This window comes from Oncorhynchus masou, chromosome 9 (assembly GCF_036934945.1).
Source record: "Oncorhynchus masou masou isolate Uvic2021 chromosome 9, UVic_Omas_1.1, whole genome shotgun sequence".
Lineage (NCBI taxonomy): Eukaryota > Metazoa > Chordata > Actinopteri > Salmoniformes > Salmonidae > Oncorhynchus > Oncorhynchus masou.
Window position 1 is genome coordinate 63,221,971 of NC_088220.1, and position 144,179 is coordinate 63,366,149.

Consider the following 144,179-nt stretch of genomic DNA (forward strand, 5'->3'; position numbering starts at 1 on the left):
GGCATAAAATGGAGGGAATGTTGGAACATAACTAAAGAAAGTACAGTTAACATACATGTACGCTTAATCCAGTGTAAACTAATGTATATAATTTATTACACAAGAGACAAACTTACAAATTCTACAGCACAACGGCAGTCATTCCTTCAGTGCCAAACTAACAATGACTCAATAATCCATGCTTTCTGGGAATGCTATGAAATCAAAAAATTATGGGCGGATACTTTTTTCTTCGTTCATCTTGAAAAAACGAATACTTAAAATCTGGAACTCAACCAATCCTCCATTGTTAACACAATGGAAAGGTCAAATGTTTTATTATCTACATTTTGAAAGGGCATGGGCCATGTGGCGGAAAGTGATGCAGGCGCTGGAGATGGGGGTGTGAGCAGGTGGGTCTGGGCGGGTGATGTTGTGGATGTTTGTGTGTGTTTTGTAAAAGAAAATATATATATAGACATACTGATCCACTCGTAAAATTGAAAACCAGTAAGAAGTTGAAACCAATTTCATATTATTCAATTTAAACGAAATTTGAACGAGTGTATTAGGTCATTACATTGATAAGCGTTATACGGGCCCAAGTGACAGCAAACCCACAAGTGACGCAAAGTTTGAAGGGAAGTTGTTGCATTGTGAAGAGGATGCTGCTGAACATGGATAAATTCAGAAATGAACCACTTGGGGGCACTTCATGCATATGTCTACAGGACAAATATTTTTTTAAACTCACTTTTAGAGCTTTTAGGCTTTGAGGAATCCTTTTGACAGGTATAATTAAGTGTTGTTATCCACTTTTACTTCAAAAAAAGGGCATGTAATACAACAATGCAGTTATGTTTTTGTTCATCTTGTTTGATCAAGGTCTACTGTGTGTCTGTCTGATGAGGCAACCCCACACCTGTCCTCAGTCAACTTCATGGATGAGCGGCTGCTTTGTGGTTGTTGCACAACGTGTCCATTGGATCGGACACACTCACTAACTGCACACATTCATGCAGAAACTTTACTTTGAATGACAGGACGGATTCGATTATACTGAGCAGTGGGGCACCGGGCATAGGCCGTCATGTTATCGGGTGAAAATGGGGAGGGATGCGTGCCCTTCTCCAATCGAACAGTAGGCCTAATCTGCGCCTCTCTGTAATTTTGTCAACAAGGCAAAATAAATGTTCGAATTGAGAAGTCAATGCGTTTTTATCAAAAGCAATCCATTTTGCATGGGAACAAAACAATAGTAATTTGTACAAGTGTTTAATTACATCACTTTTGTTTTGAGACGACTTCCCCGTGGGTTTTGAAATGGGCATCTGGCTCACACCCGGGAGTCAGCCCGGTTTGGCGGTTCCAAATCGCATGCAAATGAACTTTCAGACAATGCATAACAAGCCTACACGGGCGCCCGGATGGGATTAATCGACCCCCACCATACTTAATACAGGCTCCAGTAATGTAGCGCAGGGCCAGGATAGAAGTAAGGTACTGTGGTGCCCACAACATGCTCAAAGTCAGGAAGGTACAGGAAGCAATTGATTAAGTAGAGTGGTGGCAATTTCATGTTCTCAAGAGAACTCAGTGTTGTTTACCAGGAGGAAGGTGAGGTATGCTTGAGTTTATATGGGAGAAACTTGGAGAGGGTGGGGACCTTCAGGTTCTTTGAGGTATATTTTGACACTAGACTGTTCTGGGCAGAACACATCGAGAGAGTGGTGTAAGAAGGTGCTAAATGTGATGTGATGTCTAACGGGGAAGGAGTGGGGGGCTGGGCGTTCCTCATTGAAGACCATGTATGTTGCATTGATCTGATCTTAGGTAGACTATGGCAGTATAGCGTATGGTTCTGCAGCCCAGACCTCATTGGAAAGGCTAGATGTCATACAGGGGCCAGGACTCAGAATATGTAGTGAGGTGTTTCAGACCTCCCCATTGGCTGCACTACTGGTGGAGATGGAGGGTATGCCATTGCTGATTAGGAGACATCAGCTGGCAATGAATTATTGGGTCAATCTACAGTGACATTGTCACGCCCTGGTTGAAATATATTATGTTTATCTTCATTTATTTGGTCAGGCCAGGGTGTGACATGGGTTATTGTGGTGTGTTTTTGTCTTGGGGTTTTGTGGGGTGTCTAGCGTAGTCTATGGCTGCCTGAGGCGGTTCTCAATCAGAGTCAGGTGATTATCGTTGTCTCTGATTGGGAACCATATTTAGGCAGCCATATTCTTTGAGTGTTTCGTGGGTGATTGTTCCTGTCTCTGTGTTTGTATTCACCAGATAGGCTGTATAGGTTTTCACGGTCCGTTTGTTGTTTTGTATTGTTAATTTTTTTAATGTCAAGTCATTTTTCATTAAAGAACATGAGTAACTACCATGCTGCATTTTGGTCCGCTTCTCCTTCAACAGACGAACGGCGTTACAGACATGCGGTGTCTCTTCCTGCAAAAAGGATTTTACAGACATGCTGGGAACATGAGCGAGGACAGAACACAAGCTTTGGGTGGGTGGGTAATACTCAGGCGAGGGGACTGTATGGAATGGAGTTTAGTTCAACAGTAGATATTCCTGTAAAACCACCATAGCTACTCCCGCCTCCAGTAGTTGATCTAGAAGTGTTGTAAAGACTACAGAAAGAGGGTGTTGATCCATCTGATTTGTTTAATAGCCACCTGAATACTGTGTATCAGGATTTTGTGTCCATTTACAAAGATGATTCAAAGGATCTAAGGACAGAATGTACTGGGTCAGTATTCGTAGTGCAGGAATGTGAAATGGCAGTCAGGAAACATATTACAGATTATCTGGCTGTATATATGTGAGAATGTTATTCATTGACTACAGGGCAGCATTCAACACCATAGTGCCATCAAAGCTCATCAATAAGCTAAGGACCTTGGGACGAAACACCTCCCTCTGCAACTAGATCCTGGACTTCCTGACGGGCCGCCCCCAGGTGGTAAGGGTAGGTAACAACACATCTGCCATGCTGATCCTCAACACAGGGGTCCCTCGGGTGCGTGCTCAGTCCCCTCCTGTACTTACTGTTCACTCATGACTGCACGGCCAGGCACGACTCCAACACCGTCGTTAAGTTTGCAGACGACACAACAGTGGTAGACCTGATCACCAACAACGACGAGACAGCGTATAGGGAGGAGGTCAGATACCTGGCCGTGTGATGCCAGGATAACAACCTCTCACTCAACGTGATCAAGACAAAGGAGATGATTGTGGACTACAGGAAAGAGAGGACCGAGCACGCCCCCATTCTCATTGACGGGGATGTAGTGGAGCAGGTTGAGAGTTTCAAGTTCCTTGGTGTCCACATCTCCAACAAACTAACATGGTCCAAGCACACCAAGAGAGTCATGAAGAGGGCAGGACAAAACCTATTCCCCCTCAGGAGAATGAAAAGATTTGGCATGGGTCCTCAGATCCTCAAAAGATTCTACAGCTGCACCATTGAGAGCATCCTGACTGGTTGCATCACTGTCTGGTATGGCAACTGCTCGGCCTCCGACCGCAAGGCATTACAGAGGGTAGTGCGTACGGCCCAGTACACCACTGGGGACAAGCTTACTGCCATCCATGACCTCTATACCAGGCGGTGTTAGGAAGGCCCTAAAAATTGTTAAAGACTTCAGTCACCCTAGTCATAGACTGTTCTCTCTCCTACCGCACGGCAAGCGGTACCGGAGATACAAGTCTAGGTCCAAGAGGCTTTTAAACAACGTCTAACCCCAAGCCATAAGACTCCTGAACATCTAATCAAATGGCCACCCAGACTATTTGCATTGCCCCACCCCCCCTTTACACCGCTGCTACTCTCTGTTGTTATCATCTATGCATTGTCACTTTAGTAACTCTACCTACATGTACATATTACCTCAACTAACCGGTGCCCCCGCATATTGACTCTGTACCCCTCTGTATATAGTCTCGCTATTGTTATTTTACTGCTGCTCTTTAGTTACTTGTTACTTTTATTTCTTATTTGTATTTTTGTAAACTATATTGTTGGTTAGGGGGCAATTCAGACACTCTAGATGGCAACCAAACGTGTTTCATCATTCTACATTATGTATTGGCAACATGTCAATTAGCCCATGAAGGTCAGCCATCATTATGCACCACTGAGACGAGCGGTGTTCACTTGATTGACAGTGTCTTGGTCCAATGAGCACCTATCGTTTTGAAACATAGCTAGCTAGATAACCAATGAGCTGGGCTTTCCAGCAGTATGTGAACGCCCTTTGTACGACAAACAGCCATCATGCTAGAGCTGTGCTCAACAGTGTACATTCTCAGGTGAAAGTAAACAGGAAGCACGGTAGTTTACGTTACACAGCAGTTCCTTCTCTTCTACAAACTTTTCTCAAAACTGATAAAGTAAAACATGGCTACTAAGAGTGGAAAAGCTAAATCGAAGTCCAAGTATACAAATTTGGATGAGATTATTGCAGATAATGGGAGAGTGACCCATGAATGAATGGATGAGGACTCAGTTTTGATTCCAGCGGGGAAGAAATGTTTTTGGAAGGAAAATATACACTTTTAGATTAGTAAGTAAAATATGTTCTTGCTTCTCATGCTAATGCAGTTGTTTAAATGGTTGCATATTCATTTGAGAATTTTCTTTGATATCTATATACTGTATATAGGCCTAAGACATACAATGTATTAGCATAACCTATGTGTATGTTAAGTTGGCTATGACATGCTGTGGGTCTGATTTTTAAGTGTCTTAATGCCTATTGGTCCACATATTTCATTATAGTGATTGTGTTCCCCATACTTGGGTTCCCGAGAGGCGCAGTGGTCTAAGGCACTGCATCTCAGTGCTAGACATGTCACTACAGACCATGGTTCAATTCCAGCCTGTATCACAACCAGCTGTGATTTGGAGTCCCATAGGGTGTTGCACAATTGGCCCAGTGTCGTCAGGGTTTGGCTGGGCTGTCATTGTAAATAAGAATTTGTTCTTAAAACAATAAAATGCAGGTCTTAGTAATAAGGTGTCTTTTCAAGTGTGAGCAGCCGTGTAACCTGATGCTTGAGTTTCCTGCTTCAGCACACTCCCTTTGTCATCAGCCTTCACACAGCGAGAACTGCAGTATTGCTCAGGGCAGATCTCACACTGATAGTATCACCGAAACCTACCGGTGCTGGCTGTCTGTTGGCGCATTTCCATACAGGATTTACCCTGTTATCGCTACTCATTGTGTACTTTTCTATTATTTCTCCATTTTCTTTCTCTCTGCATTTTTGGGAAGCGAAGGGGCTGTAAGTTAGCATTTCACTGTCAGTCACGAAGTATGTGATGAATAACATTTTAATTTAATCGGCTTATGTTTAAAGTTTTAATGTCACATGCACATGTAGAGTGAAATGCCTTTCTTGCATGCTATTTTACAGCGATGCAGTAATCAATAAGAGTAGTGCTATGAAGTAAAGTAGAACATAAACATACAAGAAATAGAATTAAGAACACAAGAAACCCAAAAGGCTCACACTTTTCTTTTTCCATCTACGCAGGCCAGCACTCGTGTCTCACTGGGCCATGGCTCCGGCAGACCTGCTCTGACTTGAAGCCAAAGCCAGGCCACTGGAACTTTTCAGCTTTCATTTACTTAACAGGGGCTCCTGAGTGGTGCAGCAGTCTAAGGCACTGCATCTCAGTTCTAGAGGTGTCATTACAGACCCTGGTTTGATTCTAGCCTGTATCACAACCATCTGTGATTGGGAGTCCCATAGGGCGGTGCACAATTGGCTCAGCTTCGTCCGGGTTAGGCCGTCACTGAACATCCAAGATGGTGTAGCAGTCAGATGTCTTTGTGCTATCTTGTCCCGTCCCACGGATAATCGTTTTCTTCATATATATTTAGTATATATTAAAAATCTAATATACAAATAATAAAAGTCTCAACATACTCTCCTGCAACCTGCCTCACCCAATGTGGTATGAATCTGCTAGTTTTTTATACTTTAGAACCGGAACCCCAATCAGCAGCTAGCCAGCTAACTAGCTACTAGCTAGTAGTCAGTTAGCCACTGCTAGTGGTCATCACCGTTAACTAGGACATCAGCCAGCCTCAGCCCGGTCAATTCCTGCCAGTCTGCACAGCATGATATCAACCCAGAGCATATTGGACTGCTTTTTCTCTACCTGGAGCTAGGCCCATCTCCCGCATATCCAAATATTTCCGCATATTCCGCATATCCGCATATTTTCAAATATCCATCAGAAAATTCCTGGGTTTTAATACCTCTTTTGTCAATTGGCCTGGATCCTTTGCTGCCGACACGGAGCCCCGCCGATCCATCACGACTGGTCTGCCGACGTAGCCATTCGAGGGGGTTTCAACAGGCTCTCCTGTTGCGATGTCATCCTGAGGCCTGTTAGCCTGCTAGCCCCGGCCTGCTAGCTGTCTGAATCACCATGTCTCCAGCTCGCCTAGCTACTCACTGGACCCTATGATCACTCGGCTACACATGCCTCTCCCTAATGTCAATATGCCTAGTCTATTGCTGTTTTGGTTAGTGATTGTCTTATTTCACTGTAGAGCCTCCTGCCCTGCTCAAAATTCCTTAGCTAGCCCTTTTGTTCCACCCCTCGCTCATGCAGTGACTTCACCTGGCGTAAATGGTGCCTCTAGAGACAAAACCTCTCTCATAGTCACTCAATGCCTAGGTTTACCTCCACTGTACTCACATCCTACCATACCCTTGTCTGTGCCTTGAATCTATTCTTCCACGCCAAGAAATATGGGCAATTTCACTCTCTGTTCCGAACGCACTAGACAACCAGTTCTTATAGTCTTTAGTCGTACCCTTATCCTACTCCTCCTCTGTTCCTCTGATGATGTAGAGTTTAACCCAGGCCCTGCAGCCCCCAGCACCACTCCCATTCCCCAGGTGCCAACCCGGATGTCCTAGCAGTGTCTGAATCCTGGCTTAGGAAGGCCACCAAAAATCTTGAAATGTCCATCCCTAACTATAACATTTCCCAACAAGATAGAACTGCCAAAGGGGCGGAGTTGCAATCTACTGCAGAGATAGTCTGGCAGAACTCTGCAGGCTATCCAGGTCTGTGCCCAAACAATTCGAGCTTCTACTTTTAAAAATTCACCTTTCCAGAAATGAGTCTCTCACTGTTGCCTCTTGCTATAGACCCCCCTCAACCCCCAGCTGTGCCCTGGACACCATATGTGAATTGATTGCCCCCCATCTATATTCAGAGTTCGTACTGTTAGGTGACCTAAACTGGGACATGCTTAACATCCCGGCCGTCCTCCAATCTAAGCTAGATGCCCTCAATCTCACACAAATTATCAAGGAACCTACCAGGTACAACCCTAAATCCGTAACCATGGGCACCTCTTAGATATCATCCTGACCAACTTGCCCTCTAAAGACACTTCTGCTGTCTTTAACTAGGATCTCAGCGGTCACTGGCTTATTGCCTGCGTAACGAAATGGGTCCACGGTCAAACAAACACCCCTCATCACTGTCAAACGCTCCCTAAAACACTTCAGTGAGCAGGCCTTTCTAATCGACCTGGCCCGCATATCCTGGAAGGATATTGACCTAATCCCGTCAGTAGAGGATGCCTGGTTGCTCTTCAAAAGTGCTTTCCTCACCATCTTAAATAAGCATGCCCCATTTAAAAAAATGTAGAACTAAGAACAGATATAGCCCTTGGTTCACCCCAGACTTGACTGCCCTTGACGAACACAAAAACATCCAGTGGCATTCTACATTAGCATCGAATAGCCCCCGCGATATGCAACTTTTCAGGAAAGTCAGGAACCGATATACTCAGTCAGTTAGGAAAGATAAGGCTAGCTTTTTCAAACAGAAATGTATTTCCTGTAGTACTAATTCCAAAAGGTTTTGGGACACTAAAGTCCATGGAGAATAAGAGCACCACTTCCCAGCTGCCCACTGCAATGAGGATAGGAAACACTGCCACCACCTATAAATCTAAGATAATCCAGAATTTCAATAAGCATTTTTCTACGGCTGGCCATGCTTTCCACCTGGCTACCACTACCCCGGGCCAACATCTCATGCCCCCTGCAGCAAAATTCCCAAGCCCGCCCCCCCTCGCTTCTCCTTCACCGAAATCCAGAGAGCTGACATTCTGAAAGAGCTGTAAAGTCTGGATCCCTACAAATCAGCTGGGCTAGACAATTTGGACCCTCTCTTTCTAAAATTAAAAACGAAATTGTCGCAACTCCTATTACTAGACTATTCAACCTCTGTTTCGTATCGTCTGAGATCCCCGAAGATGGGAAAGCTGCCGCGGTCATCCCCCTCTTCAAAGGGGGAGACACTCTAGACCCAAACTGCTATAGACCTATATCCATCCCGCCCTGCCTTTCTAAAATCTTCGAAAGCTAAGTTAACAAACAGATCACCGACCATTTCGAATCCCACCGTACCTTCTCCACTATGCAATCTGGTTTCCGAGCTGGTCATGAGTGCACCTCAGCCACGCTCAAGGTCCTAAACGATATCATAACCGCCATCGATAAAAGACAGTACTGTGCAGCCGTCTTCATCGACCTGGCCAAGGTTTTCGACTCTGTCAATCACCGCATTCTTATCGGCAGACTCGATAGCCTTTGCTTCTCAAATGACTGGTTCACCAACTACTTCTCAGATAGAGTTCAGTGTGTCAAATCGAAGGGCCTGTTGTCCGGACCTCTGGCAGTCTCTATGGGGGTGCCATAGGGTTCAATTCTCGGGCTGACTCATTTCTCTGTATATATCAATGATGTTGCTCTTGCTGCTGGTGATTCTCTGATCCAACACTAAGCAGACGATACCATTCTGTATACATCTGGCCCTTCTTTGGACACTAGGTTAACAAACCTCCAAACAAGATTCAACGCCATACAACACTCCTTCCGTGGCCTCCAACTGCTTTTAAATGCTAGTAAAACTAAGTGCATGCTCTTCAACCGATTGCTGCAACGAGCATCACTACTCTAGACGGTTCTGACCTAGTATATGTGGACAACTACAAATACCTAGGTGTCTGGATAGACTGTAAACTCTCCTTCCAGACTCACATCAAGCATCTCCAATCCCAAATTAAATATAGAATCGGCTTTCTATTTCGTAACAAAGCCTCCTTCACTCATGCTGCCATACATACCCTTATAAAACTGACTATCCTACCGATCCTTGCTTCGATGTCATTTACAAAATAGCCTCCAACACTCTACTCAACAAATTGGATGCAGTCTATCACAGTGCCATCTGTTTTGTCACCAAAGCCCCATATACTACCCACCACTGCGACCTGTATGCTCTCGTTGACTGGCTCTCACTACATATTCGCCGCCAAACCCACTGGCTCCAGGTCATCTATAAGTCTTTGCTAGGTAAAGCCCCACATTATCTCAGGTCACTGATCACTATAGCAACACCCACCCGTAGAACGTGCTCCAGCAGGTATATTTCACTGGTCATCCCCAAAGCCAACCAGTGGTGGGCCGTCAGGGCCAGCAAGGCCTTCTCTGCTGGCCTAAACATCATCAGAATATAATTGTTTTTAAATATATTTTCCCACAAATATGTATTAAATTATTCCCCAGAATAAGAGTTACACTCTTCATTTCATAGCGTTGCACTGCTTCCAGCCCCAGGTTGAGATTTGGAGGGCTGGTCTTTATGTTAGATATTTTATCCAATCATATTCAGCCATCATGTGTTGCCAGGGGTCTAAAATCTGCCCTCGGGCCTTCAGAATCAACAATGCGGGCGCTTGTAGCTTAAAGTGAATGGAAATGAAAATTTAGTGTCAACCAATCAGCTTTAGAGTTGGCTATTGTACGCCTGCTGGCTGGCTCCAGTGTTACACAGGAGCCAGCTAGCAGGCATAGTGCCTGCACGTCTTTTGATTGGATTACCAATATTGAGAGGCAGGTCCTATATGGGCAGGTCTCAGAACTAGGAAACTGAAATTGATAAACAAATTAATTTGCGTGCTACTAAGCTGTTTTTTCAATCCACAATGGCGGAAGGAGAAGATATCGATTTGGTCGAGGATATAATTATAACGCCATTCTCAAGACAAACTTTTCAAGAAAAGTTAGACATTGTCAGGAGAGGTAGACGCCGACGCTACAAAGCCAACGCTACAAAGACAGGCTCCGAGAAGCACTGCAAACTGTACTGCTGGGAATGCCTATTATTTGCAAGTGATCGATTTGGTGTTTGGAGCCACACTGGCTTTGGAAAACCTGAGTTGTCTAACCAAGGCAGCAACGAGACACCAAAGTACGGTTGGGCACTTACAAACAATGGTGCTTTTGAAAACTTTTGGGGACACCCGAGTGGATCTACAGCTCAACGAACAAGCGCACAGGGCAACGAAGCTGCACAAGGAAAAGGTATTGTACTCTTCCCCTGCAATTCTCTGAATACAAATGTCAATTTCAAGGTGACGCAATGCCTGGTTATACTGCGTTTCTGTCTAAATGTATAGTGTCTAGAGCCATGGCATCATAATGATGGTAATAAGAGGTGGATTAATTCGGGTGGGACTGTGTAGGACTTCACTGAAGGCCCAGGCCCCAGAACCACGGCATGCTACTGAAGCCAACACTTCCTTCGGCAGCCTTTCCTTCCAGTTCTCTGCTGCCAATGACTGGAACGAATTGCAAAAATCACTGAAGCTGGAGATTTATATCTCCCTCTCTAACTTTAAGCATCAGCTGTCGGAGCAGCTTACTGCTGTGTACAGGTACAGCGAATCTGTAAATAGCACACCCAACTACCTCATCCCCATATTATTACTTACCCTCTTGCCCTTTTGCACCCCAGTATCTCTACTTGCACATCATCATCTGCACATCTATCACTCCAGTGTTAATGCTAAATTGTAATTATTTCGCCTCTATGGCCTATTTATTGCCTATCTCCCTACTCTTCTACATTTGCACACACTTTACATAGATTTTTCTATTGTGTTATTGACTATGTTTGTTGACGTGTAACTCTGTGTTGTTGTTTTTGTCACACTGCTTTGCTTTATCTTGGCCAGATTGCAGGTGTAAATGAGAACTTGTTCTCAACTGGCCTACCTGGTTAAATAAAGGTGAAATTAAAATTGTAAATAAGAATTTGTTCTTAACTGACTTGCCTAGTTAAATAAAGGTAAAATAAAAAATAAACTTTAACACCTTCTCACAAAGCAGCTTTGCTTATGCATAGGTTTTTGATCCTCACAGTCCTCACTGTCAGCTCTAGGTATGGAAACACAATTTCCCTAGTATAACATCCGATTGTATACACTAGTGTTACAGTCGAAAGGCAGCATGTCTGTCCATCACCCATGATAGGTCTATCACCCTCCTCTAGGGCTGTTTCTGTCATGGGATGTGACATAACACCTATTTTGCATACCATCTTATGAATCTGAATTCTTAAAAGAAGCAGATAGGTTACCTTTGTTGACACTCGTGTCCTGTGTGGCTCAGTCGGTAGAGCATGGCGCTTGCAACGCCAAGCGTCGTGGGTTCGATTCCCGCTGGGGCCACCCATATGTAAAAGTAGTGGCCCCAGCCGACTTGTAAGTCGCTTTGGACAAAAGCGTCTGCTAAATGGGATATATATATATATAAAAGGCCCTAATTCATGTTGGTGCTTTTCCATGTAGACTTACCCCCACACTAGTGGGTCACCAGTGTTTTATGTTAATGTCAGCTATAGTGTAAATGTGTTTCCATTAGGAGTGTGACACTAAAGACTTGGCGAGCAGAATTAACACCCTCTGCATCACAAGAATGTTGCTTTGTGAGGTGTTTAAATTCAGTTAGCCATTGTTCTGTAAATACCAGCTGAAAAGTACCAGTGGCCTGACTTTGGGCCTAAGTCAGAGCATGCCCCCATAGATGGAAACAGAAAAGTCTGAGCCCTTTGGGTAAAAAAACACTGGGGTAAATCCTCAGTGGAAATGCGCTGTGATTGGCTTTCTTGTAGAGGCTAATGGAAGAAATACCTCTTTGTGTCTGTCCAAAGTAGGTGTTCCAATCCTAATATCATGTGGTGCGGCTGAATGGAATCTTAGTGCCTGGTTCAGTGCTCATTTGGCTGTATTGATTCTAGGGTGTGTCCCAAATGTCACCCTGTTCCCTATACAGTGCACTAACCCATAGGGTTCTGGTCAAAATTTGTGCAATATTATAGAAAAAAAGCGTGTAATTTGGGACGCATCCCCTAGTGTCACAAAGAAAAAGTACAATGGAGATTTTGAACAGCCAATGAAGTGAAAAATTGAAGGGTTCATTTATTTCTGAGGGTCGTTAGTGCATTTTAATAGACAAACACAAATAAGCCTGTTTCAGTGGAGGATGGGGAAGATTCATCCGAATGCACAGCTGGCGGAAACTAGATTACACACTGCCAGATTTACCACGGAAAACGTGTAGTCGGTGCCTAATGTAGTGTGTGCATATCTCTTTATTTGATGTACAGAAAGAAGGCCTGTATAAAAATCAATGAAGAAATTTAAATGATAGCATTAAAATCAAGGAATGCCACATAAAAGGTACTCAGTGAACGTCAATTGATTTCACAAATGGAGTTCCGATGAGCAAAGGGTTGTTATGTTTGTACTTTAAGTCATGGGTGAGCTGATGGAAACAAACGTGACACATATTTCTCTGCCTGTTAATGAATGACGGTTTCTTTTGTTAACAGACTGAGAAAGAAAGGTGTTTAGGTTGTAACAATGTTGTTGACTGAAATCAACAGAAACCCATCACTCCATGAACACACACATAAGAGCTAAACCAACTCAATAGAGCCCTCACTTCACTGCTGTGAATAGAGTCATACCACCATGAACACAGCGGATAAGAACACTGCACCTCTATCATGTAGACAAAGATGTAGGTAAACCACACATTGTCTGGGTCAGCAAGTCATCCTCATTATAGACCTGAACCACTAACGAGACAGGCACTGGCTGAGTTCTAAATGGCACCCTTTTCCCTACATACTGCACTGCTTTTGGGCTCCAGAGTGGCGCAGAGGTCTAAGGCACTGCATCTTAGTGCAAAGAGGCTATCACTACAGTCCCTGGTTAAAATCCAGGCTGTATCACATCAGGCTGTGATTGGGAGTCCCATAGTGCGGCGCACAATGGGCCCAGGTTTGGCCGGGGTAGGCCGTCATTGTAAATAAGAGTTTGTTCTTAACTGACTTGCCTAGTTAAATAAAGGTTCAATTAAATACATTTAAATTGACCAGAGATATGGCCCCTGGTCAGAAGTACAGTAGTACACTTTGTAGGGAATATGTAACATTTGAAATGTAACTACCCTCTCTACTTTCCACATCTAGCAAACAATCTGCAGTGGGAAGTGGATGTTAGGTAATAACATATTTTGGATTTGATTCTGAATTCCACCCATTGATTCCTGGCACTTTTATGAGGTGTCTCTCATCTCATGAGATCTCATAAATGTGATGATCTCTACAGATTGATTTACAACCAGTCAAGCAGTTTCAGTTGTTCTTATCTTCCCACTCAGGTACATACTAGTGATTTAACGTCCGTAGTTTCGGTGTGCACCCTACACTACACCTTCAGATAGTGCATTCCTGGACATTGACATCCATCCATCCAGTGACACACACACAAACACCCCCAGTGATAGCACACAACTCAAAACAAAATATGTCACCCAGCAGGTCAAATATGTCACCCAACAGGTCCAGGTAGTGTGAGAGAGAGTGCACATTTCAGTTCAGCAAGGTCAACAAACAGTGTAAACAGACATTGATTACAATGATTTTCAGATCAGCATGTGGTGTTGGAAGATGTACCTGAGAATAAGCAGAACATTTGCTGCTTCAAATGAGCGCTGTGATGTGTAACCAGCGCATTACAGACCTGACAAGGCCTTGTCAGAGAGAATACAATATGTTTGTTATGGCCTGCATTAGAGCAGAGACGGAAGCAGAAGGGACAGGAGCAAAGCTTGCCTGCTGCCTGCTTACCTCAGCCAAAGGGAAGGCGCTCCATAATTACATGCCGTCTAGACACTGTTATCTACAGCCCTACCTAGGAGAGAGATAATATGGGAATTAACACTCACTCACACACACACAACAGTATTTATGATGACAATGTCTAATTTAGTAAAATTATATGAAGGAGCATTCAATAATAGCCTACAACAAAAAGCCTTTGTGTGACCACAAATAGCCCTTGACTCAGGCTCAAGGAAAACAGAAGAAGCTCGCTTTCAGACTTGCGTGCCTTTTGTCCCTAGTTGATCTCTGTAGGAGCAGAGGAAGTGTTACCTGGAGACGACTTTGGATGTTTTTTTATAGCCTCGTCTTTACAGAGATGGAGAAGTATGAAAGTGGTCGGAAGAGGAGCTTTTGGGTAATCCGAAAGAATGTACTTTGAACTTCTTGATGAAACTACATTGCTAAGGCACTGTACTCCTATTCATACTGTAGTGAAACAGCAAGGAGCAGGTATCGAACCCTCGACCCCGAGGTCGTGTGCGCTATCGACTGTACCGCAAAAGCATGCTCGAGCGGCAGAGTCGATTTCCCGCTTAAAAAGCCAGGGTCCTTACACTACTCACTCCCTTCAAAGAGAGCGTCCTCGCGATAGCTTGCGACTCTGCGTCTTACAGGAACGCGCTCACCGGCCAAGCACACGCACTGTCGTGGATGCAAGGTCCGATCACTTCTGACACGTGTAATGAAACAGGCAGGGAACAGGTCACAAACCCTCGACCTTCTAGCCCGTGGTCCGGCGCGCTATCGACTGTGCCGCAAAAGCATGCTAGAGCGGCAGAGTCGATTTCCGCGCGTATAAACCCAGGGTGTTTACAATACTTTATGATGTTAAATTTCTCTTCCTGTCAAATTTTAATCACGGAAAGCATGTACATTGGTTCAGGCGCGCCCATCTTTAAATGTCCCGCGCTCATAGAATTCGAATTATGCGCTCATTGTATTTCTATCGCTGCCCTAATCAATATTGTACAATACTAGTACATGACGAGTGCAAAGCTACTGTGTTGTCTTTTTAGTCATAACTAACTGTGATATGTAATGTTATTTGCCCATTATATAAATTGTCAAATTCTAGTTCTAATGCCCACATGCATGAATGCATTCGTATTTATTACCTCATCTTCCTGGGGTCCAGCAAAATTAAGGCAGTTTATACAATTTTAAAAACTTTACAATACATTCACAGATTTCACATTACATAGCAATTTTCAATAACATCTGCCAAACACATGACAAATACAATTGGATTTGATTTAAGCATCCATATCAGTAGCAATAATGTACAAGAGCATGCAAGCAAGTAGGCCCACTGTAAGGGGATAGCCTACACCAGAACACACTTTCCCAACTCTTCACCACGCTACTCATTCTCCACCTTCCCATGTCATGTGTGACAGGATAGTGCACCTGTGTCGCATGCGCAGTGACGGGGCCTTTGTGATCCTGAAGGAGATCCCAGTAGAGTAGATGTTCAGTGATGAACGCCTCAACGCCCAGAACTTGTGCCAGGTGCTAAAGCTGCTCAACCATCCCAACATCATAGAGTACTATGAGAACTTCCTGGAGGACAAGGCTCTGATGATCGCTATGGAATATGCACCAGGTACTGTCACATTACCTCCCCCCCCCCCCCACACACACACACACACACACAATCGTTTGTTACATAACACACAAATTGCTGTAACATAGGGTGTCATATGTTTTGCTTGTCAGATGTTCCCCATGAGGTCTCATCAGATGTCAGTCTCTGTTATAAAGCTTCAGGAGATATATGATATGGGGCACTGCATTATGTTATAAAACTCGGTGGCCTGAGAGCATGATCTATTCTACTGTAACTATTATTTTCCTGCTTTCTTACTGTAGATGGAGCCCTAGCCGACTACATTCAGAAGCACTGTAACTCCTTGCTGGATGAGGACATCATCCTGTAGTTCTTAGTCCAGATCTTGCTGGCCCTGTACCATGTGCACAACAAATCCATCCTACACCGCAAGCTGAAGACCCAGAACATTCTGCTTGACAAGCATCAAATGATTGTCAAAATAGGCGACTTTGGAATCTCCAAAATCCTTGTCAGCAAGTGCAAAGCCTACACTATGAGTGGACATGATCTAGCATTGGTCACCTGACTACATAGTAACAGCAAAATGTGTACGCTGATGATAAGCATAGTCATAGGCAGCACTGGCAGTAGAGTTTATCCTTTGTTTTATTTCCATTCAGGTGGTGGGGGCCCCATGCTGCATCTCTCCGGAGCTGTGTGATGGAAAGCCCTATAATCAGAAGAGTGATATCTGGGTCCTGGGCTGTGTTCTATATGAGCTAGCCAGCCTCGGGAGCTTTTGAGACTGCTGTACACATTTCTTTCAAATGCACTTTGTACATTGCCATTACAATTTCAGAAACTGTCCTTGCACAGGATCCAAAAGATCCAAAAATAGCATTGAAGTGAATCATATCTCACGTTAGTTTTTGAAGCACGTATCTTTCCATCTCCATGTAAAATGTATTTAATTTGTTGGATGATGCATAAAGCTTACTGGTCCAAAAGTAAACCCATAAAGAAATCAAGGCATTAGCATTGTTTTAATATTTAATTCCTCTCCTTGGGCTTACTCACTCTTCCTTATTTTACAGAACCTACCTGCCCTAGTGTTGAAGATCATGAGTGGTACCTTTGCCCCCATCTCAGACCGGTACCGTCCAGAACTCAGGAAGTTCATAATGAACATGCTCAACCAGGACCCATCCAAACGCTCACAGCTCAATGAGATCATGGCCCAACCTGTTTGCATCAAACCCCTGCTCAACCGCTTCACTGATATAGGCAACGTCAAAATGTGCAGGTAGTGAATGCCACAAAAGTCTATCCCAAATGGCACACTATTCCCTATACATTCACTATATAGGGAATAGGATGCCATTTTGGACATAGCCAAAGCCTTTAGCTTCTAGTCACCAGACTCATCGTAAGAAAACAACAATTTATCTCATGTATACATACATTACCATTGATGGAAGTGTATGTATATAATATTCAAGTACATTTTGATTTCTGGTCCATAATTGAGAAACCACTGTCCACCGTGCAGTCAGGAGGTCATGGTAAACCGGGAGGGCGAATGACCGGCACAAGGTCATTCAGAGGTCAGTGACATTCCTGCCACATCTATGATTGAACCGGTTCTGTAATAATTAACACCCTTTAGTATAATGTTTTGTCCTGTACTAGATGGACAGATGGGAACAGGAAAATTGCACTCCCTCCCGCTGTCATCAGTGTACACATGGGGCAGTGGCATCCCTGCGTCTGCCCATGCTCAACACAGAGGTGCTGCAGGTGGCCCTGGGACGCATACAGAAGATGGGCGTCACCAAGTCAGGCTGACTCATCACCTAGGAGGTCAGATTGGATTTCTTGATCCCTTCTCTGTCTGAATTAGCCTTGTCAACCTCAGTTAGGTTTCATAGATAAATATTGCCCTTAACCATCTAAGCTACTAGCTGCCACTTTAATACCCTCAGATTATGCATTAGAATGGTTACAAGATGAAGGATTTTGTTTTTAACGATATGAGAGTGTTATCTGGATAGTCTTTAGTATCAGCAGTATTCACACATTTCCTAACCACATCCTAATGGTACAGTGCCCGGCGATGTCAGTAGGATCTGGTGAGCCCACTCTGCCTGGTGCAGTAGAACAGATGCAGCTGCAGTTCAGCTCTCGCTTCCTGGAGGGACAGTCTGGAGTCACCATCAAGTCTGTGTCCTGTGGGGATCTCTTCACCACCTGCATGACAGGTACAGGCCATAATAGCATCTCAACTGGCAACCTATTCCCTATATAGTGCACTAATTTTGACCAAGGTCAATAGGGCACTGGTCAAAAGTAGTGCACTAAGGGCCCATAGGGCTCTGGTCAAAGTAGTGCACTATATAGGGAATAGGGTGCCATTTGGGATGTACACCATCGCTTATTGTTTCCTGCTGGGGGGCACAGCATCTGTGTCAGGTCAGCCTCAGTAGGGGAGCTTCACTATAGGAAATCAATATTTATTCACTGTGTGTTTTTGCTACCGCACACACACACTGCAGTATATAGCACTATCATAAAGCACTGGAGCAGCATTGGAATGTAAGCTGCACTTGGAAGTGTGGATGTAATCACCTCTTTTACAGAACATTCATCAGTGTTTGTCCTCCCCTACAGAATGTAATCTCCACACTGCTGACCTGGCGTTTAGTAGGTATACTTTCTCTAACTGGGATACACCGTTAGTCACAGTCATAGTCTTGAGTGAGCTGTCATTAGTCCAATACCAAAAGCAGATAACACAGGATTAAAGTCCCAGCTCTATTTCCTGCTCCCTTATCACCATTTGTCACTGTGGTGGAGCAGATTAGTATTCCCTTGTTAGGGATTAAAACACACACTGTGCATTAGCCACACCGATCAGCTCATCGTACCTATAATCTCCTCTATTTATTTTCAATTTGCAGAACGAGGTGTTATTATGACATTTGGAAGCGGAAGCAATGGCTGTCTCGGACATGGGGAATTTTAATGATGTAACACAGGTAAATGTCTATGATTTTGAGGTTTGTTATAAACGTTGTCAGTCGTTCTGGGGGAAAGCTTGATATTATTTCTCTATATGTATTTATGCCCAGCCCAAGATCGTGGAGGCCTTACTCGGATACGAGCTGGTCCAGGTGTCATGTGATGCTTCCCATGTGCTTGCTGTGACCAATGACTGAGAAATATTCTTCTGGGGAAGAGGTGACAATGGTAAATGAGCACGTTTATTTTGGGGGTCGTCAATCACTCTCTGTCTTCTTTGATTATGTCAGCAGTGGCTGTGGGAGAGCTTGGCATTCTAACAGAATGTTTTGCTTTCTGCACCCTCATGCTCCCTATCTGTTCCCCTCTGTGGCAGGTCGCCTGGGGCTGGGCATCCAGGACTCCCACAACTCTCCCCAGCAGGTGTGTGTGCCAGGGGAGTTTGAGGCCCACGGGGTGCTGTGTGGAGTGGATTGCTCCATGGTTATCAGCACCCATAACAGCATTCTGGCCTGTGGCAGCATCGGGTAAAGTTACCTTCTCTTATAGGCTACTTAGTAGAATATTTGAGTTCCAATTAACCAGTAAGCAGAAATCCACTAGTAGGATCAAGATATGAGCTACAATGCATGTAACAAACTAGTCCACATTTAAAATCAATTTCCTCTTCTGAACAGATGCTTGTTTTCTAGCCTAAATATTGTGCATTCATTAGGATAAACATTCCCCTGGAATGTAGTAACAACATAATGAACATATTCAGTCATTGGATGAAAGTGCTGTGAAATTGTACTGGCATTCCACAGAGGTTACTATTAATGCGATCAATCCTTTTCATTAACAACTCACGAAAGAGCAGCGCTCACGTTAATGGCGAAACATGCCCTTTATTACCACTGCACCAACACCCTGCTTGCTTAAGCACTGGCATAGCTCTTCATTGACATGCTTTTTTGTGTTAAACTAACGCATGGGTTTATAGAGGTGGTGGATGCCATTTTCTTCTGGGCCAATATCCAGTGATGCAGCATTCTCTTACAGTGACAAACACTCTCTCTGATAGTTAACCCATCTACCAGAAGTCCTCATGCGCAGGAAGCAGTGTTCTATTAGAGCGAGGTTTAGGAGAATGAGCACAGTGCTATCTCATCTGGGTTCAAATACTATTTGAAATCATTTAAAATACTTGATCTGTGCTTAATTGAGTTTGCCTGGTTTAATGGACCAATATAATATTCTCAAAACTGCTAACCTTGCCTATCTGTCACTACAGACAGGTTAAAGCTTACCGTCATAGTATTTGAAAGATTTCAGATAGTATTTGAATCCAGGCCTGAGTGCTATAGCAGGGCATAGTGTGATGCTGAGTGGAGACAGCACTGCCCAGATACATGTGGTTTACCTACTTCCTGCCCTCCCTAACTCTCTTACTCACTCTACTCCATACTGAATATTTTCTCTGCCTTGAACACAGAACAAGAAACTCCCCCTCAATGAATTCTTACAGAACATGACACAGCATTTCCTCCTTACACTTTTGTAGTGTGAAATTGTAGAAAACACATTTCAGCTGATAAGGTCAACTGAATCTAGTTTACTTTTAAGATATCAATGTTTCCCTTTTCAAACATTACTTTTAATTAATTGACCAGAATAGTAGATTGATATTTTCTTCTAAGGCTGTGTTTATACAGGCAGTCCACTTCTGTTAGTTTTCCAATAATTGGGTTTGGACCAATCAGATCAGATCTTTTGTATGCCAATAATTGAGCAAAAGATCAGAATTTGGCTCCCCATTATCATTTACATTTAAGCCTATAAATGTGTTGCCATGAAAACAATTGTGGCTCCTCTAAATGTGCTTGGTTAGGTTCAACAACCTGTGGTTGGATAAGATCAACGCTGCAAAGGAGCCAGCCCCCTGTGACCAGATTGAAGAAGTCCACACGTTCAGTCTTGTCCAATCAGCACCGCTGAACATGGACAAGGTTGTTTACATTTATATTGGAACAGCCCACTCTGTTGCTGTCAGAGGTTAAATTATATTGGGTCTTCACCTGACACGTCACCATGCAGTTCCTGAACCCATTGTAATTAGAAACCCAAAGTTCCTATAAGCTGCAAGGACGTAACATCCCCCCCATGTCATGCCTAAATAGTAAAACATCTAGATGTATTGTAATATATAGTATTATCTACTATAGGATGCTTGTGCTTCTATGTGTCTTTTGACAATACAAAATAACAATCTTCTTCTCACATTTAATTCCCCTGTTCCGTGTGTCCAGAGGAGGGTCAGTGTTTCACATTTGGTAGTAACCAGCATGGTCAGTTGGGCTGTAGCTCCCGTCGGACCAGTCGTGTGCCCTTCCTGGGCCTACAGGGCATCACCATGGCAGCCTGTGGGAAAGCCTTCATTCTAGCCATTGGATCAGGTGTGTAGGGGGCATTAGCAATCAGGGAATATGCTTTAAGCGGACATTTTCAATTTAAATAATGTATTGGAGAAATGTGATGTCCTCAGTAAACTTTGGATGTTAGATAATGCACTTTATTAGAAGAGCTAATTGAACACTGTACCAATCGGTTTCTGTAATGTCTATGGAGATGTGCTTTCAGCAAATGCTTTAACATATGTGTATTAGACATTTTCCAAAGGGTAGAAAGTTGTGGAGAATGCATGTCAGAATGTGTCAATGATCAGCATGACCTCCCATAGGGAGATTGCAGGCACAGTCACCTCATTGTTTAGGGCTGGCTTTGTTCAGCTCTGCTCTCCCAGGGATAGAGCCATTATGCTGGCATGGCAGGAGTAGGGAGGGGAAGAGAGGGCAGGTAAGACGAGGGAGAAGAGAGGGCTGTCTGTTAAGGATTGTGCAGATTCATGAATCCTGGGGTGTGCGCTGAAGAATGTAACTATTCTCTTCACTCTATCTTGGTGTAGAAGGGGAGGAGTATATCTGGAGAAAGGGGGCCCATGGCCGCCTCGGAAGAAAAGAGGTGGATTCTGGGATACCGAAAGCAGTGCAGCTCGACGAGAGCCACCCGTTCACTGTGACGGTGGCCTGTTGTCATGGCAACAGTCTGCTGGCAGTGAAACATAATATTTTTCCTATTACCTTTTTGTTAAACAAAAGTATGTGAAATTGCCAGTAGCACATACTGTTTGTGGTGAAATCAAACAGAAGTCAAATGTGAAACTTGAGACAAGCTCCCTTAGATGATGCTGACAGAGATCCATGTTTTTTTCCTTGTAGAACAGAAGGTCTGAAAGAGCCTATTTGTTAATAGCTTGATAATTAGCTAACCCCACCATGCAGATTTTCCTGTAGCTTTTTCACAGTCAGTTAATTCAAAAGTGACCACCAAGCCCCATGTTTGGCTTTTTGTGTCTCCATCGCCTCAGGGTCTGTAGTAACAGAGGCTCATTAACGTGGATGAGGCAATCAGTTGTGCCCTGCTCTCCATAAGCAATAAAATGAACAACAGGGGCCTGCCTCCCTGTCATGCTTAGCTCGTTAGGCATTGGGGAGATGAGCTGGGGTTAGCTCTGTTTATAAACCTGTATGTAACAAACCAGTGTCTCTGATAATAGGCTTCCTCTGTGCCATGTCCACAAAACCAGGCAGAGGGTTGGTTAGGTTGAATGTCTGTATCCATTTACACCAGTAATCATTTACTCACATTTCACTATTTACTGTACATAGTGCACATTTATAGTTATTGATTTCAGTTTGCTTGCATGCAGTGTATGGATCTTCATGTAATGTAAATATTTCCCCAACCTCAACAAGAGAATGTATTATCCAACCTGTGAGTTACGCTCCCTCTCATAAGGAAAAGCAAACAAGCTAGCAATTCCTCTGCTTTAAAACAATGATGGTTTCGCAAATGGCACCCTATTCCCTTTGTAGTGCACTAATCACTAGTACTGCACTATAATGGAAATAGGGTACCAAATGGGACGCACCCAATATCTATTAAAATGCAACCCTCCCATTGAAAATATATACAGATTTAGGAAAGATTAAATTGAACATAAAATCTGATCAGAATGTAAGAGAGACGTCTCTAATTTTTGGAAGAGACCCAAGTTCCAGTCCTGTTCCAGTGTAACTCGGACCTGGCTGCTTACCATGTGGTAGTGAAACGCCAACACAGTAGCCAGAGTGCCCTCACACAGGTCATTTCACCCACATTTGACTTCCATGGCTTTTGTTATTTTATCAGTATATGAGTAGTACATTAGTCCAGATACAGTATGACTAAATCCATGGTAGACAATGGCAGTGTGTGGGCATTCAAAACATTCTTGTGCCACCACACCTACTGCATTGTGAAGTAACCAAGAAGAAATGTGGGTGTATCTATATCTAAAATACAAGAGGGAAATAATTCAATACCTGTCCTGAAACCTTTTACAAGACTCAGACCCCTTATTGCATGTAACTGTACACATGCATGCATTGGGTAAGATGGTATATTCTTGTCTGTCTTTAGTGCTAATATAAGTGATACGTTGATGGCTTCTCTGTTTACTCTTCTTTTTCTCAGCTTTGTTGAGGAGCCGTGTCCCCAGATGATACAGCTCTGTAAACCCTTCCACCACCATCCAGCCCCTCGTTAGCTGTCAGGAGAGAAACAGTGGCACATGGTGAAGGACGACTAGCCTCTCCTGAATAACCTCTTCCAGTGGCCTGTCCTTTACTAAGCCTTTAGAGGATCCCTGCACATCTTAAATAGTTTCAGTTGCTCTGTCTCAAGTCAGTTTGTATTAACTTTTAATGTTGTGTTTTTCATATAGTATTGTGTAAATGTTGGTACCTTATTAATGGCACAATTTATGGAACAAATGCAAATCATTCCATTTTAGAAGCTAAACTCAGCAAAAAAAGAAATGTCCCTTTTTCAGGACCCTGTCTTTCAAAGATAATTCGTAAAAATCCAAATAACTTCACAGATCTTCGTTGTAAAGGTTTTTAACACTGCTTGTTCAGTGAACCATGAACAATTAATGAACATGCACCTGTGGAACAGTCATTAAGACACTAACAGCTTACAGACGGTAGGCAATTAAAGTCACAGTTATGAAAACTTAGGACAGTAAAGAGGCCTTTCTACTGACTCTACAAAACACCAAAAGAAAGATGCCCAGGGTCCCTGCTCATCTGCGTGAACGTGCCTTAGGCATGCTTTAAGGAGGCATGAGGACTGCAGATGTGGCCAGGGCAATAAATTGCAATGTCCGTATTGTGAGACGCCTAAGACAGCGCTACAGGGAGACAGGACAGACAGTTGACCGTCCTTGCAGTGGCAGACCACGTGTAACAACACCTGCACAGGATGGGTACATCCGAAAATGACACCTGCGGGACAGGTACAGGATGGCAGTAACAACTGCCCGAGTTACACCAGGAACGCACAATCTCTCCATCTTGGGGGAATGTCCTACAAGCCCTTAGTCGACCCTCTCTCGGCCTATTGCGGACAGTCTGAGCACTGATGGAGGTATTGTGCGTTCCTGGATTGTGCGTTCCTTCGTGTTTATCGTTGAAGGAATGAGCGTTACACCGAGGCCTGTACTCTGGAGCAAGGGATCGATTTGGAGGTGGAGAATCCGTCATGGTCTGGTGCGGTGTGTCACAGCATCATCGGACTGAGCTTGTTGTCATCGACCCTCCAGCATGACAATATCACCAATGCTCGTTCTGTGAGTGATTTCCTGCAAGACAGGAATGTCAGTGTTCTGCCATGGCCAGCGAATGGCCCGGATCGCAATCCCATTGAGCACATCTGGGATCTGTTGGATCGGAGGGTGAGGGCTAGGGCCATTCCCCCAAGAAATGTCAGACAGGTGCCTTGGTGGAAGAGTGGGGTAACATCTCACAGCAAGAACTGGCAAATCTGGTGCAGTCCATGAGGAGGAGATACTGCACTGCAGTACTTAATGCAGCTGGTGGCCACACCAGATACTGACTGTTACTTTTAATTTTGACATCCCCTTTTGTTCAGGGACACATTATTCAATTTATGTTAGTCACATGTCTGTGGAACTTGTTCAGTTTGTCTCAGTTGTTGAATCTTATTATGTTCATACACATGTTAAGTTTGCTGAAAATAAACGCTTACAGTGAGAGGACATTTTTTTTTGCTGAGTTTATTTAGCTTCCTAAGCTTGTGTAGCTAATATAATGCTCTACCAAAAGTATTGGAGTGAGATTGCAGGAGGAGGTCATTGGGGAGCTGTCGTGCAGTAAGGTTTTGTCTTTTCTCACTGGTGAGGTTAGCATGATACAACACACAGTCCCAGGATGTCTAACTGGTTTGGTAGCTTTATTTACCCAGTATTTAGTTAGACAAAACTATGTTTAGGACTGCCACTACAGTGTGAGCCTACTAACAGACTCGTCAGTCAAATGAAGCAAACAAGTACGACACTTTAAATCTTGAGCACATTATCAGTGGCTCTCATTGTGCTTTTAGGATTAGTCCTCATCAATTGGATTAGTAAACTTTTGTTTTCATTTACAAAAACACGTGGTTTGTTTCGTTTCATAGTAAGGTACTTTTACACAACACATGAACAGTGAAAGTTTCTTTAAGGCTAACTAAAGGAGGCCACTGCTATAGTAAATGCAATTCAAGACACATGGATCGTTCAATCCTCAAGTGTTCATAGATTGTTTAAGATTTTTGATGTGGAAGGGTCACTATCAAAGCATGGCACAGGTATGAGAGACACATTAAGAGTCAATCTTGTCTCTTCAGCTGTGTGTGTCATAGGCATGAGTCCGTTTGATATGATGTGCTTAATTATAACACTGGTTTCATCCCAAAGGGCACCCTATTCTCTACATAGTGCACTACTTATGAACGGAACCATATAGGCCCTGGTCAAAAATAGTGCACTATACAGGGAAAAGGGTGCGATCACTGGCTTGATCTTACGTTGGAAAGCCTCCAAACAGGCTGAGATGGTGAGTAAACTGTCTAGTATAGAGAGATTTACATGGTTATTAACCTCACGCCAGGCTAAGCATCCACAAAACACAGCCCTGATTTTAAGTGTTTCTAAAATCCCATATGGGGAAAATGAATGCTGGAAAAAACGATTGCAACCATTTCCCTGTTTGACCGCTAGGTTGTATGGGTGTTATGATTCATACTGTGGTACTATATTGTTGACAGGGTCTATGATTTAGTAATACTTCAATGCTGTAGCGGATTTTCGCCAGTTATTTGAAGAAAGAGTATGTGCCTGTTTGATGATGTAATCCTGAAGCAACAAGGTTGGTGATGACAACCTATGGCTATTGAATATTTGTAAATGGACACAATTGTAAAGGTTTTAAAGACAAGTTATTGTCCTGTCATTCGAAACCACTTCCGACAATTATCGAAGTCAATGTTCCATATTGATGATCATATTTATCTGCAACCCCATGAATATTAGGCTCTTCTTTTTCAGTTTCACCACCAGAGGGCAGCTTTTCCTAATTAGTTATTAATGTGTCTACCTAGGGTCAATTCATCAATACATGTCATATTTTCTGTGCAGACTTTAGGATGTCAAAACATTTCACTTTGTGATTAAATAGATACTTAGATTAGATACTGTATCTGTACCCTTTTTTTAAGTGAACATGCTCCTTTCAAGCTATTTAATTAAAGTCACAATTTGCAGGTGAAAGCATACATTATTTCCATTTTAGATTATCATTCATTTAATAAAAAAGAGAGTTGAATTTAATAGCTGACAAATAAATCAAATCAAAGGAGGAGATATCATTGACCTATAGCATAGAAAAGCAGATAGGCTATGTTGAGTTCACTTTCGACTCCTCCCGCAAGAAAAATAGTAGGCGGGGGTATGTACCTAAACAGATGGGATGAGAGCATTGTCTTTAATCTGTCACTGTTACCTCTGCATAGAGACATGCGGACGATTTTCCTGCATTTATAGACCCAGATGAATATTGTCAGAAGAAGACATCGCCAGGTTTTGATGCAATAACGTTTATACTTTCGAGGATTCCCTTTGTTTCCATGCACTCGGTCACCCGGTTGCTGGAGAGACAGCGGAGCTGAATCGGTCAATAATTTCGTCTCGCAAACCGATCTGTCGCTGGCTGGCGAAGGGGACATGAATATCTGAGAATCTCTCTGGTGACGGCCATCAGAAGAGAGACATCGGTGGCATCATACCACAAATCGCATAGGTGGACAGGACACAGAGGCGAAGAGAGAGACATTAATCAGCAGTGTATTTCTACTCATCCTGCAGCAATGCCGGGGTTTGATTACAAGTTTCTGGAGAAACCGAAGAGACGGTTTCAATGTCCCTTATGCAGTAAAGCCATGCGAGACCCTGTTCAAGTTTCTACGTGTGGCCACCGATTTTGTGACACCTGTCTACAAGAATTTTTAAGGTAAGCTGTTGGTCTGTGTCTGTGTTTCTGTATGTCTTTCTGTGTGTGTCTGTCTGTCTCTCTCTCTCTCTCTCTCTCTCTCTCTCTCTGAATGTATATGTGTGTGTGTGTCATATTCCAGATTCAGAGCGATTAGCCTATTGGATTGTCATAATGATATTACATTGTAATGTGTTCTGTATACACAAAGCCTTAAGGGTAAGTCAGCACCACTTCCTTTTACCTATAATATTGTTTCACCTGTGAGTGCAAAGGCCTTACAAAGGAAGGACACACCTACAGGATATGTTTACATATATACTTTCCAATTGAAACTGAACATTTATGATTAGTTCCTAGAGTGTGAGACAAGACATGTCGCCTATACACAGAGAGAGAGAGAGAGGTCTGAAAGCAAGTTTTTTCAGTGTTCTTTAAACCAGTGGTTTTGAAAGTCTGTCATTTTTTTATATATATATACAGTGCATTCGGGAAAGTATTCTAACCCATTGACTGTTTTCACATTTTGTTGCATTACAGCCTTATTCTAAAATTGATCACATTATTTTTACCCCCACATGAATCTACACACAATACCCTATAATGACAAAGCAAAAACAGGTTTGTAGAAATTTTAGCAAATGTATTAAAAATATAAAACGGAAATATGACATTTACATAAGTATTCAGACCCTTTATTCAGTACTTTGTTGAAGCACCTTTGGCAGTGATTACAGCCTAGAGTATTCTTGGGGAAAACGCTACAAGCTTGGTACACCAGTATTTGGGGAGTTTCTCCCATTCTTCTATGCAGATCCTCTCAAGCTCTGTCAGGTTGGATGGGGAGCGTTGCTGCTCAGCTATTTTCAGGTCTCTCCAGAGATGTTTGATCGGGTTCAAGTTCTGGCTCTGGCTGGGCCACTCAAGGACATTTAGAGACTTGTCCCGAAGCCACTCCTGCGTTGTCTTGGCTGTGTGCTATTGGTTGTTGTCCTGTTGGAAGGTGAACCTTCACCCCAGTCTGAGGTCCTGAGCGCTCTGGAGCAGGTTTTCATCAAGGATCTCTCTGTACTTTCCTCCGTTCATCTTTGCCTCGATCATAACTGGTCTCCCAGTCCCTGCCTCTGAAAAACATCCCCACAGCATGATGCTGCCACCACCATGCGTCCATGTATTGATGGTTCCAGGTTTCCTCAATGTGACGCTTGGTATTCAGGCCAAAGAGTTAAATCTTGGTTTAATCTGACCAGAGAATCTCGTTTCTCATGGTCTGAGTCCTTTAGGTGCCTTTTGGCAAACTCCAAGCAGGCTGTCATGTGCCTTTTACTGAGGAGTGGCTTCTGTCTGGCCACTATACCATAAAGGCCTGATTGGTGGAATGCAGCAGAGATTGTTGTCCTTTTGGAAGGTTCTCCTATCTCTACAGAGGAACTATGGAGCTCTGTCAGAGTGACCATCAAGTTCTTGGTCACCTCCCTGACCAAGGCCCTTCTCCAATAAAGTTGTAGAAACATCTCAAGGATGATCAATGGAAACAGGATACAGTTCAATTTTGAGTCTCATAGCAAAGGTTCTGAATATTTATGTAAATAAGGTATTTCTGTTTTTCTTTAAACCTGTTTTCACTTTGTCATTGTGAGGTATTGTGTGTAGATTGCTTATAATTTATATATTATAATAGTTTTACTCCATTTTAGAATAAGGCTGTAACGAATCAAAATATATAATATAATTTTGATTATTAAGTGGCCACACTTTGCCTTGACAGCTTTGCACACTTTTGGTATTCTCTTAACCAGCTTCATGAGGTAGTCACCTGAAATGTGTTTCAATTAACAGGTGTGCCTTGTTAAAAGTGTATTTTTGGAATGTCTTTCCTTAATGTGTTTGAGCCAATCAGTTGAGTTGTTTCAAGGTAGGAAGATAGCCCTATTTGGTGAAAAGACAAAGTCCATATTATGGTAAGAACAGCTCAGATACCCGCAAAACACCAGTCTCAACGTCAACAGTGAAGAGGTGACTCTGGGATATTGGCCTTCTAGGCAGAGTTCCTCTGTCCAGTGTCTGTGTTCTTTTGCCCATCTTTTCTTTTTATTGGCCTGTCTGAGATATGGCTTTTTCTTTGCAACTCTGCCTAGAAGGCCAGCATCTCGGAGTCGCCTCTTCACTGTTGACATTGAGACTGGCATTTCGCCTGTACTATTTAATGAAGCTGCCAGTTGAGGACTTGTGAGGAGTCTGTTTCTCAAACTAGACAGTCTAATGTACTTGTCCTCTTGCACAGTTGTGCACCGGGGCCTCCCACTCCTCTTTCTATTCTGGTTAGAGCCAGTTTGCGCTGTTCTGTGAAGGGAGTAGTACACAGCGTTGTATGAGATCTTCAGCTTCTTGGAAATTTCTCGCATGGAATAGCCTTAATTTCTCAGAACAAGAATAGACTGACGAGTTTCAGAAGAAAGTACTTTGTTTCTGGCCATTTTGAGCCTGTAATCGAACCCACAAATGCTGATGCTCCAGATTCTCAACGAGTCTAAAAGACGGTTTTATTGCTTCTTTAATCAGAACAACAGTTTTCAGCTGTGCTAACATAATTGCAAAAGGGTTTTCTAATGATCAATTAGCCTTTTAAATTATAAACTTGGATTAGCTAACACAATGTGCCATTGGAACACAAGAGTGATGGTTACTGATAATGGGCCTCTGTACCCCTATGTAGATATTCCATTAAAAAATCAGCCGTTTCCAGCTGCAATAGTCATTTACAACATTAACAATGTCTACACTGTATTTCTGATCAATTTGATGTTATTTTAATGGACCAAAAATGTGATTTTCTTTCAAAAACAAGGACATTTCTAAGTGACCCCAAACTTTTGAACGGTAGTGTGTGTATTTTTAATATATTTGGATATATACACACACACACACACTACCGTATATATACATAGACTTCGAGCGCCAGCTATTCTGAGGGAAACTTCGGAGGGAACCAGCTACTAGATGTTTCGATTAGTCTTATAAATATAAATATATATATTGGAACAGAAAATTAAGAGGACAGATACATTCTAAGTGTTATTGGGGAAAGAAATGGGGTCCCCATTGAAAAAGTTTGAATACCACTGCCTTTAAACCTTGAGGTATTTCACCTACCCAGCCTATGGCATTGAAAATGTTTATAACATATTTCAACATTCACTCCTTGGAAAGTTTCACCCATGTCAACTTTATTCCTTTAGATTAGCCAAATGTAGTCAGCCGTTGGGGGTGTTCTTTATACATGCAAATCTCTCATGAAGTCAGTTTCTTTTAAATTTCCATTACTGAATTCAAATTGGCCCAACTGGCAGTATTCTGGGAGCCACCAATGAGAACTCAAGCTCCAAAAGGCCACAAAACAGAAGAGAAAACAATTGCTTGCTTGTATCATAATTTGGCCCAATGCAATTGGGCCAAATAATAAACTGTCAGAGATTCAGTGCTGTGATGAGGGAGAAATGTTTTAGACTTTGCTGCCATTCTAGCTGTAGTCCCCTACCATGACACATTATCTAATGTTAAGACCTCAGGATCAGGGACAGAGAGAGGGGAGAGGCACTTTGTCTGTTTATGTGTGTGAGTCTGCATGGAAATATGTCTGCGTGTATTTGTATTTGTCCACGTGTGTATGCTTGTTAATATCTGTGTGTATTTGTATTTGTCCACGTGTGTATGCTTGTTAATATCTGCGTGTATTTGTATTTGTCCACGTGTGTATGCTTGTTAATATCTGTGTGTATTTGTATTTGTCCACGTGTGTATGCTTGTTAATATCTGTGTGTATTTGTATTTGTCCACGTGTGTATGCTTGTTAATATCTGTGTGTATTTGTATTTGTCCACGTGTGTATGCTTGTTAATATCTGTGTGTATTTGTATTTGTCCACGTGTGTATGCTTGTTAATATCTGTGTGTATTTGTCCACGTGTGTATGCTTGTTAATATCTGTGTGTATTTGTCCACGTGTGTATGCTTGTTAATATCTGTGTGTATTTGTATTTGTCCACGTGTGTATGCTTGTTAATATCTGTGTGTATTTGTATTTGTCCACGTGTGTATGCTTGTTAATATCTGTGTGTATTTGTATTTGTCCACGTGTGTATGCTTGTTAATATCTGTGTGTATTTGTATTTGTCCACGTGTGTATGCTTGTTAATATCTGTGTGTATTTGTATTTGTCCACGTGTGTATACTTGTTAATATCTGTGTGTATTTGTATTTGTCCACGTGTGTATGCTTGTTAATATCTGTGTGTATTTGTATTTGTCCACGTGTGTATACTTGTTAATATCTGTGTGTATTTGTATTTGTCCACGTGTGTATGCTTGTTAATATCTGTGTGTATTTGTATTTGTCCACGTGTGTATGCTTGTTAATATCTGTGTGTATTTGTATTTGTCCACGTGTGTATGCTTGTTAATATCTGTGTGTATTTGTATTTGTCCACGTGTGTATGCTTGTTAATATCTGTGTGTATTTGTATTTGTCCACGTGTGTATGCTTGTTAATATCTGTGTGTATTTGTATTTGTCCACGTGTGTATGCTTGTTAATATCTGTGTGTATTTGTCCACGTGTGTATGCTTGTTAATATCTGTGTGTATTTGTCCACGTGTGTATGCTTGTTAATATCTGTGTGTATTTGTATTTGTCCACGTGTGTATGCTTGTTAATATCTGTGTGTATTTGTATTTGTCCACGTGTGTATGCTTGTTAATATCTGTGTGTATTTGTATTTGTCCACGTGTGTATGCTTGTTAATATCTGTGTGTATTTGTATTTGTCCACGTGTGTATGCTTGTTAATATCTGTGTGTATTTGTATTTGTCCACGTGTGTATACTTGTTAATATCTGTGTGTATTTGTATTTGTCCACGTGTGTATGCTTGTTAATATCTGTGTGTATTTGTATTTGTCCACGTGTGTATGCTTGTTAATATCTGTGTGTATTTGTATTTGTCCACGTGTGTATGCTTGTTAATATCTGTGTGTATTTGTATTTGTCCACGTGTGTATGCTTGTTAATATCTCTGTGTATTTGTATTTGTCCACGTGTGTATGCTTGTTAATATCTGTGTGTATTTGTATTTGTCCACGTGTGTATGCTTGTTAATATCTGTGTGTATTTGTCCACGTGTGTATGCTTGTTAATATCTGTGTGTATTTGTCCACGTGTGTATGCTTGTTAATATCTGTGTGTATTTGTATTTGTCCACGTGTGTATGCTTGTTAATATCTGTGTGTATTTGTATTTGTCCACGTGTGTATGCTTGTTAATATCTGTGTGTATTTGTATTTGTCCACGTGTGTATGCTTGTTAATATCTGTGTGTATTTGTATTTGTCCACGTGTGTATGCTTGTTAATATCTGTGTGTATTTGTATTTGTCCACGTGTGTATGCTTGTTAATATCTGTGTGTATTTGTATTTGTCCACGTGTGTATGCTTGTTAATATCTGTGTGTATTTGTATTTGTCCACGTGTGTATGCTTGTTAATATCTGTGTGTTTTCGTATTTGTCCACGTGTGTATGCTTGTTAATATCTGTGTGTATTTGTATTTGTCCACGTGTGTATGCTTGTTAATATCTGTGTGTATTTGTATTTGTCCACGTGTGTATGCTTGTTAATATCTGTGTGTATTTGTATTTGTCCACGTGGGTATGCTTGTTAATATCTGTGTGTATTTGTATTTGTCCACGTGTGTATGCTTGTTAATATCTGTGTGTATTTGTATTTGTCCACGTGTGTATGCTTGTTAATATCTGTGTGTATTTGTATTTGTCCACGTGTGTATGCTTGTTAATATCTGTGTGTATTTGTATTTGTCCACGTGTGTATGCTTGTTAATATCTGTGTGTTTTTGTATTTGTCCACGTGTGTATGCTTGTTAATATCTGTGTGTATTTGTATTTGTCCACGTGTGTATGCTTGTTAATATCTGTGTGTTTTCACCCATGCAGGCAGAGGGGATCCTGGCCTATCTTCCTTGTCTTCTTGACTGTCTTTTTGCCCTTAGGATGTATGCCTGCCTGACTGCGTTTCGGGTCAGGGGAGGGTGCAGGGTGGTAGAGGTGCTGGGTCCGGGACAGTCAACAGTGGCGCTGTCTTGGATGAGGGGGGATTAGACAGATTCCTTTATTGGAATCAGGGCATCAGTGTGCTGAGAGCTTGGCGGACCATTCACTTGGAGGTCACCAAATTCAAATCTCTTTGTAATCATTTTATTTGTCACTTGCTTCATAAACAACCAGTGAAATGCTTACTTACAGGCGCTTCCCAACAATGCAGAGAGAAAAATAGAGAAATTGCACCCTATCCCCTATATAGTGCACTATTTTTGACCAGGGCCCCTTATGGCTCTGGTCAGAAGTAATGCACTGCAGTATATATGGCAGTGTATCCAAACCCTGGTCCTCGAGCATAACAGTACACCTTTTCATTGTAGCCCTGGACAAACACACCTCATTCAGCTCATTGAGGGCCTGATGATTAGTTGACACGTTGAATCAGGTGTGCTTGTCCAGAGTTACAATAAAAATGTGTACTATTGGGGGTATCCAAGGACCAGGGTTGGGAAACACTGATAGGTAGGGTAGGGTGCTATTTGGGAGACATACAGTGTTTAATTTTGGCAACTATTTTAGATTTAGTTTTGAGCCACTTGAGGTTCTCATACCCCTTCACCCCTACCACATCCCTCCCAGCCCCCATTGAAAGATGGCTGAAATACTTGGGGGGTCCTACTTTATGTATATTTAATTGGATTTCAATTAAACCCTCGTGTAGTTGGTTATTGCAGGATGCAGGAAGCAGAGGTGGGTCTACCTGAACTTTGTGCTACGTCATCTTGGAACACAGCTTCTGTGTTATTGTTTGAGTAGACAATGGCTGGACATATTTCAGTTATGACAGTTATGGTTCCCCTTTATGTTGTTGCATTTCACTTCATTGCCAGGGACAACCAGAAGTGGGATGTTTTTTTCTAGTTCTCTACACATATTTAGACTATCTTGGGCTACGTCCTAAATAGCACACTGTTCTCTACATAGTGGAATACTTTTGACAAGAGGCATTTGGGCCCTAGTTGAAAGTAGTGCATTATGTAGGGAATGGGGTGCCATTTGGGATGTGTACCAGGAATGACTTGTCTTCCTCCCTCCCAGCTGCACACTGTGAACACGGCTGATGTTGACGCTCTGTGTCAGTCAAATAAATAAGACTCCTAGTCGTAAGCACAGGTTTGCAGCTAGTTTGACCACTAGCAATGCCATGCTGCTTATTCATGGTGCTGTAGATATTATCATAGGACTTGAGCCATGTCTTGCAAAAAGGAAATTCAACAAAAAGATCAAGGCATTATTGCACTTTTTTATTTGATAATTTCTGGCACTATTATTTAAACATATGCAGTGCCCTCCACTAATATTGGCACACATGATAAAAATGAGCAAAACAGGCTGTGAAAAAAAGTATGACTGTCTCATCTCTGTACCCCACACATAAAATGATCTGTATAGTCCCTCAGTCGAGCAGTGAATTTAAACACAAATTAAACCACAAAGACCAGGGAGATTTTCCAATGCCTTGTAAAGAAGGGTGCCAATTTGTAGATGGGTAAAAATAATAATTAAAGCAGACAATGTTTATCTCTTTGAGCATGGTGAAGTTATTAGTTACACTTTGGATGGCGTATCAATACACTCAGTCACTACAAAGATACAGGCGTTCTTCCTAACTCAGTTGCCAGAGAGGAAGGAATCCGCTCAGGGATTTCACCATAAGGCCAATGCTGACTTCAAAACAGTTACAGAGTTTAATGGCTGTGATAGAAGAATGGATCAACAACATTGTAGTTAATCAACAATACTAACCTAAATAACAGAGTGGAAAGAAGGAAGCCTGTACAGAATACAAATATACCAAAACATGCATCTTGTTTGCAACAAGGCACTAAAGTAATACTGCAAAAAATGTGGCCAAGCAATTCACTTTTTGTCCTGAATGCAAAGTGTTATGTTTGTGGCAAATCCAGTACAGCACATTACCACTCTCCATAGTTTCAAGGATATTGGTGGCAGCTGTATATCATGCTATGGGTATGCTTGTCCTCGTTAAGGACTAGTGAGTTTTTCAGGCTAAGAAAGAAACGGATGAAGCTAAGCACAGGCAACATCCTAGATGAAAATCTGGTTCAGTCTGCTTGCCACCAGATACTGGGAGATTAATTTACCTTTCAGCAAGACAATAACCTAAAACCCAAGGCCAAATCTACACTGGAGTTTCTTACCAAGAAGACAGTGAATGTTACTGAGTGGTCTAGCTACAGTTTGACTTAAATCTACTTAACAAATCTATGGCAAGACCTGAAAAAGGTTGACTAGCAATGATCAATAACCAATTTGACAGCAATAAAAGAATTTTGAAAAGAAGAATGGGCAAATGTTTCACAATTAGGTGTGGAAAGCTCTTCAAGACAAAGTATTGTCTCGGGGGTGTGAATACTTATGTACATGAGATATTTCTGAATTTCATTTTCAATAAATTTGCAAACATTTCTAAATGGGATATTATGTATAGATGGGTAAAAAAAAATGAAATGCATTTTGAAATCAGGCTTTTACACAACAAAATGTAGAATAAGGCAAGGGGTATGAATACTTTCTGAAGGCACTGTATATAAACATATTTTAATACATTTTTTTATTTAACTAGGCGAGCCGGTTAAGAACAGATTCTTATTTACAATGACAGCCTACACCGGCCAAACTCGGATGACGCTGGGCCAATTGTGTGCCGCCCTATGTGTCTCCCAATCATGGCTGGTTGTGATACAGCCTGGATTCGAACCAGGGTGTCTGTAGTGATGCCTCTAGGGCTGAGATGCAGTGCCTTAGACTGCTGCGCCACTCAGGTGCCCATCGTAACAAGATGTCTGAAGGCAAAGCTCTCCAAATATACTGTATCAGGATGACAAGCTCGTATATAGAAAGAGAGACCGTTGAAGAGTAAGAGATCATTGGTGGTCAATGCCTTTTGCCTGCGGCTTTGTGTCTTCCTCAGAGGCCTCCCTGTCTGTGTTCAGAGAATACAAATCCTTTACTCCCTGCATCCCACGCAATGACTCTTTTTAAAACACAAAGACGCACAGAATATAGATTTTTTTCAAGACAAAAAAAGACCAAGCCAGTGTTTTTGTAAAGTAGTGACGACTCGTGATCATAACAGACAAAGGGAGCACGATTCAACAGTCAGTTGCAGCTGCAGTATACTGTGAAGTGGGGACAACCAGACTATCAGGGAGAGCAATCATCTGCACCTATTTTGTGGATGCGTAGAGTGACTAATGTTACTACCAGTTATATTCAGAGTTAATGGGGAATTGATTGCACTATTTGTTCAGCTCAAGTTTTTATTGCTTTCCATTTCAATGTTGGTGACCTAGGATGCTTCCCAAATGGCACTCTATTCCCTACATAGTGCACTACTTTTAACCATAGTACTATGGGCCCTGGTCAAAAGTTGTACCTATATAGGGAATAGGGTGGCATTTTGGACACACACAATGTCAGTGACTTACAATGTCAGTGACATTATTGACTTGGTAAGCTTGCTAAACTGTAGCGCAGCCAAGAGGGGAGGGGGGGGGGGGCTCTATTTTTATAACACATTGCTTTCTCAGGTAGCCTAGCAAACACCACACTGTTATTCTGAATGGTATTTTGTCTTCTAAAACATTTCAGTGCCTCAGAGGTCTGTCCACAACGCCTTTACTATTCATCTGTCGGGATCCTATTGGTCCAGCTGACAGGGGTTTAGGCTATTTAACAGCCACTTCACCCTTCCATCGATCTCACACAGAAATGAATCTAGTCAATTGATTAACACAGTAAGAAGCCACACGTAGCAGAGTTCACAGAGTGTGTTTCCATTTTTCCATTGGCTTAATTAGAACACTGTGCAAACTGAGGACAGAGACAGTTGAGCATGCAAGGATTGCACAAAGGGCAGTTGGGATCATTCTGAAGCAAGCACAAGTAAGCCTATACCAAAGCTCCCTGAGGTCATTTGTATACATTTTGTACACAGAGTGGATCCCCTCCCAGTGAGTCCCAGCTTTTGTGTTCAGTATGTGAAATCAGTCCAGGCTTGCCAGCCAGCTTTCACTTTGACACTGATAGCTCTGCCAGCGTCTCTGGGACCCACCGGGATTCACCACTCTTGTGTAACAGGCCATAAAAATAGTTTATTACTTTAGAGCATAAATCACCAAATTGACACTTCCACTTACTCATAAGTATGAATGATCTATGGTTACATCTCAGCAGGTCTCTCCTTCATCTCTATCTAAGTTTAATCTCATCTTCAACTTTTCCTCATGGTATCCCTTGAAACAAGTGGCCTCCACACCCTCGCTTCAGGTTTAACGCTTTTCATATGCTATCGTACAATAACTTTTCCCTTTTCTCTGACAGACACACTACTTTTGAACTAACACAATATTTTTTTTTGCTGAATTATGCCAAAATCGGTCATTCTGCCCCTGAGCAAGGTAGTTAACCCACTGTTCTCCGGGCGCCGACGACGTGGATGTCGATTAAGGTAGCCCCCGCACCTCACTGATTCAGAGGGGCTGGGTTAAATGCGGAAGACACATTTCAGTTGAATACATTGTTGGACAACTGACTAGGTATCCCCCTTTCCCTTTGTGATGAAAAGACTTAGCTTGTCTGTCAGCGTGTTAGCATGTGATGCTAATGGGCTGTTTTCTCCGCCCATGGAGAGAGCGAGGGAGTGGAGGAATGTTTAAATACAACAGGCCAACAGGTCGAAGCCCTGGAGGCTCCCTGGCCCAGCCCTGATGTAGAGTCATGGGGTAGTAGAACGAGTACAGCCCTGAGGCGGATCACTTTAGCAATCAACTGTAAGTCACATGCCTGTATGCTGATCTTGGCCTGCGTCCCAAATGGCACCCTATTCCCTACTTTTGACCAGGGCCATAAGGCTCTGATCAAAAGTAGTGTACTGTATAGGGAATAGGGTGTCATTTGGAACGCAGCCCTGGGTGCTAATGGCAAACCCCTTATCATAGGCCTTGGCAATTAGCTCAATGCTCATTAGCAAAGGAGAATAAAAAAATTCTCCCCATGATATAGGGTAAGAGCGGCCTTACATGCCAAACCCATCCCATACATGGTGTGATACATGGAGTCATGTATCTTGGGTTAGTGTGTGTGTGAGCCAAGGCAGGGTCACACTTGCACAACTGTGTCATCTCTGTGGGAATACTACAGTGCTCCGGCCAATCCTTGACTGGATCAGTAATTGGTTTATTCTGCCCCATAAATTCTTCCTGGATGTGTTTCCTCAACAATATGATAGCCTACTGTCACTTCTTCCTGGATGTGCCTCCACAACACTATGGTAGCCTACTGTAACTTCTTCCTGGATGTGCCTCCACAACACTATGGTAGCCTACTGTAACTTCTTCCTGGATGTGCCTCCACAACACTATGGTAGCCTACTGTAACTTCTAACCTGGATGGGCCTCCCCAACACTATGGTAGCCTACTGTAACTTCTAACCTGGATGGGCCTCCCCAACACTATGGTAGCCTACTGTAAATTCTAACCTGGATGGGCCTCCCCAACACTATGGTAGCCTACTGTAACTTCCTCCTGGATGGGCCTCCCCAACACTATGGTAGCCTACTGTGACTTCTTCCTGGATGGGTCTCCCCAACACTATGGTAGCCTACTGTGACTTCTTCCTGGATGGGTCTCCCCAACACTATGGTAGCCTACTGTAACTTCTTCCTGGATGGGCCTCCCCAACACTATGGTAGCCTACTGTAACTTCTTCCTGGATGGGCCACCCCAACACTATGGTAGCCTACTGTAACTTCTTCCTGGATGGGTCTCCCCAACACTATGGTAGCCTACTGTAACTTCCTCCTGGATGGGCCACCCCAACACTATGGTAGCCTACTGTAACTTCCTCCTGGATGGGCCTCCCCAACACTATGGTAGTCTACTGTAACTTCTTCCTGGATGGGCCTCCCCAACACTATGGTAGCCTACTGTAACTTCCTCCTGGATGGGCCTCCCCAACACTATGGTAGCCTACTGTAACTTCCTCCTGGATGGGCCTCCCCAACACTATGGTAGTCTACTGTAACTTCTTCCTGGATGGGCCTCCCCAACACTATGGTAGCCTACTGTAACTTCCTCCTGGATGGGCCACCCCAACACTATGGTAGCCTACTGTAACGTCTTCCTGGATGGGCCTCCACAACACTATGGTAGCCTACTGTAACTTCTTCCTGGATGGGCCTCCCAACACTATGGTAGCCTACTGTAACGTCTTCCTGGATGGGCCTCCACAACACTATGGTAGCCTACTGTAACTTCTTCCTGGATGGGCCTCCCAACACTATGGTAGCCTACTGTAACTTCTTCCTGGATGGGCCTCCACAACACTATGGTAGTCTACTGTAACTTCTTCCTGGATGGGCCTCCCAACACTATGGTAGCCTACTGTAACTTCTTCCTACATAAGCCTCCCCAACACTATGGTAGCCTACTGTAACGTCTTCCTGGATAAGCCTCCACAACACTATGGTAGCCTACTGTAACTTCTGACTTCCTCTACTCTCCCGAGGCGCTTATGGTCTAATTGTTATGCCATTTTGGAACATGGTGCCATTTGGATAATTGCCATGGGGTTTATACATGTGGTGATTAATCATCCCCACCGGCCAAGGAAGTATGAGTTTGAGTGTTATGAGAGGGAAGATGGTTAATTTAACATTGGCAGGATAGTGTCCATGAGATGTGGTGATTGTGCTGTTTTACTGATGCAGACTATAGGCCTACTCATCTATTCTCTCTGCCCCCTGACTTGTCTGTATGGCTTCTCAGTCTCCCACACATGTAATAACACTGAAGTCCATTTTGATGCAGCATTACCAGCATTCTCAGTGCCTCTGCAACCTCCAACTTCCTCTCTCCTTCCCCACATCTCTCTTCTTCCTTCCATCCCTTCCGCCGTCTGGGAAAACGAGTGCACAAAAAGCTTATTGTGAATGAGGAAAGAGTTTGGAGGGAAGAAAAGGGGGATGATTGATGTGGTCTGAGACAGTGGAGAGATAGAGGTCAGGCTCTCGTCAGCCAAGGGAATCTGGATGAGTGGTCTCCATTAAAGCCAGATGAATTGACTTCTGTCTATTGTGTGTGCAGTTTGATAGGGAAATGCAGAATAGAGGCACTTTTGGCCAGGGATTTAGCTAGTGTCTTTTAAAGGACTAAATGGGGTCCGGGAGCACTGGTGCCTTTCTCTGTGTGTAAGCCAGGCCTGCTCTGTCAGCTGGGCCATAGAAAAAGTGTGTGTGTGTGTGTGTGGGTTCAGCTGGACTAATAATGAATGGCTCAGTGAATGAGGATCTCCAGTTCCAAGCCCCACACCCATCCTCTAGTCTCTTCACATAGGCCTTCATAGACCCTCACAGGTGTCCAAAGACATTCATGTATGTATGGCACACAGGGATACAGAAGGGGATGCGGAAGGAATGTTTTTCTTTTGCTTCGTCTATTGCTGAGCAAAACGTAGTTCACTGTGCTTTGTTGAAGGGGGTTTAGTTAGAGGAGTGAAAGCCCCCAGGCCTCTGCTCTGGTCTACTCTGCTCTGCTCTGTTCTCTGGGTGGGTGGTGACGACCTCTCAAAGCTGAGTAGTGCTGTTCAGGCCAGCAGATGAACTGGGAATGATGAAGTTTAGAATCCTTCTAGAAACACTGAGGCAGTAGTGGCCCATACAAAGGAGTAGGGTGAAGTTGCTCCTAGACAGTGATCTTGGTTCAGTTTCCCCCACTAATGGTTCCGGTTAAGATTGACGGAGGGGAAGCGGATTATTAGATCTGTACCTAGAGGAAACTTCAACCCAGAGCTAGCACACAGAGGCCGTTCCTGACATACTGTAAAAGGGAGGCAGGGTGGACACACCCTGACATGGAAGTATCCCAATGTAGGCTGTCACTATTGAGAGAAACTAAACCAGTACTTCCTCACACATGCATGGACTTTGAAGTAATCCATTGTGTGAAAGTCCACTGATCTTTTAAAGTTTAACATGTCAGTTACACTTCCCCACTACCTGAGCTAAGAGGCGTACTGCACCTGGTGAATCACAAATAGAGCTCTGCAAACATACAGTATGAATTATAGCTCTGTCCTTCAGAATAACTCAATGACCAGTAGTCGTTACTCTACATGAATGGACACACTGATTTGATGGCCGTGGACTCTATACATACACTACCGTTCAAAAGTTTGGGGTCACTTAGAAATGTATTTTTGAAAGAAATGTTTTTGAAAGAAAAGATCATTTTTGGTCCATTAAAATAACATCAAATTGATCAGAAATACAGTGCAGACGTTGTTAATGTTGTAAGTGACTGCATTAGCTGGAAACAGCTGATTTAAAAAAATGGAATATCTACATATGTGTACAGAGGCCCATTATCAGCAACAAACACTCCTGTGTTCCAATGGCACGTTGTGTTAGCTAATCCAAGTTTATAATTTTTAAAAGGCTAATTAATCATTAGAAAACACTTTTGCAATTATGTTAACACAGCTGAAAACTGTTATTCTGATTAAAGAAGCAATAAAACTGGCCTTCTTTAGACTAGTTGAGTATCTGGAGCATCAGCATTTGTGGGTTCGATTACAGGCTCAAAATGGCCAGAAACAAAGTACTTTCTTCTGAAACTTGTCAGTCTATTCTTGTTCTGAGAAATGAAGGCTATTCCATGTGAAAAATTGCCAAGAAACTGAAGATATCGTACAACGCTGTGTACTACTCCCTTCACAGAACAGCGCAAACTGTCTCTAACCAGAATAGAAAGAGGAGTGGGAGGCCCCGGTGCACAACTGAGCAATAGGACAAGTACATTAGACTGTCGAATTTCAGAAACGGACTCCTCACAAGTCCTCAACTGGCAGCTTCATTAAATAGTACGCACAAAACACCAGTCTCAACAGAGTTTCTCTGTCCAGTGTCTGTGTTCTTTTGCCCATCTTTTCTTTTTATTGGCCAGTCTGAGATATGTCTTTTTCTTTGCAACTCTGCCTAGAAGGCCAGCATCCAGGAATTGCCCCTTCACTGTTGATGTTGAGACTGGTGTTTTGCGGGTACTTTTTAAGGAAGCTGCCAGTTGAGGACTTGTGAGGCATTGAGGACGCGATGAGACAATCGCGATCCCTACCGGCCAAACCCTCCCTAACCGCTAGGTCAATTGTGCATCGCCCCATGGACCTCCCGGTTGTGACCGGCTGCGACAGAACCTGGGCTTGAACCCAGAGTCTCTGGTGGCACAGTTAGCACTGCGATGCAGTGCCTTAGACCACTGCGCCACCCTGGAGGCCAAAACGAGGACATTTCTAAATGACCCCAAAGTTTTTAACGGTAGTGTATATGGGTCAATAAAAAAAAATATTGGTCTCTATTCCATTAGGTTATTCAACATTCGTCTTACTCAGGTATTCTGGGGAATGCGTGAACCCTTTGTTTGTTGTTCGTTTTGAATGACCTCACTAAAACAACAAACCAAGAAGGTTGTATTTTGTCAACATCTATGGAATACAATACTTGGAATGGAACTTACAACACCAGGATATTTCTATTGCCCTGATAAGAGGTTTCTGTCGTGGGTGCAACTGTAATACTCCGTCTACACTTGCAAGGGTGACGTGTGCTTGTGTTCACGTGTGAGTGTGCGGCTGGGTGTGAGTGTGTGTTTGAGAGAGTATTGTATACTCACTGAACATTTGTGTCACTCGCGTGGCGTGATATACTGTGTATGCTAGAACCTGAAGTCACCCATCCATTTAACTTAAAGGCACCATCTTTCTCATTCAGCTCCTTGGCAGAACATGAGCCTTACTGTTCTCTAAGGGTTTTCCCATAAGACCTACTGTACCATGAGAGGAGTTATATGGGTGTGAGCCAGGACGTTGCAAGATGATATTATTGAATGGGGTCTCATGGGAGGAAGCTGGGGGCTTTAGAGGTCCAGCTGTGATGATGACATCGCTGAGAGAAAGTTACCGGGACTGTTTCACACAGCTGCAGAGTTGCAGAGTTCCTTCACACAGACTGTCTCCACATGGACCGGACAGCCCAGTTGTTATTGTCAAACTCCCTTAGCGGGAACTGGGGTCATTTGGTTGAATGTTGAATGGCATAAGGCCTTGGTGGTGCTAATTGCTGGTCTAAGCTAGGCAAATGTGAGCAAATCTATGTACTTATTCTGGGACTAAATTTCACACCTCTCAAAGAGGGAAAGCACTTAAAATTCTTTGCTGGATTTTTCTCCCCCATTGAAATGTCCTTCCTATCCAAACGCGCTGACCACATTCCTGAGTCAATGCCCCTATGCCGTTGTTCTCTGTACGTCAACTCTTTATCAACATTGTTGGTTTTATACAAAAGGAGAGTTTACAAACAAAGTGTGCACAAAGCATCCCTAGAGCAGGTTTGGGACTTGCTGAGACTTGTCTGTGTCTATGGGAGGTCTTATTCAAAGGACTCAGAGTCTGGCAGCTCTTCAGGCCAACAAAGGCGATAGGCATTCCAGTTATGCAGCAGAGCACCTTGCCCCTCAAACAAAGAGCATGTTGGGGCCAAGCTGCCAGAGTCCCAGCCTTGTCACTGGAGCCTGGCCAGTTGGCAGCCCTCCCCAGCATGGCCAGTGCCTACATGTGCATGGGTGTGCATGTAAGGTGTTTATTGTGAAACATACTAGCCCTCGCTTCAGATTACGCCATAGCCACTGTCTGTGCCACACAACATAGTGTAATCTGCTGGAGCTTCTTCAGACCAGACAGAGCAGACCCAACCCAGGATGCGTTAGTCTACACAACAGCAAATCCAGAGAGCGCCATCTTCTCTGGGCCAGTAGTTTTTACGATTTGTACCATTTTAATTGAGATCAGGATTAATGGGCAATGTAGAGCGGAGAGAGACTGGGTTAAGGATTGTGGGAACTGGGAAGCGATGAGGGCTGTTAGGAGGTGGATGGATAGGAAGATTATCCAAGGTTACATAGCGGACATGGGAGGGTCTGCTCGGCCATGGCACAGCTTGTGCTTAGGTGTTCGAAACCCATTCCACTGCTCGGCAGACTCGGCTGCATCTGTGCACTGCATCCTGTTGTGCTAATTGATTCCCCCCAATCTGTCTGAGTAGTCACTGCACTGGCTATGAAGCTGACAGCCCCTCTGTACATGCGCGCACACATACTCAGACTCCCATTAATTAATGGGGAGGGTACTGGCTACTTTCTATTAAACCCAGTAGTCCTGAGAGCTAATAGAAACGTGTCTGTGAGGGATTGTTTATGTTGTGAGGCTCATTAGCAGTAGGCAGGCAGCTGACTGACTGACTGACTGACCACTGGGTCTGGTTGCCGAGTGGATGCCCAGGCATGTGAGGAGTTTGTGTCTGGGCTTTGAAAGGAGAACAGGGGGACAGGAACATGGGGAATGGAGCGGCCCGGTCCTGCAAGGCACCTGTCTCAGTGAAAGGCTCCACTATGGAGCAAAACAGGTGTTTGCAGAGCAGTTGAGCTCTTCACTAAAAGCATACACACATCCTGAATTATAGTATTTATTTGGGAGAGGCCCCTTCAATGTTAAGGTCATTGCCATTCAACCCTAAGCCATTCCGTCCTGCCCCCTCCCTCTGGCCAGTGAAAGGGCCATTGTGATGATGGCTCCCTTCCTTCCTGCCCTAAGTCTGCTGTCCCTTAACATCAGCTAGCTGTACTTATTGTGTTGGTCAACTAACTAAAAGCTCATTGACCTTCTCAAGTCCACCACTACCACTCTCTGTCTTTGTGGTCTCGTCCCTTCTCTCTCACAGCTCATTTCAGATATGTCAACACGGCACAATGCTCAGCCTCCTCCCGTCCTCCCATCTCCTTCCCCTGCACAGACGGGCTATTGATCCTATGAAAGAGACGAGTGGAGGAAGTGACTAACTCACGTGCGCGGCCAGATGCATCATTCACTACCTCTCTGTTCGGGATGAGAGCGCATTTGCCTCGTTGTAGCCTCTCGTCTCATTCATATCTTAATTAATTTCCAATTTTATCCCCTCTCAATTTAGCTTTGGTTTCCGTGTCGTTCCTTTCAGTCGTCACCCGGGCCCGTAAATCAATACCGCTGAACAAGAGAAACCTGCCGAAGTGTTCTCTCTCACAGACTTATGTACAGGAATAGTGTCACACCAAACTGGGCCATTGTGCTTTGTTTTTGTTTAGTAAAATCCACATGGCTAATCGTCCGCTCTGTTCTCCCTTGTCTCTGTCCCTCTGATTCCAAAAGCTTTGTCATTTACCTCAATGGTGTCACTCCTGGTAACAGGAGCAGCTTTAAAGAATGCATGCAACAGGAGCACTGCTTTAAAGAATGAATGCAACAGGAGCAGCTTTAAAGAATGCATGCAACAGGAGCAGCTTTAAAGAATGCATGCAACAGGAGCAGCTTTAAAGAATGCATGCAACAGGAGCAGCTTTAAAGAATGCATGCAACAGGAGCAGCTTTAAAGAATGCATGCAACAGGAGCAGCTTTAAAGAATGAATGCAACAGGAGCAGCTTTAAAGAATGCATGCAACAGGAGCAGCTTTAAAGAATGCATGCAACAGGAGCAGCTTTAAAGAATGCATGCAACAGGAGCAGCTTTAAAGAATGCATGCAACAGGAGCAGCTTTAAAGAATGCATGCAACAGGAGCAGCTTTAAAGAATGCATGCAACAGGAGCAGCTTTAAAGAATGCATGCAACAGGAGCAGCTTTAAAGAATGCATGCAACAGGAGCAGCTTTAAAGAATGCATGCAACAGGAGCAGCTTTAAAGAATGCATGCAACAGGAGCAGCTTTAAAGAATGCATGCAACAGGAGCACTGCTTTTATTTCGAGACAAAGGAGTCTTTTTGACGTCACTGCCTCGCCTGGCTAAACAAAGAAAATGCATCCTCGAAATGAGGAGTGGACAGCAGCTTGAGCTGCAGCTGAATGCTGGTTTCAAACATGTATGGCTCAAGGAGAAGGGGACAGAGGGAAGGAGAGGATTGGATTTCTCTGGTAGGTTGTTTTTGTCTCTGTCTGAATGTATATGGGCTTCAGATTCAGGCTGATATGGGAAACAGGAGCAACAGCATGTCTGGAGACAAGCTACTGGGTTTATCGTGTTTGTGTTTGCAGTCGGTGTGTGTGTCTACGTCGCTGTTTAGATCACAGACAGCAGCCCTCTGTCTGCTTTCTGAGCTCACTTCACACAAGAAGCCTTCCTTCCCTCACTGTTACCATGGCCACAGCCAGCACAGGGCCCTCCCAAACTGTCACCATCAGCGAGGTGCACAGCTCAAACACACCCACTTGAAATGAATTGGTTTACTGAAAAAATAAGAAAAATACCTTTTTCCTTCATGTCAGATCAATGGAATTGCAGGTAGAGCAGAAATATAAATTACTATTATGTAACGCTGTTTTTACTCTGAAGTGTCACTGTAGAAAAGTGCCAGGATAAGGCATCCTTTTGATCACCTTTTTGAAGGCAAGCAGCATTTAGCGAGGGCGTTTGAAGAAGGCGATGAGGAAAGTTTGGACAGTTTTGTGGCTGTGAGCGAGGAGGAAGCCTGTGATGAGCGACTTATGGCGGATGAGGGAAGATGGTTGTATTCTGTGCCATCCGCCGCAATGATGACTGGGTGCATCCCAAATGGCACCTTATTCCCTTCATAGGCCACTACTTTTGACAATGTCCCATAGGGTCTATGGGCTCTGCTCGAAAGTAGTGCACTACTGTTACTTATGCAGAGGCAGGTCACACTGCCAGGCAGGCACAGGGAGAATCCACAATCATTAACTTCTCCCAGTGCACTCCTCCTCAGATCACCACGCCCTCACACAAGTTCTTCACAGCTTTACTTCTGTGGAGATGTTGAAGAAAAGTAAACTACATGTTATCAGTTATCTACAAGCTACACCTTCAAGGCACATTAGGACATAAGTTTCAGAAGTTGGGGTTTATCATTTTGCCTATTTATTTGTCATGGGGAATCTTTGTGGTGTTTTCCTGATTGAAAATTCTCTCCTTCTCTTACACAACCTGCTAATGAATTAGTTCAACAACATTAAAGGCTTGGCATAATTTTTCCCCAGATGTTCCATTGGGATAAATTAAGCTTCCAGACACCACATGACATGAATGAAAGTAGTGTACACACACCTGGTATCTCACTCACACACATTGGCCTACTGTACAGTCAGGAAGTGAGATCAAGGGACAGAGAACAAACCCTCTGACCTCACTGTTGGTTTTATGGGTGAAACACTAAGCTATGGGTGAAGCACTAAGCTATGGGTAAAGCACTAAGCTATGGGTGAAGCACTAAGCTATGGGTGAAACACTAAGCTATGGGTGAGGGAACTAAGCTATGGGTGAGGGCACTAAGCTATGGGTAAAGCACTAAGCTATGGGTAAAGCACTAAGCTATGGGTGAAGCACTAAGCTATGGGTGAAGCACTAAGCTATGGGTGAAGCACTAAGCTATGGGTGAAGCACTAAGCTATGGGTAAAGAACTAAGCTATGGGTGAAGCACTAAGCTATGGGTAAAGCATTAAGCTATGGGTGAAGCACTAAGCTATGGGTAAAGCATTAAGCTATGGGTGAAGCACTAAGCTATGGGTGAAGCACTAAGCTATGGATGAAGCACTAAGCTATGGGTGAAGCACTAAGCTATGGGTAAAGCATTAAGCTATGGGTGAAGCACTAAGCTATGGGTGAAGCACTAAGCTATGGGTGAAGCACTAAGCTATGGGTGAAGCACTAAGCTATGGGTGAAGCACTAAGCTATGGGTAAAGCATTAAGCTATGGGTGAAGCACTAAGCTATGGGTAAAGCATTAAGCTATGGGTGAAGCACTAAGCTATGGGTAAAGCATTAAGCTATGGGTGAAGCACTAAGCTATGGGTAAAGCATTAAGCTATGGGTGAAGCACTAAGCTATGGGTGAAGCACTAAGCTATGGGTAAAGCATTAAGCTATGGGTGAAGCACTAAGCACAGTAGATCACCTATATTCTATGTAAACCGTATCAAGGTGAAGAAAGGAGAGCAAATTGGAACTTGACCTTGGTGCTATCTCTTTTGACATAACTAGACATTTAATGGCAACAGGTTCTCCTTTCAGTGCACCCTTTTTGTATCAGCAACTCCTAAAAGGTGACAAGAAGGTAATTCCTTTTCGCCATTGTTTTCCCTCCAGAAACAAATACAGCCTGCAATGAACCCCTCTGGACTTTTACAACCAGCAAAAGGCTTTATGGTTGTTGTGGGAATTGAGTATGAAATGGGAGCACGGTGGTGAATCACAGGTCAGATAGGTTAGACACAGAAAAAATATTGCTTTCAACAGTCCTCAGTTGTATCTTATTTGCCTAACTTACTCCTCATCTATTGATGTGCCATAGAAGCAAGGTATAAATAGCTTGATACTAATTAATTCACTGCCTTTTCTCAAAAGCCATTTGTTACATTTTGCTGACATTTCACACAGTGAATGTTTTAAAAGAAATGAGTGGTGATGAGAGATTCTAATACTAAAATAAGTTTTACCAGTGCCGTCTTTAGCCAACACTAGCATACTGCTGCTACATGTTGCATGTCTCTGTGCAGGCTTGAGAGCAGATGCAGGAAAATCAGAAGATATGTAGTCCATAAGACATTATTGGTAGCAGGGAGGGATTATGTGTCCAGCCCACCTGCTGTCCCTGGGACAGTGTGCTGGGGGGAAGCAGCATGGAGTTGGTGAGGTAATCCGCCTTTAGCCACCAGCTTCCTGGATTAGCACAATGCTAATGTGGTCTTGCCACCGTGCGATCCTGTTGGCAGGCCATTGTTGTTCTCCCTAATTTGTGTCAGTTTTTGTAATCGCCTAAACTTCTCCATTGACCGGTGTGACGGAAGAAGTTGACAAAGGATTAGAGGGTCAGGACACTTCAGATTGGGTTTTCTGCTTTCCTCTGTATGGTCTCTTTCTCCTGAACCTCATTACATTTACATTTTAGTCATTGTAGTTGTGGTAAGTACATTTTTCCTCAATAAAGAATTTATCAGCAAAGTCCATGCTAGTAGGAAAAGACAATAAAAAAAGGTGCAATAAAGTAAACATTTGTTTATGACTCCTTTCTCTATATGAGGAGTAGGAACAACAGTCACTGTTGTGTGCATTATTTCAGTGATGAACGAAGCACTGATTTCAACTCCACCATGGAGCAGATGGCTTGGCTGTCCAGGCATTCAAATGGGCTCTGCCTGCCCGGCTCGCCTTATGCCTCAGTGAGAACAGAATAATGGAAGGAGTGTGCTCAACCAACAGAATGACTAAATGACTGTAAAATGTGCTCTGTGATGTCAGGGAGCAGGTAAATCACAGTGAACTGGGCTGGAGGGTCGATGAACCGTCACTGGTCACTAGTGGCACTGACTGTAGTGTAGAGCCTTGGACTAAGAACATTTCAAGGATGCCTAATTGAGAAACTAAACCGCTAAGTGGCTTGTGATAGATATATTACTTGTAGTTGGACAGCTGCCAGTAATACTTTACGGAGAGAATATTTGTTCTTGTCTTGGGAGTAACAGATCTCAGTGTGGTTTTAAAACTCTTTACAAGCACTCAGGGGGAGGATTACTCTTTGGGGATACATGCTAATGGAGGAAACGAACTAGCCATGGTCATATTCATCACTCTCAGTTCTGTGTTCCTGGTATATTATAACTGGGCCTAGTTTATAGCTATGGACTCGAGGCTTTATCGAGATTGTATTTCACCAAACACTCCCCATGTCTAGAGCTGTTATGGTGACCGTATTACCGCCACACCGGCAGTCACGAGTCATGACGGCAGTCAAATTCGATGTGACCGTTTAGTCATGGTAATTAGGCTTCTCCAAGCTCTGATGCCGCTGATGGTCATTGATAGCCTACCAAACTTGCTAACTGCCTGGTACTCAGCACTATTGTCCCTCTAATCACTCTGACATCAATGTAAATGTCATCGAAAATCTAATCAAACACTTCATGAGAGCCCATGAGCTCATGGTGCGCAACATTTCTATAGGCTATGCAATTGTGTGAGAAAACAGAGTGATGGCCTCTATTAAAAAGTGGAGGATCCCATCAGCTTTCTATAGGCCAGGCCTACTATATTTATTTCTCAACTTTCCTAATATTATGCACATTGCTTCTCTTTACAATAGGAATATAGCCTACGTGGCTGGCATGAAAATGAACCACGAGAAAAGCGTCCTCCATTCTCTATTTAAGTGCATAGATGACATGTATTTTTCTCCCTGCCCCAGACAGGTGCATAATAATGGTCCATTCTAAATCAAAACAAAATTCACACATATATTATTTAGTATATATAAAGAGAAAATGAAATCAAGAATAGTGTGATGGGTGACAATATTAGCCTATCACTTGTGAATGATATATTATCACTTGTGAATAATGCCCATCTTGTGTGCAGTAAGGCAAGAAAATATGCATGCTTTTTTTGGCAACTTTTTCAAATCATAATCGCACACCTCATGTTGCCTAGCCCATAGGCCTATACTGTATGTTTTGATAAAGTGGCCAAATAACTTCTTAAAATTAAGCATATTAATCCGCTTTACAGCGGTTGTAGAGCCTAACTGGCACACATACGCAGTGCGTGAGTTTCAAGTTTGGGGGAGATCATTGTCAAATTGTGAATGAGAGAAGTGTGTACAGCCTGTACAAAAAAAACAAAGCAGAGCTCATGCCTTTCAAGTGACTTTTTTCAAATCATCATTAGAGTCGCAACATGCAGTGTTACAATGTATTAAAAATCTAAACATATAGCCCAACGTTTGTATCATAACTAAAGTTACATAACTTTAAATGAAGCATATAGGAATACCTATTTCTTTGTTAACTGCTCAACACAGATTAGCCGCATGTGCGGACTCCCTCAAATCATTTTGAGAACATATCCTTTCTATTTTATTCAGCTTTGTTCAATTGTATCTTTCATACTATAAAATAATACCATGGAATGCTCAGCAAATCTTGTCTGCTAAATGACCTAGTGTAGCCCACAGCCATATGGCATAGCCAGATCAGGACCTAACATAGGGACAACTCAGAATATGCTATTCTGTTCTTCTAAAATAGACTCCATTTTCTTCATATCATGTTTCTTAAGACCTGTCTAAAATAAATAATGGATTTATTGTAATGGTGTAGGCTATATTACATGGATTTATTAGACTTTTTAAAATGTAGATGTTGCAAAGATCTACATCAGTGGATTGTAGCCTAGCCAGGAAATGCTAATTGTGTTTATGTTAAAGAACGGTCGACTACTGTGAGACTGGCAGTTATTTGCTTGACAATCGGCTGACGAAATGACAGTACATGACTGCCACAGCCCTACTCATGTCTAGAGGATGATAGACATTCTACTCACACTACTCTGACTGTGTTTTTTGGTGGTGGGATGCCTTCTGGGGGAAACCTCTAGTCTACGGTATGATATGTGTCTGCTGATTACGCCATACTTCAGTTTGGTCGTAAGTATCAAGGCAACTTTTGTGGTAAGTAGTGAAAAAGTACCATTTTAATCTCTGTCAGTCTTACAGCTTTTTGCCTTTGTTAGAATGTGCAGAGGATTTACTTACGCTCTCTCAGGGATGCCATAGTCTTTATCCCTAAAGTAGGCTGTCCCACGAGGTCTCAAATAGATTTCATTTCCCAATGAGGAACCATCTCACCTCTGCATTAAGGAGCTTATACCTCCAGCAGTGTCTTAACTAATCACAGGCGGTGCTTTAAGAAGCAGGGATGGAATAGTACTCTTCTGTTTCTCTCATCCCTCAGGATTAAGACCAAACCTGCACTCTTCTCCTCTGCCGGATATCCTGATTGTGAATACCAGAGATTAGTGAGGTGTTTGTAAGAGGAGTCTGAATACCTCCTGTGAGTTTGAGAAGGGGGCAGGATGTCACCTTTATGTCTCAGATTTACTGTATGCTTTACTTTCTGGCTCCATTAGCTCACTCAGGCCCTGGTCAAAAGTAGTGCACTACATAAGAAATAGAATGCCAATTGTGACACATCCTCAGTGTTTGAGGGGTGATGGCAGGACAGTCTCTTAGTCCTATGCTATGTGTTTATAATAAGACAAAGTGCCTCTTTTAATAAGCCAATCAGTGCTTGGACTAGTCATAAGCCAGTCTCTGAGCCCCTCTGCCCAGCGTTGGTTGGCATTCTTCAAGATTACTGTGGCGGCACCACAGCCCTTCAAAGGCAGCAGACGTCGCTCGTTGCGGATCACCCCCACAGCAGACATCTGCCCCCTGAAAGCAAAGCTAGAATTAGATCTACCATCTGTCATTAAAACGTCAGGAAATGCATGTGTGAGGAAATGCATTTACTGTGTGTGTGTGTATGCTAATTTGAGTCCAATATGTGTAAACTGAAGATTAAGCTTCTGCTCTGTTTTTATAGTGCCCCAGTTTACCAGAGTTGTGTGGGTGTGAGAAGTAAAGAGAGTAGAAGCAGACAGTACTGATCAGAGTGGGGAGTTTCACACCTCTAATACCTTGACAGGAGCTCTTAGCACTTCTTCAGAGGCTAGTGGCTCCTTCTCACATGTGTGCCATGTCAAACCCAGAACCTTCATTGGCCCCTGGTGGTAGCCAAGCCCTGTGAGAAGCCCAATCAACCCCACTCCACTACCTCTACACCTTGGGTGCATCTCAAATGGCACCCTATTCCCTATATAGGGCCCATAGGGCTCTGGTCAAATGTAGTGCACTATATTGGGAATAGGGTGCCATTTGGGATGCAGCTCAAACTTAAGATCAAAGACAACCTTCTCCTTTTTATTCCCTCATCAAGTCCCCATTCTTAGATGGGTTGTCATGGGTTCAACTGAAGTGCTCAGAGCAGTGATACTGCTGGTCCTGCTTGGGGGTGTGTTTACAGTGTGTGTGGCTGTAAGGGGTTTCTTGTCTGTTTGTACTTTATCTGTGCTGCGAATGTGTTGAGTATCAGGGCAGCTGCAGTCATGCGTGGTGTGCAGCCAGAGCCCAGCTAGCTCCCATTAGGATTGATGGGACAGCTCTCCATCTCAAACCCCACCCTGGACCCAGATCAGCAAGAATTAATGAAATTGAATTGATTCACTTGTACCTCCTGCATGCAGGCAGCATATAAAAAAATGTGGGTGGAAAAATGATCTGGCAATGCATTCAGGGCTCTAAAGTGTGACCGATTTGGCCGCATATCTGACAAAATATTTTGCTGTGCGACCAGGAATTTTATTTTGGGAGCACTTTGCAACTATAAAAAACATCTCCCAGATAATAATTGTTGTAATGACAAGGCTTGGCTGTAGGGTTGTTTCAGAGTGCCCTGGAGAAACAAGCGAGAGCAGATCCGTTAGCATCATGGTTGCACCATTACTACAGCGAAAGGGACTTGCTTCTAACCCAACCAGGTCAAAAGATCATTTTTATCTTTCTATAGTGCAGGGTTTCCCAAACCCAGTCCTGGGGCTCCCTCTGGGTGCATGTTTTGGTTTTTGCCCTAGCACTACACAGCTGATTCAGATGACTTGGTTATGGGGGAGGGCCCAGAACCGAGTTTGGGAAACCCTGCTACAGCGGATCGCAAGGATAAATCATAAACCATGTTGTGGGCCGTTCTGGAACTACTTGCATGTTATTAACCATCTGTTAATACTTTGTTCAGTCACTTTGTTCAGCCATTAACATCGACAGTGGAGCGGGATGGCTGGCTAACAACCAGGTAAATGTACCAGTATATCAAAACATTTGGGGGCACAAAAAGAAAGGAAAAGGGATAGCTTCTTCAGGAGATCAATAGAGAGAAATAGTAATGGCATCTTTTTGTAGGCACTAACTGTACCATGGTTCGTTGGACAAAGCTTATGGGAAAATTACTGTGATTTTTTTGTAGGGTTTTTGGATAGAAGCCAAAAATAAGGTCTGTTGTAAACACAGGCTTGGGAGATCTTATACGTTTTGTTCTATGAGATAATCTTCATCAGCTACCTTCACCTTTTGTGAATTTTGAATTTATGTAATAAAACAACACTAAGCACATAAAGGCTTCATAATTCATAAAGGTCATATTACCTGACTGATATCTCATAGAACAAAACGTATAAGATCTCCTAAACCTGTGTTAACCTCAGACCTTATTTTCGTCATTTATTCCAAAACCCTATTCTTTCCCTATCCATTTTTCCCATATGGATGGCTGAACTAACCAGACGTAACTCATTTCACGGTTTTAGGCCTACAAGGTGATGAGCTCTATGATCAGAGAAGAAGAGGAAGAGAGCGGCCCAACTTGGCAGAAAATCTGTCTCCCTCCAGCAAGTGGCGTTTTTCTCGTTGTTTCGCCCAACAAGCAGGGAGTTTTTGTATGGAGGTCAATGAGCGTGTCGAATTTGGTCAACAAAATAATTCATGGCTTATTTGCTACGTGAGGTTTATTTGTTCGAATAGAAGTTTCGTAATGCTTAAGCAATTTAGAGAAAAAAGTTGTCTCGAGATGCTGAGCGATAAACAAATTAACCAACATTTTGGTTAGTCGGTTCAATTATTTGAATTCCATTTAGTTCGTTTTTTTTTTCAGTAGAGAAAAATCAGATACAGCATGAACTATGTGATGCAGTAGGGAGTTGTAGTTTCCAACAAGCCAGTATTATACATGGTAATGAACTAAAATAACCATAATCCATTGCGCATCTACTGTTCAGGTCTGTTTCTTTTACGCCTGCTACGGAAGAGACCGAACAATGCGGTCGTGAGAGGGTACAGAGAGCAGCCGTTGCTTCGTGAGGTATCTCTACCAGAAAATACATGATCTAAGTGATTGATAGTTGATTTTCAGCAGTCATAAAAGTGTGCTTTATTTACTTTGAAGAACTACTAAAATAGGGATTTTGGCAGACAGCACAGGCAGCAGCTCTAAAGAGGTGATGACTTGGAATGAAATAATAAAGTCAGCAAATAAAACGATTGTAATATATACAGCAAATGAAATATTTTATTCAAGTAAAGTAATGTGAATAAATTATGGTTAATAAGTGATAAGCAGTAATGGGCAGTCACTACAATCATGGGACTTGTATCATTTTTTTAAATTATGTGTTGTTAACGTGATTCTATTTTAAATAATCAAACCAACCTCAAAAAGCAATAACCAACACTACGAGATGGCTTTTCATATATTTATGGCATAAGCTAAGTAGCATAGCATCTCTCTTCATTGAATACAGGTGGTTAACGTCATCAACCCGCATTGAATATTAAAAAAAGGATTACAAAAATGAAATGTATCCACCAATCCAAAAAAAGGATAGGTGGGGGCTGGACAGCCGCTTTGTGGACAACTCCCATTGTTACGACGGAGAGACATGTAATCTTGTCAGTATGTCCATGATATTTGATCATAGCAATAAATGATTGACAGTTCTCTTTCATCTCATCATCACGAACCTGATGTTTTTAAAGTGACGGTGTACAATTTTCCATTTAATGCATCTCGATGGGAAAATAGTGCTTCTACACAATGTAGAAATCTAATATTCTACAAATGACTTTGTAATTGCAATGACAGGTATTCTTATCAACATTTTAGCTTTTATAATAAACTAGTGTGTTTGCAGTGTTACATATTAGTTTCTAGAGCACAACATGCTTCAACAGTTGCTAGAATTCATACAGGTCTGATATAGGCTGTACCTAAATCAATGTTTAAAAATGTTATTTTCTGGTGCTCCTAAATTTCATGTATGCACAAGTGCTACCAGTGAGAAATGTTAATTTAGAGCCCTGGAACGCATTACATTTGATAATTTATTTATCCTATTTGAGTACCATCCAAGTACATGTAGGCTAAACAGTACAGTTAATTCCAGCCTTATATGCAGTCCATCCCATTGGAGAGGATTCATTGCCAACCCAATGAAGCACTTAACTCTGCCAGCTGAGCTATAGATCACCAATGAAGGTTTGCCAGTTCAAGCGAGTTCAAGGAAACCATAAAATTACTCAGTTGACAGTATTTTCATCCGATTGACTATTGCAAAAGTACAAAGTCGACAAGAAAGGTTGTGCTGGGTTGGCAGTTGGTTTGGCAGTTTGCAGGCCACGTGAAGATTCTGAGGCCCTGGTTCCCCTGATGAAGACTCCATGTCTATAGCACAGTCACATTGATGGAAGGAGACGGCAACAGGGATTGTGAAGGAGTGTAAGCTCCGTCTCCCCTCCTCTCACACACTTAAACATGGATTATGGCGTCTCAGAGACTTGAACTCACTTTGCAGATGGCTGCATCCCTCCCTCTCTCCTCTGTGCTCTGGCAGGTGTCTGGACCCTTTGTGGGGTCCGTGTTTTCTGTTGCGCCAGAACACAATCGACTTGCATCAGAGCTGTGCCACTATGAGTCACAGTGTCGTCTAACGGTGTAGAGCAGACGCTCCTGGTGTCCAACCGATCAACCACCTCAGATCCCCTCTGAACAGTGTGCAGAACCTATTCCATGATGTATCCTCAGAGAACTGCCTGTGGCTCAGAACATACGTCTGATATCATAAATGTCAGAGAACTATCCGTCTGTTCCTTTTCTTACAAGGATGTCAGGGAACATAACTTTGCCCTTTTTTGTTGTCAGGTTTTGACGTGCTAGCTTCCCTGCGCTCTACTCGGGGGGGGGGGGCTGCCATGCATGCAATTCATAAGCATGATTATGATGATTATTCAAAAGCTTGATTATGATGCAATTCTAAAACCCTTGGAAAATATTCGTTAACACATTATTACCCTTCAACAACTGCCTGCATTAGTGCTGCTAAACACAGATTTCGCTAACCTTTGAACGTGGTAGGACTGTGTGAATTAGCTCACAGATGGCTTGTGCTCTCAATTGCCAGCTCACTCGGAGAAACGCAAAGAAAAATGTATTTTGTTAAGTAAGCGGTGCAAACTAGTGTCGTCACATCCTCCTTGTGTGGAATAAGGAACTGATATGATGGCCTTGGTATAGGCCTACAGTCATGGCCAAAAAATATTGTCCCCCTTGCACTTTTTTCAAGTAACTAAGTTGAAATTAAGTATTTGGTCTCCACAATTCTTTATTTCACTTAATATTACAGAACCTTTGTTTTTTATTCATAACTTAACATATCCATTTAAAATAGCCTAGACTTAATAATTGGTAGCACAGCCTTTGGTCAAAATAACTGCAATCAAGCGCTTCCTATAGCCATCAATGAGCTTCCTGCACCATTTTAGTGGCAGTTTGGCTCATTCCTCTTGTGCAAACTGCTCCAGTTCTCCCAGACTTGAAGGGTGCCTTCTTCCAACTGCCTTTTTCAGATCTCTCCAGACGTTTTTAATGGGATTTAGATCTGGACTCATTGTTGGCCACTTCAAAACAGTCCAGCGTTTTGTCTTGAAACATTCCTGGGTGCTTTTTGAAGTGTGTTTTGGGTCATTGTCCTGCTCGAAGACCTATGACCTTTGAAGGAGACCCAGGTTTCTGACACTGGGTCTGACATTGCACTCCAAAATGCCTTGGTATTCTCCTGATTTCACGATACCGTGCACCCGTTCAAGGCACCCAGTGCCAGAGGCAGCAAAGCAACCCCACAGCTTCCCTGAACCTCCTCCATGTTTGACTGTAGGGAAGTTGCTCTTTTTGTTGAAAAGCTTCATTTTTTTCTGTAAACATAGAGATGGTGAGGGGCCTCCCGGGTGACGCAGTGGTCTAAGGCACTGTATCGCAGTGCTAGCTGTGCCACCAGAGATTCTGGGTTTGAGCCCAGGCTCTGCCGCAGCCGGCCGCGACCGCGAGGCTCAGGGGGCGACACACAATTGGCCCAGCGTCGTCCGGGGTTAGGGAGGGTTTGGCCGGCAGGGATGTCCTTGTCTCATCGCACACTAGCGACTCCTGTGGAGGACTGGGCACAGTGCACGCTGACCAGGTCGCTAGGTGTACGGTGTTTCCTCCGACACATTGGTGCGGCTGGCTTCCGGGTTGGATGTGCGTTGTGTCAGTGCAGCTTGGTTGGGTTGTGTTTTGGAGGACGCATGGCTCTCGACCTTCGCCTCACCCTAGTCCTTACGGGAGTTGCAGCGATGAGACAAGACAGTAACTACTACTAATTGGATACCACGAAATTAGGGAGAAAAAGGGGTAAAATAAAAATATATATATATTTTTTAAACATAGAGATGGTGTGCTTTACCAAAAAGCTCAAATTTGGTCTCATCTCTCCACAGAACATTCTCCAATAAGGATTTTGGCATGTTCAGGTGTGTTTTGCCAAATTGCAGATGGGCGTTCTTACTGTATGTCTCTCTCTCAGCAGTGGGGTCCTCCTGGGAGTTATATTATAGGAGTATCATAGTGCTTGTTGAAACTGTCGTACCTTGTGTCTGAAGGTCAGCTTGAATCTGTGTGGCAGTTGATCGAGGTGCTTTCTCCACCATTCAGATAATCCTTTGCTGCAATCTTCCATCAACTTTTCTCTTGCAGACACGTACAGGGAGGTAGGCTACAGTGGGCTTTGGACTTAAACTTCTTGATAATATTACGTACGGTGAAAATATGAACATCAATGTCTCTAGAGATGGAGTTCTGGCCTTGAGATTGAATGTCCATGCTCGGCTACAATCTTGTGTCTGACCTCTTTAGATAATTCTCTGGTTTTCTTTCTTTTCTCCATGCTCATTGCGGTAGACACAGTGACACGGAACAGGAGAAGGAGTCCTTTTCTCTGATTAAACTGGTTAAATGTGTGCTTTTTATATTGCAGGCACCTGTAACTCACTACAGGTGAGTTCAATTCCAAAGTAAAGGAGAAACACCTGCTTGAAATCAAATGATTTTTAACTACTTATAGAAGGTGTCAATAATATTGTCCAGGCCATTTTAGAAATTGTGTATTATTTGAAAAAAGTGCAAGGGTGCCAATATTTTTGGCCACAAGTGTATATTTTGTGTTGATCACGAAGCTCATATCTTGGATGGTAATGCTCACTGTCTGAATGCTATGTCTGTCTGTAGGCTATTTAAACACAGTAGTTTTCCCCATGGGTTTCTTCTACCTTAGTCAATATCTTTCATCCTAGTGAGGAGAGTGGTTGTGTCCCAAATTGCACCCTATTCTCTTTATAATGCACAAGGCCCATAGAGCTCTGTGCACTATAAAGGAAATAGGGTGCCATTTGGGACGCATGCAGTATGTTGACGGGAGAGCAAGAAGAGAGAGAGAGCCATGGAAACGCTGCCAGACAACCACCCACACACTTGTCCTTGTAGTATGAGGCCTAGTTGGCTTTCCTCCACTTGCATCATTTGTGCTATTGTAGCTGAGAACAACAGTAGAAATACTCATGAAAATGTATTAAGAGTGTCTGTAGTAGAGTAGATACAGAATACATACTGTCTGGGTCCAGGCTTGAACAAACTGGATCTTGAGGAACTAGGCCTAATACCTGAGGCTGAATCAACTCTTGTTGATGTCCGTGACTTTCAGATAGTCAGACATGGTCAGTTCACATTAAGCTGTCACTGACTGGACATGGACAATTCCAACACCAATGATGTGAGTCAGATATGATTTTACAAATGACATTTGCTGTACAAGCATGTCCTCTATGCATCAGTCAATCAAACCCCGATTTAAAAAGGGCAAAACAAAACAAGATGTGCAGTACCAGTCAAAAGATTGGACACAGCTACTCATTCCAGGGTTCTTCTTTATTTTTACTATTTTCTACATTGTAGAATAATAGTGAAGACATCAAAACTATGAAATAACACATATGGAATCATGTAGTAACCCAAAAAGTGTTAAACATAGAGAAAGTGGAGGTAGCTCCTTCTCCACCCTGGGACAAAGAAGAAGTCCGAGGTGAGCCTCGCTGCTTCCCAAATGGAACCCTATTCTGATATAGAGCCCTATGAATCCTGGTCAAAAGTAGTGCACTATGTAGGGAATAGGGGCTGGATATTTGGGCTGCTGCCCCTGCCTTTGTCCAGGCTGTAAACTGAGTCCGCATTCAGCGGGAGCAGGGACTGCTACCCTCCCATCGTATCAGGTTCCATAGGTAGAAACACCTGCTTCACCCTGTGTCCTCCACCTCCTTCCTCATCCCGGGGATCCCTCTGGTTGTGTCTCAAATGGCACCCTATGCCCTATATAGTGCACTTATTTTGACCAGGGTTTAAAGTAGAGGTTGACCGATTAATCGGAATGGCCGATTAATTAGGGCCGATTTCAAGTTTTCATAATAATCGGAAATCTGTCATTTTGGATGATTTATTTTTTGACACCTTTTTTTAATCTTTATTTAACTAGGCAAGTCAGTTAAGAACTCATTCTTATTTTCAATGACGGCCTAGGAATGGTGGGTTAACTGCCTTGTTCAGGGGCAGAACGACAGATTTTTACCTTGTTAGCTCAGGGATTCAATCTTGCAACCTTACAGTTAACTAGTCCAACACTCTAACCACCTGATTACATTGCACTGCACGAGGGGAATGCCTGTTACGCGAATGCAGTAAGAAGCCAAGGTAAGTTGCTAGCTAGCATTAAACTTATCTTATAAAACACAATCAATCAATCATAATCACTAGTTATAACTACACATGGTTGATGATATTACTAGTTTATCTAGCGTGTCCTGTGTTGCATATAATCGATGCAGTCTCATTCGCGAAAAAGGACTGTCGTTGCTCCAACGTGTACCTAACCATAAACACCAATGCCTTTCTTAAAATCAATACACAGAAGTATATATTTTTAAACCTGCATATTTAGCTAAAAGAAATCCAGGTTAGCAGTCAATATTAACCAGGTGAAATTGTGTCACTTCTCTTGTGTTCATTACACGCAGAGTCAGGTTATATGCAACAGTTTGGGCTGCCTGGCTCATTGCGAATTAATTTGCCAGAATTATGACATAACATTGAAGGTTGTGCAATGTAGCAGGAATATTTAGACTTATGGTTGCCACCCATTAGATAAAATACGGAACGGTTCCGTATTTCACTGAAAGAATAAACGTCTTGTTTTCGAGATGATAGTTTCCGGATTTGACCATATTAATGACCTAAGGCTCGCATTTCTGTGTGTTATTATGTTATAATTAAGTCTATGATTTGATAGAGCAGTCTGACTGAGCGATGGTTGGCACCAGTAGGCTCATAAGCATTCATTCAAACAGCACTTTTGTGTGTTTTGCCAGCAGCTCTGCAGTTTATGACTTCAAGCCTATCAACTGGGGCGAAAGGGAAGCCTAGTGGTTAGAGTGTTGGACTAGTAACCGAAAGGTTGCAAGTTCAAATCCCCGAGCTGACAAGGTAAAAATCTGTCGTTCTGCCCCTGAACAGGCAGTTAATCCACTGTTCCTAGGCCGTCATTGAAAATAAGAATTTGTTCTTAACTGACTTGCCTAGTTAAAAAAAAAAACTCCAGAGATTAGGCTGGTGTAACGATGTGATGTGAAATGGCTAGCTAATTAGCGGGGTGCGCGCCAATAGCGTTTCAAACGTCACTCTCTCTGAGACTTGGAGTAGTTGTTCCCCTTGTTCTGCATGGGTAACGCTGCTTCGAGGATGGCTGTTATCATTGTGTTCCTGGTTCGAGCCCAGGTAGGAGCGAGGAGAGGTACGGAAGCTATACTGTTACACTGGCAATACTAAAGTGCCTATAAGAACATCCAATAGTCAAATGCTATAGAGAGAAATAGTCCTATAATTCCTATAATAACTACAACCTAAAACTTCTTACCTGGGAATATTGAAGACTCATGTTAAAAGGAACCACCAGCTTTCATATGTTCTTATGTTCTGAGCAAGGAACTGAAACGTTAGCTTTCTTACATGGCACTTTTACTTTCTTCAACACTTTGTTTTTGCATTATTTAAACCAAATTCAACATGTTTCATTATTTATTTGAGGCTAAATTGATTTTATTGATGTATTATATTAAGTTAAAATAAGTGTTCATTCAGTATTGTTGTAATTGTCATTATTACAAATACATTTTAAAAATCGTCCGATTAATCGGTATCGGCTCTTTTTTTTGTCCTCCAATAATCGGTATCGGCGTTGAAAAATCATAATCGGTCGACCTCTAGTTTAGTTTAAAAGTCTCTAGACAAAAATAGTGCACTATAGGGAATAGAGTGCCATTTGCGAAGCAAATTCTGTCTGTTCTTTGGCTCGGGGCCCTTCATTCACCCAGTCACTGCCCAATGACTCTCTCCATCTCCTCCTCCACTGTTCTACAGACCTCTTCACTCAGGTGGATATGGAGTGTACTTCAGATCATTTCTCTAATCTCCTTTGTCTCTTCTCTGAATGAAAAGGTACAATATATATACAAAAGTATGTGGACACCCCTTCAAATGAGTGGATTCGTCTATTTCAGCCACACCCGTTGCTGACCGGTGTATAAAATCGAGCACACCGCCATGCAATCTCCATAGGAAAACATTGGCAGTAGAATGTCCTTACTGAAGAGCTCAGTAACTTTCAAGGTGGCACCGTCATAGAACGACAAGTCAATTTCTTTCCTGCTAGAGCTTCCCCGGTCAACTGTAAGTGCTGTTATTGTGAAGTGGAAATGTCTTGGAGCAACAACAGCTCAGCTGTGAAGTGATAGGCCACACAAGATCACAGAACGGGACCACCAAGAGTTGAAGCGATTAAAAATTGTCTGTTCTCAGTTGCAATACTCACTACCAAGTTCCAAACTTCATCTGGAAGCAACGTCTGCATAAGAACTGTTTGTCGAGAGCTTCATGAAATGGGTTTCCATGGCCGAGCAGCCGCACACAAGCCTAAGATCACCATGCGCAATGCCAAGCGTCGGCTGGAGTGGTGTAAAGCTTGCCGCCATTGGACTCTGGAGCAGTGGAAACGTGTTCTCTGGAGGGAGGAATCACACTTCACCATCTGGCAGTCCAACGGACGAATCTGGGTTTGGCAGATGCCAGGTCAAAGCTACCTTCCCCAATGCATAGTGCTAACTGTAAAGTTTGATGGAGGAGGAATAATGGTCTGGGGCTGTTTTCCATGGTTCGGCTGTGCCCCTTAGTTCCAGTGAAGGACATCTTAACGCTACAGCATACAATGACTTTCTAGACAATCCTGTGCTTCCCAACTTCGTGACCTTCCCCAACAGTTTGGGGAAGGCCCTTCCCTGTTTCAGTATGACAATGCCCCCATGCACAAAGCAAGGTCCACACAGAAATGGTTTGTCGAGATCGGTGTGGAAGAACTTGACTGGCCTGCACAGAGCCCTGACCTCAAATCCCTCGAACACCGTTTGGACGAATTGCAATGCAGACTGCGAGCCAGGCCTAAACGGCCAACATCAGTGGCCAATCTCACTAATGCTCTTGTGGGTGAATTGAAGCAAGTCCCCACAGAAATGTTCAAACATCTAGTTGAAAGCCTTCCCAGAAGAGTGGATGCTGTTATGTCCGCAAAGGGGGGAACCAACTCCATATTAATGCCCATGATTTTGGAATGAGATGTTCGATGAGCAGGTGTCCACATACTTTTGGTCATGTAGTGTATTTAGTCAAATGTGATGGAGGCTCTTTATGTTTTGAAGGAGAGCTGTGATTTAGAGTCCTTTCATTAGCTCCAACTGCTACTAACATCAGCAAGAAATCTCCCAATCTGTTGTTGGTTACTACTAGGTATCGTATAAACAACAGAAAATGTAGTTTTACAACAGGCCATTTAATTCAACTGGAACGGGTTTACATTTTCTCCCCTTCAGCATTGCATAGGATAGGTTTATTGTGCATATATTATATTGTGCAAGCCAGAATGGCCCTTAGGGTCATGTTTCAAGTACACCTCCTGGACAGGAGGCTAGTCTGTCAACGGGCTTGTAAAGGGCAGTTATAATGACAGCCTCATTACTGTTGGGTTTGATGTCAGTTATAACACATACACACACACATTCATATACACACACACATTCATATACACACAAAAAACAGTTGGATTTCGGGGATTAAGAATCTCCTGCTGAGATGAAACAAGATTCCTGTTTTCCCCAACATTCTGGTAGCAGAAGCATGGACTTGGGATCAGCTGGGAGACTGAAAGCCAGGAAGCCTGAATAAAAGGAACTGATGGCATTTAAGATCTTGTTTGTGTAGAAGAGTTAATCCACTTCTTTACTTCAAAATAAAATGATTTTGCATGAGGATGAACATTAAACCTCGGTGTAAGCTTCCAGAGAAGACAAGCAAGCCAGGCCTGATACATCTACTTGCCAGACAACCCAGTCAAGTGTCTTGATAAGATCTCTGAGTTTGAAAATACCTCCTCTGAGTCCCAAATGGCCTATGGGCCTTGGTCAAAAGTAGTGCACTATTTAAGGAATAGGGTACTATTTGGGACGCAAGTCAACCTCTCACAGCAATAGCAGAACTCTTTTTTGGACGTTAACAGGTCACAGACGTCCTGCTCTCCAGAACTCTCATAAACTCCCTCAGAGTTGTTTGTTTAGCTCTACACAGCCATGCCCTTTAAACCTGGTTAGGGTCTGGGGTCTCCATGGCAGCTTTCTCTGTGTGTGGTGGCTGTACTGTACTGTCCCTAGACAGCCTGTCTGCAGCCTGTCTTGTTCTTCTCGGCGGCCGTCTGCTTGTCACGAGGCATATGGAGGGTGACGGTACAGTGTTGTGATTGCTGTCCTCACTTTATCACTGGGCTCAATGGATGGCTGTTTAATCTGCTCTCAGGGCCTACAAGAGGATTTGAGGGCAAGAGAGAGGGTGCAATTAGGGGCTGGGGAGGGGGATGGGTCAGGGGGGTACAGGAAAATAATAGGGTAATGCTGGGGGGGGGGACTTTCACCCATGGAGGGGAAATGACCCTAATTAGAACTGGGGAGAAGGCTGTTGTCTGACCAGATAAGGGGGTGATTTTGAACATGTAATTAGGTGTGAGGCATACTCATCCAGCCTTCTGCTGTTTTGGTCCGTGGGCCTGCTGGATCGGATTTTGGCCTCCCTGCACTGCAGCACAACAGCTGTGGAGCCTAGGCTACTCTCACGGTATTAGAGACAGGGAAAGGGTGGGAACCCATTGACATTTTAATGTGGTGATTATATTAAACACACTATGTGGTTACCGAGCAGTTCTGTCTGCAGTGCTTTCCCAACATGAGTGATTGGTTAGTAGGTAGTTTATCAGCCACTCACCCTGTATAATCATTGACTTTGCTTGTGAGAGCTGTGTTCAAGTCAGGCACTGTTATCTCTGACCTGTGTATCGTAGTAGGCACATATTTGTCTCCTGTGAAACTGTAGCCTAGTTGGAGTGAAACTGTTGGTATCAGTAATGCCGTTGGTTTGTGAGTGGACAGGGTGCAAGGTCCCTGCGGGTGACCAAGCTGTACTGTATGTATGCAAAGTCATCTTCCCTTCTTTCAGTGTTACAATAACAATATTGTTGATCCTCTCACAGTGCTGAGTGATTGGAGGTGGGCATTGAAGTAGTCAAGGGCATTGAACAGTCATTAGTGCAACCTTACTCTCCACTGTAAAAAGGTCTTCAAGTAGTCATAGAAATGGTTTGTCAAGAGAAGGGGAAGACTTGTATAGAAGCTATTATTAATCCAATGCCCCCTCCTCTCTGCTAATGTGCTGTCACAAAGCGGCAGTGAGCTCCACAAACAATCGGGCTGTAGAGTCGGGGAGCATTATGAACAGCGGGCCAAGCAGATGAATGTGTGGCTGCAGGACGTTCTCTGCAAAGCAGGGAGGGAATCATCCTGACAGGCTGTGACTACCCTTTTTCGACTGTCTGCCTCTGTGTCAGGCAGAGCAGAGGAGCAGCCTGGGTGGGTCCTTTCCCTGTAAACCCTTCTTTCCTGCGCTGCTTACACCTCCCCTGTCTAGTCCAGCAAGGAACCCCTTTCTGTCTGTTCCTATTTCCTTTCTCTTTATGGGGGAAGAGTCACTACACAGCCCCACGTACCAAATGGCCCCCTATACAGTGCACTACTTTTGTGGGCCCTGGTAAAAAAAATAGTGCATTATATAGGGAGTAGGGTGTTGTTTGGGATGTAGCCCACAGCTCTGCGTCATGCAGTCCGGCCCTGTGGCTCTAATCAACATCAAATATATGAGGCTCTAATCATGGAGATTAGTAAATTATTTCACAGTACATATGAGATTTTCTGCTGACTGGGCTCTTCCACCTGGTGATCGATAGATTTGTTTTTACAGATGCATTGTTTATTAATTGCTCTCCAGCTCCCTTCTGACAGAGTGACCCTAATGGACTGGAATTACTGTCGTCTCGTAATGCATTAACCTCCCCCTCCCTCCCTCCCTCTCTCTCTCTCCCTCCCTCCCCCTGTCATCCCTCTGGTCTGTTGTTCTGCATGCAGCTGATTCCACAGCAGCTGGAGAGGCAGGCCAGGCAGCCCAGCCGGGGCAAAGTGCAGGATGATCACTGATCATGTGTTCCACCACCACATGTGTTCCACCACCACCCCACTGCCTGGGGGCCTCAAGCTCTGTCAATTGACATTGAGGCCAACTAGATTCCAGGGTGTAACAATGGCCACAGGGACTCTGGTCAATAGGGACGTTGTATGCATCCCAAATGGCAACTTATACCCTACATAGTGCAAAAGTAGTCCCCATAATGGGAGGCACCCATTGTAGGACCCTGGGAGCAGAGACCACTGCCCTCCCTGCCCCCTTCGGGCTCTTTGTTTTCCTATTAATCTATTAATGTACTTTAGAGAATGGAGAGGTCAGCTTTTTTTCTGTTGTTTACCTCGTACATGGTGATAGTAGGACAGATGGAGCTTCAGGGCCTTGTGGCTTCAACCCAAAACACTGAGGTTATTTTAGTCCCCCTCACACACCGGTGGGCAATGAAAAGGTATGCAAAGCAAAGGAGCATTTCACCATGAGTGTTACAGTACCTCTATCAATTGTTGCAAAATTCTTGCCTGGCTGCGGCCTATGAAAATTACATTACGATCCCATATATGTGCACTGGGCCACGAGGAAAGGGAAGTACATTCTCATCTCATGTCACTGACTGACTGACCCTCTTGATCCATGTCCCAGCCACCACTATGGCTCAGCAGGGGGCCTGCAGCCCACCACTTCACTACAGACACGTCTCTTTAAGGGGTGCACACATCGCACCGAATGTGAATTTCCCGTTCGTCTACCATTCATTTAGCGCACTGTTGATGTCTGACTGCTGACATTTTCACGCGATTGTACATGTAAAATCAGTTTGCACTCGGTTCCCCTGTACTCTCGCAAGGCAAAATCTCAGGGGATCTACCACTGATGGCCCTTTTAAAGTTGCTCTTTGTGTCACTTATTGACTCGCTTCGCTGTAAATCAAATAAAATGTCATTGGTCACGTACACATATTTAGCAGATGTTATTGCAGGGGTAGGGAAATGCTTGGAAGAAATAACCCCAAAAAACAAAATACTGCAAAGTTGCTCTGTCAGCACCTTCTTTGTAGATCTACTGCATAGTACATCTATGGGCTCAACATGGTGAGCTTCCCCCCACTGCCTGCCTACACTACTGACGTCATCTGTATTATTTACGAGAGTGAATATTTCATGGTGGCATCAGGACTGGGGACGTGCTGCGTTGTTACCAGAGGACCACCGCCACCCATCTCATGGCAGGCCACCCATCTCTTCCTGCCCTTGGTAAAAGGCAGCTAAATCAAGGCAGGCAGTGAGTGTTTCATTTTTGGCGCTGCCTGTGTGATAAAACCAGAGATCTCAGATCTTAATTAGGGTTTTATTGCCGCTGGAGAAAATAGAGAAGGGAGGGAGGGTACAAAGTTACCGGCCTCCTGCTCTTTATAGGAAGCAGGAAGCTTCTTCACACACGCTCAGATTGTCATCCCCCTGCCTTTAAAAAGAGGGGTAAAAATGAACACCTTTGACATGACAGCGAGAGAGGAAGGGAGGGGTAGGGGCGGGGGAGAGAAGCCCTTAATGTTTTATAGAGAGACAGATCAGCCTGCAACGTCTTCTCTTTTCCTCTCCAGTAATACAACTGTGAATTTGTGGAAATAAATCCCTGGAGGGAGGGAACATGAAAGGGCAACTTCATAAAAGTTAGTGGCTCAGAGAAACTAAGCTGGCTTTATTGTACGGTGCAGTGTGGTTGGGATGGGTGTGTGAGAGCAGAGAATGGGTGTGCGGGTGCTTTTTAAAGGCAACTGTAGGAGAGGCAAGGGCACTATGTGTTGACCTCTTAGGAGAGTGGTACCTGGTCATAAAAATGGCTTGTCAATGATTACTAACGTGTCCTTTCCTTCTTATGTCTTACAGTGAGGGGGTCTTCAAGTGCCCAGAGGACCAGCTGCCCCTGGACTATGCCAAGGTACGGTTAAAACTCACTTATCCACTTTCTCAAATGTCCCTGACAGTCCCACCCATTCAAGTTTGAATACGATCTGTGTGCCAGTTAACCAATAGTTAAGCCTACAACCATAGTTAAGCCTACAAACACGCCCCAATCAACAGAATTCACCCTCACTTTCTGATGGGCTCCTTCTTACAAAATCATGTCTCTGGGCTACCCAGTAACTTCCCCACACAACACACGTATTATAAATGTAAATCTGTGTGTTGTACCACGTCCTGGTCAGGCTGAGATGAGGCCTTATTTTAACTGTGAATCTGAAGTGGTGTGACCTAAATGGCACTTTTGACCAAAAGTAGTGAACTATATAGGGAATAGGGTGCCATTTGGGGAACAGAAAGGGCACATGAGTCACCATGTCCCTTACCCCAGACCCATAGACCAACAGACAGAGGGCTCAGGCAGCTAGCTAGACATCCTCGTATAGGCCCACTAATTGCGCTAACGAAGGACCACAGGCTACTCATTCCCCTTGGAATGTCAGGGTTGATGACAGTCCGTTTCTCAGTGCACAAAACAGTTCACTCTTGCACACTACTGTCAACATGGAAGTTTTACAGTTTTATACAGTCCCCATGAAAAACAAATGGGCAGACATGATTACACAACCGGAGAGTGGCTGGGGAGTGGTAAAAGCACTCTCCAGCCTAACAGCCAAAGTCAAAGGTTGTGGTATATTTTTAAGTATTGCATTGCTGGAGAAAAGCAGGGTATTGCGTTGATCTGACAGAAAAGAGAGGCAAAATCACTAAAACAGTCGCTCTCCTAAAACTCTTCATCCCGGTCCAGAGAAAGAATACCACATCTAAATCTCTTTAATTAAACTTTTGGCTTCTTACTCCGTCTTTTATTTTAAGCATTTAATCAGATTGTACAGGGGGTGTATGGTGGCAGTCTGTTCGTAATGAAAGAATGACTCTCTCACAAACTTGATTTCCCCACTGTGCCAGAGTGTGCAGCGAAAGGATAAGGACTTAATTCTGCTCTGTGCATGAGAGGACCCCAAGCTTAACGCTTAACAAAGGAATTAAAACACCAATGACCACTAATTCATCATCTCAGTTACTGTACAGTCTCACTGGCTAGTTTTCCCATGAATTAATGAATTGCCCATACAGTAGGCCCATCATGCTCTATACTAGAACATTAGCATGCTAAAGTGTGTTAGGAGTTCAGAGGCAGTCCAGTGAGATGGTGAGGTCAGTGGGGTAGCGCTGCTTATGCCGAGCTGCGAGCGCTAGCGAAGCTCTTATGGAGACTGTAGTCACGACAGAGAAGCAGTACAAAGGGTCCCCACTAGGGAGGACGTGCTCATTGCACACCTGTCAGACACTGATATTTACTGATACCTTCACAGCCTCCCAGTCACCTGTAAAATACACACTGCTGGTGACTAGAGATGCGTCCGAAATGGCACCCTGTTCCCTATATCATACACTTCTATTTACCAGAACCCTGTGAGCCCTGGCCAAAAGTAGTGTAGTATATAGGGAATAGGGTGCCGTTTGGGACACAGTCCAGCTCCCTGGGTACATCTCATTACACTATGTCCCTGTACTTGCCCTCCCCTGAACACATCTCAATTCTAATAATGCTCTCATTTCACCCAGGCAGTGCAACATGTCATTTAAATATGGCCCTGTTGTCAAAGAGAGGAAGCAGAACGTCAGTAATGTATAGGGATGGGTTCTGCTGTGAGACTGCAGCTGACTGTCTATTCCAAAACACACACACGCACAGACAGACAGACAGACAGACAGGCAGACAGGCAGACAGACAGACAGACAGACAGACAGGCAGGCAGGCAGGCAGGCAGGCAGGCAGGCAGACAGACAGACAGACAGACAGGCAGGCAGGCAGGCAGGCAGGCAGGCAGGCAGGCAGACAGACAGACAGGCAGGCAGGCAGGCAGGCAGACAGACAGGCAGGCAGGCAGGCAGGCAGGCAGGCAGACAGGCAGACAGGCAGGCAGGCAGGCAGGCAGGCAGACAGACAGGCAGGCAGGCAGGCAGGCAGGCAGACAGACAGACAGACAGACAGGCAGGCAGGCAGGCAGGCAGGCAGACAGACAGGCAGGCAGGCAGGCAGACAGACAGACAGACAGACAGGCAGGCAGGCAGGCAGACAGACAGACAGACAGACAGACAGACAGACAGACAGACAGACAGACAGACAGCTTTAGTTCCATGATCCTCCAGGGACTATGTTATTAAAAGGTCTTTATTGCAGTCCCCCGCAGACTCCCAGGCTGGAACAATAAGGGAGTGTTAAGGTTTACTTTAGAGGATTTGGTTTCTTTGTCATCTTGGCTCAGCATGTGATTTCCAGTAGGAAATAGTATTGCAGTTATCTGCTTCAATCACTCACCATGCATTATTATGCTGCGTACATGCTGCAGTACATTGTAAGAGACAGTGCTGTTCTGTAGCACAATACAATACTTGCTTTATTGGTCCATTTGCACAGATAACCTATTCTTTATTTGTTGCTGTCATAGTACCCAACCTGACACACAACACACATCACAGACTGGGAGCAACACACACATTCTCTGCCGTAGTGCTGAGCTCTTTTCAAATGGAAAGATTCTTCTCTACTTTATATTTTGGTGACTTGAAGGCAGTTTTCATTACAGCATGGTGAATGTGATATATAATTCATCCTCACTAGTTAAACTACTGTAGCACACAACTTTTATTTGAGATGACATAACAGTTCATGTAAGTTAATGGACCAGTAAATGTTGCCAAGTCAGGAGAGGGAAAAGTTTTACCTCAGATCTACTTTTGGCCCTAATGTATTATTCACTGGACCCTTTTCAATTCCACTGCACACTTACCGTTTATAATTTTACCCTTCTAATAGGGTGACGAGAACATAAACATTTACAGAGTACTTATTTATGTCTAAAAAAACATTTAGGCTATGGTAAAACCATAGTATCTCAATGTTTTGATTCCTAGCCTATAGAGAAAGAGACCGCCTCTCGTATGAAGGCGTGTGACTACAGTTGAGCTGTTATTTGTTTTAGGGACAGCTCTGACATTTTGAGGAAGTTCCTTTTCTCCTCGTGTGACAGAGGCAGTCTGGGCAACATATGGACTGAGATTCATGCAGTGCTGCCTCACAAGGGTTGTCACGGAGAGCGTGTGTGTGTTTGTGTGGCCTAAATCTGTAAATCCAGAGGATACTGTTCTTTAGGGAGCAGATTTGGCTTGATTGGATAGAGAAGGACCTCATCCTTTTTGATCAGTGACTATGGGGTGTTCTCTCCCTCCTTCCCCACTTTAATTCTCTCTCTGATGTTTTCTACATTTCATGAACTATAATTCCATAAACATTGCAGTATGTGTTCTTGTGTTCACAGAAGTTCAATTGTTATTCCTAATTTTGGGACTGATTCATTCGTCATTCATGTCCAGAACTAGTACTTTGAACTTCCTCTTCTGCTAATTTGCTGTTGGTCGCTAAGACCCTCTTTGTCAAGGCTTCATTATATTATTAATACACTTAGTTAGGCATCAACATGATAATCATTCCTAACTGCTGGAAACACCCTTTGTCTTAATCAGTGACACACTATATTAGTTTGAGTGTTGCCCTGGGTGCGGCCACTATTCCCCCACACTGTCCCCATAAAATAACCACACCATCCAGGGTTTATACTGCAGTTATCCCAGTGTGACCCGATGCCTGTGTTTTGCAGTCAGTATTAAGGAGATAGCTTCCTGTACAGGCAGTGTACTTGTACGTCAACCTGCCTCATGCTACAGAAACATGAGATAGGCTGGACAAGGCATATCTATACCTGTGAGCCAGTGCTGATCATGTCCTCATGGTTGTGTCATGGCTACAGATCTACCCTGACCCAGAGCTGGAGCAGCAGATCCTGGCTCTGCCCATCCGCTGCATCCACAGTGAGGAGGGCTGTCGCTGGACCGGACAGATGAAGCAGCTCCAGGTCAGTAGCTGCCTGCCTGGCTTTCTTACCTTTTTTTTACCTCTCACTCATCCTCTCCCTCTCTCATCCTGTCTAAGATACCTTTTTTATGACCATAGCCCTGTGTCTTGTGCCTCCAGTGTGTTGGGTTATCTGCTAGCGCAGGCCTGGCTAAATGCAGGCTGAGAGAGCGTGTTGGTGTCTTGCTGCTGACACATTCCTCTCCCACCTCCCTCCGTCTCCCTCAGGGTCACTTCTCCACCTGCGCCTTCAATGTGATCCCCTGCCCCAACCGCTGCTCCATCAAGCTGACGCGCCGTGACCTGCCCGACCACCTGCAGCACGACTGCCCCAAGCGCAAGGTCAAGTGTGAGTTCTGCGGGAGCGAGTTCACCGGGGAGGCCTATGAGGTAAATAAACAACAACAAGCAGAGACCTACTTTTTCTATTTTTACAGAGTAGCACTAGCAAGTAAACAACCTGGTTAAGGCCACATTTTTCACTGAGTGAATAGTAGTCTTTGTAGTGTCTACTCCAGGAAGCCAAGTATGTAAATTACGCTAGCTTTTGATGGTGGCAGTGTATTTAGAAATAACACGTTTGTTGGCGTGAGGGGAGAGACGTAGAACTGTGCACCTTTCATACTGTGTTTTTCTCTCCGTCCAGAGAAGTGGTGCCTCAGAGTTAAAGTTAGCCTCTCTCCCTCTCACTAACACCTCTGTTACTGTTTACAGGCTGCCCCTCCTCTGTTTATACAGGCCCAATGTGGCCTTTCCACCATAATAGAATCATTAATATGGCTCCAGCTTTTTATAGGAAAGTCAGTTGTTCATTTTCAGTGGCAGTGGGATCATAAAATTGGCCCTTGAATGTTTTGGTACACCTACTGGAGAGCTCTTCTTTGACTACACCCATTCAGCATCGTTCACACCCTCTTAAGCCTTACACGGAACCCAAACCGTCTGCCTGCGTGCGCCATTGTGCATAAATTCATTTTGTCCACCTACACCAAACGCAATCACGACACGCAGGTTAAAATATCAAAACAAACTCTGAACTAATTACATTAAATTGGGGACAGGTCAAAAAGCATTAAACATTTATGCCAATTTAGCTAGTTAGCTTGCACTTGCTAGCTAATTTGTCCTCTTTAGCTTGCTTGCTGTTGCTAGCTAATTTGTCCTGGATATAAACATTGAGTTGTTATTTTACCTGAAATGCACTAGGTCCTCTACTCCGACAATTAATCCACACATATAAAAGGCCAAAAGAATTGTTTCTAGTCATCTCTTCTCCTTCCAGGCTTTTTCATCTTTGAACTTATATGATGATTGGCATCTAAACTTTCATAGTATTACCACGACGACCAGCAACACAGTTCGTCTTTCAATCACCCACATGGGTATAACCAATGAGGAGATGGCACGTGAGTACTTGCTTCTATAAACCCAGTAGGAAATGGGTGAGGCAGGACTTGCAGCGCGATCTGCGTCAGAAATAGAAATTACTCATATTTTAGCCCTTGGCAACGCAGACGCTCGTTGACGCGTGCGAGCAGTGTGGGTGCAATAATTGAATAACAGATTTCTAAATGTATTATGCAACGTGAGCAGTTATTCATGGTATTTGCCCCACCCGTTAAGGATTCACATAATCCCAACCAATACTACTAGTGATGCAAACATAGCTAGCCACCATCCATGAATCTGCAGGTAGCTAAAGTTAACCAACTAAGTTCAATGTTAGCTAACTAGCTAACTAGCTAACATTAGGCTATAACTAGCAATGATAATGGCTTTCTGAGATACAAATAATATTACAACACAGATCATACACTTAACGTTAAATAGTGAGCCAGCCAGCTAACTAGCTAACAGTTTGCTATAACTTGCAACGAAAATTACTTTCTGACCAAATTAGAAAACAAAAGATAGCTAAAAATGTTGCTAGATTCTTACCAGTATACAGCCGCCTGTGTTCTCTTTTCGACTTCCTTTGCATTAGCAATCATACTGTACTCTGCTTCCACTGGGCATTCCACTGATTTCAAAACTTAGTCAACTTCTTCCATGACAACAACACTGATCTCTATTTCTTCCCCATTACTTTCATCAGAAGACTAGGTTTTTACCTAAATCAGGGATTTCCTCATCGTCCGATTCATTTTCAGAGTCCGAGAGAGTCAGCATGGCACGATCGTTCTCCAGAAAGTAGTCCATCAGGAGGCCTCCCGAGTGGCGCAGTGGTCTAAGGCACTGCGGCTAGCTGTGCTACCAGAGACTCTGGTTTTGAGCCCAGGCTCTGTCGCAGCCGGCCGAGACCGGAAGGTCCATGGGGCGACGCACAATTGGCCTAGCGTCGTCCGGGTTAGGGAGGGTTTGGCCAGTAGGGATATACTTGTCTCATCGCGCACTAGCGAGTCCTGAGGCGGGCCGGGCGCATGCATGCTAACCACGTCGCTAGGTGTACGGTGTTTCCTCCGACACATTGGTGCGGCTGGCTTCCGGGTTGGATGCGCGCTGTGTTAAGAAGCAGTGAGGCTTGGTTGGGTTGTGTTTCGGAGGACGCATGGCTCTCGACCTTCGTCTCTCCCGAGCCCGTACGGGAGTTGTAGCGATGAGACAAGACAGTAACTACTAATAATTGGATACCACGAAATTGGGGAGAAAAAGGGGGTAAAAAGAATACGAAAAACAATTTTAAAAGAAAGTAGTCGATCCCATATTTTCCCACTGATCTTTATTGAAAGCGCCTATTAAATTCAGGGCAGCAATGTTGAGAGCAGTAGCAGAACTTTTGCAGTTCTCCATGATATCTTTCATTAAAGCAGCAGTAGCAAGGATTATCTACACATACTGAGCAGCTCATGTTATACACAGAAGCACGCTACATGGCAGACCAATCCAAACTTATCTTTTGGCATGTCCAGCCCATCCATCTCAGCCAATCATGGCTAGCGGTTCCTGTCTTTTTCCATGGCTAAACCAACTAGGCTCGTAATTTAACAATTGTATTTGTATTTACAGATGGCATACACATTTGTTATTAAGACACATGAAAGTTCACATGTTCCAGAAAGCATTTATGCAAAAATAAAATAATGTAGATTTTTTTTAAGTTGACTTTCAAATGCCTCTCCTGTGAAGTAGTGACGTGTGACATACGACGACTAGCTTCTTGAAACGGGTCACAATAATGATAAACTGTGCTGGAAGCTTGCTCGTTTTACTAGTAGTTTTGCTGGTAGTTTAGTTGGTTGTGATGATGTCTCTGCTTGTGTTGTGACCTGTGTGTGTGTGTGTGTCCTGTCTTCTCTCCCAGAACCATCAGGGTATCTGTCCCCAGGAGAGTGTGTACTGTGAGAATAAGTGTGGTGCGCGGATGATGCGCCGCCTCCTGTCCCAGCACAGTCTGGCTGAGTGTCCCAAGCGCACGCAGCCCTGCAAGTACTGTGGCAAGGAGTTTGTCTTCGACACCATTCAGGTTAGTCAACAACATCAACACACCTCCTCTGACCGAACAAGCTCTAGGACTTCTTCCTTCCCTACATTCTCCTGCATATCCTGTTTTACAATCACATTTGTCTCACTTGATTAATGGCTACATTTTATTTTCCATCAATGTAGTATTTGTATTACTGCTTGCAAGGCCAGACCTAAATTAGTGCCCAAACTCAGACCTGTGAGAATGAAGTGTTTTGAAGGTTTATTCCGGAGGTTTGTTATGAGTCCTTCCCCTATTTCACTGTGTGTGATGAAGGAACAGTGCAGTCTGTCCTGGATGAAGGAGGGTTCTCAGTCTCTGTAGAGCGGGATGGCCCTGGGCCCACAGCTGCATGAACACTGGCTTTCATGGTGCCCACTACTCTGTGCCAGCCCGCTGTGCCTGCTGCTGTTTGTGCTGGCATTGCCCACCCCCGGCAGCACCTGTCACCTCTCTGCACACATCCTGTCCTCAGCCCAGCGACCGGCCACTCGCACTCTCCTCTCATACCCACAGTTTATTCATCATGTCTCCCTCTCAGAGCACATGCTTTATGAGTTCAGCTCCATAATCAACTCGTTTATCTCATTCATACATTTTAATAGACAGCCATTATGATATGATATGATACACTGCGTTTCTTAATCACTCATACAGTGATTTTGCTGTGCAAAGGGCTTCATGTTGTCTTGTCGATGCTCTTTCTCTTAATTGGTGGCAAAGATGCTTGCATGATACATGATTTAAAATTTTTCCCAATATATTTTTTATCTATCTGGCTGTATAAATCTGGTAGATTTCCAGAAATGTTGATTGATGTGCATTGTCTATGTCAAATTAATGTAATAAATGTAATAACTTTTTTCTACCCTCCAGAACCATCAGTACCACTGCCCTCGGTTTCCAGTCGCATGTCCAAACCAGTGTGGGACCCCTAACATAGCCCGGGAGGACTTGGCCAATCACGTGAAGGAGAACTGTGGCAGTGCCCTCATCCTCTGCCCCTTCAAAGATGCCGGCTGCAAACACAGGGTAAGGCTGACCTGCCGCTCTCTAGCTGCTTTTCATTACTTCAGACCCTCAAAGAGAAAAACGTTGATTCTAGCTTTTTGCAAGAGGCATAGTTTTATTTTTCATTACTGCCCACTGCTTTATTGATGTCACGTTTAATAATTTTTCCACTCTCGGATAGTTTTTTGTGCATATTTCCAAAATTATATTTGGATTATTATGCTTCATGCTCCAGTTGAGTTGAAACCCTGTAACTTATGTCCAAGGGGATGATTGTCGTCAACATACAGAGCCGTCTGCCTGTCCTGCCTCTAGGCTCTATTTTAATGAGAGTCACACGTTTTCTCTGCTATGACAGCGCATTTTAGTCTATTTATGAAACTGACGTCAATCTGAGAAAATGTGGAGAGCTCCCAGAGTCAGAGCAGACAGGCTTCATGCTTTGAGTTTGAAATGGGCGTTTGGAAAGCTCAGTCCATAGCAATGCAGATGGTCTGACAAAATGCATCAGGATAGAGAGTACAACCAAGCGTGCAGATGTTCAGTACACCAAACACAAATGTGTATGGCAGGGCTCTCAAAAGAGCAGCTGATTAGCAGACGGCCACAGGCTTGAATGTGAAACTCAAACAGACAAAACAATCTAGTGTGCTGTGCCACATTATTAAATCCAACATATTTCTATACAGCGTTTGTACTATACAGAGTTTCACCCTCCTTGCTACACACAGTGAGTGACCTCTCCCTAACTAGTCTCTCCTCTCTTCTTGCAGTGCCCAAAACTGGCGATCGGGCGTCACCTGGAGGACACGACCAAGTCCCACCTGACCATGATGTGCAGCCTGGTGGGGCGCCAGCGGCAGGAGATCCTTGAGCTCCGGAGGGAGATGGAGGAGCTGTCAGTCAGCAACGATGGAGTGCTCATCTGGAAGCTCAGCGATTACTCCCGGAAACTCCAGGAGGCCAAGCTTCGGAATAACCATGAGTTCTTCAGTCCTCCCTTCTACACCCATCGCTACGGCTACAAGCTGCAGGTGTCTGCGTTTCTCAACGGTAACGGCAGTGGGGAGGGCTCGCACCTGTCCATCTACATCCGGGTGCTGCCGGGGGAGTATGACAACCTGCTCGAGTGGCCCTTCTCATACAAGGTGACCTTCTCCATCATGGACCAGAGCGACCCGTCGCTGTCCAAGCCCCAACACATCACAGAGACCTTCAACCCTGACCCCAACTGGAAGAACTTCCAGAAGCCGTGCAGCACCCGTAACTCGCTGGATGAGAGCACCCTGGGCTTCGGCTACCCCAAGTTCATCTCCCACGACGAGATCAAGAAGAGGAACTATGTCCGAGACAACTCCCTCTTCCTCAAGGCTTCTATAGAGATCCCCCAGAAGATCATGGCCTGAGGGATAACTGGTTTTGGTTTATCAGGAGGGACGGGAGGGACGGGAGGGTGAAAGATAGGCTTGAGACTGATATGACACTTACCTTGAGAACTTTACCACACTTATTCTTTAGACACTGACTGACTGTCCATATCCATATAGCCACTCCACTGTAGGAGCTGCTAGTCTGTTGGCTTGTGTTGGAGGACTGGACTGGAGGATCCCGCTATATTTAAATGGTAGAGAATTCTAAGTGTTAGGTCTGCAGAAACCATCACTCTCTGATTCTTATTTGTAAATGTTTATTTTCTAACATTTTTCTTCTCAATCTGCAACAAAAAGCCTTGGAAATCGACAGTGCCTAGAAAGTTTATTTTAAGTTATATTTTGTTGTTTTTCTACAGCACAGATGTAAATATTAAGAAATGCTTGAGAGATGTTCTGGGGCTGGAAGGCGTTCTTAAGCCTTTGCACTTAGAAATAATGTTTGGCTCTGGTTTGAACCATCCCATCTAATCACGAGCGGTCCAAAGAATAGGGCAAAGCTCAGGCCAGTGGAAGAAGCTCATCACACTCTCAAGCCCAACTGCCGTTTGTTTACATGCTCTTATAGTATCTCCCAGTGATCCTTTAACAAATTCAAAGCTCTTGGTTAGCAAATTTGAGATTGCTGTTAAGCCCTTTGTCAGCAAACAATATTACAGCTGTGAATTAAGTGTGTTTCTTCTTGTCACTGTTCTATCACTCTGTCTACAATTTGTAATTTGGCACATTCTATAAAGCTTAGAAGGAGAGGATCATGATCTTTAGACAAAAACAATTTGTCACAGGCAGATTTATAAGCCTCTAAAATACATCTCCTGTGGGGTCCTGAGAAGATAGATACATTAGATGGGTTCCTATGCTTTGCTGGTCAAAGATGCTAATGTACAGTATGACGGTCTTTGAATGGGTAGAATTGAATCCACTCAGTCCTGTCAAGGGGTGATATGGTACATGTGCACTTAAGTGTGAAGGGAAAGCCATGAGGTCTTGGTATGTAGGTTGGGGAGAGATGAGCTCAAGACATCAACAGAAAAGCATGCATCTGTCAATGCGATACAACGTGGACCACATTTGTGTACTGTAACCTGTATTCTTGAAATCTTCTCCCTTGATACTGAGGGCTTTTTTGCAGTGGAGGAACTGTTAAACGGAACCAAATTCTTTTTATATTTGAAAAATGTGAGCAACATTTGTTAATAAGGTGTCATAGACAGAAAGACATTGGAGTGAATTAGCTTAACGGAGGGCTGTGAACTGAAGTGCATTCATTGTTTTTAACTCAGCCCAGGTGGGCATAGGCGCTGTCTGGAAGATGCTTTATGCCTTGATCCTCTCCTGAGAATGACGTGCGGGTGCCCGGAAAAGACTGCATCTTAATAGTGTGGCGCTGCTTGTTACCATGGCCACCAGCGTGCATCTTCACTTCAGCACGTACGCTTGCCATAAGGAGAGGTTGAAGAGGAGCAGCCATGTGCAATACAACTGTCATAGGCTCCATCAGACCAGTAACACCCGTAGTGGAGGACTTGATCAAACATTCATGACATATGTGAATAATACTGATGTAAAAAATGCAGAAGCACATTCTGTCGTTTTTTTATTCTACATGAAAATAACTGGTTTCTTGTTATAATACCAGCCAATATTTTACAGTGATTTTAAAGTTTAAAAAAAAACATTTTGTAAGATTATGTATTTTGCAAAGTACTTAAATGTTTAATACAACTTTTTGTTGAAGAGTTAGGGTTGAGCTTGGGGATTTTATGGACAGTTTTTAAAGTTGAATCTCTTCTGAATCTGAATAATTGGTTTGTTTGTTTCGTTTGGATCTCACATATATTGTGTCTGTATTTCGTTCTTAAAGTATTTATTTTAAGGCGCCATCACGTAAGCTTGATTAACTAGATGGCAAAAATGTTTTAATATGTTGATTGATGAGTGCTTCTCAATTTCTCTTTTAAAATAAAATACTATCTATTACCTCTTGCTTCACAATGCTGCTATATATACTCTTTATGTAGTTGTATGTCTGAGTGTTTGCATCACCTACTGAGCTCTCCACTTTCATCCACATTTTGTCATTCTGCTAGGCTTGTAGCACATACAGTAGACCAAACTAGATACAGTTCCTGGCTCAGCTGTCTCGTGGGCATATACCTTCACTTGTCTGAAACTACAGTAAATGTTACATTAACTCTTGCTTCCTTGATGAAACGGTGCAATTTATGTCTGAAATTCCTGCCTTTCTCAGCACTTTAAGTTTTTCTGAGAGAAATGTCTTGCCTCACCGTGTTTCACTTGTTTTATTTAGTCTCATGCTGAGCACCCACCATGCATCATAGTCTGAATTGACTTTTCACAGTAGAGCTGTGTGAGGAGCAGGCCCCATCAGATTACAACACACAAAGCCCTCCTGGTCGCCTCCCTCCCTTCCTCCCTCTCTGTTCTGACACCTCCAGAGATGGAGGGAACAGAGGAAAGGGGGCAGAGGGAGAGGAAGCAAGGCAGACGCTTGCCCTGCTTTGATATGGTGCCAGGAGTTTGCTGTAGCTCTCAGCTTGAATGATGTTCAATGTGGAGTTTAGGGAAGGGGAAAATGAGCTTTTACCTCCGTTACTCAAATGTCCCTCAGGAAGGATACTGTCTTTTTTCACTTGTTTAGAATAGTTTGGGGAACTCTTTTCTCCAAAGTAAAACATTTGAAGTTACACAAAGGGTGATGTGGAATGGTACGTATGCTCCGCTGTCAATTCTCCAGGATATTTGGTCATACTCCTACTTACGTTACTCTTTAAATGGCTACTTATTTATCATTATGGGAAAATTGTTCCCTTGACAAAATATGTTTCCCTGCTGTGGGTAATGTATTCAGTGGGATGATTCATCTGTGGAAGGGAGGGGTTCTCTGGGTAGGACAATCCCCTCTCTGTCTGTCCACAGACTAATGGCTTTCCACAGAGAGTGGCTTCATTCTGAGCTGCCTTCTTATATAGTTAAGCATAATAACCAAAAGCCATACTGACAGCCTCTACATTTCCTGGTGCTGGGGGTTCAAACAACAGCCTAGCTCGTGCTGCTTTGGGGCTGTACAGCAGCATTAAAATAGAAATGGCTAATTGCATGTTAGCTTCATGTTTCCCATGCCGAGAGTAGCGGAGCAGAGTAGTCACGTGTCGTGCAGTCAATGCTCAACGTACTATACAGTACTGACCTTTTCTCTTGCTCTTGTGACGGTTCGCCTGGTAAATTAGTCCTCGGGTAGCCTACACCCAAGCTCTCACACTACAGTGTTGTTCCCTATAGGTCAACGTGAATACATGAGTGGAGTGTCCGAGCAGGTTGGGTGAAAGAGGCTGAGTAAGAGGGAGGACCCAGCCCAGCGCATAAGGATTTCCTCTGCCATACAACACATCAAAGAGTTGTGGTGTGGGTTTGTGTAGCGTGCCATGCTGTCGTCTCATGTTGAAGTTAAACCATGACTGGTGTGGAGCGGGGGGGAGGGTAAGTGGAGTGGTGTGTGTGGCTCGGCCTGGCTGTGTCCTCGGAGCAACAGTGGTCTCCTCAGGACTCTGGCTGACAGATGCCTTGCACCTAGGCTACAGATAATATAGTTGAGTCAGCTGATCGAACAGAGCTTTACTAGCAGTTCTTCTGTACAGTACTTTACTATACCCACAATGTCAAGTGCTGGTAATTATAAATAATCTGATTGTGGATATCATGCCACTTAACTAAGTTGATTCTCTCTCCCTCTGTCCCACATGTAAAAGATGTGCTGTTCAGTGTTGTGGCTGGCTCTCCTTATTAGCACACTGGCTCTTTTTCAGTGGCAGCTTTCAGATAGATCAGATAACTGCCCCAGGAGCACAGAGAGCAGCCCTCTCACTCCATACTGTAGCCAAGCAGCGCTCCCAAGGCCAGAGACCTTGGGATAGACACTGCTTTGATTCAGGGAGTCATTCCATCCAGATGCCTCCTTTCACTCAACGTTGCCCTTGATCCCAAACAAACCGGACAACATGGTCTTTATCTATAATGGACGTGGCAACGAGCTGCGCCACACTGACCAAACTGATAACAACCACAATCATGATGGCGCCGTACTGGATGGCCACCGTTTTCGAGCTCCAACTAAACTTAGCTATTTTCTGATTCTTCTGGCATTTAACTTTACTTTCACAAAACGTATCCATTATCATTAACTAGGAAAGTCAGTTAAGAACAAATTCGTATTTACAATGACGGCCTACCCCAGCCAACGCTTGGCCAATTGTGCACTGCCCAATCATAGCCAGATATGATATAGCCTGGATTTGAACCAGGTACTGCAGTGATGCCTCTGTCACTGAGATGCAGTGTCTTAGACTGCTGCTCCTCTCAGGAGCCCCAAGATCTTTTGAACATCAGATCAGCAGTTACTTATCCCAATTCCAGCTTCAACTTCGACTTATCTAACCTGGGCGCTTTCTGCAATTCCGACCCAATATTTGATGTTTTCAAGAGGAAACGCCAGCATAACAGAGGCAAAAGAGGAGGGGGAGTACTGGTGAGATTGAGGCTAAGGGAAAACCGGCCCTCCATTCTATTGGCCACTTGATAATAAGATGGAGGATATCTGATCGCGGATTTGCTAACAATGGGACTCTTGTAATTGCAATATGCTCTGCTTTTCTGAAATACGGCTGTTGGACAAAATACCCGACATGGGGTATCCAACTAGATTCTCCATTCAACAAGAGGACAGGGGAGTCACTCACACTCACATACAATCTCAAATACAATCATCATAAATGCTGCATCATATACGCTGCTACTCTGTTTATCGTGAGATCATCAAGGACAACAACCACCCGAGCCACTGCCTGTTCACCCCGCTATCATCCAGAAGGCGAGGTCCGTACAGGTGCATCAAAACTGGGACCGAGAACCTGAAAAACAGCTTCAAACTCAAGGCCATCAGACTGTAAAATAGCCATCACTAGGCGGGTTCCACTCGGTTAGGTAATCCTGCACCTTAGAGGCTGCTCCCCTATATACAGTGCCTTGCGAAAGTATTCGGCCCCCTTGAACTTTGCGACCTTTTGCCACATTTCAGGCTTCAAACATAAAGATATAAAACTGTATTTTTTTGTGAAGAATCAACAACAAGTGGGACACAGTCATGAAGTGGAACGACATTTATTGGATATTTCAAACCTTTTTAACAAATCAAAAACTGAAAAATTGGGTGTGCAAAATTATTCAGCCCCCTTAAGTTAATACTTTGTAGCGCCACCTTTTGCTGCGATTACAGCTGTAAGTCGTTTGGGGTATGTCTCTATCAGTTTTGCACATCGAGAGACTGATATTTTTTCCCATTCCTCCTTGCAAAACAGCTCGAGCTCAGTGAGGTTGGATGGAGAGCATTTGTGAACAGCAGTTTTCAGTTCTTTCCACAGATTCTCGATTGGATTCAGGTCTGGACTTTGACTTGGCCATTCTAACACCTGGATATGTTTATTTTTGAACCATTCCATTGTAGATTTTGCTTTATGTTTTGGATCATTGTCTTGTTGGAAGACAAATCTCCGTCCCAGTCTCAGGTCTTTTGCAGACTCCATCAGGTTTTCTTCCAGAATGGTCCTGTATTTGGCTCCATCCATCTTCCCATCAATTTGAACCATCTTCCCTGTCCCTGCTGAAGAAAAGCAGGCCCAAACCATGATGTTGCCACCACCATGTTTGACAGTGGGGATGGTGTGGTCAGGGTGATGTGTTGCTTTTACGCCAAACATAACGTTTTGCATTGTTGCCAAAAAGTTCAATTTTGGTTTCATCTGACCAGAGCACCTTCTTCCACATGTTTGGTGTGTCTCCCAAGTGGCTTGTGGCAAACTTTAAACAACACTTTTTATGGATATCTTTAAGAAATGGCTTTCTTCTTGCCACTCTTCCATAAAGGCCAGATTTGTGCAATATACGACTGATTGTTGTCCTATGGACAGAGTCTCCCACCTCAGCTGTAGATCTCTGCAGTTCATCCAGAGTGATCATGGGCCTCTTGGCTGCATCTCTGATCAGTCTTCTCCTTGTATGAGCTGAAAGTTTAGAGGGACGGCCAGGTCTTGGTAGATTTGCAGTGGTCTGATACTCCTTCCATTTCAATATTATCGCTTGCACAGTGCTCCTTGGGATGTTTAAAGCTTGGGAAATCTTTTGTATCCAAATCCGGCTTTAAACTTCTTCACAACAGTATCTCGGACCTGCCTGGTGTGTTCCTTGTTCTTCATGATGCTCTCTGCGCTTTTAACGAACCTCTGAGACTATCACAGTGCAGGTACATTTATACGGAGACTTGATTAGACACAGGTGGATTGTATTTATCATCATTAGTCATTTAGGTCAACATTGGATCATTCAGAGATCCTCACTGAACTTCTGGAGAGAGTTTGCTGCACTGAAAGTAAAGGGGCTGAATAATTTTGCACGCACAATTTTTCAGTTTTTGATTTGTTAAAAAAGTTTGAAATATCCAATAAATGTCATTCCACTTCATGATTGTGTCCCACTTGTTGTTGATTCTTCACAAAAAAATACAGTTTTATATCTTTATGTTTGAAGCCTGAAATGTGGCAAAAGGTCGCAAAGTTCAAGGGGGCCGAATACTTTCGCAAGGCACTGTATATATCTATCTCTATCACTCCAGTATCCCTGCACATTGTAAATATGGAACTAGAACTGACTGACCCTGCATGTAGCTTACTTACTGTTGTTCTTATTTATATTTATTTAAAAAAAAAATATATATATATATATATATATATATATATACAGTGGGGCAAAAAAGTATTGTCAGACACCAATTGTGCATGTTCTCCCACTTAAAAAGATGAGAGAGGCCTGTAATTTTCATCATAGGTACACTTCAACTATGACAGACAAAATGAGGAAAAAAATCCAGAAAATCATATTGTAGGATTTTTAATGAATTTATTTGCAAATTATGGTGGAAAATAAGTATTTGGTCAATAACAAAAGTTTATCTCAATACTTTGTTATATACCCTTTGTTGGCAATGACAGAGGTCAAATGTTTTCTGTAAGTCTTCACACACTGTTGCTGGTATTTTGGCCCATTCCTCCATGCAGATCTCCTCTAGAGCAGTGATGTTTTGGGGCTGTTGCTGGGCATCACGGACTTTCAACTCCCTCCAAAGATTTTCTATGGGGTTGAGATCTGGAGACTGGCTAGGCCACTCCAGGACCTTGAAATGCTTCTTACGAAGCCACTCCTTCGTTGCCCGGGCGGTGTGTTTGGGATCATTGTCATGCTGAAAGACCCAGCCATGTTTCATCTTCAATGCCCTTGCTGATGGAAGGAGGTTTTCACTCAAAATCTCACGATACATGGCCCCATTCATTCTTTCCTTTACACGGATCAGTCGTCCTGGTCCCTTTGCAGAAAAACAGCCCCAAAGCATGATGTTTCCACCCCCATGCTTCACAGTAGGTATGGTGTTCTTTGGATGCAACTCAGCAACTCAAACATGACGAGTCGAGTTTTTACCAAAAAGTTATATTTTGGTTTCATCTGACCATATGACATTCTCCCAAACGTCTTCTGGATCATCCAAATGCTCTCTCGCAAACTTCAGACGGGCCTGGACATGTACTGGCTTAAGCAGGGGGACACGTCTGGCACTGCAGGATTTGAGTCCCTGGCGGTGTAGTGTGTTACTGATGGTAGGCTTTGTTACTTTGGTCCCAGCTCTCTGCAGGTCATTCACTAGGTCCCCCCGTGTGGTTCTGGGATTTTTGCTCACCGTTCTTGTGATCATTTTGACCCCACGGGGTGAGATCTTGCGTGGAGCCCCAGATCGAGGGAGATTATCAGTGGTCTTGTATGTCTTCCATTTCCTAATAATTGCTCACACAGTTGATTTCTTCAAACCAAGCTGCTTACCTATTGCAGATTCAGTCTTCCCAGCCTGGTGCAGGTCTACAATTTTGTTTCTGGTGTCCTTTGACAGCTCTTTGGTCTTGGCGATAGTGGAGTTTGGAGTTTGACTGTTTGAGGTTGTGGACAGGTGTCTTTTATACTGATAACAAGTTCAAACAGGTGCCATTAACACAGGTAACGAGTGGAGGACAGAGGAGCCTCTTAAAGCTAAATGACTTAAATGTAATGTAAATGTAAAGAAGAAGTTACAGGTCTGTGAGAGCCAGAAATCTTGCTTGTTTGTAGGTGACCAAATACTTATTTTCCACCATAATTTGCAAATAAATTCATTAAAAATCCTACAATGTGATTTTCTGGATTTTTTTTCCCTCATTTTGTCTGTCATTATTGAAGTTTACCCATGATGACAATTACAGGCCTCTCTCATCTTTTTAAGTGGGAGAACTTGCACAATTGGTGGCTAACTAAATACTTTTTAGCCCCAATGTATATATATATTTAGATTTATTGTGTGTTTTCTGTTTTCTTTTCTGTTATTTTTAGTGGGACATTGCTATTGATTACTGCATTGTTGCGTTTCCAGCTCACAGGAAAGGCATTTCACTGTACTTGTGCACGTGACATTAAGACTTGAAACTAACCACTCTCCAGCAGACATTACCAGCTGTGTTTCTCTGACATGTGTGTGTGCGCGTACGCAATGTGTGTACTGTGCATTGAATGGAATGGGGGTAGTTGCCTGGAGATGGGAGTCTGCCTGTAGATGATAAATCTTTTAAAGCCCTCTGTCTGAACGTAGGAGTGGGGAACGGGAACGGAAGCCTGAAGCCTCTGATGTATTGATCTCCCTATGCAGACTGTGATTCATCCAGCAAATGAGTGGTTGACCTGCTGTTTTCTACCTCTCAACAGCCAGCGGAGCAGGACCAGAGGCATTGACCTGGAACCAGAGGCCACAGAGTGAGTTCCAAATGGCACCCTATTCACCTTTGGACTTATGTCAAAAGTAGTGCACTAAATAGAGAATAGTGTGCTATTTGGGATACAACCAAGGGTATCACTGACAGCCTCTCCTCTCAGCAATGCCTGCCTGGATCAATGACTGACTTGCTTTACCCATTGGGGGATGGGGCTGGGAGAGGAGGCTGTGAGAGGGAGGGGAGAGCTCTGAGGCCTCCCACTCCCTCCCTCACACTCCCTGCTGATCTCAATCAATACACTGCTAATCCTGTTCTGAATTTTGGTTCTGCGTGATAGGTTAGGTGACGGATTTGTTAAAATACACATGCACGGTGGGTACAGTGTGAGGTTATGATTTTAAAAACCATTGTAATTTGTTTGTGTTTTTATGTGTATAAAGCGGTGAATGATACTCTTCATTCATGGGTGGAACATGTTTTTTGTGCTCATTCTAATTCCCCTTGTATATTGCAAATATCTGCATTAACAGCCATAGGGGGAAGATGTGGGGGGCAAGGCTGGGTGGTAGTCCATGTGTAAGCATCTCACATACTTGTTCTCCCGACCTCACACAAAACTGTTATGTTCAATCTTACCACTGTTTCTCGCCCCAGTTGGAAACACTAACACAGATTACTAAAGTTTCTCTCCTCACTTCCCTCTGTACAAACACTGTACAAAGACAACGCATACGTACAGAGGGCAGGACCAACCTGCTCCTGTCACCTGCTCCTAGTCTGCTCAGGGTACTGGGTGGTCAATGGCAAACATTAGGGATACACAACGCGCTGCCCAGGCCTCACTGACAGTTATGTGGACTGAAGGCTGTGAGAGGCGCTCTCTCTCTGTCTCCTGTATGGTGGTCAGAAGAACCAGTATCTGACACCTATATGAGGATTCCCCAACTGCTCAGATGCAAACAAGCAGTGAGGTGTCTGACTGGAGAGAAGCCATACAGCCCCTCATGTTTAGAGACAGATATGACTGGAGAGAAGCCATACAGCCCATCATGTTTAGAGACAGATAGGACTGGAGAGAAGCCATACCACCCATCATGTTTAGAGACAGATAGGACTGGAGAGAAGCCATACCACCCATCATGTTTAGAGACAGACATGACTGGAGAGAAGCCATACAGCCCATCATGTTTAGAGACAGACAGGACTGGAGAGAAGCCATACCACCCATCATGTTTAGAGACAGATAGGACTGGAGAGAAGCCATACCACCCATCATGTTTAGAGACAGATAGGACTGGAGAGAAGCCATACCACCCATCATGTTTAGAGACAGATAGGACTGGAGAGAAGCCATACAGCCCATCATGTTTAGAGACAGATAGGACTGGAGAGAAGCCATACAGCCCATCATGTTTAGAGACAGATATGACTGGAGAGAAGCCATACCACCCATCATGTTTAGAGACAGATAGGACTGGAGAGAAGCCATACAGCCCATCATGTTTAGAGACAGATAGGACTGGAGAGAAGTCATACAGCCCATCATGTTTAGAGACAGACATGACTGGAGAGAAGCCATACAGCCCATCATGTTTAGAGACAGACAGGACCGGAGAGAAGCCATACAGCCCATCATGTTTAGAGACAGACAGGACTGGAGAGAAGCCATACAGCCCATCATGTTTAGAGACAGATATGACTGGAGAGAAGCCATACAGCCCATCATGTTTAGAGACAGACAGGACCGGAGAGAAGCCATACAGCCCATCATGTTTAGAGACAGACAGGACCGGAGAGAAGCCATACAGCCCATCATGTTTAGAGACAGACAGGACTGGAGAGAAGCCATACAGCCCATCATGTTTAGAGACAGATAGGACTGGAGAGAAGCCATACCACCCATCATGTTTAGAGAGAGATAGGACTGGAGAGAAGCCATACAGCCCATCATGTTTAGAGACAGATAGGACTGGAGAGAAGCCATACCACCCATCATGTTTAGAGACAGATAGGACTGGAGAGAAGCCATACCACCCATCATGTTTAGAGACAGATAGGACTGGAGAGAAGCCATACCACCCATCATGTTTAGAGACAGATAGGACTGGAGAGAAGCCATACCACCCATCATGTTTAGAGACAGATAGGACTGGAGAGAAGCCATACCACCCATCATGTTTAGAGACAGATAGGACTGGAGAGAAGCCATACCACCCATCATGTTTAGAGACAGATATGACTGGAGAGAAGCCATACAGCCCATCATGTTTAGAGACAGACAGGACTGGAGAGAAGCCATACCACCCATCATGTTTAGAGACAGACAGGACTGGAGAGAAGCCATACCACACATCATGTTTAGAGACAGATAGGACTGGAGAGAAGCCATACAGCCCATCATGTTTAGAGACAGACAGGACTGGAGAGAAGCCATACAGCCCATCATGTTTAGAGACAGATAGGACTGGAGAGAAGCCATACAGCCCCTCAGGTTTAGAGACAGATAGGACTGGAGAGAAGCCACGCAGCCCATCATGTTTAGAGACAGACAGGACTGGAGAGAAGCCATACAGCCCATCATGTTTAGAGACAGACAGGACTGGAGAGAAGCCATAAAGCCCCTCATGTTTAGAGACAGACTGGACTGGAGAGAAGCCATACAGCCCCTCATGTTTAGAGACAGACAGGACTGGAGAGAAGCCATACAGCCCATCATGTTTAGAGACAGACAGGACTGGAGAGAAGCCATACAGCCCATCATGTTTAGAGACAGACAGGACTGGAGAGAAGCCATACAGCCCATCATGTTTAGAGACAGACAGGACTGGAGAGAAGCCATACAGCCCCTCATGTTTAGAGACAGACAGGACTGGAGAGAAGCCATACAGCCCATCATGTTTAGAGATAGATAGGACTGGAGAGATCAGGGTGGATAGATATACAGTACCGTTCAAAAGTTTGGGGTCACTTAGAAATGTCCTTGTTTTTGAAAGAAAAGCACATTTTTTGTCCATTAAAATAACCTCAAATTTATCAGAAATACAGTGTAGACATTGTAAATGGTGGAAATGACTATTGTAGCTGGAAATGGCAGATTTATTTTGGAATATCTACATAGGTGTACAGAGTCCCATTATCAGTAATAAAAATGAACCCAACTTATTGTGGGAAGCTTGTGGAAAGCTACCCAACACGTTTGACCCAAGTTAAACAATTTAAAGGCAATGCTAACAAATACTAATTGAGTGTATGTAAACTTCTGACCCACTGGGAATGTGATGAAAGAAATAAAAGGTTACATAAATCATTCTCTCTACTATTATTCTGACATTAAACATAAGACAGGGGACTTTTATTAGGATTCAATGTCAGGAATTGTGAAAAACTCAGTTTAAATGTATTTGGCTAAGGTGTATGCAAACCTCCGATTTCAACAATACATATTTTATGCTGTTTAGTTTATTGGGGAATAATATTTTATTCACACCATAAACAAACCATAAACAATGAACATAGTTACAGGCAGTACATTATCTGCACCTGCAAGAGAGTCCCTACATCCCAAATATATTAAGCCGATCTCACAGTAATTAATACAAAAGCTAAAGCCCTGTAAAGACACAAAACTGACAATGGTGTGATTAAGGACCGCTCTGTGAAGACAATAAGGCTGTGATTCGGAGGGGCTGATGTGTGTGTGTGTGTGCTGAGATGACAGGGAGGCTCTGAGAGATCCTTACAGAGGGAGTATGTGTCCCATTCAGAGGAGAGGCCTGGGCTGTCATAGTCAGGGAGGACTGACTGCATTATAGTCCATAGAGAGAACACTTCATCTCAGCAGAGAGAGGGGTTGTTCCCCAAATGGCACCATATTCCCTATATAGTGCACTACTTTTGACCAGGGCCTGGTCTAAAGTAATGCACTATATAGGGAATAGGGTGCCATTTGGGGCATGCGCAACTTCATCTCACTAGAAAGAGAGAGAGACAGAACAGCACTAGTGTCAGGCACAGAGGATATACTGTAGCCTGAGAGTGAGACAGAACAGCACTAGTGTCAGGCACAGAGGATATACTGTAGCCTGAGAGAGAGGCAGCTGCATGAGTACATACAGTAAGAACCTTCACTGTCAGGACCACCATACCAGGAGCTCCATACCAGGAGCTCCGTACCAGGTTCTCCATGAAGCTATGCCCTGAAGCTACTGAAAGGAGAGAAACAGACAGTGCAGAACAGAACAGGTTTTTCCCAAATGCAAAATGCTTCTCTGTACCCCACACATACAATTATCTTTAAGGTCCCTCAGTAGTGCAGTGAATTTCAAACACAGATTCAACCACAAAGACCCGGGAGGTTTTCCAATGACTCACAAAGAAGGGCACCTATTGGTAGATGGGTAAAAAAAGCTGACATTGAATATCCCTTTGAGCATGGTGAAGTTAATAATTACACTTTGGATGGCATATCAATGCACCCAGTCTCTACAAAGATACAGGTGTCCTTCCTGACTCAGTTGCTGGAGAGGAAGGAAACCGCTCAGGGATTTCACCATGAGGCCAATGACGACTTTAAAACAGTTACAGAGTTTAATGGCTGTGATAGCAGAAAACTGAGGATGGATCAACAACATTGTAGTTACTCCACAATTCTAACCTAAATGACAGAGTGAAAAGAAGTAAACCTGTGCAGTATATCATATTCCAAAACATGCATCCTGTTTGCAATCAGGCATTAAAGTAAAACTGAAAAAAATAGGGCAAAGAAATTAACTTAATGTCCTGAGTGCAAAGTGTTATATTTGGGGCAAATCCAACACAACGCATCACCGAGTACCACTCTTCATATTTTCAAGCATGGGGGTGGCTGCATCATGTTATGGGTATGCTTTTCATCGGCAAGGACTAGGGAGTTTTTTGGGGATAAAAATAAATGGAATAGAGCTAAGTAAAGGCAAATTCCTGGAGGAAAACCTGGTTCAATCTGATTTCCAACAGACACCGGGAGACAAATTCACCTTTCAGCAGAACAATAACCTTGAACACAAGACAAAATATACACTGGAGTTGCTTACCAAGACGACATTGAACGACAGTGGCCTAATTAAAGTTTTGACTTAAATCAGCTTGAAAATCTTTGGCAAGCCTTGGAAATGTCTGTCTAGCAATGATCAACAACCAACCTTGCAGAGATTGAAGAATTGTAAAAATAATACTGTGCAAATATTGTACAATCCAGGTGTGCTAAGCTCTTAGAGACCCATAAAGACTCACTGTCAAAGGGGATTTTAACATGTATTGACTCAGGGGTCTGAATACCTATGTAAATAATTTGAAATGATGGGGCATTGTGTGTAGTTATGAGGTATTGTGTGGAATTATGAGGTATTGTGTGGAATTATGGGGCATTGTGTGGAATTAATTATGAGGTATTGTGTGTATTTATGGGTGAGATTATATTTTTGTTATCCATTTTTAATTCAGGCTGTAACACAACAAAATGAAAAATAAGTCAAGGGGTAGGAATACTTTCTGAAGGCACTATAGTACACTACTTTTGACCAGAGCCATGCGGCCAGGTCAAAAGTAGTGCACTATGTAGGGAATAGAGTACCATTTGGGACACAAGCAAGGTGAAATGGGGGAAATGACCTTCAGTGCTGTGTACCATGAGGATGCACACTACATGATTGCTTGACAGGGAGATGGGAGACAAAATGGACGGTGTGGATGATGGTTACACAGTACAAGCATGACTGAGTAATGTTGTGCTTATTCCCTACTCGACTGCACACATCAATCCACAGCGTGAGGCAGTTTTTATTTGTCACGTGCCAAATACAACAGGTAGACCTTACGGTGAAATGCTTACTTACAAGCTCTTAACCAACAATGCAGGTTTAAGAAGAATGTGTTAAGTAAAAAGAAATAGATAAGTAAAACATAGAAATAACAAATAATTGAAGAGAAGCAGTAAAATAAAGTAGCGATGCTATATACAGGAGGTACAGGTTCAGAGTCTATGTGCGGGGGCACAGGTTAGTTCAGGTAATTGAGGTCAAATGTACATGTACTGTAGGTAGAGATAAAGTGACTATGCATAGATAATAAACAAAGAGCAGCAGCAGCATAAAAATAGTCGGGGTGGGGGGGAATGCAAATTGTTGCTGTTCAGGAGTCTTATGTCTTGGGGGTAGAAGCTGTTAAGAAGAATTTGGACATAGACTTGGTGATCCGGTACCGCTTGCCGTGCGATAGCAGCGAGAACAGTCTATGACTAGGATGGCTGGAGTCTTGGACAATTTCTTATCCATAGATTAGGGCCTAATTAATTTATTTCAATTGACTGATTTCCTTATATGAACTGTAACTCAGTAAAAAAGATATGGTCTGCTACAGCATGACTGCATGGGATGCCCTTGAAATGCTTCTCACCCTGCTTTAGCTCTTGTGTCTGTAATCTGTGTGTTTAGGTTTAACCATTGTCACGCTAAAATCTGCTGTGTAGGATAAATCTCTTTGGGTGGAAGTCAGTCGTCCTACTCTCAGTCAATCTTAACTCTGGGCTTTAGCGTTTAAGTGACATCTCTGTAGTTCTGACTCAGGTCCGGCTCTAGCCTTTTGGGGGCCCCCCACATCGCGGAAAAACATTTTAGTGGCGCTCCTCCTGACAGTGGAGAGAAAAATATACATTTTAAAGCAAGTTTTCTACAATTCTACACATTTTGCCATGGGTGGAGAGAAAACTGCAATTTTATAACAAATTTCATGCAATGATTTTGCCATGGGGCAGCGAGAACAAACGTGCAGTTTTACAGTTAATTTCCTACAATTTTACCCATTTTGCCATGGGATGGAGAGACATTTTTGCAGTTTTAAAGTGAATTTCCTGTAATTCTACACATTTTGTAATGACTTATGCCATGTTAATATGATATCTGAGTGAGAGTGACTAACAAAACCAATGGGTGCCCTCTGGAGGTCAGTGCCCCTGGGCACGTGCCCTTCGTGCCGGTCGGTAATCGGCCATGATTACTACAAGTTTAGATAGCTGGCTAGACTAACTACCAATCGAAACAAAATGTAGCTGACAGGGCTAATTGAGTGACTGTCAGTGACTGTTAGTGACTGTAATAACAAGAGAAAAACTGATGATGCACAACCAAATTTCTAAATTGTGCCTGGTGTATTCTACTATTCATACTCTCAATAATAAGTTTAGACCCTTCTGAGTTCCTAAAAAATACATATATATTATTTTTTTGTGGTTGTAACTGCTGGGGGCCCTAAGTGAACACTTATGCCTGACACCGGCCCTGTTCTGACAACCCATAATCTGGCGTTACAGGGAAGACAGAGCAGCATGTGGTCACACAGAACAAAGACACACAGCAGATGTTTTACAGCAACCAGCAGTAGCATAATATTGATGCATAGTGTTCACTCCAGACAAAACAAGACTACTTCGCAAATGGCACCCCACAGTATATCCTACATAATGAACTACTTTTGACTAGGGCCCATAGTGCTCTGGTCAAAAGTAGTGCGCTATATATGGAATAGGGTGCCATTTGGAATGCATTCTATGAGATGTTCTAAGGACTCTACTGTAGCTGTCTCCATTCCTGATTATCTTTTGTCTCATTGTTTCTCTTACAAAAAGTCTGGAATGACAGGATTAACTATTTAGGCCCTATTTGTTAAAAGTGCAATATGCATAAATTGCTCAGCCATTTCCTGTTTGCTAAAATTCAAATAGTTCGCTTAATTTCAGTTTATCTGACAAAAAATCTGTAGTGTGAAGACTCATTGTACCATCTATACTGCTGTGAAATATATTTCAATAACCAAATATATGGTATTTTCAGCTGTTTGAAGCTGGTGTACAAAAAAACCCCGTAAAAGACGCAAAAATCAAACTTAAGAATGGGAAGCATAGAAAAAGATCACATAGAACAGATCTACCACTTCTGAGACTTGCGTTCAATAAGAATGACAGATCTATAACTCACATTTCTATGTGAATTTGGTCAGGTCACCCAAAAAGTTACATATTGCATCTTTAACAATAATAAAACCTTTTTGCAACGGAAAACAAAAACAAGTGTTTCTTATTGGACATCTCTCTCTTCTCTCTCTCTCTCTCTCTCTCTCTCTCTCTCTCTCTCTCTCTCTCTCTCTCTCTCTCTCATATATAACCCTGAGCCTCTTTTCCTGGAGACATTAGAAACTTTAATCTCATTAGTCAATTCAGGTCAAGTAGACAAACAGGAGCAGTGTCAATGCTCCACAGGTCTGAGTCCTCAATATAACCCAGTTTCACTTATAAGCAGCAGCAATAATGGCTGCTTTTCCAGGGAAATGTTATTTAGGTATTTTTGCTATTCAAATTTGTGTGTGTGTGCACGCACGCACACAAACACACACTCACTGACACCACAAAGACAACAGCTAGACACCTGCCAATGCATGGTATGTAGTTCTTTGCCTGTTCTATGCTCATTACCAGTGTTTTCATGCTCTGTGAGTGATGAACTGTAGTAAGTTTATTACACTTCTGCTGCACAGAGGTTAATCCTATTACAGCCACTTTCATCATAACCATAACATCTAGAGTAGATTTCCTCGTCTCTCCCCACTACACACAAACACACACACACATCTTCCTGTGTGGCGTATCAGAGAGGAGCTACAGTATCTGTAACTAACAACACTAATATTATATGATATTACAGTATACAGTACGTCTGGGACTCTTCTCCTACAGCTGGGAATCAAGCCAGCCAGTGGTGTGACATGTTCAGTATGCCACCAGAGGATATGAGAGCTATCCAACCTGTTCTCCCACCCTGCCTGCCTCAATTACACTTTCAATTTCACGTGTCCCAAATGTTGTAGTTGTTCTCCTGCAATGATAGGAAGAAGAGGTCAATCTAATCCCCGCTGGCACTTGAAATAGTTTCAAATTGCTGTCAGTGATTACAAAGGGAACATTTTATTTTCGTTTTGGAAAAAGGGAGGGAACCAGAAATACAGAGAAAATAGAACATCTTGAGCAGATGTTCAAAGGAAGATTATCCACAGAACATGGCCTGCCTGGCTTTCTGAGCCCCTAATGGGAATACTGTCATTCAGAGCAGGGATATGCTGAACTCATCATGAAGGGCCACAGTTTCTCGCGGGTCTACGTACCCACATCCACATTTCTAAATTGCACCTTGTGTATTCTACTTTTCTAACTTGTGACCCCGACTGAGTTTTTTTCCAAGGGCCCATCCCTGATTAGAGTAATCAGTAGAGGAGCAGGCAATACTATGTTGATATAGAGGAACAGCCCACTCCACTATTGGCCAACAATGAAGAGATGGCACAGTGCATGTTATGTTTGTTCGTCTGTGAGTGTGTGTGTGCTTGGAATCATGCGTGGGATGTATGTGTGGGCATATGTGTGGAAATGCTTAGATCATTGTGTGTGTGTGTGTGTGTGTGTGTGTGTGTGTGTGTGTGTGTGTGTGTGTGTGTGTGTGTGTGTGTGTGTGTGTGTGTGTGTGTGTGTGTGTGTGTGTGTGTGTGTGTGTGTGTGTGTGTGTGTGTGTGTGTGTGTGTGTGTGTGTGTGTCTGTGTTTGTGTGTGTACATGCATGCGTATGTGTTCGGTAAGAGAGGAGTTACATCAGATAATGATTTGATGTTTAGATGTATTGAAACATGCAGCACCACCCATACTTGTCTTGAACAGTTTTCCTACGTTTGTGCTGAAGCTCAAATGTCACATCTTCCCCCACGAGCATCTGCTACAGGCACTGAACTCACCCAGCCCAGTTTAAATCTGCCTCAAATCTCACATTATCCCACAGTATCAGTCTGAAGCCAAAAACAAAGTTATCAAAAAATAATAGTGTGGATTATGATGTAGTTTTCTGACGGATGCCATATAAAAAGATCCATCTTAACTTTAAATATACAGTCATACAATGTGAAAATAAAACAACTTAACTTTAAATATACAGTCATACAATGTGAAAATAAAACAACTTAACTTTAAATATACAGTCATACAATGTGAAAATAAAACAAGCTTTTATTTCCACAGATGGAGGGGGGAGGAGGAGGGGGGGCAGCTACAGTTTTTCATAAATGGGTTAATTCAATGGTAAATAGTGTGTTAAATTACCCCCCCCCCTGCCAGCTCTGCCTCCAGGGGGTTTTGGTTGGCCAGTGTGTGTTGAATTTGACCATCTGACAGAGGGTGTGGGCTGACTGACTGTGGGAGAAGAGAACACATCAGCTGGGAAAAGGTAGAGTGGAGTGAGTGGTTGCCAGGGAGAGCATAATCTCTTTCACAAAGATGGCCTCTGATTGGCCAGAGCTGCCACTGAGGGAAAGAAATCCCGCCAATTGAAAACAATTGATGTTTTGTTGCCGCCAAGCAGTTCCAACGCAAAACTGACATTTATTGGCAACAGGGCTGGCCTTCAGTGTGACACTTCAAAAACAACACTGGTCATTCAGCTCATTAGTTAACCCTTTTCTCCACAGAAACTGCACAGTTACCTGTGTCATCTTCTTAGAACCAACATCATCTTTTAACTCTTAACATTGTTGATCTGTGCCATTTGGGAGGCACCCCAAGAGCACAACACCGGACTGGGCGCAACTCACAACCTCCCAGCAGCCAATGTTAGTAGAAGGAGGAGATTGTGGATATTATTACAGATTTAACAAGAGTCTGATGCTTGTGAAAAGGATGTAGCTGGACCTCTTTCTACCTCAAACAGAACAAGACTACGTCAACAAAACCACGGTGTGCTGTGGCACATTGGATTGGCTCTATTTACATCTTTTATTGAATCAGAGCCCCTTTGCAGACAGACCCCCTCTCTCTCCATGTATAAAACAGAATTAGATAACAATATCCCCCCCCCCCTTTGATTTCCTGCTTTTTGAAGTCACAGGACTGTTCTTAGGGCTCTATTCAATCCGTATTGCAGAAGGTCAGCGTTACAGCGTGATTGAAATTTAAAGGCAAGGTTCCCCCTTAAGCGGACACTGCATTCACGGTAAAAGCTGCATATGCCGGCTCAATCGGAAATTACCTTTAAATTTCTAACGCGATGCAGATTGATTAAATCCCTTAATCTAGTCAGTGAGGGAATCCAATTGCAGTACACTGTGACATTATGACGTGTACAAAGCAGACCAAACCAATACAGTCAGCACGTTACTCCCCAAGCTTGGTATCCATCAGCATTTTTCAGTTTTGCTTCTACAAGTGTCTCGCTCGCTCACCCAAAAAGAGGGTGCAATCAAAAATACCGCAATCTCCTTCTTGTGGTAAGAATCTCCAGAGATTATTGTACGTAGCTTCCGTCTGGGTGCAAACGTCAGTAGCTGTGCTGTAGCACTGTTCAAATGCTCTGTATTACTCAACCATTCTCATTACAGCACGATGCTAGCTGACGTTAGCAGAGAGAGCATCAAAGCCAACTCTATCTCTCTGATAACAATCCTCAGTACACACAACAGCACCCAACTACATTGCACTATCTCTCTCTACATGTAATTGACCTCCTGATAATGAGCAGTCTTATTTTAATGAATACATCGGCTAACAACCCTAATCTAACACGAGGTGGCAGTGCATCCTGATTTGTGCATCTCAAATTGCCAGACAGTAATTGTCAGCTGCGCATGAGTAATTTAATTGAGCATGCACACTTAAACAATGGGCTTTAATTGCAGTACTCTGTTGGGCCATGACAACAGTGGGTAGACTGTGCTAATTGCATATGTAAATCAGTAATGTTTGGTCTTAACAAGGAGGGAGAATGAATGTCCTATAGACAGACTACTCTGATCCATGTAAAGCAGGACTGGCAAGCATTCATTTATTTTTTTCCCCACTCCCCAATTTCATGATATCCAATTGGTAGTTACAGTCTTGTCTCATCGCTGCAACTCCCGTACGGACTCGGGAGAGGCGAAGGTCGAGAGCCGTGCGTCCTCCAAAACACAACCCACTGCGCCACTCGGACGGCAAGCTTTCCTTTCACTGGCGTTTAGTGTGAGAGAGTGAGGCTGAGCCAGTTGCAGCTATCATCTGTGTTTAACTTGATCTGATTGTTGCATACATCGTCACATGTTCAAAGGGCAAGAATATTTTATGAGCACCATTTTGAATGATTTAGTGAACTTATCCAAACTTCCCAGGTTTGACTGGCACACGTGTCTGACTAATGTGTCACACTAGGTGAAGAGAGAGAGACAGTGGACCAATGGGGAGTAAGAGGGCACAACTCTCCATGAATTCCCCATAAGAATTCTACCGCTCTCTCTCTTCCTCCTCCCTAATTTTTCTTCTTCTCCTTCTCCTTTCAGCCCTGCTTGGAGCCAGCACCACATGCACACACACACACACAAGTCACTCGACCCACAAGTCACTGATGCTACATGGCGGTGACACTGACTGGTTGGGTTACCATTCAAAACATTATTGCATCCCAAATGGCACCCTATTCCTTATGTAGTGCACTAGGGTGCCCTTTGGGACACAACCATTGATTCTGGGTTTTAATATTCACACTTTATTCATAATGTATGAAAGCAGCAGTCTGGAACCTCTTGTATTTTTGGTCAAACAAGGAGGACCCATTTTCATGTTGATTAAAAAAGCCAAAAAAGCACGGACTTACTCACTTGCTTCACATAAACATACACTGAAAGTACCCCTAAAAGCTTCTCTGATTAAAACATTTACCTCAGCTTAACAAGCCAATAAACACATTAAGAGAAGTACTATTCCTAGATCGTTTAGGCCAGTCAGACACATGTGCATGTTAATTGTTCACAGCTTTTATATCAAATCAAATCCAGTCTGTTTTAGATTATGATGCAGCCATGTGTCTCTGGTGTTGTAGATGTGGGAGAGTCTTTGGCTTGTGGGATCCAACACCATTGTCTTTGTGGACTGACTGACTGTATCCTCCCTCCTTTCCACAGAGCTGTGATTACTGCTAATTCGCCGTACAGAAGGTATACATGGTGAAGATAACTCTATAATTAGTCCTGTGGAAAGATGGACTGAATTTTCACTTCTGAAGAGAATATATTGGATGTTCATAATGCTTTTTAATGGCACTTGCCACTCTAATCCGACACCTCCCATAATCCTCAATGCCGTTTGGAAATTAAATACATTTGTCAGTTGAAATGTTAGTGTCCATGTCAGTCTATGCCTTTGTTTGTCAGCAATTAATTTGGAATGCCATTAGAAACTAAAGAGGAGGGAAGACTGCATGCTGTGCTAGGAAACAACACAACTGCCAGAGAGGTGTGTCTCTGTGTCTCTGTCTCTCAAAAGCCTCTACAGAACCACAAATCATGTTTCCCAGCCCTCTCACTCCCTGACAGTCAATGGAAGAACATCGAGGAGACACAAGAGGAAGCCACAAGGAGGGAGAATACACAGCCCTCTATCCCCCCAGCCAAGGCCCTCATCTTTTACAGCCCATTTTACAGTTCATTTGGCTGTGGTGCAGACGGCTCTGAATCCAGGCTCTCTGCGGTCCCTCTACCTAGTCCCTAGTTGCGTCCCAAATGGCACCATATTCACTATATAGTAGTGCACTATATAGGGAATAGGTGTCATTTGGGAATAAGACCCAGTGTGTATGGGTCCGGGGTAGTGTAACGGGTGCTGGAGGCTGGATCAGACCAGGCTAGGGGAGGACGGGGGGGAGGGGGGATGGAGACGGGGACCTGGTGGTTAAGCAGCGGCCAGCAGTTCTCAGGGCTGATGGGACACCAGGGAGCCCTCCATCACTAACATGGCTCCCCATCCTGTTGTGCCTCAGCACTCCCTCCCGCCGTGTCTGTGTGTGTCAGGTTTCAAGCACATGGAGTGCATTATCAGTGTGCCACTAACAGGGCGTCCACACACACACACACACACACACACACACACACACACACACACACACACACACACACACACACACACACACACACACACACACACACACACACACACACACACACACACACACACACACACACACACACACACACACACACACACACACACACACACACACACACACACACACACACACACACCCTGCCCGCTCTGAGCCTGGGCCTCCCAGTGCCTGGTCTGACAACCCCCTGTGTGAGGATGTCCCTCTCTGTTCCTTCTACAAACACAGAGTAGATTCAAGACTTGTTGTTGCAGGACAGGGCAGTGTTTACTACCGCTCAAACCGTGTGGTAAAAATCAATTGAGGAATGTTATTGGAATGTGGAGAGACTCATTAATGATGGTAAATTGTTTCATTTGGAGTAAACATTTCAAATTGAGTACAGTAGTGATGGATATTATCATCAAATACTCTCAGAGGTCAGTTCATTTGGCTAACCAAACGTCAAAACGTTTGTCCACAGCTGTGGACAAAAAAGGAAGAGCTAAAAACCACTTGGTTGCATTCTCTTGTCAGTTTTATGTCATAACAGTGAAATCCCATCTGTTTCCTGTCGCATAACAGCCATGTTCATCTCACAGTATCAACAGGCACTGAGGCACCACTCCTTCTCCTTGGCTCCATCCCAAATGGCACTGATTCCCTTTATAGTGCCCTACTTTCCACCAGGGCCCGCTGATCAAAAGTAGTCCACTATATAGGAAATAGGGTGACATTTGGGACAAATCCCTTGATTCTAATGTAATTGAATAACTCTCCAATGTCCTCCCCCTCTTCCTGAATAAGCTGCCGTCGCCACAATCAGTAACTCAAGGGAGGAGAGTAAAGCCCTGTAACATGTGGTCCACTACTCAGTTACTTGTGTACATTACTCATATACTGATTTAGGCTTTTATTAGTGGAGGGGAAAGTACAAAGGTGTCTCCATCCATCAGCTTGGATTGCTCCCAACACTCTCCCTCTTTAGCTAATGACTTCACTGTCCTTCGTTGTATACTCTCACCTTGATTCCATCTGATTCCATCACATTCCATCTGCATAGACTCACACTTCATCAGCAGGAGAACAGTTAAACATTAAACCATGTTAAACTTAACAGGGGAAAATCAGGGACTGTTCTGCTCTTGTCAGTTACCCTGACCTTGATGCACACCTATAAACTCACATCATTACACCAGTGACCCTCTCCCTCTGTATTCAAATGCTTGGCATGAACCCCAGGTACCTCACTATTCTTGACTCTGGTCAAAAGTAGTGTACTATATTGGGAATATGGTGGCATTTGGAACTCAGAATGTACCTGTAGCTGAAAAAGCAGCACTTTAGCAGTGCATTACGAAGAGGTTGATACAGGAATATGAGAGCTCGGTCATCTTACACAGGAGGTACCACCTGTTCCCCTAGTCTGCAGCACTGAGGAAGGAGAGGGGTGGAGGGATGTGACTTAGAGAGAGAGGCCATTGTGTTCCAACCCAAAGCCTACAGTGTAGTGCTAAGTGTCCAATTTCATGCTGTAAACAGTGTGCAGCTGAACACAACCCCGTCTCTGCTTTGGGAGTTAAACGGAGGGAGGAAGCGGTCTTATGAATGCTGTAAGGGGTTTTACTTCAGTAATGTGTAAAAAGCACCATGAAGCTATGCTGTCATTATCAGAACGAGGGCAAAATTCAGAAGTGGAAGAATGAGGACCAAACCTTGGCAAGTGACTAAGTACTGCAATTAAATCATCATCCTGCACATGTCAGCCTCATACTGTTGCGGTTTAGCTGCCTATCTGGCTGTAATCATTGTCATATTAGAGGAAAACAGTGTGGTGATCTGATCTCACCTGAGAGGCAAACTGATCAGACTTCTGCTATTCTGCCCCTAGAGTGGAGAGCTGTGTCTCTGAAACATTTCCTCCGCCCGCCTAGATCCCTGTCTCTCTCTCCGTCTCATGAATGCCTGTCTCTCCTCTCCTCTGCATCGCCGCTCTAAATGCATAATCATAGGGTGGCTTATGCAGAGCCCGCTCAAAATAGATAATGATGTGTAATCTCTGTCGTGATGGGCACCTCAGCAAGAATGTAGATAATGATGCCAGTTCCTACGGGGAACGCGGGTGAGGAGAGGAACGCTGCCACTGGTTTCGCCCACCGCTATCGTCATGCACATGTTCTGTTCCTTAACCTGTTGAGTGTAGGGGCCAGTATTTTGATGTTTGGATGAAAAACGTACCCAAATGAAACTGCCTAAATCTCAGGCCCAGAAGCTAGAATATGCATATAATTGTCAGATTATGATCGAAAACACTCTAAAGTTTCCAAGACTGTCAAAATATTGTCTGTGAGTATAACAGAACTGATATTGCAGGCAAAAACCTGAGAAAAATCCAACCAGGAAGTGCCTCTTATTTTGAAATCTCCCTGCCCCACTGCATGCCTTCCCTCCATTTAAAGGGATATCAACCAGATTCCTTTCCCTATGGCTTCCACATGGTGTGAAAAGTCTTTAGACATAGTTTCAGCCTTTTATTCTGAAAAATGAGCGAGAACAATCACATCGCGTCAGTGGATGGCTGGGTGCCCCCAGAGTTTTGCATGCGCCAACAGCTTGGAGCAGACATTTTCTCTCTCTCTCCTAGCTACGGTCCGATTTAAATATGATCGATTATTTATTGTAAAAACAACCTGAGGATTGATTATAAAAAACGTTTGACATGTTTCTACGAGCTTTATGGATACTATTTGGAATTTTGCCCATCTGCCCGTTGTGATCTGCACGAGCCTGTGGATTACTGAACAAAACGCGCCAACCAAATGGAGGTTTTTGGATATAAAAAGAAAAATAATCTTTATCGAACAAAAGGAACATTATTGTGTAACTGGGAGTCTCGTGAGTGCAAACATCCGAAGATCATCATAGGTAAAATATTCATTTTTATTGCTTTTCTGACTTTCGTGACCAATCTACTTTGCTGCTAGCTGTTTGTGATGTTTTGTCTGCTGAGAGAAATGTCCTCACATAAACGCTTGGTCTGCTTTCGCTATAAAGCTTTTTTGAAATCTGACATGCCATGTGGATTAACAATAAGCTAAACTGTGTTTTGCTATATTGCACTTGTGATTTCATGAAAATTAAATATTTTTAGTAATTTAATTTGAATTTGGTGCTCTGCAATTCAGCGGATGTTGACAAAAAAGGATCCCTCTAACGGGATGGGTCGGCCAAGAAGTTAAGGCTGCCTTTTTAGGTCTTCCCTTCTCCTAACAACGCCTCCTCCTATGTCAAAGTGAAAGGGTGTATGTGTGGATGCGGAGAGAGCTAATACGGTTGATTTGGGACATCAGGACTTAGTAATGAATAATATATCCCATTTAGCAGACGCTTTTGTCCAAAGCGACTTACAAGTCGGCTGGGGCCACTACTTTTACATATGGGTGGCCCCAGCGGGAATCGAACCCACGACGCTTGGCGTTGCAAGCGCCATGCTCTACTGACTGAGCCACACAGGACAGAACATTGTCTGAATGACTCAGACAATGTTATCTTTAGTATGACACGCAGTGGTTGAGGTCAGCCTATTTTCTACCTCCTCTCATTCTTACACTTTCTTCTGCAACAATGTGTCTGTGTGGGACTTTTGTTTACTGTGTGAGATGTGGGGGCATTTGTTTTTCATTTCTTGGGTTGATGATTAAGAAGTGCTTCTTGCATACATCATGAGGTTTGTTTTGTCAAGTGCTGAAAAAGTTCCTGTATTTTTCCTGGGCAGAAACAAACTCCCATGTTGCTTGCATGATACCACCATACCAATTGTAACTGTGTTGTTCATGGGCCATTAATAGTTGCTTAGAACTTAATTCAAAGTTAGTAATACCAGGGTGTGCTATAACGTTGATATCATCTTACAGCGAGTAAAACATAGCAGGTTTTTACGACCTGAAAGTGAGAGTTAATGCCCACCACCCCATAACTATATAGTGGAGAGACATGAGGGTCAGTGCAGGGCAGAAACCATCCAATTAAATCACCCTGCATATTTTTGGGAGGCAGGTGTTAAATTTGATAGCTTTTCTTGGGTTGGTTGAACACAAGTTATAACAGATAAATCAAAGGGGATTAATCTAGCTATTATGTTACTGCACTACTGCTTTTTCGAATACACCATAGAATATATTTTTAAGGTCCCACGGTTTAATTGTATTCCTCACTCAGACATTTATATTCCCAATGCCAACTTGACAAGCAGTATTGTCTGGAAACTGTGCTATTTCAGCAATCAATATACAACAGACAATACATTTCTATGCATTTCAATAGAAAATGTTGGAGTAAGTAGAGCGAGAGAGAATGAGAACATGTTATGTTCTGCTACAGCTGTAGTCTCTGAGCCCTTTTCAATAAAGCTACAGCTTTGCTACTACCAAACCCACAGCTGAATTAATTAGCATTTTTATAGATTCATAAACAGGCTGGATAAATTGTCAGGGAGGATTGTTATTATTGTGGAAGCTTCAATTACTTTGGGAGGAAACGCAATACCTTGATCTTTCAACTGTCACTGCCACCTTCCATGTGTTTCTCTCCCTCTCTCTCTCATGTCAACTTCCTGCTCGGTCTCTTTTCACACAGAGATAATCTATGTTCACACTGTAATGGGGCGGCATGGTAGCCTAGTGGTTAGAGCGTTGGACTAGTAACCGAAAGGTTGCAAGTTCAAATCCCTGAGCTGACAAGGTACAGATATGTCGTTCTGCCCCTGAACAGGCAGTTAACCCACTGTTCCTAGGCTGTCATTGAAAATAAGAATTTGTTCTTAACTGACTTGCCTAGTAAAATAAAAAAAATAATCATAATACACCAATCTCTCAGGGGCGCTGCAGATTATAGCAGTTCAGTGATGATGAGACAAAGTTCTGAAGTATGTGAGAGAGAGAGAGAGAGTGAGAGAAAGAAAGAAAGAAAGTGGCTGGTTGAGGAAATAGACTTGTGTGGTCAAACGAGGTTAGAGAGAGTGAACCTCAAGAGAAGTGCCCCCATGTGCTCAGTTACTGCTGGATGATTGACTCGATAAGTAATATGTCAAGAGGCAGTGAGAGATTGGGCAATAACGGTGTAATGGCCTTGAGTGGGTATAAAGCTGAGACAGCGAGGCTTTCTGCAGACAGCTGAGGATGAAGGAGCTGGGGTGCGGAGGTTGTGACCTGTCTTTATGAGCCTGCTGGTGACAACTGGAATAAAGATTGATGAAGGCTAGAGGAGGTGGCTCTGTCCTCTGCCCCTCCCCCTATCCTTCCTCTCCTCTGTCAGTGGCCCTACTACTCCCCCACACAGATACAATAGGACAGGCACTACTCCCCCCACACAGATACAATAGGACAGGTACTACTCCCCCCACACAGATACAATAGGACAGGTACTACCCCCCCACACACACACACAATAGGAAAGGTACTATTCCCCCCATACCAGATACAATAAGACAGGTACTGTCTTAGCCCCACTGGAAAAAAAACAGAAAACAGCAAACTGGAACAGAGTGGAAGCTCTGTATAAAGGGCCTCTCTCTCACCACCCACAAAGCTTGCACAGTAAACAAGCAGCCATGTTTGAACTGTAGGAGCCGGAGAGGAGACAATAGCAGGAGGAACTTATTTGTGTTTCAAATTCCACCATTTTTCCTATATAGTGCACTATGTGGCCTGGTCAAAAGGTAGTGCACTATAAAAGGAAAAGGGTGCCATTTGGGATGCAGCCCTCATCTGTAACGTGAGCTCCCTATACAGCCCTGCAGCCTGTTGGCAGATTGATTTCAGCCTGCAGATGGACAGAATGCTCCTCCCACCAGGCAGACGGGCAGGGAGGGCCCTAACCTTTCACCCCAGCAGGACGCCTCCATCCTGGGACGCTCTCCTGCCCCAGACCCCCTCTCCCCCGTCCTCCCCCTGCTGCTGCAACACTGCTGTTTGGACAACATGAAGAACACCGGGAGAATGGCCATCGGTCTTCAAAATGTACAGTCAGCTTGTCGCAAGTTGCTGAGCCCCCGCCCGCCCACAGAACCTGCCTGGCTGGACACATTGTTGATTATTCTGAGAGTTCTATGACATCTGTCAGATGTTGAATTAGAATTATGTAATGGCAGAGCGATGAGCTTGCGTCCCAAATGGAAAAGGTGGTCTATTTTTTTTCTTCTGGTTGCACATGTGACATGCTGGTAGAAATTAGGTGAAATTTATTTAAATTTGCCTGCATTAAAGTCCCTGGCCACTAGAAGTGCCGCATCTGGATGAGCATTTTCTTGTTTGCTTGTGAACTTATACAACTTGTTGAGTGTAATCTTAGTGTCAGCATTTTTGGTGGTAAATAGACGGCTACGAAAAATATAGATGAAAACTTTTTAGATAGTGTGGTCTACAGTTTATCATGATGTACCCTACTTCAGGCGAGCAATACCACGAGACTTCCATAAAATTAGACATAGCTTACTAGCTGTTATTGACAAATAGACATACAACCCCACCCCTCGTCTTTCCAGACGTAGCTGTTCTGTCCAGCAGATGCACAGAAAATGCATGGAAAACCCAGCCAACTGTATATTATCCGTGAATATATTTGTATTATCCATGAATATATTTGGGATGCAGCCATGGTCACAGGGGTGAGTTGACCCGCTCTGGCCCCAGTATGCTGATGAATAAATCCCAGTGGATGATGTCTAATGGGTACCTGTAATCTGAAGGGGAAATGTTGAACATTGTCATTGTGAGAATGGGATGGGGCATGCAGATAATGCCACTGTGAGTCATAATCTAATCCCCACCTGTAATGAATGCACTGGGATCTTGGTAATCCAGGCTCTGCTGTGCAGAAGCAGGCTCATATATGCAACGCATTATGGGAAAACTACTGAACAGGTTTCTCTATAAGGCTTCCAATAAAGGACAAACCATACCGTGCCAACAAACTACTAAAAACAGCATGCTGTGGTGTGTTAGAGATCACCATCTGGGTGTCGACGACCAGTGGCCATTCAACATGTATAATCGTCTGGAAATTAACAGAAAATGATGGCCGATGTTCTAGTCAGAGGCGAAGGAATGGCTACGAGCAGCTTTTAACTGTTCATTGACACAGTGTGTTTGGTCTTTAATTAAGCCCCCATTCTGACCCACAGAGTCATTGTCTAACAGGTCCCACAGCACTCTTTTAATGACTTACAGTCTAAATGAATGATCAGTGATTCATGGACTGACTATGCCCTGGAAGAGAGTACTTTGATAATCTCTCTGTGTGTATTAGGGGGACTCTGGGTTGATCGACCGCCTCACTCTATGGAGCACCACTTCACATGTACTTGGGCAAAGTTGAGCTGAGTTCATGGAATAAAACCAGCCATAAACATGAAAAAAAGTTTACAGTTAAGTGGCCTAAAGGCAGATTTTACAAACAATCATGCAACAGTAGTAGGCTACAATCTGTAACAAAATGCCTCAACTATGGGAGGCCATGGCATCAACATTTTATCCTCCAAAATGCTTTTCCTATACTAATGTCATCAGCTAGCAGTGTTTGTTTCTAACTGAATGTTTTGTACAAGAAGGAGACAGCTTCCATTTGAACTGATAAACAGACGCAGGCAGGGAAAAAACACTGGTGAGGGTTGTCATCTCCTCAGGTATAAAACACTGGTGAGGGTTGTCATCTCCTCAGGTATAAAACACTGGTGAGGGTTGTCATCTCCTCAGGTATAAAACACTGGTGAGGGTTGTCATCTCCTCAGGTATAAAACACTGGTGAGGGTTGTCATCTCCTCCTGATAAAACACTGGTGAGGGTTGTCATCTCTTCATGAATAAAACACTGGTGAGGGTTGTCATCTCCTCATGAATAAAACACTGGTGAGGGTTGTCATCTCCTCAGGTATAAAACACTGGTGTGGGTTGTCATCTCCTCCTGATAAAACACTGGTGAGGGTTGTCATCTCTTCATGAATAAAACACTGGTGAGGGTTGTCATCTCCTCATGAATAAAACACTGGTGAGGGTTGTCATCTCCTCCTGAATAAAATACTGGTGAGGGTTGCCATCTCCTCAGGTATAAAACACTGGTGAGGGTTGTCATCTCCTCCTGAAGAAAACACTGGTGAGGGTTGTCATCTCCTCCTGAATAAAACACTGGTGAGGGTTGTCATCTCCTGAGGTATAAAACACTGGTGAGGGTTGTCATCTCCCCATGAAGAAAACACTGGTGAGGGTTGCCATCTCCTCAGGTATAAAACACTTGTGTGGGTTGCCATCTCCTCAGGTATAAAACACTGGTGAGGGTTGTCATCTCCTCAGGTATAAAACACTGGTGAGGGTTGTCATCTCCTCAGGTATAAAACACTGCTGAGGGTTGTCATCTCCTCAGGTATAAAACACTGGTGAGGGTTGTCATCTCCTGAGGTATAAAACACTGGTGAGGGTTGTCATCTCCTGAGGTATAAAACACTGGTGAGGGTTGTCATCTCCCCATGAAGAAAACACTGGTGAGGGTTGCCATCTCCTCAGGTATAAAACACTGGTGAGGGTTGTCATCTCTTCATGAATAAAGCACTGGTGAGGGTTGTCATCTCCTCAGGTATAAAACACTGGTGAGGGTTGTCATCTCTTCATGAATAAAGCACTGGTGAGGGTTGTCATCTCCTCCTGAATAAAATACTGGTGAGGGTTGTCATCTCCTCAGGTATAAAACACTGGTGAGGGTTGTCATCTCCTCCTGAATAAAATACTGGTGAGGGTTGCCATCTCCTCAGGTATAAAACACTGGTGAGGGTTGTCATCTCCTCCTGAATAAAATACTGGTGAGGGTTGTCATCTCCTCAGGTATAAAACACTGATGAGGGTTGTCATCTCCTCATCAAGAATAAAACACTGGTGAGGGTTGTCAGCTCCTCAGGTGTAAAACACTGGTGAGGGTTGTCATCTCCTCAGGTATAAAACACTGATGAGGGTTGTCATCTCCTCATCAAGAATAAAACACTGGTGAGGGTTGTCATCTCCTCATCAAGAATAAAACACTGGTGAGGGTTGTCAGCTCCTCAGGTGTAAAACACTGGTGAGGGTTGTCATCTCCTCAGGTATAAAACACTGGTGAGGGTTGTCATCTCCTCAGGTATAAAACACTGGTGAGGGTTGTCATCTCCTCATGAAGAAAACACTGGTGAGGGTTGTCATCTCCTCAGGTATAAAACACTGGTGAGAGTTGTCATCTCTTCATGAATAAAGCACTTGTGAGGGTTGTCATCTCCTCATGAAGAAAACACTGGTGAGGGTTGTCATCTCCTCCTGAATAAAATACTGGTGAGGGTTGCCATCTCCTCAGGTATAAAACACTGATGAAGGTTGTCATCTCCTCATGAAGAAACACTGGTGAGGGTTGTCATCTCCTCAGGTATAAAACACTGGTGAGGGTTGTCATCTCCTCAGGTATAAAACACTGGTGAGGGTTGTCATCTCCTCATGAATAAAGCGCTGGTTTCATCAAAGCCCACAGAGAGGGTTACTTCATTATTCAACAGCATGGAACATTTAGTAGATAACAGTACTGACCGGGCTGTGTGTGTGCGTGTGCGTGCACGGTAGTAGCCCACACAGAGTTAGCATTAGTGCACTTACCTCACCACACTGCAATAACAGCCTCAAAAAGTACATTTTTATAACCAGGAGTTAGGGTCAGGGTAAGGGTTAAGCTAGAGTTGAACGTAAAGCTGGGGTTAGGGTTATGCCAAGATTAGGATTAGTACTTTTATTCTACTTTCTATCCTACAGATGTCAGATCTACATTTGACCGATATTGTTGTGGCAAAATAATCCTGCAGCAACAGTATTTTAATGTTTAGTCCATAGTGTAGCTCGATCGGTGGTTAGGCTATTAGCTGTACAGAAGTAGACTACATGAAAAGTACAGTTCTGTTAATATAACTGTGTAACGGTTTTCCTCCTCTTCTGAGGAGGAGTAGGAAGGATCGGACCAATATGCAGCGTGATACGTGTCCATGTTAATATATATTTAAACTGAACACAAAACAAAATAACAAGAGGACGAATGAAAACGAAACAGTTCTGTCTGGTGCAGACACAGAGACAGAAAACAACGACCCACCAATCATAGTGGGAACACAGGCTGCCTAAGTATGGTTCTCAATCAGAGACAACGATTGACAGCTGCCTCTGATTGGGAACCATACCAGGCCAAAAGCAGAAATACAAAACATAGAACAAAAACATAGAATGCCCACCCCAACTCACCCCCTGACCAAACTAAATAACTAAGGAACTAAGGTCAGGACGTGACAGTACCCCCCCCCCAAAAAAAGCCTAAACCCATAGGGAAGGGTCTGGGTGGGCATCTGTCCGCGGTGGCAGCTATGCAACAAAAGAGAGATCAAATGAACTCCTCTCTATCTCTGGCTCAATTTAACCACTGTTTATAACCCTCAGTAATGTCACATATACATCCCTGGGCTCATTTAAAACACTAAGCTTAACAAGCAACCTCAGCAATTCTCCCAAAATTGTTAACATACAGTATCAGCATATTTTCACCACACATCTTTCTTTCCTCCCCATTCTTTCCTCTGCTCTGAGATGGGTTGTGCCAGAGTTTACAGCGAGTGACGCTGCTTGTGGTCTTGGCAGGCCCGCCACGCATTCCTGATGCCCAGGGGTGTCTGACAGGATGCTCAACAGGGGAGGTCAAATGATCACAGAGCGGCTGAGGATGAGGAACGAGATGAACCAGTGTCCTCAGAGGTCTTTCATCAGGGTGGTGATATGTCACTGTCACCACCAGAGACCCAAGGAAGTATAGGTTGCATCCAAAATGCCACCATGGTCCCTATGTAGTGCAATAATTTTGACCAGGGCCCATAGGACATTGGTCGAAAGTTGTGCACTATGTAGGGAATAGGGTGGCATTTGGAATGCAGACATAGTGATCAGGTATGGGTGTGAGGAGGTGCGGAGAGGCAAGCCAAGCAGGGTCTGAAGAAAGAGCTGAGTATTCTGTTTGCGTGTTTTCCTTTGTAGTCTGTCCTTGTGGGCTCTGTTGTTGTTGGGCAATATGGAGATTAATTAGTGCACGACAGTGCTACAACAACACATTTACATTGGAAAGCAACAGAGTATTTGAAGGTGCAGCTAGGTCTAGCTCTCTCCACGAGTCTAGTATCTGGTATGTACAGTATATGACCCATCCAACCGCATCGGAGTATCAGCAGCTAAAAGGTATAGAGGCCTTATTATGTGACATCCCTGGTCCATTGAAAAAAGGGATACTGCACGTGGTGGCTCTTTACTGTAAGGTGGTGCTGGTCGCTGGGCAGGCTGCCTCAGGAAGCATTTGGAGGATAATTATATCTGCATCCCAAATGGCACCCTATTCCCTATATAGTGTACTACTTTTGACCAGGGCCAAAATTACTTTGGTTAAAAGTAGTGCACTGTATAGGGAATAAGGTGCCATTTTGGAAACAGCCTACTGGAGGTGTCTGGAGAAGGCGTCTCTTGCTGCCATACAACAGCACGGCCAATGAGCTCATATTAAACTCAGCCTGCGCCTATGCCAGCAGCCTTGGCAGGAGGCTTTAATAAGAGTTTACAGTGTGTCCAGTGTCAGTCCTGCTACTGCTCCCCAAACAGACTGCTCAATTAAAACACAACAACACTCAAACAGTAGAACTACATTCCGTGTGCATTCTGTTTAGGGGTCAAGAGGCCCAGTGGTTAGTGTTCAAACCCTTGGCTCCTTGCCAGCTCGCTGAGATGGTGTTGGGCTGTTAGACATCACATACTGCATACTCACTCACTACAGTCTGTAGAACCCTATTAGTGTGTGTGTGTGTGTGTGTGTGTGTGTGTGTAACAGAATTCAGTAGTCCCCTGGATGTGCGTATGCCTCGCTGTGTGTTGAGCGAGATGAGTGTGTTGTCCAGAGCCTTGCCCCAACCAGGGGCCCCTGCAGGCAGGAAATCCTAGGCCACATGCAGGAAGTGTGTAAACTGATCTGGGACAGCAGGAGCAGGAAGTGAGTGATGGATTACAGGTTGTCTGTGATGGAAAGGGGGTGTTTGTATCCAAAATGGCACTCTATTCCATATATAGTCCACTACTTTTGACCAGAGCCCTCATCAAAAGTAGCGTACTATATATGAATTCGGGTGTCATTTTGGATACAGTGCAGACAAGGTGTATACTGCATCCCTCACTCAATCCCAGCAGTTATGCACTGTGGATGGGGTGAGACAGGAAGAAGGGTTGCTGTGGCCACACTAGGTCAGTCAGTTCATCTGGCTTTTTTAACTAGTTTGGAGAGTCACCAAGCATTGTGTGGCTTGGAATGAATCTCTGAGGCATTTGTAATTACAAAAATGTTTCCAAATGAAATGTGCAAGATTTCCTTTTGTTGTTTGCCAGTAGTAATTTGGCATATTGATATTCTGAATTGTCAAGGAAATAACTGATAATAATTGTCTCAGTGTACAATCGAAAGTTTTGTGTTCAATAGCTTTAAGCCCTTTTAATTTGAATTAGTCAAATACTAACATTAATTTTCATCTCGCGGATTATTCCAGAATGTTCTGTTCTCATTAAATTGACGTATATTTATTCTTACGTCTATTGAATTCTTTACTCAATGCTGACACCCCACATTGTTTGCTGAAAAAAACATTGATCTGTCTGTACTGCATGTCTGTAGGCATTATTCTAGTCAACAAGCTCAACCCCTCTATAGCCCATTACATGTTAGATTTGTGCACTAGTAAGTGCCTAAATTGGAACGCACTGGCTTTACAGTAACATGCTATGCATGAAGTCAGAGTTCTGTTTCTGCTCTTCACAGCGCTGTATGGGTTTTGACTAACAGTCATTCTGAATTTGAGCACCGCGCGCCACAAGAAGTTGCCCGGTAAGTTTTTTTGGTCTTAGTGAGTGAAATTCTGTAAATGAAGATGACTCAGTGTAGTTTGAAAGATTAGATGTTGATGATTCTAATAAATACTGCTTTGATATCATACAAGCAAGCCAAACACCTGTGAGTCCAAATGTGTACTTCACATTTCCACATCATAAAACTCACGTGATTGTACAGTGTCAACGTTTCTGTTTCTCTGAATTGCCTTGTGAAAGCCCAACACTGTAAAATTGGATTGTATAACTTAGCTCGTCATTTTAGCAATAGAACAAGCTTTCAAATCATGCCCACCTGACCCAGCTTGCGATTTATAAAGGAACATTTTGGGATTGTGTAAATAATAGTAGTAATTGTGTGATTGTGGGGAAGCAGAGTTGTGTTCCAATCGGAAATAAAATGACCAGTGTCCTTGCTCTCGTTCCTCAACAGCATAACTAGGAGAGCTCAAAAAAGTACCTTATAGTTGAAGACTCTTCTTTGAGTCATAAAAGTTCATTAAAATTGCTTAGGAACTGTGTACACTGGAGAAGTGTGTGGCCACTTGGAGACACCAGTTAGTCCTCTCACTCAAACCCTTATAATTTGTTTGTCTTATGTTGCACCTACCCCACATTTTCCAGGAATAGTCTTATGTTACTGAATGTATCCAGAGTATTTTCAGATTTAGTTATCAACAAATGTGGCGAAAAGTACAGTAAATGTAAAATACACATAAAATCGTGTTTTGGATTCAGTCTTGTGTCAAATTAACTGTTGTGTATTCACCTTTGGTCTAATAATTTTCCAATTATCTCCAAACTGTTCCCTTTCAATTGTTACCATGCTTATGCATATGATTTTCATATTTCTTCTGTAAAAAACATTAGGCCAATTCCCAGGAGTGTAAAAGGTTAATGGAGTTGCTGTTTTGAGTGGCAGCTTCAGAGAGTTTGACTGGCCTTGGTGTGATGTGGTTCATTGGTCCAGACAGGTAATCCTCACTCAATGAAACCTGCCTGGGGTCAGGGCAATAAAGGTTTCCCAGACCATGGTGGTCTGATGCCTAGGTCCTTGCTACTGGTGCTGCTGCCGGCCGCTACATTTATTTAAAGACACTGCACCTGCTGCTGACAGGACAGGAGACCGAGCAGGCCGTTTCAGTCATTTGCCTCATAGAGACCCAGTCTTGTCCCAAAATGCACCTTATTCCCTATATAGTGTACTAAATAGTGCACTATGTAGGGAATAGGGTGCAATTTAATTAACACTGACTAGAGAGATTCCACACAGGAAGTGAGTGATGGATTACAGGTTATTCCACACTCACAGGGGTCTGTTTCCATGGCAAGAAGATCCTGGCCTAACATACCCTCATGGACAATCAATTCCTCAATGTCAAAAAGTGCCTATTACAGTAATGAACATGTGTGATGCAGTGCTTCTTCAGCGGGATGCTCTGAAACACAGACTGTACGCTTCAGGCTGTAGTCATAAAAGCTGTGTTGTAAAATACTGTTTGCTCCATTTTGAAGTGTTGTGTGTTTCTTGCTGGTATAACATTACTATGTTTGGTCCTACCAGTAAAACATAAACTCTATGATAGTTTAACAATTGTTTCTAAGACCTACTGTAGGGACATAGAACACAGGAACAATGCTTAGAATCTGAAATAGCATGAATCCTCACATTGAATACTGATAAACAAGAAAAGGTTTAAATAGCCCCCAGGTAATTTGCATTAACAATTTAGCCATAATCCTCTCTGTATACATGGAGTAACACCACTGAAACACGCTCATTAAATGTGTCATAAACAGGCAGTATTCTAATTTGACCCATGACATCAACCACTCAGTTGGCAAATGAGCCACCTTACCACCCTGCTGGGTTTTGGTTAAAAAGGAAAATAAAATGTGCATGTTCAGAAGCTGTACACCAATTTTGTGCCAAGTTGCCCCCCTCCGACTGCAGAGAATGAATTGTTCATTATTCATTTGGGAGTTAATTAAATATGATTAGGGCGGGTCTGGGAGGGAGGAAGGGAGAGGTACAGTGGGTGGAAGTAGCATGGTGCCGGTCGCTAGCTGTGCTTTCTGGCAGCAAGTGGGGGTCTTAATGAGCTCTCTGCTTTAGGGGAGATAAGCCTGTTACAATTACCTCAATTAACCAGTCAGTCCATATCTGCTGATGGGACTAATACACCAGAGACTGAGCTGGCAGGCGGACTGGTTGAGCTGATTGGCTGGCTTGCTGTATCAGGTATGAAGGTAAGACCCAGATGCAAACAACGTCGAATTAACAATGGTTTAATAATCCAACAGGGGAAGGAAATAGACAGGTCAAGGCAGGCAGGGGTCAGTAAACCAGACGTGGGGCAACAGTACAGGACGGCATGCAGGCTCAGGGTAGGCAGAGGTCAGTAAACCAGACGTGGGGCAACAGTACAGGATGGCAGGCAGGCTCAGGGTTGGCAGAGGTCGATAAACCAGAGGTGGGGCAACAGTACAGGACGGCAGGCAGGCTCAGGGTACGCAGAGGTCGATAAACCAGAGGTGGGGCAACAGTACAGGACGGCAGGCAGGCTCAGGGTAGGCAGAGGTCGATAAACCAGAGGTGGGGCAACAGTACAGGACGGCAGGCAGGCTCAGGGTAGGCAGAGGTCGATAAACCAGAGGTGGGGCAACAGTACAGGACGGCAGGCAGGCTCAGGGTAGGCAGAGGTCGATAAACCAGAGGTGGGGCAAAGGTACAGTTCAGCAGGCGGGCTCAGAGTCAGGCAGAGTGGTCAGGAAGGCAGGCTCAGAGTCAGGCAGAGTGGTCAGGAAGGCAGGCTAAGAGTCAGGCAGAGTGGTCAGGAAGGCAGGCTCAGAGTCAGGCAGAGTGGTCAGGAAGGCAGGCTCAGAGTCAGGCAGAGTGGTCAGGAAGGCAGGCTAAGAGTCAGGCAGAGTGGTCAGGAAGGCAGGCTCAGAGTCAGGCAGAGTGGTCAGGAAGGCAGGCTCAGAGTCAGGCAGAGTGGTCAGGCAGGCGGGCTCAGAGTCAGGCAGAGTGGTCAGGCAGGCGGGCTCAGAGTCAGGCAGATTGGTCAGGCAGGCGGGCTCAGAGTCAGGCAGAGTGGTCAGGCAGGCGGGCTCAGAGTCAGGCAGAGTGGTCAGGCAGGCGGCCTCAGAGTCAGGCAGAGTGGTCAGGCAGGCGGGCTCAGAGTCAGGCAGAGTGGTCAGGCAGGCGGGCTCAGAGTCAGGCAGAGTGGTCAGGCAGGCGGGCTCAGAGTCAGGCAGAGTGGTCAGGCAGGCGGGCTCAGAGTCAGGACAGGCAAGGGTCAAAACCAGGAGGGCAAGAAAAAGAGAGACTGGGAAAAGCAGGAGCTGAAACACAAAAACACGGGTTGACTTGACAAACAAGATGAACTGGCAATAGACAAACCGAGAACACAGGTATAAATACACAGGGGATAATGGGGAAGTCGGGCGACTGCTGGAGGGGGGTGGAGACAATCACAAAGTCAGGTGAAACCAATCAGGGTGTGACATGCTGACTGGTAGGCTGGCGGATTGGCCAATAGTTTATCTATGAGTACTGTACCTCCTTCATGCAAAAATATCTCGCAATAAGTTACACACACATTTCCAACACTGCAGATCATGCAGATCTCTGTTTTCTTCAGTCTTATAACTGCATTAACACACATGTAAGAGGTCACATTAACAGTATTACCACAGCTGTAACACCAGTAGGACTTCAGTTGATTCACCATCTGATGTTGAAAATACACAATCCGTTTCACAAAGCCATCTGATGGATTACAGTGCACAACAACTGTCCTTTCAACCATTGCAATTGTTAAAGACACACTGCCAAAAGAAACCATGGTAAAATGGTTGTCTGCATATAGACACGGTAGACAATGCCAGAGATGGAACGGTTTCAAAACCCCACAGCTGTGTATGCGTGTGTGTGTGAGTTCATTGTGTCCATTAAGTGTACTGATATACTCCTCAGGCTGTGTTCTAACATGCCTTTGTGTGTATGTGGCTGGGGCTCCTAACCATCACGGATTACAAAAACAAAGCCAGCCACATAGCGGTCACCAATGCCACGCTACCGGACAAGCTAAACATATTTTTCTCACGATTCGAGCACAATGACCCTGAGCTCCTGAGGAGAACCCCCGATGACAACGTGGCTACACACTCACAGTCTTCACTGAGGATGTAAGTCATGCAAACGTGTTAACCCTCGCTAGGCGGCCGGCCCAGACAGCATCCCTAGCCACGTCCTTAGAGCATGTGCAGTCCAGCTGGCTGTTAAATTCTCTGACATTTTCAATCTCTCTCTAGCTCAGGACGCTATACCCACCTGCTTCAAGATATCCACTACCATCCCTGTGCCCAAGAAAGGGAAAGTAACTGAACTGAATGACTACCGACCAGTAGCACTCACTTCCTTCATAATGAAGCGCTTTAAGAGGCTAGTCAAAGGCCATATCACCTCCTCCCTTCCCAACACACTCAATCCTCTCCAATTCGCCTAACGCCCTGACAGATCCATGAACAACGCAATCGCCATTGCACTGCACACTGCCCTTACCTACCTGGATAAAAGGAATGCATCGTGAGGATGCTGTACATCAACTACAGCTCGGCCTTCAATACCATCAGGGTTTTACAAAGCTTATGGCCCTGGGTCTGAACTCCTCCCTATACAACTGGGTCATGGACTACTTGACGGGCCGCCCCCAGGTAGTGAAGCTAGGCAACATTACCTCCTCCACACTGATTCTCAACACGGGGGCCCCACAAGGGTGCATCCTCAGTCCCCTCATGTATTCCCTGTATACCCACGAGTGTGTGGCCTCACACAGTTACAACTCCATCAGTTCGCTGACGACATGACAGTAGTGGGCTTGATTACCAACGATGATGAGACAGAGAGAAAGTAGGCACTCTGACTGTTTGGTGGCAGGTAAACAACCTCTCCCTCAACGTTAACAAAACAAAAGAGCTGATTCAGGACTTCAGGAGGAACCAGGCTGGACACGCCCCCATCTTCATCAATGGGGCCACCGTGGAGACAGTTAATAACTACAGATTCCTCAGAGTACACATAGCAGAGAAGTTCAACCTCAGGATGCTCCCCCTATGGACATTCCCCTCCACCCCCTCAACAGTCTTTACTCTGCCTCTACCCCTCAAAAGTCTTTATTAGGTCTTCACCCCCTCAAAAGTCTTTATTAGGTCTTCACCCCCTCAACAGTCTTTATTCTGCCTCTACCCCCTCAACAGTCTTTATTCTGTCTTCACCCCCTCAACAGTCTTTATTCTGTCCCCACCCCCTCAACAGTCTTTATTCTGCCTCTACCCCCTCAACAGTCTTTATTCTGTCTTCACCCCCTCAACAGTCTTTATTCTGTCCCCACCCCCTCAACAGTCTTTATTCTGTCTTCACCCCTCAACAGTCTTTATTCTGTCTTCACCCCCTCAACAGTCTTTATTCTGCCTCTACCCCCTCAACAGTCTTTATTCTGTCTTCACCCCCTCAACAGTCTTTATTCTGTCTTCACCCCCTCAACAGTCTTTACTCCACCCCAATGGACATGTAGTTATTAATTACTGCTACAGTTGTTATGGTGTATATAGTGCTATTTCTATTGTTGTTGTTTTTATGACCATTTTCATTATTTTATTTTTAACTTAGTCCTGCATGTTGGAGCCTAACATTTTCACTGTACCCTGCATCTCTCTCTCTCTCTCTCTCACTCACTCACTCACTCACTCACTCACTCACTCACTCACTCACTCACTCACTCACTCACTCACTCACTCACTCACTCACTCAGTCACTCAGTCACTCACTCACTCACTCACTCCCGACACATTAACGCCACTGGGAGAATTCTGTCCCTGTGACCCTTCACACCTTCCAGATTCCATTTCTCTGGCACAGGAAAAACACAAGTAGTGCACTCTATAGGGAATAGGCTACATTCAATGATGTGGCTGAGTAATTCGTTTCAGACATTTATGTCACCGTATATTATTCCAGTTCATTATAAAATAATGAAACATTCTAGAATCAAGGAAGCAGCAGGAAAATATTGACCTGAGTTTCTAAGGCTATACCAGCTTATTACCAATAGGGTCCACAGAATGAGAAAAACTTCACACTAAGCCTGAGAGTCGTCTCATTGGCTGGAAATCCCATTACACTAGGTGACATAACAGTTTCTTTGGCATGTCACTGTCCTATGGGCAAACACACCAACAGTCACCTACAGGGCAGGCAAACACACAAGGCTGTAACACATAACAGGGTACATACATCTGCATGCCTCTCCTGTCTTCCTGTAATCAGTGTCCTGACTACTAGAGAAACGGCCTGGCTAGTACTCCAGTCTGGGAGGCAGTGAGTGGCAGGCTCCTGTGTCTGTCACCTCATGGCTGCTCCCTGCTATTTTAAAAATATATTTTACCCTTATTTTACCAGGTAAGTTGACTGAGAACACATTCTAATTTACAGCTATTGTACTGAAGTAGAGACAAGCCTGGTGGCGGGGAAAGAACTAACCCTCACACAATTTGTAATACAATATTGTTACTAAACTAATTACAATGTTACTACACAGGTATAAGAGCACCAATATAAAGTGAAGGAGGTAAAGTCATATTTCAGTGCACAGCCTAAGAGTCAATTAATTTCTAACTGTGTTTGGAATGTTTACCCAAAGTCAGCACTATTTTAGTTAGGAAGCCCCTCTCCTCTCATTCCTATACTAGACAATACATTTGAACTGAGTCAGGTCAGTCAGGAGAATCAAACCCATGTGTTAGTGATGTATTGCGTAAGCCAAGTGAAAAAGCCCAGGCCATTGAAACGTGCAGTGATGACCCTGTGTGGCTCTGTGACTGAGGGTTCTCCGTCCCAAATGGCCACATATCCCCTATATGGTGCACTACCTTTGAACCAGATCTGGTCCAAAGTAGTGCACTTTATAGAGCATATGGTGCCATTAGGGACGCAGGCAGGGGCTGGATGTTCTGCAGCCAGGCAGTGTTCCGTCTTTATGGGCCGTCAGACACAATCACACTGGAACATGTGTTTCTGATCTGCTCATGTTCGAGGCTGCAGCCAGTTAAAGCCCCTATACACAATGATTATTCTCTCCACTGTGTGCCACGGCAACCACAACCACATGCCTCTCTCTGTCTGTCTCAACCCAAACGCCCCAACCAACCCCCAGCAGTCCCTGCCTGCTCTGTTTACCATCCTGTCCCTAAGGAATCCTGTTCCTACACTCAATGCCTTCTTATTCATTACATTCTAAAGCAGTTATGGGCCTGCCTGGTTCATTGTCATATTTGATGTTATTGGGTTTATGTGTAAATTGTTCTGGATATAAAGAATTAGTGGTCTTGCTGTGAGAGTTTGTCCCTTGAGAGGGTTTTACAGGTTACTAGCCCTCACTGCAGTTCGTATAGAGAGAAAGAGAGCTGTTATAAGATCCGCTTTTACATTGTTCATCTGTTAGAGAGGATACTGTCATATTTCAGGGTGTGTGTGTTTTCTCTCCCTAGGCAGATATTGTTGGTCTGTAGAAGGAGAATAAAAGGGGATTATTTGTTGCGGTTGGCTGTGTCGATATTTTACGCTGTCAGATATGGAGTGCGAGACTGGGCATGTTGAATCCAAATCTGTTCAGGCTTCGCAACCTCCTCCTCACGCAGCAAACATGGCTCTCTTTTTCCTCCGCTCATCTGTTTATCCCCGTATCGCCTCTTTCCTCTCTCACAGATGCTCTGATTTCATCAGCACTAGTTCAGTATACACACTTTTCTCTCTCTATCATACTGTTCAAATCTCCATACAAATTATTATTATTTTCAATTATCTTCAGTGATGTTGATCATAAATCGCTGATAGCGCAGGCTTATCCAACCTTATTGTCAGTTCCCCTATGATCTGCTTGAATCTGTGAAGTCACCCCTCTTTCTCCCTGTCTGGACTGAGACATCTGAGTCGGCGATGACAGCATGTCAGCCGTAATGCTCTGCCAGCGCATTGATCAGCATTCGGATTGAGGTGCTCTAATTTAGTGCTGGGCTCATTGACCACCACAAACAGTCTGTTAATAGTACTCTGTGTACTCTAGTAAACAGTCAGATGGGGAATGTCCCCCCCCCCACCTCCACCCTGGGAGCTTCCTAATCTCCTCCACTTTCCCAGGATGCCCTCCACACACCTACACTGAGGCCACTGTTGACACACACTACATGGAGAGTAGTGCTGAGCGATTAGCGCTTTTTCAGGTCGGTTCGGTTTCTGTCTGATTTTTCTTTTTTTTTATTGAGGTTTTCAATTTTGGTTTCAATCATTTTTTGTTAGACATTAAATGCACTATGCATTATGTGGGTTGAATGCTCTAACAACACAGAATAAAGCAATTATCAAAAGTCCCATGAGGGTAGTGACTGCCCATTACTGCTTATCACTTATTAAGTAATATTTATTCACATTACCTTAATTTAATAAAATTCCAAGTAAAAATCTCATCTCTATAGAGCTGCTGCCTATGCTGTCTGCCAAAATCACTATTTTAGTAGTTCTTCAAAGTAATTAAAGCATACATTTATGACTGCTGAATATCAACTATCAATCATTTAGATGATGTATTTTCAGGCTTGCGAAGCAACTGCTTTCTATCCCTCTCGATTGTTTGTTCTGTCTTCTTTGTCTCCCTCCTCTGTTTCCATGTCTGCTCCGCACAGACAGGACCAGTTCAAGCTGACGCACAATGGATTATGGTCATTGTTGTTAATTACCACTTTTGCTGCACTAAACTATGTAGAATATTGACCTGTTGGAAACTATAACTCCCTACTACATTGCACAGTTCAGGCTTGATCTGATTTTTCTCTACAGAAACTGCACATTGAGCTAACAATTTATTTATTTGTTAAATGGAATTCTAATAATTGAACCGAATTTGGTCAATTAGTTGATTAAAAAACAAAAAATAACTGACGTTTCGGTTAATCGCTCAGCACTAATGGAGAGTGCTGTGCCTGTGTCCCCTTGCTAGTGTTGCACATTTCTGCTGAGTGGTAGAAAGTGATAGGGTGGACAGGTCATGACCCTTAACTAGTGGTCAGTGGGAAGATGGGAGAGAGATGAGGCCTGTTCCTGTCAGCCTCACACTTTGTGTGAGAGTCTGTCTGTGTACCAAATGGCACCCTATTCCATTCATAGTGCAATACTTTGGACAAGAGCCCATAGAGCCATAGTGCACTATATAGGGAATAGGGTACCTTTGGCAGACAGACTATGTGAACTGTGCCAACTCTAATCTGCGGTTACATTCCAGCTCTGACCCTGAGCTTTCATTGCTCACTTCTACTCCTCAACACGCTATATACTCACTTCAGAAGAGCATATGGCCACTAAGAATACGTTCTCTCTAGTGACAGGTCACATTCCGCCAGAGGGAAAACCTGGGTGATGACATGACTGACATTTATCTCTGCTTGTTGTCACAAGTCATCATTGTTGTTTTTTGCAAGGCGAGACACATTTTCGAATGAGGACACCAATCTTTTATATCGTAAATAAATAAAAGGGCATGACATTAAGGGGGCTTCAAACATCCTCCCAGGCTTTGTTCAGGGGGTAATTTGTGCTATCAAGTGACATACACAACTGTTCAAAAGTTTGGGGTCACTTAGAAAGGTCCTTGTTTTTGAAAGAAAAGCAAATGTTTTGTTAAAATAACATCAAATTGGGCATCCCGGGTGGCGCAGTGGTTAAGGGTGCTGTACTGCAGCGCCAGCTGTGCCACCAGAGACTCTGGGTTCGCGCCCAGGCTCTGTGTATCGCCCCCCCGGCCGTGGGGCGACACACAATTGGCCTAGCGTTGTCCGGGTAAGGGAGGGTTTGGCCAGTAGGGATATCCTTGTCTCATTGCACACCAGCGACTCCTGTGGCAGGCCGGGCGCAGTGCGCGCTAACCAAGGTTGCCAGGTGCACAGTGTTTCCTCTGACACATTGGTGCGGTTGGCTTCTGGATTGGATGCGTGCTGTGTTAAGAAGCAGTGCGGCTTGGTTGGGTTGTGTATCGGAGGACGCATGACATTCAACCTTTGTCTCGATGACTTTCAACCTTCGTCTCAATGTATCGATGAGACAAGATAGTAGCTACTAACAATTGGATACCATGAAATTGGGGGGGGAATAAAAATAAATAAAAAATAAAATTGATCATACAGTGTAGACATGGTTAATGTTGTAAATGACTATTGTAGCTGGAAACGGCAGATTTTTTTATGGAATATGGAATATCTGCCCATTATTAGCAACCATCACTCCTGTGTTCCAATGGCACGTTGTGTTAGCAAATCTAAGTTAATCATTTTAAAAGGCTAATTGATCATTCAAAAACCCTTTTGCAACTATGTTAGCACAGCTGAAAACTGTTGTACTGATTAAAACTTGTTATGGCTGAAATCCCGTTAATGGGATCAATTTGACAACAGCCTATGAAAGTGCAGGGTGCTAAATTCAAACAACAGAAATCTCATAATTAAAATGACTCAAACATACAAGTATTATACACCATTTTAAAGATACACTTGTTGTCACAGTAATCCCACCACAGTGACCGATTTCAGAAAGGCATTTCGATGAAGGAATACCATGCGATTATGTTAGGTCAGCGCCTAGTCACAAAAACACAGCCATTATTCCAGCCAAAGAGAGGAGTCACAAAAAGCAGAAATAGAGTTAAAATTAATCACTAACCTTTGATGATTTTCATCAGATGGCACTCATAGGACTTCATGTTACACAATACATGTATGTTTTGTTCGATAAAGTTCATATTTATATCCAAAATCTCAGTTTACATTGGCGAGTTATGTTCAGTAATGTTTTGCTTCCAAAACATCCGGTGATTTTGCAGAGAGCCACATCAATTTACAGAAATACTCATCATAAATGTTGATGAAAATACAAGTGTTATGCATGGAATTAAAGATATACTTCTCCTTAATGCAACCGCTGTGTCAGATTTCAAAAAAGCTTTACATCGAAAGCACACCACGGAATAATCTGAGTACAGCACTCAGAGACCAAAACAAGCCATACAGATACCCACCATGTTGTGGAGTCAACAGAAGTCAGAAATAAATATAATATAATTATAAATATTCACTTACCTTTGATGATCTTCATTGGAATGCACTCCCAGGAATCCCAGTTCTACAATAAATGTTTGTTTTGTTCGATAAAGTCCATCATTTATGTCCAAATATCTCCTTTTAGTTTGCGTGTTTAGTTCACAAATTCAAATTCATAATGCGTGAGCACTAGGTCCAGATGAAAAGTCAAAAAAGTTCTATTACCGTTCGTAGAAACATGTCAAACGATGTATATAATCAATCTTTAGGATGTTTTTGTCATAAATCTTCAATAATGTTCCAACCGGACTTAGCTCATGGCATTCTGCCAGACACCTGGTTCAAACAGCTCTTATTCGCTCCCCCTTCACAGTAGAATCCTAAAACAAGGTTCTAAAGACTGTTGACATCTAGTGGAAGCACATTCGGACCACATTTTACACTGTATATTGGATAGGCAAAGACTTGAAAACCTACAAACCTCAGATTTCGCACTTCCTGGTTGGATTTTTTCTTAGGTTTTTGCCTGCCATATGAGTTCTGTTATACTCACTGACATCATTCAAACAATATTAGAAACTTCAAAGTGTTTTCTATCCAAATCTGAAAATAAAGGCATATCTTAGCTTCTGGGCCTGAGTAGCAGGCAGTTTACTCTGGGCACCTTATTCATCCAAGCTACTCAATACTGCCCCCCAGCCATAAGAAGTTAAAGAAGCAATAAAACTGGACTTCTTTAGACGAGTTGAGTATCTGGAGCATCAAATCAAATTGTATTAGTCACATGCACCGAATATCTTACAGTTGAAATGCTTACTTATGAGCCCCTAACCAACAGTGCAGTTTCAAGAAATACGGATAAGAATAAGAGATAAAAGTAACAAGTAATTAAAGTGCAGCAGTAAAAAATTAAATAGCAATATAGACAGGGGGTGCCAGTACAGAGTCAATGTGCCTTGGGAAACTGATTAGTTGATGTAGTATGTGCATGTAGGTTGAGTTAATTAAAGTGGCTATGCATAAATGACAACAGAGAGTGGCAGTGGTGGGGGAGGGGGGGGGGTGAATAGTCTGGGTAGCCATTTGACTAGATGTTCAGGAGTCTTATGGCTTGGGGGTAGAAGCTGTTAAGAAGCCTCTTGGACCTAGACTTGGCGCTCCAGTACCACTTGCCATGTGGTAACAGAGAGAACAGTCTATGACTAGGGTGGCTGGAGTCTTGGACAATTTTTAGGGCCTTCCTCTGACACCACCTGGTATAGAGGTCCTGGATGGCAGGAAGCTTGGCCCCAGTGATGTACTGGGCTGTGTTGATGTGAGCCATGACCAGCCTTTCGAAGCACTTCACTTCATGGCTACAGCTATCAGCATTTGTGGGTTTGATTACAGGCTCAAAATGGCCAGAAACAAAGAACTTTCTTCTGAAACTCGTCAGTCTATTCTTGTTCTGAGAAATGAAGGCCATGTGATACATTTCCAAGAAACTGAAGATCTCGTACAACGCTGTATACTACGCCCTTCACAGAACAGTGCAAACTGGCTCTAACCAGAATAGAAAGAGGAATGGGAGGCCGCGGTGCACAACTGAGCAAGAGGACAAATGTCGAGACTGTTTAGTTTGAGAAACAGACACCTCACAAGTCCTCAAATGGCAGCTTTATGAAATAGTTCCCGCAAAACACCAGTCTCAATGTCAACAGTGAAGAGCTGACTCCGGGATGCTGGCCTTCTAGGCAGAGTTGCAAAGAAAAAGACATATCTCAGACTGGCCAATAAAAAGAAAAGATGGGCAAAAGAACACAGACACTGGACAGAGGAAGATTGGAAAAAAAGTGTTATGGACAGACAAATCTAAGTTTGAGGCGTTCGGATCACAAAGAAGAACATTCGTGAGACGCAGAACAAATGAAAAGATGCTGGAGGAGTGCTTGACGTCATCTGTCAAACACGGTGGATGCAATGTGATGGTCTGGGGGTGCTTTGGTGGTGGTAAAGTGGGAGATTTGTACAGCGTAAAAGGGATCTTGAAGAAGGAAGGCTCGCACTCAATTTTGCAATGCCATGCCATACCCTGTGGATGGCACTTAATTGGAGCCAATTTCCTCCTAGAACAGGACAATGACCCAAAGCACATCTCCAAACTATGCAAGAACTATTTAGGGAAGAAGCAGTCAGCTGGTATTCTGTCTATAATGGAGTGGCCAGCATAGTCACCGTATCTCAAACCTATTGAGCTGTTGTGGGAGCAGCTTGACCGTAGGGTATGTAAGAAGTGCCTATCAAGCCAATCCAACTTGTGGGAAGTGAAATTGACAACTAGAATGCCAAAAGTCTGCATGGCTGTAATTGCTGCGAATGGAGGATTCTTTGACAAAAGCAAAGTTTGAAGGACACAATTATTATTTAAATTAAAAATCATTATTTATAACTTTATCAACGTCTTGACTATATTTCCTATTCATTTTGCAACTCATTTCATATATGTTTTCATGGAAAACAAGGACAATTCTATGTGACCCCAAATGTTTTAACGGTAGTGTATGTCAAGTAAGTAAAGTGCCTTGTCACATTCCACTACAGCCATAACCTCAGGCAGGGCATAAAGTTCTCTACTCAGTGCAACAGTTTATCCCTATTCATAACTTTTACATTGCCCCGAATGTGTTAGAGAGCATGCTGAGACCCGGGATGAGTAACAAATGGCACCCTATTCCCTTTATAGTGCACTACTTTTGACCAGGGCTGTGGTCAAGACTAGTGCACTATAAGAGAATAGAGTGTCCTTTGGGACATACCCCCAGAGAGGCTCAATGGGCTGGTGTAACCAGGCTGTATGTGGTGTCTCGTTCTCCCCAGGGCGGCAGTGGAGTGGGGTGGAGAGCAGGATTGTGGGAGCGATCAGGTTCTCCTCTACTGATGTGCTCTGACAGTGTTGTGGCAGAGCCTCTCTGCCGTGAGAGGTACAGATAAAACAGCAGGGCCATTCACACCGGTGTGTGTTGGTGTGTGTTTGTGCACAAGCGAAAGGGATTTCCTCATTCCAGAAATGCACATTATCCACCAGTCCCATATAGACTCTCTTCACATTTGTCTCTTTCTCTCCCTCTCTCTCTCTCCCTCACTGTTGTGTTTGATTTAACACTGTGGCTCATTGGATGCAGCCCCCTGGCATTCCCGTCTCCTGGGCAGAGGCCCGATACGTGTTTTCTCAGAGCTTGTGTGTGTGGAGGTGCTCACCTCGTGGGAAATGCGTACATTCCACACCCACTTGTTGACCTTCCTGAACTCTCACTCTCACTGCACTCAGGATTCAACATATGCTAGAGACCCCCCCCCCACCCACACACAAAATAAAGCCTACAACACATCGGTTTTGGAGCCCATAGGTTAAGTTGGCTCGCTGTGGATATAACTTCCTGATATAACAATGCCTGCAGTAATGTTACACTGTCTGTGGGCGTAGGAGGTCGACAGAGGACAGATCCCTAATGATATTAACATTGCACTGTGGTAGTTATGCCTCAAGGAACCTCAGCAGCAATCTTTTATATCGTAAATGAATAAAAGGGCATGGCATTAAGGGGGCTTCAAACATCCTCCCAGGCTTTGTTCAGGGGGTCATTTGTGCTATCAAGTGACATATGTCAGTAATTCAAGTGCTCATTAGACTATTAAGCACATCCCACACCCTCAGCAGCAGGAAATACTCAATTTCAGAATACCAGGATATTGACAGGAAGTTGAGATGAAAGCAAAAAAATAAAACAGGAAGGTAGACCCCAGTAGAGACTCACTATTTTTGGACCTAAATCGCAGAGGAGTGCTGATCTAGGATCAGTTTAGCCTCTATATCAGCACTCCTAATCTCACATACGTTGCAGGCAGTTTATTTTCCCCTGGTCACAGATGAATCATGTAAAAAAACAATACTAGTGTCACTTTGAGACCCTGTCTATTGCGTGACTGAGAGGTGCTCCCGAGAGGTGCTCCTGAGAGTTGTTCCTGAGAGTTGTTCCTGAGAGGTGCTCCCGAGAGGTGCTCCTGAGAGGTGCTCCTGAGAGTTGATCCTGAGAGTTGTTCCTGAGAGGTGCTCCCGAGAGGTGCTCCTGAGAGGTGCTCCTGAGAGTTGATCCTGAGAGGTGCTCCTGAGAGGTGCTCCTGAGAGGTGTTCCTGAGAGTTGTTCCTGAGAGGTGCTCCCGAGAGGTGCTCCTGAGAGGTGCTCCTGAGAGGTGCTCCTGAGAGTTGTTCCTGAGAGTTGCTCCTGAGAGTTGTTCCTGAGAGTTGCTCCTGAGAGGTGCTCCTGAGAGTTGCTCCTGAGAGGTGTTCCTGAGAGTTGCTCCTGAGAGTTGCTCCCGAGAGTTGCTCCTGAGAGTTGCTCCTGAGAGGTGCTCCTGAGAGGTGCTCCTGAGAGTTGTTCCTGAGAGGTGCTCCTGAGAGGTGCTCCTGAGAGGTGCTCCTGAGAGTTGCTCCCGAGAGTTGTTCCCGAGAGTTGCTCCTGAGAGGTGCTCCTGAGAGGTGTTCCTGAGAGTTGCTCCTGAGAGTTGCTCCCGAGAGTTGCTCCTGAGAGTTGCTCCTGAGAGGTGCTCCTGAGAGTTGTTCCTGAGAGTTGCTCCTGAGAGTTGTTCCTGAGAGTTGCTCCCGAGAGTTGCTCCTGAGAGGTGCTCCTGAGAGTTGCTCCTGAGAGTTGCTCCTGAGAGTTGCTCCTGAGAGTTGTTCCTGAGAGTTGCTTCTGAGAGGTGCTCCCAAGAGTTGCTCCTGAGAGGTGCTCCTGAGGGTTGCTCCTGAGGGTTGCTCCTGAGAGGTGCTCCTGAGAGGTGCTCCTGAGAGGTGCTCCTGAGAGGTGCTCCTCCCTGCCATGCCCTGGGCCACTGTTGGAATGTCAGCCTCTTTCCATGCCGTTTTAACCAGGTTTGTTTTGCAACAGCTAAGATTTAGATGTGATTAACATGGAAAGCGTCCAAAATGGCACCCTATTCCCTTTATAGTGCACTACTTTTAACCAGGGCCCATGGTCAAAAGTAGTGCACTGTATAGGGGATAGGCTCCTCTTGTTTTAATAAACCACATGGTAGGTCAATGCATCGGTTCAAAGGTCAGCTGATGTTCAAGCTTTGCGGGGGGCGAGCCAGTTAAGAACATATTCTTATTTACGATGACAGCCTACCCTGGCCAACCACGGACAACGCTGGACCAATTGTGCACCGCCCTATGGGAATGTCCTTGAGTGGCCCAATGCAGGGCTAAATGTAGGGCTTTCATTAAAACAACTAGTTAGCGGAGAACAGTGAGACATATTTTCTTTGTAACAGGTACTGATTAACATTGGGTGTTTCACACACAGTCATTAAAGACTACTATTAAATTCCATAAAAAATCTTTGTGGCTCTGGAGCCCAGCCATCAGATCAGCTTGGGGTCATACCATGCATACTACCGTCTCCTCTTCCACCCAGTCCCTCCCCGAGCCCCGAGCAATCACCACCAGAGAGTAATACAGAATCCCTATTCCTGTTCATTTTCCCCAAGCCATGTCTGACATAATACTATTATCCCTGTTATCCCTGTTATGCTGCTTTTTCTTAACAAAATAGTGGCTCCTGTTTATAGGTATTTGTTGTGATGTTAGATGTATTTTGATGGATGGCCTGTAATATTACCATAATTTATCTTTATTTATTGTGCATTGGAAAAGTATTCAGACCCTTCACCTTTTCCACATTTTGTTACATTACAGCCTTATTCTAAAATGTCCTCATCAATCTACCCACAATACCCCATAATGACAAAGCGACAACAGGGTTTTACAAATTTTAGAAAAATATATTTACATAATTATTCAGAGCCTTTACTCAGTACTTTGTTGAAGCATCTTTGGCAGCTATTACAGCCTCAACTCGTCTTGGGTATGACGCTACAAGCTTGGCGCACTTTTATTTGGGGAGTTTCTCCCATTCTTCTCTGCAGATCCTCTCAATCTCTGTCGCTGCACAGCTATTTTCAGGTCTCTCCACAGAAGTTTCATCGTGTTAACGTTTGGGCTCTGGCTGGGCCACTCAATGACATTCAGAGACTTGTCCCGAAGCCACTCCTGCGTTGTCTTGGCTGTGTGCTTAGAGTCATTGTCCTGTTGAAAGGTGAACCTTCTCCCCAGTCTGAGGTCCTGAGCACTCTGGAGCAGGCATCATCAAAGATCTGTACTTTGCTCCGTTCATCTTACCCTCGATCCTGACTAGTCTCCCAGTCCCTGCCACTGAAAAACATCCCCATGATGCTGCCACCACAACGTTTCACCGTAGAGATGGTGCCACGTTTCCTACAGATGTGACGTTTGGCATTCAGGCCAAAGAGTTCAACGTTGGTTTCATCAGACCAGAGAATCTTGTTTCTCATGGTCTGAGAGTCCTTTAGGTGCCTTTTGGCAAACTCCAAGTGGGCTGTCATGTGCCTTTTACCGAGGAGTGGCTTCTGTCTGGCCACTTTACCATAAAGGCCCGATTGGTGGAGTGCTGCAGAGATGGTTGTCCTTCTGAAAGATTCTTCTATCTCCACAGAGGAACTCTGGAGCTCTGTCAGAGTGACCTTCTGGTTCTTGGTCACCTCCCTGACCAAGGCCCTTCTCCTCCGGTAACTAATTTAGTCTGGTTGGCGTGCTCTAGAAACAGTCTTGGTGGTTCCAAACTTCTTACATTTAAGAATGATGGAGGCCACTGTGTTCTTGGGGACCTTCAATGCTGCAGAAATGTTTTGGTATCCTTCCCCAGATCTGTGCCTCGACACAATCCTGTCTCAATGCTCTAATTCCTTCAACCTCATGGCTTGGTTTTTGCTCTGACTTTCACTGTCAACTGTGGGACCTTATAAAGACCAGTGTGTGACTTTACAAATCAAGTCCAATCAATTGATTTTACCACGAGTGGATTCCAGTCAAGTTGTAGAAACATCTCAAGGATGATCAATGCAAACGGGATGAACCTGAGCTCAATTTCAAATCTCTTTCAATCTCATAGTAAAGGGTCTGAATCCTTATATAAATAAGGTATTTATGTTTTTTTTCTTCATTTTGTCATTATGGGGTATTGTGTGTAGATTGATGAGCAAAATTGTATATTGAATCAATTTTAGAATAAGGCTGTAACGTAACAAAATGTGGAAAAAGTCAAGTGGTCTGAATACTTTCAGAATGCACTGTAACTCTTTGATTGTTATCAACATATGAATGATGTATTAGGAGTCAGATAGATATAGGGGTTTTCACAACGAGCTATATGTCTCAGGTGAAACTGATAAAAATGCATGGAAACAAATGTGGAAACAAACACCCTCTGACACTGTTGCTTAGAGGTAGAGAGAGAGCGAGAGAGAGAGAGATACCCCTCTCCTCCCTGCATGCAGCTCATTAAGCAGCAGCTGTGTGTTAATTAGAGTGAATGGGCAGGTATATTAATATTAATTAATCAGAGGTGAAAGCAGCCTTTACAGAGTGATTACGCATTTACTGACAACATATAATTTGCTTAATCCTAAATTAAATAAATTAGGACCAAAATGGTTTTGGGGATAGCCTTACTGTTTCACCCATTAAACACAGGATACAGCATTTTGTGTTTGTAAACAGAGATGAGGGATCCATCTTTTTGGCCACAGGGGTCATTTTGATCCTATCAACCCCGCCTCTTAGGATTGGTACCAGGCTCTAATGTCTGTTAAACTGGTCTGATTGGCAGATGCCGTCCCAGAATTAGCTCTAGCTGGTAGCATTAATGCAGTAGTGAGGTCATAACGCCGTGCCATGCTCATCATCATTAAGGGTCTGCTCTGCTGTGAGGAACCGCTAAAGCAGAAAAGGCTAATGGACCAGACATGAGAGAGGAGAGATAATGAGATCATTGTTATTTCTATCCATAATCCTTGGGATGTCCATACCCTAAACCCTAAAACCTACTCTAACCTTAACCATAACCGTAACCCTAAGCATAAGCCTTCACTTAACCTTAACCCTTACCTTAACCATTTGAAATGGGATAGGGACGTCCCAAGGATACCAGATAGCAAGGACCATGAGATCATGGCAATGGGAAAGACTGTTAATGATTGAAACACATCATTCCTCTCTCTCCTCTGAATCGATATACAACATTACCATACATACAGAACTTGTTTCAGGTCCTTAGCAGATTTCAGTGTTGTGCTGTGCTGTACACACTTCAAATACGTTTTCAGGACACTTGGTTTTGATCATCTATGTAGTTTTTTTCAGAAAATGTCCCTAATGAAGCTCCATATCCAATCTCTCATTTGGAGGGTAATGACAATGACATCACCCAGGTGTCTTTTGCTTCCATCCCTGTCCTAAAGCTTCGACTCCAATTCAAAGTGTATGCACCTATCCATTCCGTTTTAGCCCACTTTACTTTTTCAAAGGACTTAATCTTGTTACAGGACATCTCCATGAGAGTGACGCTTTAAATGTGTATTTTGCTCTGAGGAGAGGCTCTGGGGCGTGTGGCAGATGCCCTCCTTTCTTCACGGGGCCCTCATTTAAATCACAGCAGCTGGAGACTGCAGGGTTTAGGGGGAGTGGAGATGGTAGGGAGGGATGGGTTGTGGGGGAGTGATGGAGAAGGAGAATGGGGAGTAGGGGGCATCTGTTTGGCTAGTGCATATTCTGCAACACTTCTATACACAGGAACCCCAAGGCTTTGTGTCCTTTGATCCACAAAGGGGCCTGCAGGCCGGGGCAGGGGCAGGGGTGGGCATAGTCTGTCGTGCCTTTCCCTAGGGCTCAGATGCAGGGGTTGGGAGCCACAGGGTAAAAAAGGGTAAAGGCGGGGGGCCGTGGATGGAGAGATGGCAGGTTGTCTGCCAACAGACAGTGATGCTGCAGTGGGTGCCATATAGAAGCACACGTCTGTGTGATGCTCACTTTATTCCCTTTGTTAGCCTCCCACGTGGATAATGGATGCAGCCCATGCTCTAGATGTGATTTTATATGCCACCACATATGACTATTTCATTTATTTTCTGAATAGGTTGAAGCATGGTGAGTGGATGCTCTCCTGAGGCAGATAGTGGGCAGGACTACATGTAAGGTTCCTGCAGTTGATCTTTGATGTTTGTCCATTGTAGCAGCATTTGAAATGGCCTAGAATAATGCAGGCATCTCACAGGCAGTTGCACGAGTTCCAGTGTGCAAGATTACAGAGACATTGTAAACAAATTGCCCCTTTTTAATTTAAGTATGCTCTTTAAAAGTTATTTAGTCTGTCACTGAATAATAAATTGTCCCCACGGGAGGAGAGTAAAACATTTTTTGTATGTAGTTCAGTGCTCTCTGAGATAACTGGTGCACCATCAAAAAATGACTGGTGCAGGATCATCACCTTGTGGTAAGAGAGAGTATGGCCCGAAAAAAGAGCAGGGTCTAGCAGGCTCTGTGGTCTCACACTCCTAGTATTTACATTCTTTGTTTTTGAATTATAAAGCCACTGTCACGATCGTCGTATGAATCGGACCAAGGCGCAGCACGGTATCGTCGCTGGAGACCCCGGACTGGGGACCGTTGCTGGTGGCCCCCGAACTGGGGATCGTCGCTGGAAGCACCGGACTGGGGATCGTCGCTTGGAGGATACGGACTGGGGATCACCGCTGTAGGCTCCGGACTGGGGATCGTCTCTGGAGGCTCCGGACTGGGGATCGTCGCTGGAGGCTCCGGACTGGGGACCGTCGCTGGAGGCCGCCGAACTGGGGATCGTCGCTGGAAGCACCGGACTGGGGATCGTCGCTTGGAGGATACGGACTGGGGATCGTCGCTTGGAGGCTACGGACTGGGGATCACCGCTGTAGGCTCCGGACTGGGGATCGTCGCTGGAGGCTCCGTTCTGGGGATCGCCACTGGAGACTCCGGACTGGGGACCGTCGCTGGAGGCTCCGGACTGTGCACCATCGTTGGAGGTTCAGGACTGGGAACCATCGCCGGAAGCTCTGAACTGGGAACTGTCGCCGGAAGCTCCGGACTACTGGAAACTGTTGCCGGAAGCTCCGGACTGGGAACTGTCGCCGGAAGCTCTGGACTGTGGAGGCGCACTGGAGGCCTGATGCGTGTGACCGGTACAAGTGGTACCGGGCTGATGACACGAATCTCAGGGCGAGTGCGGGGAGGAGGCACAGGACGTACTGGAGTCTGGAGGCGTACTGGAGGTCTGATGCGTGGTGCCGGCACTGGTGGTACCGGGCTGGGGACACGCACCTCAGGGCAAGTGCGAGGAGCAGGAACAGGACATACTGGACTGTGGAGGCGCACTGGAGGTCTGATGCGTTTTGCAGGCACTGGTAGTACCGGGCTGGGGACACGCACCTCGGGGCGAGTGCGGAGAGGAGACACAGGGCTTACTGGACTGTGGAGGTGCACTGGAGACCTGATGCGTGGGACTGGTACAGGTGACACCAGGCTGATGACACGCACCTCAGCACGCCCACTTTGCAGCGCTCTCAATGCTAGCACCTCTCTCTGGAATCTTGCGTCGAACTCCTCATCCGACTCCCTGACTGGCTCTGGTTCGCTCCTCGGCTCCGCCGACTGCTCCATGTGCCTCCCCGGCCTACCTCGTTGGTATAATTCCTTGTACCATCGCCGTTCCACTTTCGCTGCCTTTCACTGCCGGGGCGGCAGGGTAGCCTAGTGGTTAGAGCATTGGACTAGCAACCGGAAGGTTGCGAGCTCAAACCCCCGAGCTGACAAGGTACAAATCTGTCGCTCTGCCCCTGAACAGGCAGTTAACCCACTGTTCCCAGGCCGTCATTGAAAATAAGAATTTGTTCTTAACTGACTTGCCTGGTTGAATAAAGGTAAAATTTAAAAATGTCCTCCTTTGGAAGGCAATACTCCCCAGCCTGCATCCAGGATCTCCTCCCAGGTCCATTCCTCCTGAACACGCTGCTTGGTCCATTTTTGGTGGGTTCTTCGGTCACGATCGTCGTATGAATCGGACCAAAGCGCAGCATGGTATGCGTACATTCTTTATTATATTAAGAATGAACACTGAACAAACTAACCAAAATAACAAAACGACACGTGAAGCTATACAAATGAGTGTTGACAAATATGATCCCCAATTAGAGACAACGATAAACAGCTGCCTCTGATTGGGAACCATATCAGGCCACCATAAACATACAAATACCTAGACCTACAAATACCTAGACATACAAAACCCCTAGACAATACAAAAACTAGCGTATTCACCGTAGTCACACCCTGACTACGGTTTCACCTATTACTACCTGTCAGGGCAAGGAGATTGAGGTTGTAACATATAAATATCTTGGAATTTTAATTGATGACGGCCTCTCTTTTAAATTGCATATTCAACAATTTACAAAATATTGAAGCTGAAATTGGGATTTTATTTTAGAAATAAGGCCTGTTTTTCTTTAGAAGCCAGAAGGAGGCTAGGTATCAGCTACATTTATGCCTTTACTAGACTATGGGGATATTTTATATATGAATGCTTCCGCTCAGTGTTTGGGATCAATTGACACCCTTTACCATGGCACTTTGAGATTGATTTGAAACTGAAAAACCCTTACGCACCACTGCACTTTGTATACCAGGGTTGGCTGGCCTTCTCTAGTCACTCGTAGGCTCAGTCACTTGTATACTTGTATTTACAAAGCCATTTTGGGTTTACTACCTTTTTATTTGGGCATTTTTATTGTTCTGAAATGTGGTGGGTACTCTCTTTGTTTGCTGAACTTTATCCTGCTAACTGTTCCAAATGTCCGAACTGAATTTGGTAAAAGGGCTTTTATGTACTCTGCGCCATCATCTTGGAACACCTTACAAAATACTTTTAAACTGGAAGAACTTGTCCCGATTAGTATTTTAAATCACTGATGAATGATTTTGAGACTGATTCCCTGACCTGTCAATATTTTTAATTTGCTGTTTTTGATTTTGTTATACTCTTGTTAATTCTATGGTTTTTACTAGATTAGTTTTTCATGTTGTTCGTCTGTAATTTTTGTAATGACTTGGTGCTGCCTATCTTGACCAGGACGCTCTTGAAAAAGAGATTTTAAATCTTAATGAACCCTTCCTGGTTAAATAAAGGTTAAATAAAAAATCTATAAAATTCATATGACCAACCAATACTGGTACATGCACGTGACAGACCAATAGCTCACAAGGCTTTTTCTCTCTAAGCTGAGACCTTAAAACTGAGATATCTTTCACACAAAACAAGTCTAGGCATACTGCCAAATTGTAGATACTGATAGTGAGGATTTGTTCAATTAGTCACTTGCATGAACACAGAAATTGGTTATTAGAAAAGCACAAACATAACATTTTCCATCACACATGTAACAAACAGTTTACATGACCTACTTCATGGTCAAGCAAGTTAATAATACCGCAAGTCGCAAAGAAAACAGTAGCTGCCTCCACTATTCCAGCACCATTTCAACTTGAACATATTATCAGCATTAAATCACCTATGCTTAGTCTACTACATTGACAACTAAAAGATACCAAAATAATTTTGTCCAGTCAATGTAAGCTAAATAGGATGTTGCTGTCCATGTTTCTAATGTCTGGCTGTGTGTTTGTGCAAATGTGCAAATGTGCAAGTAAAAAGAACATGTTGACTCAACCGACTTGTATAGACACGCCAATGCCATCCACCTCTCTTTAATGTTGACAAAGCGGAGCGCTTAAAAATAGTCTGTCCTCAGTTGCAACACTCACTACCAAGTTCCAAGCTGCCTCTGGAAGCAACGTCAGCACAATAAATGTTTGTTGGAAGCATCATGAAATCGGTTTCCATGGTTCAGCAGCTGCACACAAGTCTAAGAACACCATGTACAATGCCGAGCGTCGGCCGGAGTGGTGTAAAGCTGGCCGCCATTGGACTCTGGAGCAGTGAAAACGTGTTCTCTGGAGTGATGAATCCCGCTTCAACATCTGGCAGTCCAACGGACAAATCTGGGTTTGGTGGATGCCAGGAGAACGCTACCTGTCCGAATGCATAGTGTCAACTGTTAAGTTTGGTGGAGGAAGAATAATGGTCTGGGGGCTGTTTTCATGGTTCAGGCTAGGCCCCTTAGTTCCAGTTAAGGGAAATCTTAATGCTACAGCATACAATGACATTCTAGATGATCTTTGCTTCCAACTTTGCGGCAACAGTTTGGGGAAGGCCCTTCCCTGTTTCAGCATGACAATGCCCCCATGCAGAAAGTGAGGTCCATACAGAAATGCTTTGTCAAGATCTGTGTGGAGGAACTTGACTGGCCTGCACAGAGCACTGACCTCAACTCCATCAAACACCTTTGCGATGAATTGGAACTCCGACTGCGAGCCAGGCCTTATCGCCGAACATCAGTGACTGATCTCACTAATGATCTTGTGGCTGAATGGAAGCAAGTCCCCGCAGCAATGTTCCAGTGGATCTAGTGGAAAGCCTCCCAGAAGAGAGGAAGCTGTTATATCAGCAAAGAGGGGTTAGGGTTTGGGTTAATGCCCATGTTTTTGGAAAGAGATGTTCAACGAGCAGGTACATACATGTAGTGTACATACATTTGCCAAGGACGTGTAACATAGACACAGGGAGTCGGGAAACAGGCGCAGTGTGAGTTTAATGATAACAAATACGGAACGAATACAAAAGAAGAGAAGCGTTTAACTAGGAAACATAAACAATACTACCTGACGACTGATAGAACAGAGTGCTAGATGAATAGTAAGGTATCAAGCTAGTAATGAAGTCCGGGTGTGACTGATGATGGGACACAGGTGTGCGTAATGATGGGTTGCCAGGTGTGCGTAATGATGGTTTGCCAAGACCGGTGGTTAGTAAACCGGTGAAGTCTAGCACTGGAGCTGGCAGTGGGAGTAGACGTGACAGGAGGAAGGCAGGTCAGGGCTGAATGATGCACCCTATGATGGCTTACCGTGCATTGATTGGGGGACCAAGATCAAAAAAATGTGTAGTCCTGCCTTGTGGCATTTCGGAAGGCTCTATGTTATACGGATAACACTATAAGTTGTCGTGGATGTAGATATGGTTGTCCTTGTTCGATAGAGCCATTAGACATCTTCCAGCAATGTTTCTATTGGCGGATTCATTGCTAAATATACAGCTCAGCTACAGCCGATCCCAAGAAAGCAGATGACAAATACGATGCCTAGCTAAGTAAGTTATTTTTCCTACAAGCCACCAAGCTGGCTAACTTTAGTTTATCTACTGAAACCCATATTGTGTATTGCCGGCTAACATACTACTGTGTTACAGTGGGGGGAAATGTAATTATTTGTTTGTTTGCTAATTTAGCTAGTTAACCCTAGGTGTAAAATAGTAAATAATGGCTACTTCTCAGAAAGTATTAAACTGTCAAGAGAAGTAAAACAAGGTTGTCCACTATCGACATATCTATTTATTATGGCCATCGAAATGTTAGCTGTTAGAATCAGATCCAACAATAGTATCGGGAGGCTAGAAATCACCCTGATTAACTCTTTAGTCATATCCCAGATTATAGTGTATTCAGAAAGTATTCAGACCCCTTGACGTTTTCCAGTTGGTTACGTTACAGCCTTATTCTAAAATTGAATCATCGTTTTTCCCCTCATCAATCTACACACAATATCCCATAATGACAAAGCAAAAACAGGGTTTTAGCAATTTAGTTAAAAAAACAAGGAAACATTACATAAGTATTCAGACCCTTTACTCAGTACTTTGTTGAAGCTCCTTTGGCAGCGATTACAGCCTCGAGTCTTCTTGGGTATGACGCTACACACACAGAGACGCATACAAAGCTCTCCCTCGCCCTCCATTTGTCAAATCTGAACATAATTCTATCCTCCTGATTCCTGCTTACATGCAAAAATTAAAGCAGGAAGCACCAGTGACTCGGTCAATGAAAAAGTGGTCAGATGAAGCAGATGCTAAGCTACAGGACTGTTTTGCTAGCATAGACTGGAATATGTTCCGGGATTCCTCCGATGGCATTGAGGGGTGCACCACATAAGTCACTGGCTTCATCAATAAGTGTTTCGATAATGTCGTCCCCACAGTGACTGTACGTACATACCCCAAACAGAAGCCATGGATTACAGGCAACATCCGCACTGAGCTAAAGGGTAGAGCTGCTGCTTTCAAGGAGCAGGACTCTAATCCGGAAGCTTATAAGAAATCCCACTATGCCCTTCGGACCAACCATCAAACAGGTAAAGCGTCAATACAGGACTAAGATGGAATCCTACTACACCGGCTCCGGACGCTTGTCGGATGTGGCAGGGCTTGCAAACTATTACATGCTACAAAGGGAAGCACAGGCGAGAGCTGGCCAGTGACACAAGCCTACCAGACAAGCTAAATGACTTATAAGCTCGCTTCGAGGCAAGTAACATTGAAACATGCATGAGAGCATCAGCTGTTCCGGACGACTGTGTGATCAAGCTCTCCTTAGCCGATGTGAGTAAGACCTTTAAACAGGTCAACATTCACAAAGCCTTAGGGCCAGACGGATTACCAGGACATGTATTCCGAGCATGCGCTGACCAACTGGCAAGTGTCTTCACTGACATTTTCAACCTCTCCCTGTCTGAGTCTGTAATACCAATATGTTTCAAGCAGACCACCATAGTCCCTGTGCCCAAGAACACTAAGGTAGCCTGCCTGAATGACTACCGACCCGTAGCACTCACGTCTCTAACCATGAAGTGCTTTGAAAGGCTGATCATGGCTCACATCAACACCATTATCCCAGAAACCCTATAGACCACTCCAAATTGCATACTGCCACAACAGATCCACAGATGATACAATCTCTATTGCACTCCACACTGCCCTTTCCCACCTGGACAAAAGGAACACCTATGTAAGAATGCTATTCACTGACTACAGCTCAGCGCTCAACACCATAGTGCCCTCAAAGCTCATCACTAAACTAAGGAACCTGAGACTAAACACCTCCCTCTGCAACTGGATCCTGGAATTCCTTACGGGCCGCCCCCAGGTGGTAAGGGTAGGTAACAAGACCTCGGCCACGCTGATCCTCAACACGGGGGTGCCTCAGGGGTGCGTGTTCAGTCCCCTCCTGTACTCCCTTTTCACTCATGACTGCACGGCCAGCCACGACTCCAATACCTTGGTATCCACATCACCAATAAACTAACATGCTCCAAGCACACCAAGACAGTCATGAAGAGTGCAACACTGCCGAGTGCATATTTAGTCTTATAAACATCTTTCAACAAGCCCATATTTGGAAAGAGATTTTGCAGTGAGTAATCTAATTACATAACCATGTGTGCATGATAAGTATCTGTTCCTGTTCTTATGTACAGTTGAAGTTGGAAGTTTACATACACTTAGGTTGGAGTCATTAAAACTCATTGTTTAACCACTCCACAAATTTACTGTTAATTAACAAGCTATAGTTTTGGCAAGTTGGTTAGGACATCTACTTTGTGACACAAGTCATTTTTCCAACAATTGTTTACAGACAGATTATTTCACTTATAATTCACTGTATCACAATTCCAGTGGGTCAGAAGTTTACATATACTAAGTTGACTGTGCCTTTAAACAGCTTGGAAAATTCCAGAAAATTATGTCATGGCTTTAGAAGCGCCTGATAGGCTAATTGACATAATTTGAGTCAATTGGAGGTGTACCTGTGAATGTATTTCAAGGCCGACCTTCACACTCAGTGCCTCTTTGCTTGACATCATGGGAAAATTTAAAGAAATCAGCTGAGACCTCTGATAAAAAAAATGGTGGACCTCCACAGGTCTGGTTCATCCTTGGGAGCAACTTCCAAAGGCCTGAACGTACTTTCCTGCGAAAAGTGCAAATCAATCCCAGAACAACAGCAAAGGACCTTGTGAAGATGCTGGAGGAAACAGGTACAAAAGTATCCATATCCACAGTAAAACAAGTCCTATATCGACATAACCTGAAAGGCTGCTCAGCAAGGAAGAAGCCACTGCTCCAAAACCGCCATACAAAAGCCAGACTACGGTTTGCAAATGCACATGGGGACAAAGATTGTACTTTTTGGAGAAATGTCCTCTGGTCTGAAAATAGAACTGTTTGGCCATATTGACCATTGTTATGTTTGGAGGAAAAAAGGGGAGGCATGCAAGCCGAAGAACACCATCCCAACAGTGAAGCACGGGGGTGGCAGCATCAGGTTGTGGGGGTGCTTTAATGAAGGAGGGACTGGTGCACTTCACAAAAGGAAGCGAAATTATGAGAAAGAAAAATTATGTGGATATATTGAAGCAACATCTCAAGACGTCAGTCAGGATGTTAAAGCTTGCTGGCAAATGGGTCTTCCAAATGGACAATGACCCCAAGCATACTACCAAAGTTGTGCAAAATGGCTTAAGGACAACAAAGTCAAGTTTTTGGAGTGGCCATCACAAAGCCCTGACCTCGATCCTATGGAAAAACTGAAAAAGCATGTGCGAGCAAGAAAGACTTAGTTGACTTAGTTACACCAGCTCTGTCGGGAGGAATGGGTCAAAAAATTCACCCAACTTATTGTGGGAAGCTTGTGGAAGACTACCCGAAACGTTTGACCCAAGTTAAACAATTTAAAGGCAATGCTACCATTTATATTAATATTGACTAAAATACTGTATATGGGGCATATTTGTTCTTAGAAGGATTTCTTAAGAACAACAACAGCAAAAGCAGGAAGCCGAACATGAATTATCTTCATTTGACCAGTTTGACCATAACAGACACATTTTAGAAACACTGTGAGTCACGCAATACGCAGTGAAACCACTTTAGACAACTCCAGAATGACACTGTGATGTTATTGCTCATATATAATTTTTTAAACTTTGATTTATCACATACAGCTCCAAAAGTATTGGGACAATGACACATTTTTTATTTTGGCTCTGTACTTCAGCACTTTGGATTTGAAATTATACAATGACTGAGGTTAAAGTGCACAAATATCATAACCCCAAGACATGCTAACCTCTCACCATTACAATAACAGGGGAGGTTAGCATTTTGGGAGGGGGGGTATGATATTTGTGCATCTGTAACTTTCTCACTCATAATTATTCACAATTCATTCTGGATCCCCTTAAAATGGGGGGGACTATGTATTTAAATGTCTTAACGGTACACCCGATATGGATGAAAATACCCTCAGATTAAAGCTGACAGTCTGCACTTCAACATCTTAGTCATTGTATCATTTCAAATACAAAGTGCCGAAGTACAGAGTCAAAACGACAAACTATGTGTCAATGTCCCAATTGTTTTGGAGCTCACTGTACTTGTTGAAAAAAGCTTGTAAAATACTTTAATTGAATGTCAGTAATGTCCGGAGACTAACAAAATACGTAACTAAAGATGGCCATTTTCTCTAGGTTCCACTGCAGTGTGAGGATGACCAATTTGGTTTCAATGAAGTCGTGGTTATAGGAGAAGTCTCTTTTCCTTTACGGAGATGTACTCCATTAATAAGCCATGACAGGTGAGTTGTCTCAGTCTGTATATTATATTTGTAGTACAATATAACTTTAAACGATGGCGGCCCAATTGATCTGTCAAATTTGCAAAAATTAATGTATGAGGTTTATTTTTGTCTTTTTAGACCAAACAACCTTGCAGAAGTAGACAGAGGTCTGGAAATAATGGTAAGTTTATCAATTATTATCGGGAAACAGTTACCCGAGCACTCTGTTCTGCCACCTGTGGTCTCTTGGCCCCCCCA

General features: G+C 43.8%; 1 protein-coding gene and 1 pseudogene across 1 annotated transcript; both read left to right on the plus strand.

The window, feature by feature from the left end:
- The first annotated feature begins 339 nt into the window (after nucleotides 1–339).
- On the plus strand, nucleotides 340–24,759 carry LOC135545063 (serine/threonine-protein kinase Nek8-like; annotated as a pseudogene).
- A 1,695-nt stretch (nucleotides 24,760–26,454) lies between these two features.
- On the plus strand, nucleotides 26,455–80,503 carry traf4a (tnf receptor-associated factor 4a). Its single transcript, XM_064974865.1, has 7 exons — nucleotides 26,455–27,049; nucleotides 68,566–68,617; nucleotides 72,516–72,620; nucleotides 72,848–73,009; nucleotides 75,921–76,082; nucleotides 76,959–77,114; nucleotides 77,867–80,503. Exons 1-7 carry the CDS (start codon nucleotides 26,907–26,909, stop codon nucleotides 78,497–78,499), a joined length of 1,413 nt encoding a protein of 470 aa, XP_064830937.1. The 5' UTR covers nucleotides 26,455–26,906; the 3' UTR covers nucleotides 78,500–80,503.
- Nucleotides 80,504–144,179: the final 63,676 nt, after the last annotated feature.

Coding starts and splice junctions, on each gene's coding strand:
- traf4a (XM_064974865.1), top strand. CDS start 26,907: ATGCCGGGGTTTGATTACAAGTTTCTGGAGAAACCGAAGAGACGGTTT. Junction 72,621..72,847: donor GACAGATGAAGCAGCTCCAG/GTCAGTAGCTGC, acceptor CGTCTCCCTCAG/GGTCACTTCTCCACCTGCGC. Junction 77,115..77,866: donor ATGCCGGCTGCAAACACAGG/GTAAGGCTGACC, acceptor CTCTTCTTGCAG/TGCCCAAAACTGGCGATCGG.